This window comes from Centroberyx affinis, unplaced genomic scaffold (assembly GCF_046629955.1).
Source record: "Centroberyx affinis isolate AG114_WGS23_722 - 3 ecotype Tasmania unplaced genomic scaffold, CSIRO-AGI_Caff_v1 ptg000371l_1, whole genome shotgun sequence".
Classification (NCBI taxonomy): Eukaryota; Metazoa; Chordata; class Actinopteri; order Beryciformes; family Berycidae; genus Centroberyx; species Centroberyx affinis.
This window is the reverse complement of record NW_027279041.1, coordinates 1-134,977: the sequence shown is the minus strand read 5'-3', so window position 1 is coordinate 134,977 and position 134,977 is coordinate 1. Positions and strand designations below refer to the sequence as shown.

Here is a 134,977-nt window from a genome sequence, read left to right as displayed (position 1 = left end):
CTACAGGAGATTTCATGTGACTTAACACTCTCTGGCGGCCATATTGGAGGTCCTTATCTCTTGGGCAATGATGGCTGAGAAAAGTTGTCTGTGTTTCTAAACTTACGACTCAGCCGTCTTAACCATGTGTATATGGAATACACATGGTTAATATCTGTGCTATTTTTGACTTGACTTCTATTGTGTGTTTTGATAATGTCAACTTGTTTGATTAGCTAGCTAATCCGAGCATAATGGTCCACTAACCATCACCATCTGATGGTGATGCTGCAGCCAAGGTTGCTAGTTTTGTGATGCAACTGCAAAATTTCCATTCCATTTGAGGTGGTTACATGTGGCCTTTTTATTCTGATTGGGGTATTATTCCTATTATTGATATAATATTAGACTGTAAATCCAGCTAAGCAGTCCAGATCAGGATCACCTCTAGAAAAAGGTCTTTTGTGATAGCTTTTGTGATAGATCCCATAGGGAACTTGTAATTTCTTGTCAAGGGGGATTGAACACAGACCTTCACTACACCCTCCTTGCCCATTATTTTATTTTATGTGTGGTGGTTGTGCCCAAGGCAAATTGGCCAGATTAGACTGGTGGATAGATAAGGTCCAGTATAGGCCTGATTGCTTTTACAAACTATAACAATCATATGCAACATCTTTGCATCCAGCCAACATACAAGAGCCAACATCTTTGCTGGATGAAATTTAGGGTATGAACTCTTCTCTGGATCCAGGGCAGAAATGCACATAATGGAGGTACATTCCTTTACTAGCTTCCTCCCTCTCTCTGCCCCTGCCTCTCTCTCTATCTCTCTCTCGCTTTCTCTCTTTTTCTCGTCTCCCTTGCTCACACATACACACACACACACGTACACACTCACACAGAGCTGTCCCCTTGTACTGATTGGGAATCAATGGGGAGGAGGACTTCTCTGCCTCTGGTCTTTCTGTCCCCGTCTTCTAGTCAAGCACTTGAGCTAATTAAGTCTGTAATTACACAGCGTTGTGTTTGTTTACTCCTCTAAATACCAGAATTAGACAAATCATTTCAGGGACGCTCTCTGAAATGTCATGTAATGAGTAGGGCAGCTGACATTTGGGCCTTAAATGTTTTGTTTTGCTCTGAATCTGACAGCCTAAGTTGTTTTGCAGCCGGCAATTTTGCCGTCAATTGTCAAAACATTATTTCTACCCTTGAGTTGGTTACTTAGTCTACGCCGTTGTGTGGTGAATCTGTTAATGGTAAAGTTTTTTATGTGGTAATTAGATTAGTTTGTTTTTTTTACAGTTCAAAATATAGAAAACAAGACAACAATAAACACACATCCCACACAAATGGCTGAGTTCCCCTCTGGGCCAATCAGTAACAAATATGTCACCATGTTTTGACCTCTAATTGTAGCGCCTCCCTTGTGCTAATCAGTGTAATTTTGAACTTGCTGGAGTGGAGTGGTGAGATGCATCATTTCCCATGCATGTTTTGTCAAAATCCAATCAGTGCTGTCTGAGATAATGTGTGATACTTTGACAAAAAAACAGACAAACGATGTAGTGTCCCCTTGGATGCATCTCACCACTGCCGGGGTGCAGTGGTGAGATGCATCATTATTCTAAATTTAATCAAAATCCAAGCAGCGATGTCTGAGATATTGCATGTGACACATTGACAAATGGTAATGCAAATCATGGGAGGCATTTGTTCATTTGTTTCTTCATTCATTCGTCAGTTTCCTTTGGATCATTCCAGTGGATTGTTTGCCATTCATTAATTAGTTTGTTCATTTGTCACAAAATATGTACATTTTTCAGGTATATAATCACAAAATGGTTACCTCCCCCCATGTGCAACATTAGAGTGAAATGTGTGCATATGTGAGAGTGCAGAATCTGTTTTCTGGCTGGGAAACCAGCGTATGATGGCTGCTTGACTCAAGCAATCCGAACTCTATTGTTTAAAACTCTCCCGTTTAATAAAAGCACCATGTTTCTCTCTGGCTCTCTATTTCCATGGGAACAATTTGCACTTGACAGAGAGCAAAGGCGCTGTGGTGGAGGAGGGCAGTCAGGGAGGCGGCGTGCAGGCAGGCAGCAGGTGATGTGTCTGCCTCCTGAATGCCTCCACATGCTCTGTGTCCGTGGATTTATGGCCGTGCCACCGTCGGCCCGGATCCCCCACCGGCCGGGGGTCAAAGGGCATCGTGGTGCCCTGTACAGCTGGCCAGCTGGTCCTGCTCAGCCCTGCCGCCCACCAGCTGAAAGGGAAAGGTACACACAGACATGTACGCAGACACACAGACATGCACTGAGGGTACACGCACACTGATATACACACTCCTGGCCAGCCAACCAGCACAGATGCCCATGCAGGACAACCCTGTTGGCATTGATGCATCCTTGAAAGCGAGGAGGAAAATGCACAACACTGGGGAGGCTCAGACTGGTAGCACAGGCACTCAGTACATGAAACGACAAGGTGCTGGCTTCACACTCATAGCCAATTGAAAGAAATCCATCCAATCAATTATATTCAATCTGTTAAAAAAAACACATAAATCTTACTTTATATATTATTGGTGCACTGCAGTGTTTCCCCAACCCCAAAAGGAAAATCTACAGAAAATCTTGCAGTACTAATGCAGGGTGAATGTCTTCTACAATGACTACTGCTGTATGTTTCTTTACACTGAGGCACCCCATGTACAGCAGCTACTACCTGACCTACACGCTAACCTTTTTCTGGGCCTTCACATACAAGGACAAAGTCTCTTCTCTGGCAGAATCCTGGGTTAGATCATATGCTGTGCAATTGCAATGTTGTGGGTCTGAATCTAGCTGACAATTGTTGTTTTGCATCCTTATTCTCTCTCTCTCTTTCCCATCTCTCCACTGCTCTAGCAAAGTCAAAATACCCTAAAATGAAAAATCCCTGTCTCCAGACTAGAGAGGTAATATCCTCACTCCTGACACAGTTGTTCCAGCCAGAATCAGGTCAAAGGCAGGCCTGCCAGAGAGAAATATAAATGTACCTTGGTGTCCAGAAATAAGAGGTGAATGTGAGAAAGGTGATATCAGAGAATTGTGGAGTCAGTATTTGACAGCGCAGAGTCCAGCCAAGAACTGAGTCATTGCAGAAGGACACCGGTGCTTTCACTTAGCTGGTGGTACACACACACACATCGATCCACTAGGATGGTGTGTTTCTGTGTGTGTGTGTGTGTGACAAAAGAATTAGAGCATGCATGTGTGTGTGTATGTGTGTGTATGCGCATGCAAGCTTGCATATGTGCGCACCAGTACACGTTTGCCTGTGTGTTTGTGTTTGTACAGTATATCTGTATGTGTGTGCCTATGTATGTGCTTGTGTGTTTGTGTTTTTATATCTGTATGAATTTGTTGGATATACGAGCCCCCCCACACAGGTCAGGGTCTTAAACCGAGCATAATAACCAGTAGCTGTATGTACCCACTTTATAACATGACATTCTCCATTCACAGCGCTGTCATCATGAAGCCAGTTACCGCCTCCCATAGCGTTTTGCTGACAGACATTTTAAATTAGACTAATAAATTGCCTAGCGCTCTGCCTGGTGCTTTCTAAAAGCCCTGTTACCCAGAGACAAATTAGCACGCTGCAGGTATAAAGAGTGGATTCTGCACAAAAGGCCAAGTTGGTTTTACGAGGCAAGGCCTAAATATCAGAAGGGAGATGTACATTCAGGATGAGTGCTGCTGCTGCGGGGTCATCGGAGGAGTTCAAATGAACACACAGATATAGAGACTGAGAGTGACTGATAAGAGACAAGAAAACAGGCTTTCATGCATTAATTAGACGTTGGTGGGAATTCGTGCTTATGTGTGCTGGGGTATACGTGTTAGCATAATGCGTCCTGCACCGATAGGATGGATGTGACATTTCAAAGCCATTCAGCATATGAGAAAATATGGTTTGGCTTGATATGTGATCTGAAGCTGGCGTGTGTGTGCAGGAACAGGATATGTGCGACTCTGCTGGCTGAGACCCAGTCAAAGCAATAAACGTGGCTAAGCTGAGAAGCAGTTTGAAGTCTCCGTCTATAGAGCAGGTTCTGTTGTTGCAGCGGTGGTCTTTGTCAGCGCTCATTTAGTAGTATTCTTTCAACTCTCAGAGCAAGCCTTAACATCCTCTCCAGATGAATTGAGCTGCACTTAAGAACAGAGTGGATGGAAATTAAGCTCCTACGTAATGCGTGGGCAGCGCTGCCAAGCACAAGACAAAGTGAAAAGTGTTGTATTTCAAACCATATAATGTTTCTGAGACACGAGGCAGCGCGGTCAAAGCAAACGGGGGAGAAGCGGAGAAAGAAAGCGAGAGAGGAGGAAAGGAAAAAAGCCAAGCGAGCTATATAGCCGGCCAGATAATTGACACTCTCAGAAAACAAGCCACCACTTCTCCTCTTCCTCTCGTCTGCTGAGTGCCGTTCTGTTGCTGAAGTTATTGTGCCCATTGTAAGTCACAAAGCAGGGAGGAATGTTTGGCTGGCTCTCTGGGAAACGCCACTTCAGGGCCCACAGCTGTCACAGCCGGGGGACTTGAATTCTGCCACAAAAAGTTCAATGGTGAGGAGCTGGCAGAGGGAGATATGCTTTTTTTACTTAAGGATGGCAAGCTGTGAGAGGACTTGATGTGAAACCAAAACTGGCTGCTCTGATATTCCTTTCCCTCATACTCTCCCCGGCTCCTCTCGCTCCTCTCTTTCTCCGTCACACACTCTGCAGCTCTCTTTCTCTCTCATTTTTTCCCTCCCATCGCTCTCGCTCAGAACCTCTTTTAAACCTTCCTTCTTTCACTCTTTTTCTTTATTCTCCATCTCTCTCTCTTTGCACCCTTCCTTATATCGCTCCTCCTCACTCTCTTCCTTCCTCTCCAGTCTTTAGCCCTCTTAGAGGCTCTCTCTCTCATTCTGTATCGGCCTAAACTTGAATAAACAATCGTCTCTCTGTGGTCTAGTGCTTCCCATACCACTTCCTAATGGAATGCTGCTTCCCATCCTCCCTCTCACCATGGTTACTGGGAATTTCATCCCTGTTACTGAGAGGTGAATATGGGTATTTGCTGCACTCATGACAGAGAAACTCCAAAGGTTCAATGTTTTAATCCTGTGTAGACACATTTAAATTCAGACTCAAATCAAAGCAGGGTAAATGGCGTTTTTTTTTTTTAAACAGCAGTCAACACTTTCTTTTACACTTGATGTTGTCAGAATTTCAAGTCATCAAGTCATATGACATATTGCTGCTCAAAATTATGGAAACACAAAGTGCACCCCCTGTTTGTCCCACAGTGCTGCAGGTGTAGAACTGATCAGCCATATATAATACACCATCATTTGAATGCAGTGAGACAGCTGCCAACAGTGAAAATGAATCATAAATTAAATCACTCTTATGACTTCTTCGCATTAATATTCATTTTTTCTAAAGTGAACACTCCCTGTCAAATTAAGGGGGCCTACGTGTAAGAAATGCAAAAAAAATCACAAAAAACATATGTTGAAATAAACAATTTTATTTTCTAATCTATAAAATCTAATTTCAGACTTAGTTCTAACATCAGTCCATCTACATATTTATTTTCATATCTTTCTGATAACTGAGATTGTTTGGAAAAAGAGAGGCACCAAGGCACTCCAAAAATCATTCTATTTCTACATATTCTATTTGAAACTATACCCTTAAATTGCTTAACTTACAATTATGACATTATTACTAAAAGGACTAATTTAAAGAAAAATCCAGGAGCACACCACAATCTTTAACATTAGAAGCTAAGACACAAGCCAGCCTGCTATTTTCCAAAATATAATTGTTGCTTCCAACAACCTTGACTAAAAACCGTAAAGCAAAACATTTAAAATGTTTGACTCAGCCATTGTGCTGAAATAATTATGCGTTTCAATCCTAGCTCTAGACCATATGTGCTTTAGGTCTACTTTGTGTTTGTTCATGCAGAGATCCTTCCCTGCTCTCTGTCATCTTATTATGATAATGACCAAACCCTCACATTCCTCAGCAGTGATCTCATTTTGTAGCACAATACTGTGTGAGCCTGACAATGTACTGGAACCCAGAAGGCCTTGGATAACAACAATAACAGGCCCGCTGCGAGGTTCACAAACCTCTGGGAAGACAGGAGAATTAGAGGGCATGGAAACAATGCAGCGCACAATCTCTGTCTATCTATTTGTCTCCAAGTAGCCTTGGACTGCTCTGCTGAAGTGACATCGTCTTTCTCGGCTTTAATAGCCCTGCAAGGTCATTTCCCCGGAATAACCTCCACCTATCAGACAATTACAGCACTGTTGTCGGATATCAGACATTGTGCCGCATGCACATGCATTTAGAGTAGAGTCAGCAGGTGCAATATGTAGAGTTTAAGAAAGAATCAATAATTAAGCATTGTGCTGGATTGCACATAAGCTGCGTGTGTGTGTGTGTGTGTGTGTGTTTATTACAATATCTTTATTGTGAAATGAATACACAAATTTTCAAAATGTTTTGCATTATCTTCTGAAAGACTGTCTTTTATGAAATCATAATTAATAACAGAATACACAATAACAGGAGGTAAATAATGATGATGATGATAATGTAGCCTACATGAAAAAATATATTTGATATAGTTCTTTTGCAGTGTATAATGCTGCAGCCAGACACGATGATACTCAACTAATATAGAAAATCCTCAACATTTTGTATCAAAAATCAATGAGAATTTATTGAGAAAATAAAATGGCAGAAGATATATTGACAGATTCGACTACCACCATCCCCAGTGAAAGTGAACTGTTTTTTATTAACATATACTGTATATATATTAAATATATCTGAGCTGTTCTTGTTACTCTGAACTGGAGAGCTTAGACTGACGGGAGATATAAGCCCCTCAAATAGACCCTAAGGAGTCAGACAGAGAGACACACACACACACACACACACACACACACACAAACATCCCCCCTCCTCATGCAAACACTCACTTATTTCTCTCCCAAAAATGCAAATCTAATTTTGTGCACTTCCATCTCTCCCTTATTCCTCTCCTCCTCTGCCCCCCCTCCCCACCCCCAGCTTCAGCTTTGCCATTAGAGCTATTTGCATCTGACTGAGAGGCCATTAGAATAATAATTAGCCTGACCCACCAGAGAGGGAAGGCCTTCGTCAGCCCTAGACCAGCCACCAGCCTGAAGGCACAGCCACTTTACCACCACAGAGAGAGAGAGAGAGGGAGAGAGAGAGAGAGAGAGAGAGAGAGAGAGAGGCCAACACATACATGTAATTCCATTAGCCAAATACATCTCCGCAATCAATCTGCACAAACAAGGTTTCAGTGTTTTTCATTTTTGCCCAGGTGGGCCCAAGTGTTTGTGCATGTGTGTTTGTGTGTGTGTGTGTGTGTGTGTGTGTGTGTGTGTGTGTGTGTGTGTGTGTGTGTATGTGTGTGAAGAAGCAAGGAAAGCATCATGCATGAAACCTTTTGGCGACAGTCACACTTGAGTAGGCGACTGAAAAGAATGTAAGAAAATGTAGCATGACTTGTCAAAAAATCTCCCTGAAATTACTCTGAAATTACTGTGCATGTGATTTTTTTTTCTGGAAATTGCTGAACTAATAGTACTCCATACTGGCAGAATGCTCTTCTGGCAAATGGGATGAAAAATGGGTATCACATGCTTTTAGCAGATATGTGCTAATGTGCCCAATTTCCAGGCTCATTATGGCATTAATGTACAAATCTCTGGCCTGGGTGGTGATTATTCACGTTGAAGGCAAAAATAATCACTGATAATTAGCTGTGTTTGAGCATACCAGAGATCAGAACCGTGTTTATGTCTGAACCATAGGAGGCAAAAACCAACACCAAAGCAGCCATAAATTGTCTATTGTTATTGGCTCACCTTGCCTTCACTCAAAAGTGCTTTCTCTTAAATGTCTAGATTTATTCATCTGCTAATGTTTTGATGCTTGCTTTTGTGGAACCAGGGTGCCTGCATGTGCTGGGCTCCACTGTGGCCTACAGAGTCCATTTTAGTTTGAACTAGATGGCACTCAGTAGAGCGCATACCTATTTCTAATTGTCAATATATGTCAGTTCCACATGTTGGATTTTCACCAAAAGTCCATAATTTCTTCCATGTGTCATCACCAACTTGTTTCACATCAGGAGATGCACACATTTTCATGACTGGACCTGAAATGGGACATTTGAACATGCCTGTTCAAATTCTAGCAATCTTCAGCATTGTAGCTGATTATCACAAAACCATGTGGCCAGTCAGCACTATTTTTTACCACTGGACCAATTTGATAGGCTCATAGGCGCACAAAGTGTGATGGTGTTACGTGAATCCGTTTGGAAGTTATATGCCTTTTTGTGAGAACCCAAGCCCACTGCCACACTCCCCTTGGCCAATCGGTGTGAAAAGTTCACTTCTTCCTTGCCCCATGACCAACATTTCCACAAAGCTTTGTGCAAATCCATTCATAACTTTTTCAGATATCCTGCTAACAGACAAACAGACAGAATGGGGCAAAAACATAACCGCCGTCCAACTCTGTTGGCGGAGGTAACAAAAGACAGCATTCTCTATTATCAAAAGTTACAATTAAAGTGTCTACCAACACCCTACAAAGTCACTATGTGTCGTTACCATACCATGGCCTATGAGGTTGTCTGGTTGTATGGATACAGTGGTAAGCTCTGTCCTGATTGAGCACTGCAGGATTTTCAAGGAACGCCAGTGCAGAAGCACCAATGTAGTAAGCGTGTAAAAAGTGAGATTTCTACTATTGACGTTATTCCCATGGTAGCCATTTTGAACACTTGCGGTGGAAAGTCTAAAAGTATATATAAAACTAGTGTTACTTCAATACGCAAGTGAGGACTTTGGATAGACCTAACAGTCAAATCAGCTAGCAATATCAGGAACAACTACAGCGTTTGAATTTAACAGGGAAGTTAGCTGGCTTGGTAGCTAGTCAGCTACTACAAACTAGGGCAGATTCCAGTGTCAGTGGATTATCTGTTCGCTACCATATGCAATTTCTTTGCCTGAGAATGATGTTGAAACGAACCCCTATTACGGTCATGAGTGGCTTTAAGTGGTGCTGTAACTTTCATGATTGATAATTTTAATGTTCTCAACCCTTTACTTTAGCTTGAAGAAATGAATTGGCCTGCCATTAACACCAAGGCTATTTATAATATGGAGAATAATAACTGACAAATCACATAAGAGGAAAATTCAAACCAAGTTTTGTTTGAATAGCCTAATAGGTGCTGTAGGTTATGACAAACCTTTCAGGCTGAGTCTCACCATTCTCTGATGCTCAAATGAATAAGAAATGGATGAATAGAGTAAATTGTAGAGCTTCAGTGAAAAAACACAACTCACCATGAGTGTGATGTAAATGGCCGCCATGGAATAAGGTTTATGGCTACCTGTACATTTGGATGAAGAGGAGCACAAACTAGACCTTGCAGTGCAGCTGTCTGCTTCTGGAGGTGCTAATCAGTGTATCCCTAATAGGCCTTCTTATAGGGAATGTGTGTGTGTGTGTGTGTGTGTGTGTGTGTGTGTGTGTGTGTGTGTGTGTGGAGGGGGTGGGGGGTGGAGCTCTGTCTGTGTAGCCAGTGGCTACTGTGTATACAGTATGCATGCATGAATCCATGCATATGTTTTTGTGACTGCTGGGAAGTCTGTGTTTATGCTGGCTGGCTGGCGTGTGTGTATGTGTGTGTGCGTGCATGTGTGCAAGTATGAATTATGTAAATTTCTGCGTGCGTGTGCAACTGTGTGTACAGTATGTGCACCAGCACGTGCACACATTTGAGTATGTGTGCACACGTGAACACGTATAAACATCTAGTTAGCATCATTGCTAGTATACGCATGCATGCCTGTGTGTAGCGTGTGTCTGCGTGCTGATTCGTTTATGCGTGTGTGTGGGTGTGTGTGTGTTGTTGCTGCAGGCAGGTTGAAGATTGTCTCCCCCCTGAGGGCCTCTCTCTCCCTGCAGCATGTGGGAACCATGGCGCGTTGCCAGGATACAAGCCCCTCGTCTGTACTGACAAGAAGACATGAAGAGCAAAGATTAATTATTTACAAGCAGACCCCTGTACACCACGTCTGGCTTGGCACTTCTCCTGCATTAAATGTCACTATCTATGAAGCCATCCGTTTTATTGCTTATTCTATTTAAGCACTGTAGAGAATCTGTTGCATCACCCCATGCACGTTTCTGTATGGAATCCTTACATCTGGGCCATTTCCACTGCGATATTCCTTTTTAAAAATGGTATTTTACATGAGAATAATCAGCCATGATATTGTACTCTAACTCCACTGACAAAACCCCCTCTACAAAAGCAGATTCTTCAGCGGTTAAACAGACAAGAATGCTCACTAATGGTCCCTGTGCTATCGGAGCTATTTTCAGTGTGTTTGCAAGCCGGGATCACCAGTGTCCTCTGGGCAGCCTGCTCCCCTGCTTCATCTAATATTTATGGGGTCTACGCCACTGACTGACTAGCAGATCCGGTTTCTGAGCGCGGCAGATATTTACAAAACATATTAGAATGATTCATATACCGTCACATTTGTCTTCCGCATCGCCCCTGCCTTTCTCTGTCTCGCTGAATGACAAGACGTTCAGAGGCACTGGGGGGTTGGGGGGGGGGTGATTGAGTGAGTTGTGAGTTTATCGCTCTGATGGTTTTTTATTGTTGTGGTATAAGCGCACAAGCGTTTGGATGTGCACACACACACACATGCGTACGAATACACACTGTACTGTATCACCCCCCCCCCCCACACACACACACACACACATAAACACACAGATTACAGTAATAGTAATTTATTGTGGCAGATATCCAGACATGTGCTCTCTGGTTCTGGGTGTGACAGAGCCGGGAAGTGAAGGCATTCGTGCTGCTTCAACCCGAGCCGGTCCTTTGTTCTCGTTCCCTACCACCTCTTTGTTGTGCTTCTGTCTGTCTGTCTGCCTGTCTGTCTGTCTGCCTGCCTGTCTGTCTGTCTGCCTGCCTGCCTGTCTGTCTGCCTGCCTGTCTGTCTGTCTGTAGCCGGCTAGGGTTTATTTGCATTCCTCCACCACATCCATATTCATGATGGAAGCAGGTCACTCCACGTGGAGAGGTGCGTGCATATGTGTGTGTGTGTGTGTGTGTGTGTGTGTGTGTGTGTGTGTGTGTGCGTGAGTGTGTGTGTGTGCAGGATTTAATTGGGCTTTGGTCAGAGGGGATCCTCCACACTGAGTCCCAGGTGGAGAGGGAGCAGGGATCCTACTGTTCTGAGCATTATGCATTTTCTATTGTTTCTTCCCCTCCTGTAGACAGCAGCGCTCCTGTGGCGACAGCACAAGACTTCTTTTCATCAGGCTAAATTCAGTCTGATCCAGCGCTAATTCTGCTCATATCTGGTGAATTGATTTCAAGGACCACAGGCTGGGATAGATATATCTTGCTGTGTTTTTCAAAAAGGAAAAGAAATATGCACTACAGATATTAGTATGTTACCCAATTATTTTATTTTTGGTAAACAATATGGACTTAAAATGATGGGATTATTGTCTTCATAGTCATATGAAATAGTAGGAAAGAAATTAAAAGAAGAAATGCATTTTTCTTTGTTAATTTCCTTTACTTACAGAAAACAGGAATATGAAAATTGTAGCCTTTCAATACTGTATGTTATATGGATTTCTTTTTAATTAACTCCAAAATATCATGAGGATTTTGGCCTTGAAAATATTCAGGCTAAAAACAGCCACTCAAATTTTTCATCAATATGTTACCTTGTAAATGACATTGATTGGTGATTGAAAGATTTATAAGGACACATCACAAAAACAAAGCCAACTTTCCCTACAGCAAGCGTTTTGCTCCGTGCCAAGGCCTTTATTATCATCAGAAATGTAATTGCACTGTTGTTGTTGAAGGACAGAGGACAAAAAAAGGATCAGGCTCGGAGATATGAGGTACGTGCCGAGCATTAATGCCGAGCCGAGGTTTTCTCCTTTATATTTCCCCGCCAGTCTCTGTGACTTCCTTACATGATGGGGCTATTGTATCCCCTTAACCCCCCATATGTCACATGTCAGGAAACACAATCACTGCAGCAGCCTCCTTCACCCGAAAGTGGAAATGAGCATTAACACCAGCCTGGGATTGTATGGCAGAGCGAGGCTTATTACAGAGGTCAATGGCTCTGGATAACACTATCTCACTGTGCATTATCAATGGTCTGCAGAATAGGTTATAGGCCGGGGCTTTTTTGTTTTAGGTTGCAGGAAGGGTGAGGTATTTAACTTTTAATTTTAGCCCTGACTTTTGATCAATCCAGGATATAAAATCATATCAAGTGGATATGAAATCATTTAACAGTAAAATGAAATGGTGATCCTGCCATATTTTTGTATTGCAGCACAGTGACTGAGGCATTATGAGCAATTTTTTTTCTCAGAAACAGAGAAACTATCTTCATATGAATGTCTCCATAACAACCCTCAAAGTTTCTGTGTCTAAACAATGAAAATCAATGGGGAAAAAAAGAGAAATGCAGAAATCCGTCTTGCTTTTCTCTTGCCAAACGCCAAGCGGTAGGTAATTTCACATGAAACGCTCACATTCAGTCTTAAAACAATTAGCGGCTTTGTTTGATGGGAGACAGAAAAAGAGTCTATGAGAACTGATTATTGCGATGGGATTTTATATTGCTTTTTAAAAACCAATTAACTCCTGAGAGCTTAGTGGCTTTTCAACAAACGGCACATCGTTAAAGTATTGTTGAGAAACATTGTTGGGCGTGATAATTGGCATCCATTCAGAGCGGTCCTGGCAGACTCTTAGAAAAGGGTCTTGCTGAACAATCAGACACTTAAACAGAGACAGAAGCCTGAGTTGGCATTTCCCTGGCCTTTTCTCATCACGGATACTCACTCACGGCCATTTTTCAACCCTTATCTCTGCTCCACCACTGCAAAACCTTTCATTTAACAGGAAACCAAGTAAAAGAATACTTTAAATGTAGTCATTTGACATGCAGTACAGGGTACATTTGGTGCATGTATTGTCCTTTCCTCTTTAGCTTTGAATTGAAAAGAACAGCTTGAATTAGCCAGCGATTTTGTAGGTTTCTTAACAGGATTTAGAGATAACGCTATTGTCCGGTTTACAGTCAGAGCAGCGAGAGTATTGCAAATCTCAGCATTCTTTTCTTTCTCCTTTTGATAAGAATGATAATATTCCTGATAGAATCTCCTGTCATGGATTGGACTTTTTAACCTCTGCCATAATTTATTGATGTACAGTTTGTTTCAACACAGAATGGATCAAAGTTAGTGAATTTATTAAGCTTTCCTCGGTTATTGGCTGTGGTCACCGTGTGTTCAGTAAAATCAAAGTCAATGTGTTATTTTGCTTATTGACTGATTTGAATTTCATGGAAACTGAAACACTTCATTTCACCAGTACTAACAAGGATTGTTGAGAAAATTTGTTTACATCATTCTCTTGTTTATCCAAATATAACATTATAAATGTAATTTTTCTTATCCACTTACATGTACCAGTCCTGTAGGATTTTCTGTTCTCACTGACTAGGCAAGTAGATGATTAAAGGAATAGTTCACTCCAAAATGAAAATTCAGTCATTATCTACTCATCCCGCCAGTCAAAACTCTATTGAGGTTTGTAGCACCACCAAACACACAGTGAGTCAGCCCCCGTAGTTCCATCTGAGCCCTCTCTCGTTTTACAGCTCCAAAACGGCATAAAATACCCATACGATTTCTCCAAACAGCTCGTGCAGCATAATCTAAGTGTTTTGTAGCAAAACAACTGCACTGTGGGCCAAAACTCCAATATCTACCTCATTATCTCCAAGGGCTGGAACTACATGGGCTAACCCGCTGTTGGTTTGGTGGTCCTACGAACTTCACTTCAATGGAGTTTCGACTGACATCAGGGTTAGTACACAATGACTGAATTTTCATTTTGGGGCGAACTATTCCTTTAAGTGACTTACAACCTGTGTGTAGCTGTGCTGAAGTGGTGCTGATTGTCTCTCTGTATCCTAAGGGTGTTTACCACCTGCTAACCACAGCCTGCCTGCCTCTGAATGGGCGAACGGAGATTACAGACACACATGCATGCATACACACACACGTTTCTATTACTTTACTTGTGAGGACCTTCATTGACTGTATTCATCCCCTAACCCCTAACCCTAACATAAACCTAATCCTAATTGTAATCCTAATCCTAAACCAATCCCCTAAAGAAGAGATGAGCAGCAAAAATGTCCTTTCCTCATCATCTCAAATGTCCTCACAAGGATAGAAATACAAGAACACACACACTCTCACACACACACTCACACACGCTGGGTTCATCTCCCGCTCTAATCGAAGAACCATGTCTAGCTGCTCTCTGGGGTTTTCTGAGGCCCGGGCTCTCTGGTCTCTGCAGAACATCAGACAGACAGACAGACAGATAGACAGACAGACAGACAGACAGACAGACTCTCTCCTGGGAATGTGAAAACACACCAGTACATCAGACGTAAAAACACACTTTTCGCTCCCTCTACTATGATGCAGCTCTCTGGCAGAGTAAAGTCTCAGTTCACATCCTATTCAATCAATTCCGACATCTGAATAGAAGCTGCACTTCATGTCCCTAATAAAACATCTATCATTGGCACGGATATCCTTCACAGATGGATATGAAAGCTTTTTCATGATCAGATATCACGGATCTCAAATGCTGCGGAAAACACACTCCTTAAATTAAAAGGGGGTCTGGCAACAACCTTGCACTTCACTTTTCTCAACCATAATACATCCTCTCCATCCTCTCAAACAAATTCATAGTCGTTCTATTTTGTGTGTGACTCAAACACAAAACCACCAGTGGGATCACTTCAAGCCACCGCTTCTCTCCTGTGTCAAAGTCACATATTTCCGCCACTGTTGTTGCCGCAATTGTTACTTTCTCTGTCTGTTCTCTCTATCTCCACCCGAACATTTGCTCAACTCTGCCTTTACTCTGAACAGCTCAATCTTGCACGACATACTGGTCATGATTCTAGTTATTCACGACTTTGTAGTTAAATGTGTTAATACATTTCACATTGAGTGCTTTGGTCTTTTTTTTGTCAAATTTCCAGTCAGTTTTACCACTTTGAATGAGGTTCCACCAAGCATCAGAGAAGAGCAGAAGACTGATATTCATATACAAATGTGGGCCATAATGTGTCACACAATGATTTCATGCCCTGCGTTTGATGAAACCTGAGGATTTTTCTACAGCATTGCATTTGTTTGCTTGAGTATCAGGCATAGTATATCAGAGTTAGATCAAAGATATCCTCTCTGTTTGGTGGAGGATGGAGCAGGACTGCATGAGTGTCCCGTGATTATCACAGACAACTTTCTCTCGCAACATTCTCAGAGTAAAGAAAACAATATTCCTTTGTGCTGCGAGTACTGAGTAATGAACCCAAAAGTTGCGCGACTGGCTGAACCTACTGAGAGAAAAGAGATGAATAAAAGATGATGAAACAATGATGCAGAGAAGAAAGTTTGAACGCTTTAAAAATCCACACACACCAAAGGTTTGCATTAAAGAGTTTTTGCATTAAGCAGACATGAAAAAATCCTGTTGTTTACTTGAAGAAATGGGCTGCTGTTTTCATCATTGCTTTGATCAAAGTGACACCAAACAGATCCAGAGAGAGAAAAACAAAAAAACTAGAGTCGCGTTCCTGATTGACAGCTTTAATTAACAAAAGCAACGCCGGCTCTGTGCATTTCCTCTCGCAGCCTCTGGGGGCCGAGGCATGATAACAGGGAAATGCCAGAAAAACAATACCTGACTTTTCAAACAAATTATCTATTCTCCTAGCTGTTGCAATATGTATGTTCATGTAGGATTTTTAATGAGCATTTTCAATCTGCTGAGCTAAATCAAACTGAATTCCAGCTTGATTGTGTGGAGAGGGTGCCTCAACTATTCTCTTCAGGAAGTAAATTAGTGAGATACCATATGTTTTTCTCTGTAAAAGTTTCACAGTTGTACTGTGTGGTATATAGAATATTTTCACCTTCAATACACATGTGATATGGCAGCAACAAGTTGACAATTAATTCCTGCACTGTACTGTACTGTGGAAAATGGAATCTGCATCAGCATTTGAAGAGTTTCATTCCACAAATGAGACATCCATAATTAAAAAAAAAAGAATCTTACTGTCGATCTCAAAACCCTTATCTATAAAAGAGTACAATTTAGGAGGGTGTAATTATCTGTACTTGGAGCGATGAATATGGACAGATTACATTTTTTTTTTAATTGGATACATCGTTTTTTGGAATGAAATCCTTCATTTACAGCAAATTTCAGCCTTTACTTTCCATTAGGTTTTCCATTTCCATGTAAATTCAAAGATAATAAAATTAGATTTATCTGACCTAGATAAACGCTTTTCAAATATACTTTTCTTTCACCACTTCATTTGAGCCATAGCATGTTTATATGAATCCATATTCAAAGCTGAGATAACATTTTGTGATGGAAGTGCCATTACATCAATATGAAAAATTAGGATCCCATACTTAAAATTTTTACCCTATTAGATGGCATGATATATTAACTCCTGTTAACTTGAATTGGTCACAATCACTGATCAGAGTGACTAGTATCTGAGATGGCTCACAACACCAAGCATGGAGCTGTTTTCTGTCATTACATACAGCTTTCTCTGTAATGGAGTCAGTACAGTAATGCTATTTGGACAATAGGGAATCATAAGAACAGACAAGAGCAAAATGAAATGATAGGTATGGTAAGGTATTGTGCCAATGGATTCCTTACACAAGCACTGTTTACGGAATCACAATTCTTATCTACAACAATACTAATTGAGTCAATGATTACAGTGAAGAGCGGCACAAATAGCAGGCAATAGCATGATGGAATATTGTGACAATGGACTCCCTATTACTGTATGTACTTACAGTGCAGTATCCCCTGCATCCAAATCATTATGTGCAGCGCAGGGAGGTGGGTAACAGTCACTGATTAGGGTGTAGAGGAGCGGAAATGGCAAGCAGGCATTAGCACACAGCGACATTAGCGTCGTCCCAGACAGCCTGTTAGCTGAAGTGGGTTTTAATTAGCTATTTTCCAGTTAGCAAATGGAGGAATTATCAGTGGCCCAAAAGCAAGACTGAGACAACTGGGCACGCAACCTGCACACACAGCTACATAAGACTGACACAAACACACACACACACACATACGTACAAGTACTCACATGCATTCACAAACGCCTCTAAATGTGTATGCATGTACGCATTCCTACCCACATATGCAAAAGTTTGTGCACAAACCCACACACATACACATATCATACACACTATCTGACACACACATGCACACACACAAAGACTGTCAAGTACAAAGACAAACACTCCAAGTATATGACAAATACAGGCACATCATATTACCATAATATGTGGCTCACAAATGAAAAAACCCATTATCTCGTTTTAGGGACAAAATGGGTTTTTTTTCACCCACTCCCAAACAAATCAGCGCCTGCTGATACAATTCTATGCTTACTATAAGTACTTATAAATGAATGCTGGCGCTCAATTTCATTCTATTCACTTTCTGACAAGGGGCACTTCTGGATTTCTATACCTTGTTTATGTACCTGCTCTGAGCTTTCACGGCCAGGGCCATCATATTAGAATGATAACAGAATGCCAAAGTTATTAGTCTGCTTTTTAATTAGATTCTCCGCTGCCACCCTGTCTTGTCCCCTCTTGTTTTTTTTTTTTGTTTTTTTTACACGGAGCGGCACCCAGGCAGCGGCGTTATTAATATTTAGATGAGAACCCCTCCCTCTTGCCTCGTAGGCTGCTGGTAAAAGCAGCCTCCCCCACGCTGTATAGGCTGGATGGATGGATGGATGGATGGATAGATGAATGGATGGATGGATGGATGGATTCCCCTGATGGCCCTTCATCACTGCTGGTGCCGCAGCCGTGCAGCCTCACTAATAAGGCACAGGGAGATAGAGGCTGGCTCTTTGCAGTGCAGCTATGCAACACACTCTATTATACAGGTTTCTTGCATTTCTGGGCCCATTTTGTTATTTGGTGGTGTATTTTCTTTATTCCTGTAGATAACTGGCCAAATGCAGATGATGTGATGTCAAGTCGACATATTTCCAGCGACTACAATGGAGTTTAATAGCAGAACACTCTCACTCTCTTGCCATTACTGTGCTATCACTATTGTTATTGCTGTCTCCACCTACAGGTACTGAATGCAACTAGTCCAGGCTCGTACTCTGGGGGTCATCGAAAGGCATTCTGGGAAATGTAGGAAATCACTAACGAAAGCAGAAGTAGAGAGGTAGGTTGAGGGAAAGTTGATACACCAAAAAGGTCAATTACAACACAAAATAACTCCTGGAATACATTGAGAATCACAGGTTGATGATATACAGTATAACAGTGTAAAAGTATCTGAGGGTGGATTTTTCCTTTAATGGGGAGCGTGACTGAATTCAGCTTTCATTCAGTATTCATTCATCATTCATCATTCATGTACCTATGTTAGGCCTATGTCGCACGGCCATTTCAATTTATATTAATGACATTGTTCTGTGGCCATAAAATACAGGTTTGCAGTCGTTTCCCTCTGAACAGAGTGAGCTAAATGCTATGTAGCTTCAAAGGAGAAAGCTTACAGGTTTACCAAAGGCAATGGAAAGTCTTCAGGCTTTTTGAGTGTTGAGTTTTCTTATATGAGTTTATGTAGTTTGAGTGAATTGAAGCTGAGCAAACATCTGAAGCCCTTACCAAATGAATAACAATTAGCTGATAAAAAACAAAACAAAAGTGGCCCATTCCAAATGGTGTGTAGGAGAGACACCTGTTCTGTTCAGGTTAGCTGAGGTGAAGAGAGGATTGAGGAAAAATTCTCAGATGCCACAATCCAGCTGTCTACATCCTTGTTTTACAACTTTCCCTGGGCCCACCATGTGCATGAGGTTGCTTTTTCACTTACAATACTGTACCTTTAGTCAAGTGATGTTTATTTATATAGTCCTTACATGTCATATACCATACTACGTCACTATATACTATAAATCATATACCATACCATGGTAATAAGAGTATAATAACATACCTTTACACTGTTATATATCATCGATCTGTGATGTTCAATGGACTCCAGGAGTTATTTTGTGATAAAGTGTTGTAATTTACTTTTTTGGTGAACCCATTTTCCCTACCTCATCTACTTCTACTTCATTTACTACTTTTCCCAGAATGCCCTTGCAGGCTGTAGGTGTGGGTGGAGAGAAGAATAGCGATAGCAGAGCAAGAGTTTTTCCTATTTCCTAAAAAGTGAGTGGCACCCCTTACTCAAAATGCAACATGTCTTCTAGCTGCACTGCATTCTGGTCAATTGAGGGAACAGTCGGTTGAGAAACTGGCCTCTGCTGCTTCTACCAACAAAATGGACCCAGAAATGCAACGCACCTTCCCACGTACCTAACACGTACCACTGTTTTTAACAGTGTTTTAAAAGTGTTTTAGAGCAGATTTTTTCTTCAACGTTAATATGTAATTATTACAAGAACGTTTAGTGACTAATTTGATAATCTTACTGTGGTTTGGCACACAGTGTGCCAGTGTTCCCTACTCAAAACCCGTCTGATTAGAATCACTGCTAGCCAAAAGTTAGTAGACTACTGACATTTTCAACTATTCCTACATCCGAAGGAACCTTGACATTTGTATTTCGATGCTATATAGAAATACCACGATCTACAAATTTTTAAGTAAGAAAGTTCTGCTCCGTTTGAATAAAACAGTAGCCGGCTGCAGAGATGAGATCTCTTCTTCATGAGCAGATGCCATGTATACAACCCCCCCCTTCTCTCTCTTTCCCCAAGTCATAATAGTCTTGAAAAACTCATGCGTGAAGTCAGGGTGAATTCTCATCGACTGTGACATCTCTGTGATTTAAATGGAAGACCCGTGTACCTCCGAAGTTTACCAACATCAAATATAAAACAAAACAAAACCTCCCCGTTCCGGCGAGACCGTTTCCCCGTTAAATATTTCAAAAATCTTCCCCCTTTTTCCTCTTGCCGGCAATCAGGAAACAATCTTTCCTTGTCTCTCCCCGGCATCTTCGGGGACTCGGAGGTACGGAGCGTGAGGAAGACGTCTGAATGCGAGATGACTGCTCCAGATCCGACGGCGGATGGGAGGCTGGCGGATGGCGGTTTAATTGGAGACGTGGCTGGCTTCTCCTGCGGAGGGAGGAGAGCGGCACGAGTGGCTCCCGGTGGCTCGGCACATCGCATAACCAGTGACCTAGAAAAGGAACACTGATCACTCCCCGGAGCTGACGGCACAGAAGCCGAACGCCTAACGAACACGCGCGGCTGAAGCCTCCTGCTGATCGGGAGAAAAACGCGGCATTGTGGGCAGGCGGGAAGAGCATGCGACGAATGCGACCCCGACTTAGTGACTAGGGGGGAAACCCAGTGTGGAGTCACTGTGGTAGAGGGAATAAAATAATACATATATATGGCTACCATCTTTTCCCTGCAGTGTTGTTTGCCAGTTTAAGGATAGTATGAGAGATAAAATCATTTGTAATCTGTAATTAATCTGACAAATGAACATTCAGTACAGTACAGAGGAATACTGAACACGTTTGCTTTGTTAAAATAATACAATATACAAGATAATGATAAAAAAAAAAAAATTCTGCCAAAATCCCAGCCTCATGTTGTGCGACAGTGCAGGAAATGGTGTAACCTTACAGTATATTGCCGAGTCATCACTGCTTCTTCAAGGAAATAACCTGACAGCAACAGCCAGGATATAGTATTACAACACGGATCCAGTGACCGATGCTGTATGGTGATGCACTGTCTCAGGTAACTGTCACTCACACAGGCTAATACTATTTATGAGACAATTCAGCCAACTAAAATAATGTTGGCAGCAACGGCAAAATGTCAAAAGCTTTCTTTTTCTTATCTAAATGCAATGCAGGGTGGGGAGGAAACCAAATGATAAGGTACCTGTGTGAAACATGTCCACTTCCCTTGACCTTCCCCCATTCTGCGTTTTATAATGAGGTGAAACAGAGAGAGAGAGAGAGAGAGGGAGAGAGAGAGAGAGAGAGAGAGAGAGAGAGAGAGTTCCATTAGTGGTGGGGGAGAGCACTCCTGCGTTTCCTCCGTCAATTAGTGCTGCAGCCAAACCAGAGGAGTGCTGATTACTGAAGGAGCCGCAGCCAGCCGGCCAGCGAATCAGTCAGCCAGTTCTCCAGTCAGCCAATCAGTCGATACGCCAGCTTGCCAGTCAGTTATAGGGTGACTTTGATTCAACGCCACCGCACCTTTCTATCAGCATGCCCAGATGGGGCAATGAGAAGCCAATCAGAAAACATCCTATTTTGGAAATCGGACAAACTCGGCACGCTCGCACCTAATCCAGGCGTTCACAATCACTAGTTAGTCAGCCGGTCGGCCAGCAGGACGGCTTGCCACCTGGCCGGACAGCCCATTACCTGCAGTAGCCTGTCAGGTGGCGAGACGACAAACTTGCCAGCAATCCAATCAGCCAGCCAGGCATTCATTCAGACAGACAGACGGTCAATCAGCCGGTCCTCTGATGCAGCTCTTAACACTCTGATACATTTTAATTAGCCTTCCCTGCCTCCTCTGGATATTTCTTTAGCTGGTCTCCTGTACAGCAAAAGCTGATTTGAATAAATCACACCAAACAAAATGCATAGTGCACTGGGCAGACTGTGGCACAGATCATCATTTTGCTGAATTTATCATATGGTGCTGTCCTGATGCAGCATGCTGCAAACTGCAAAATATATTATGTAGTATACAAGAATGATCAACAGTGATTGTTTCATCATGATTTTTCCTCAGGCAGCCTACTCATATACTTAAAAAAAATAATGTTTGCTGCAAATGAAAAAGAAACCAAACAATATGGAGATTTAAAAAAAAAAAAAAAATCCAAAATGATATATGCTTAATTTAAAATAATAACAATAATTCTACACAGTATATCTGGGTTAGACCAGATGAGAAGCTGAAATGATATTGGATTGTGTCCCTCTCTTTCTTTTCAAAGAAAATCTCTCCCCATCCTTTCATTTGTCTCCCCCGTTGATGTGCATCACAGCCTTCACATTAATCACCAGTCTGTCGCTTCTTTCTCTCCTCCTCCTGGTCTCAATTTATTCACATTCCTCTCTTTCCCTTCCTTTACCGTGAATCACGCCTAATTAGGCGCTCTCTAGATCTGATTTTCATAAAAGGCTCGGGGGAAGGGGGGATTTCGTTATGACAATTATTTTTCATATATGGAACAGGGACAAAGGATAAATGGTTATTAGTATTCTGCACCTTAAGAAAATCACCAAAAGATCCCACTTTGATTCTGAAATTACAAAGAGACACTGCGATTTGAAAAGATGTGTGGGACAGTGTCATGGCACCAGATAATAGGCATGGCTACACTGTCGCAGTTGAATGCTCCAGTTGTGAAAATTAGCACAAGATTTGATAAGACAAATAGCAGGTTGAGTTTCCTCAAATAGCCTCTGTTTACTTAGTCTGGAAAATACAGAAAAATGCTACAATAAACTGATGATGGTTTGAATTTCAGCAATACAAGACATCAGTGGCAGTGTGTTTTTCCATCTAGAACTGATTGAATCTGCATCTGGCTCCCCTCAATACTGGTCTTATGCAGTGGGTTTATTGGCTCCAATTAGCAGCTACCATGTTTGCAACTACAGCACTCTTCATGGGTCCACATCAAACATGAAAAACAGACAATAATGAACTCATAAAGACAGTAGAAATAAACAGATATGCAAAATATACATTTTTATGTCCTAGTGTGGATTGACTAAAAAGGTGAAATGATCATTTATCATTTAGTAGTGTTGTGGATGGACGTTTTACTGCTGCTGCAGATGATTTAGCAAGTTGTTATCATCATCAATACATATTACACACACACACACAGAAAATCAAGTGTATGTTCCAAACACAGACACACACACAACAATGTCCACCTTTGAAGTATCAAATAAATGAGTTTTTACATTATTCAAAATGTATGTGCCCATCCGCCCACTAACACCAGCAATGCCTAATAGCCTCAGGGTGGATGCAGGGGGTGACAAAACATTGGTTTAGGTGGGGAAGATCCGGTAACGTCCCCTGCCATATTGAAAACACACACACACACACACACACACACACATATACACCGGTGATGTCTTCTGCCATATTGAGTGGGCTCTATTGTTTGCGGCCCCCTGGACAGGGTCTCCAGATGGCAGGGGGCCTATTACTGAGGCCCCTACTGTGAGGGCCCCACTGTGTGTGTGTGTGTGTGTGTGTGAGTGTGTGTTTATCTGTGACCGTGTGTACATGCAAATACACACATGGAGATGTTCATCTCCATATTTGTGTGTATCTGTCTATATGTCTGCAGGGCAGGGTGGCGCGTGTGTGTGTGTTAGGGGGTGAGCCAGAGGCAACATACAGGGAGACACCAGTGTGACATTCCTTCAAAGGCCTCATCAGAGCCTCTTTCCTACAAAGGAGCCTGCAGTCTGTGCCTCCGGGGGATTTGCCGAGGCCTCGGTCATTAGGCCGCAGCCGCACGGCCCTGCGGAGACGCTGGCTGGATCTATAGCATGAAACACATACAGCGCTCACTCTGCCTTATGGTGTGCCCAGCTCATGAATATCATTACATAGTAATGGAGGATAACCACCAAGGGATAAACCCAGCATCAGCATCAGATAATATGTTTTGCAGTGCACTCTAGGATGGGATTCAAGACAAAGGCGTAGTATGGAAATTAAAAGGATGGTACAGGATAAAACCGCATTTTTAAAAGTTTGTTTTTTTGGCAACATCATTGGTGCTAGGAGGTCACTGCTGTGGTGCTCCACTTCCCAGAGTAGACTACTTTCAGTAGGCTACTTTCATTCTTTGCAATCCTGTGAAATGTTAAAATGTTGTTTTACCATTTGCAAAAACCAGTGCTAGGAGAACACTCGACAAAATTTGAAATGCTGTCATCTTCTTTCCTGGTGTGAAATTGAGGTGAAGACAAACACCTAAGGGAAGCATGTTTTTTTTTTAGGGAAAAACAAATTTTGGCACAAAAAATATAACCAGTTAATAATAATAATTGTTTAGCTTAACTACTACCTATGACCACTGGAGCAGAGTAGAATAGAATAGAACAGAATAGAATAGAATAGCTTGTCAAGTCAAGATGTTTTCCAGTCTCTAAATGAGTGCATCCAGGACTCATTGACGACTGTATCCTCCACCTCTGACCTTTATCACTGATGGAGCCCATTGATCTACATTAAAGCACATTGATCAGTAGAGGAAGAGCCAAGCATCAATACTACAATCAATCTCCATAGGGCACAGAGGTTGGAAAGTAACACATTACATGTAACAGGATTATAGTAAAAGATTGGTACACTGGTGATTTATTACCATTATGAAAAAATCCAGTAATTATTTTATGAGGTCTGTTTAAGCAACAGAAAAGGCGAGATTACTCACAAACTTGTTTGAAAGGAAAAAATTTAAACGGCATTTCAACCACACAAATACAATGAGGTAATCAGTAATGCATTTTAACTGCAACAGATTGTCACTGTATCTTTATTTTCCGACATACAGTAGGCACCCATTTTTTTTTCTCTCTCTCTTTCTCTTTTCTTGGGATTCAAATCACTGTTGTATATATTGCCAGTGTAAAATAAAGGCTTTAACTTTTGCTGTCACAACAGAACATTTTCACAGCAGCCTTCTCAGGCCTGTAAGCCACTTCATAGTAACTCTCAAAACAGGCCACACTGACTAGACCTACCTGTTTACACAAGAAATAAAATCTGCTCAATATGCAATTGACACAGACAGAGAAAGAAATCAGATGGAAAAGACTGAGCTTAGGTATAGACAGATGAGCAGATACCCAGATGCACGTACACATCACTAGGAACCGGATCCATATATATTGCATGTCACCACAGTGACATATCTGGACTGTAGAGACAATTCATTATCTGCACTATAGCTGACAGTATGTGTTGTGATGGTTCCCTTTGTACGGCGCAGAGACATGCTGACATTTCAACATAATGGTGCCAATAATGCATTCATCTGTTCACCGTTTATGGACCAGCAGTCAGGAGTGAAGAAACGACCATAATGAACCCCCGCTCATCATGATACGAACCGCAAGCTGCCGCTGCAGGTTTGATGGGAAACATTCGACTTTTAGCATTTTGATAGGCGGAGAATTGGGAAATTGTAAAAGTGGATGATACGGTTTTTTTAATATTCTTTTGCTGTCTCTCCGTACTAATGGAAATTCAGCATAACTTTGCCTGAATATTCCTATAGGGACTTACAGTGGGTGTCTTGTATTCAATAGTGAGTTATTTGTGATCTTATCTTACTTTATGGCATTTTCATCTCCTATGTTATCACTATAATAATCCTATAATATTCCTATAGTGACTTATAGTGCGTCTGTTGCACTCCATAGTAAGTTTATTGTACTTAATGGTATATTTTTTAGCTCCTATGTTATTACTATAGGACTTTCTGCGATATAATCTTTTGTCCTGCAGTAGCGGCGTAATATTTTAACATTTTCCTGTGATATTTGTATAGTATCCTTCTAAAACTGACTATAGAATTACTGCACTTCTTTCCCATAAGGGTCTCTCTCTCTCTCTCTCTCTCAGACTTCTCTTCTTCCACCACCACCATCATCATCATCATTCTTTGTGCAGCATCGCTTCCCCCTTTTCAGTCAGTGATAAATTATTTACACAGAGTATGGATCTACAAGCACTCGATGCGTTGCAGTTGCTGAGCCACATCGCCCAGGGGCGGAGGAAGGGGGGGGGGGGGGGGGGGGACGGGTGGCCGGGCATTTTACGAAAGAGCGAGCAAGCGAGGCGAAAATGCGGCGCTCTCGAAAAGGTCATCGCCACCCACCGGGTCTCCTGTGATATTTTCATTACTGAGGTGAAAACGCCGCTCCGCCGCACAGCTCTCTATGTACGTGCACCACCTTCAGGCCCGCCGCAGCAGTCCCCGATGGCAAGATTATATGGCAGGCAGGATGGGGAGAAATAAAGAGGGACGTGTGTGTAGGTGTGTGTGTGAGAGGGTTAGAGAGAGGAAGAGTGAGAAACAGAGAGGGAAAGAAAAGGACAGAGATGGGGGAAAGAATAAGAAATGAGAGGGAAAGATGGAAGAAATGAGAGAGGCAAAAGAAATAGGGATTAGGAGAAAGAAGCAATGAGAAAAAAGAGGGAAATGTGCATGTGTGCTAAAAAGAGAAAGAGAGAAAGAAAGAGTGAGAGATACAGAGGGGTTGAGAAGGCAAGATGGAGAAAGGAGAGAAAGAGATGGACAGAGAACTGAGAGAACGGAGAGCGAAAAATGGGAGAAGGAAGAGAGGAAGGAAAGAGGGATGTAGAAAAGGAGGAGAAACGAGCGATGAGAAAACAGAGGGATGAGTGCATGTTTGCCTGTATGTGTGTGTGTGATAGAGAAAGAGTGAGACAGAGAGGGGCAAGCAAAAGCAAGACGGGGAGAAAGGAGACAGGATGGAGAGGTATATGGGGAGAAAGAATAAGAGGAGGAAGGAGAGAGAAAGACAGAAGGAAGGAGAGAAAAGAGGGGAGAGAGAGCAGAGAGAGACAGAGAGAGGGAGAGATTAGGAGAAAGAGAAGGGAGAGAGACTTCATTACAGGGACGTGTCTCCTGCTAAACCTTGGAATCAGATAGGCTCTGATTGTTTTTGTTAGATACACTGTAATCTCACTGATCTCCAAACAGCGCTGTAATTGGATTCTTCTGGGATGATCAGAAAAAAAAAAAAAAACGAAAAAAAAACGTCCTATTAACTCCTATCTCTTTGTCTCAAAACAACAGGACCGACAGAAGGAACGACGATGACCCAAAAGATAGGTAAAGGTTTGGATTTTTGTAAAGATGAATGATAATAACGTGTGAGATTTTTGGGGTATAATAAGCCCTCAAAATGTTTGATACAGTATTGCTTAGTGATTTAGTGGAGGGTATAAACACTTTTTTAGGCTGACATATATTTAAATCCATAGTGTACATTGTAGGGATTCATATCATCGTTATTTGAGGATAGGCTCTATTAAGGAAGAAAACATTAATTGATTTTTGTTCATATTGTTGGATGTTTGCATTATCATGATCACTGACTGGAGGTCAGTGTTTCCCCACCTTTTTATTTACCGCTACATCATTGATACTGCACCATCGCTACAGTGCAGGTACAGAAAAAAAACAACAAGAGTAACACACACACATACACAGAAGCAAACAAGCAAACAAGCAAACACACAAACATGCACATATACGCACAGCCCACACACACACACACACACACACAAACAAACATTCACACAGGGAAAATCGCCTGACACAAAAAGTATTTGCATACCAGAAAACCAAAATAGATTTATTTTAATTATACGACAAGATATTGTACTTTGAACATTTCTCAAATAACCCTGAAGCAATTACTGTCACTGAAGGTGTGTGAAATTGGTGTAAAAACGTTAAAGCTGACTGTTAATTAATTCTTCCTTTGAAATGGCATTAAAACTCCCCTGAAAATATAAATCCCTAATTGGCGTAGTAAACTCTTATAGGGGATGGTGAGGAGGATATAAACCGGGCAGAGCAAAACAACTTTGCTGTAACAGGTTCATTTGAAAGCTTTCATCCGTTAACGTTTTTTTTTTTTTTTTTCATTTCTTCCTCCTGCCATGGGGCGGGGAAGCGGGCGAGTGGAGGGAGAGCGGATGGTGGAGAGGCTCTTTTAAATTTCACTTTCCCCAACAATCCCGGCCCTTTTTTTTCTCCCCCCCTCCTCTTTCTCTTACTCGATTGCTCCTTTCGTCTTTTCTGTCTTCTTCTCCCTCGCTCGCCCTTTATTCTGCAGCCAATCCTTTTAGGGCTTCCATTAGAAACAAACAGGCGCTGATGTTACTCTGATGCCAGCGCCTGTTGGAGCCGCTTTTAGGGCATCTATTGGGGCCGTAGTCTCTCTCTCTCTTTTTTTCTGTCTCTCTCTCTATCTCAGTAAACAGGACCACAGGGAGTCTTTCTGTCCCTGTTGTCTTGACCTCCATTCTGGCTGGCACATCCCTGGCCCATTACCAGCACTGTCACCTGTTAACAGCATAGTGCCACCGCTTTCCATTTATTTCTTCACTCATTCATCTTTCTTTATTTCTTTGTTTCTTTTTCTTTCTTCCCTTCCTTCCCTGCAAACCTCCCCTTACTTTGTTTTTATTTTCCTCAATTTCTTTCTCTTTCCTGCTTTTTCCTCCCTCTTTTCTTCCATATCTATCTTGCCTTCTCTTCAATTCCTTTCACTCTTGCTTTTTTCCTCTATTTCTCTCGCTATATCTGCCTCTTCTCCATTTTATCGTCCCTCTTACATTCTCTCCCTCTGCTTTGCTCCATTCATTTCTCCCTCACCGTTGCTTTTGCTTCCCTCTGCAGCTCCGCAGCTTTCTCTCCTCTCCGATCTCTCTCCCCTTTTCTTTGGATTGACCAGCATTTCAATAGCAGTGGCCAAGGTTATTTGGCAGCCGCCACAGAGCACGTTTGTTTGTCCCACTCTATGCCTGAAGAAGACACTCTGCTATTCTAATGGACTCCAGAAGAGAGAGACTCCTTTGAATTGGTTCAAAAAGAAGGCCAGCAGAGTCTCTCTTTCGCTCTCTCCTCTCTCCTTCTCTGCCTTTGTAGACACTGACAAAGGAGTCTCTCTCTGTTTGCCATGGGACCAGATGTATCCAGGCCAGCAGACAGGATGCAAACCCCTGGAAGCCCTTATGTTCCCCCTGCTTCGGGACGTTAAAGATGCACTGGGCAGCTTTGCATGTTAGTGGCTCCAAATGCCAGCGAGAGGTAACTGTTTGAAAAATGTGAACTTCAATACCCAGAAGTCATATAGCGTGACGTCAGTAACCTGCACACATCACGCTCATGTTTAACAACCCGGCTGATCCGTGATGCTTTATATACCAAAGGAAACCAAAGAGACAAGAGAGGAAAAGATCTAATTTTGGTCAGTTTTGATTTGTCACCTCCTGTGGGTGGAGAGGTGGCCATACCCGAAACCAGAATTTAATTTGGGCAAATAGGATGAATCTCTAGGGGTCTCAATTAGCGGGGATGGGAGGCTCTTCTCTTCTCTACTGCAGCCCCACTTTGTGATTTAGGCTGCTAAGACGGGTGTATTTTTAGGCTACATAAAATTCTTGAGGCTACAAATAGCAGAGAGAGGTAATGTTTGAATTTTGAGGGCTTCAACTGCCAGAAATGATGTAACATGACATCAGTAAGCTAAATGTCTTCTTAGTGGCTGGTGGGGGTGGAGGTGGTGAAGAGGTTCAACCATCGTTGGTGAGTCCAGCTTTCTCTGGACGGAGTTCTCACTCACTGCAGTTTTAGAGCAAGTTTTGTACTTCGCACTTAGTTTAGATTCCTTACTTCCTCTGTGTGAAGAAGATTTCCCGCCATTGGTCGTTCCCGGCCGCATCGACTCATATGGGCAAAACCAGGAAGTCTCATACATTGTGGATGTGTGGATATTCTCTCGTTCAAACACATTCCAAACACATTGCTTGGATTGAAAACAATGCAATATTCTTTCAAGAAAAAGTTACATAGTGGATCTTTTTTGTTCCTTCATCTCCAGTCAGGGCGGCATCATGGACCTGAGACTCATGTGCTCACAGTGCTTGGTTGAGGTAAACCTGGCAACATCTCAGAAAAAAGCTAGAAGAGGACAAATATTTTATGACCATAGCAACAATAGAAACGTAACAGAAATGTAGTATTAGGAGAACCGTTTGTGTCTGTTCTATTTTATGACATCTAATAGCTATAAATTCTAATTAGTACCCTGGTACATTTATCTTATTTTAATATTTCTACAGTCTTTTTTTCAAAGCATAGAACTATTATAGATAACCTATTTTAAGCACATAATCACCAATAATTGCTAAATGAGTCGTGTTGAAATAAAAGACATGGAATAATCCCACTTTTTAAGACTTCATCTGTTCCCTTAAGAATCACTTTCCCACATTTAATCCAGCTCAGTATTAGAGGCTTGACTCCTGCCACCGGCTCACAGTGCAGCGCTGTATCCCCGCTGCTGGATGTACACAATAGAAAACAATATGGAGCTGAATTGAAGTCATGCAGGGGTCAGTGGCTCCCTCGTGAGAGGAGTATGAATGTTTTCTCAGACTTGCTGCCTCTCTGGCCAACAGGGGAGTAGGAAATGATGATTGGCCTTTACATAATACAGATATTGCACCACAGAGAAGCTGCTGTGGAACTCACTTAAAATCAGATTACTGAATTGCCTACTGTGTTGAATTTCAACTTTGCTTTGAACAGCGATGAACGCATGAAATGGATTGTGTGCATTTGTCTATGTAGATGTTTCTTTATGCATAAATGATATAAGTTGAATTAATCAAACAGCAGCATGCCTATGGGTAATTCTATATCTGTGCATGGGATATATCTCGCTTTTTCATTTTCATCCATGATCACGTTTGAATAAATACATGAATTATGGATTACCATCATTATGGATTATAACTTTTTTATATAAAAAATAAACTGGATATCACATCATTATTAAATGACATTTAATCACATTTTATTATTTTAATCAATAGTTATTTGTGTAATATTAATGAAATTTGTTTTTGAAAAATGCCATGATGCTACTACAATACCTGTAATATAGCTGGCAAATTAACCTGTTAACATTTAGTAAATATATTAAATATATTATAACAAAGTAGTAAATAGATTACATTTAAAGTATACTTTGGAAGTATATTTTTTTGTGGCACACATGTACTTTTTCCCACCCATTTACAAATGCAAAATGTGCCACAATAGCAAAATCAACCGTATAGTTACACAAGTTTATAAATTCATCGGGGGGGCATCATCGCTCAAAGGAGGAAAGGGGGGTGAGAATCGTGCCTGTTTCTCCTGTTGCTCTTTTCATTTTGCTTTCTTCTCGTGCATCCAACAACAAGCTCATTAAACTGCAAGCAAACTGACATTTCACCCTAACTTCTCCCTCTCTCTCTTGTTTCACATCATTAAGCAGCAGCGTGAGGCTCAAAGGTAGCCGGGCAAAGTCTTTGAGAGAAATGGCTCGCCTGGCAAGCAGGCGTTTTGATGAGCTTGTCACTCCCTCACCCCAAACATGCCTCATTAGTAGTTCAGTCGAAACACCTATCTGCACCCCCCCACCCTCCGATACACAGGCACACACACACACACACACACACACAAACAGTTTCTTTCTCTCTCTGTCTCTCTCTCCATCTCCCATCTCCCTCTCTCGCCCCCCTCCTGTTTTTCAGCACTAATTAGCTGGCTTCTCCCTCTTCTGTGCTTCCCCAGTCACATCTCAAAGGGAGACGGATATGATTTTTCTTTAACCCAAAGGCCAACTTAATCAGCTGAATTAATGACTTTATTACCCGTTAGGCTCCGGGCCATGCAACACATTTCTCTCCAATGCCCAACGCTCCTCTCTCCATCTCTCACCCACTCCTTCTTTTACCCCCTGCAGGAATTTTTACATTTCAAAAATAGAAAAAGACAAGAGAAAGAGAGGCAGAGAGACTAGGAGATGGGTGGCAGGAATATATTATGAGGAATATAATAATTTAACAGATATGGAGTTATAGGTACACCCTAATGACTACTTTAACAATCAGCTTCAAGCCATTAGAGACAACCAAAAATAAGCTTCTTCTTTTAGCATCTCTGGAAGTGTAATCATGTATCTCGAGGAAAAACAAGGAATATGTGCTTTTCACTATTTTTGTGGAAATCAGTAATATCCATACTCTCATTTAGATTTGCTATAAAATTAATTAACACCTCATTCTATCCTTTTGCAAAGATGGCAAATGGAAGCATACGCATACTGTAACCGCACAATGGAAATCACTGCAGAGCTCAATGTCTAAACGCTCCTCTTTTAATGGCCAAAATACGGTAATTAGTTGATACATCAGTGTCTGTCAGTAGATATATTACCACAATTGAAAAACACTACTGATAAGGAGATGCACCATTAGTCTTCTCATTTACTTGACAAACTCTAACAGAGCCCAAGGCCTATACATTGAATTAGGTTCATCCAGTGACAACAAAATAATGAGGAGGTTCTGTGACTGGGAGCGGACTCCTTAGTGCTGGGACCAGAGGAAACTTGAAAGCTCAGACACACGTGAGCTCTTTAGTACCGCTGGGTGAATGGATCGGCTTTTTGGCCGGCCGGCTCGCAGGGACGAGCGCCATTAGCAGTGATTAGCATGCAGAGTAATGCTACACTTGTGTTGCTCTGGTCTGGTTTGGCGGTTTGGCTGGCCGTTATGGCCCAGAACGCATCATCCACTGCCTTGAATCCAAAATCATTACAGTGTTGCCCTAGTCCCAGTATTCCAGCTTCTGATTATTTCTACTGCTGAACTCTAAGGCCAAGGATAGGGATTCACAAATGGGGCAAAATCTGCAACAAATTACATTTGAAAATAGTCATTAAGTGGTGGCAAAACAGCCTATGTATATCACCTTAAAGTATTGCTTAAAGCCTTAAGGCTGATATATGCTGGTGTCTATTGGCAATCATTGAACTGATGGAGACTTCACAAAGCATGTGAGAACGAAAAACCTACTGGCGATGAAACATCTTATTTTTTATATTAATTGAAAGGCATTTTGGAATATGATATTCTGGGGTTTTTCACACACTCACAGCATTTAAGCTCATCCTTATTATCATTGCCCAAGCTGAGAGTTCTCTCAGCTTGTTCAGTGGATGTATCAAACCAGTTTTCCCCAAGGGCCCCAAGGGTGCTGCTAGGAATTCTGGGACCCCAGGCAAGTTGTGACACAGGAGCCCCTAACCCAGTGCATCTAATTTAGTAGAGTCACCTCTTCAGTCTGCAGGGCCACATGAAAGTTAGTTTCACTGTTTGCCCTAGAACTTTTAAAGAAATGCAGTGTGATAAAAGTGCTATTTCTAAACAGCAGTCTTAAAACCTACCTGCTTGTGCTTTAAGGGCATTTTTTTTTTCACAGTTTTCCTAACAGTTGTGGCCCACCACTGCTAAATTAATGAATTGACAATTATGGTTTGACTGCAAGGCATAATAAACAAACATGGAACAGTAATAAGATAAAGATGGCTGCAAGCTACAATATATTTCTCCCAAGCAACACTTTTATAAGAAGTGATAATACAGTTATTTGTGAATTGCCAGTGAATTGTTTAAGATTGGAAGATACTCATTATCAGGTTATGCCACCTCACAAGGATGATTACATGTGTGAAGAACAGGTGTATGCATGATAATTGAAATCCATGAAGTTACCTGAATTTGAACATAATTTCCAACTACGTTCATTAAATCCACATCCAGTTTATTGGTGCATAAAAGCAGCTAATTACTCAAAAATATTTGTGTATTTTTGTAACAAATTGTCTATACTGCGAAACTGATCTATTAGTCATTTCACAGTAGTGATAAGGCTATTCATCCTTTTTCTTATGAGAAAAGTTTAAATCTGATTACGCACTTTGTCACAGACTAAAAATGTGACTAGGTATTAAAGACGGGACAAACAAACGGCCCCAACTGTTAAAAGTCTCCACATCACACCTGAATGCAAACACTGCATGTCAGCAGCACTGCTGAGAGAAACAGGGTTGAGAGAGAGAGGTGTGAGTGATGGTTTTGTTACCCTCTCTCTTGCTAGGAACCAGCATCCCCTCTCTCTTCCTGTTTTATACAGTAGCACCTGTCCCACAGGACCTATTAGTCAATTACACCTGAGCGCTGCTGTTTAATATGGGCTGAAAAAAATACCTGAGTTCCCAGCATCAAACACTTCCTCTGCTGTACATTCTTCCTGTGGTATACAGTAATGAGTAGAACGCAGGTGTGTGTGTGCATGTGTGTGAGAGAGAGAGACAGAGGGAGCGTGTGCCTTTCAGAAAAAAGGGAAGAATTATTCATTAGCTCTCTCTTTCGCTCTTTCAGCCTCCCCCCTGATCCTCATGTTCAACAACTCTGGGGCAAATGCAGAATTGCAAATTAGCTCCCGGAAAAATCTAATTAATTGGCCATCCTCACAGGCTTCTTGTCAAAGTTTGGGCTGATGTGTCAACGATTCCCCAGAACTCAAAACAGCACTGCACAATGTGGCGAGGAGAGGAAAACAAAGGAGCAGAGCACGGCACTCCATAAAAAACAATGTCAATTAATACAGCACTTCAATCAGGGGCAAAACTTTCCGAGTTGACTTTTCCTAACCGCACAATAACTCACTCGACCAAGCTGCTGTCACTTCACCCTCTCTGTAATTTCACAATCAATCAGACTCAATTTAGAAGTCAACATTCGCCTTTGGGCTTTCAGTGGCTCTGACGCCAGAAGACGGCTTCTCTGTGGCTTGTCCTGCACCGAACATGAAAAATTGTGGAACACAGTGAGATCGTAACCACTAGGTTCAAATTGTGTTTCGAATCAAATCTCGCCCTGCAGTTCCCCCTACAGCAAGTGTTTTAAATGATTCAGCCTCTTTTGTATTATCTCGTTTTACACCTATGTAGAGAGCCATTGTTTTGTGTTGATGGACTACAGAGGATCCAGGACCTCTATATATACTGTGTCAAACAATATGAATGCTGATAGTTATATTATCTGATTTGTGTTCCAAGTTATTACGCTCTTCAAAGCCTTATACATACAAGTCTACTGTATCGAACAAGGCCAGTGTGGGAAGAGAGAGCTGCGACTGCATTCAGCATGCCAACATTTATCTTAACACGCCATCTAGTGCTGTACAAATGTATTACAAATAAATATACTACATCACTGAAATGTTTAGCATGTTTTGGCATCATTTATCCTAGATAGCAATTCAGGTCTAAATCATTAAAATAAAATGAAAACTGGGGCGCCCCGGTGGCTCGCCGAGTGGAGCGCGCACAGTGGGGGTCGGTCCTTCCCACGGTGACCCGGGTCATTTGCTGCGTGTCCTCCCCTCTCTCTTTCTCATGCCTTCCTGTCTCTCTCTCTCACACTGTCGCTATCAATGAAGCATAAAATGCCTAAAATAAATCTTTAAAAAAATTAAATAAAATGAAAACTGAATCAAATATTAGTTTTTCAGATTGAAAATAAAACATAAACATGATCGACTGGAGAATGTTGATCAAATTCTTCAACATGCCAGCTGAACTGCACTCAGATTTACAAAGTTTCATTTATTTACAAAAATAGATATATAAATACAATCTCAGAGTGTAAACAGAATGTGTTGTCTGTACAAATAATCAGTGTACTGCACTTTCAAAAAAAAGAGGGCAGATCACGAGTCGAGGTAACAGAAAAGTTTGACTGTCTGGGGCTTCACCAGCCATCCAGTTGCAAGAGATACAACAAAGTGGCTCTTTAACTTTTTCACCCCAGGACCCAAAATGAGTAAATTTAGTCTCATCCTGAGTCCAGGCCTTGTCGTACTCCTACCATGCATGTATTTTGGGTCCCAACCCACAGTTTGGGAAGATACAACGTCTGTCCATTAATCAGAGTACTGAGCGGTATTTACAGGCGAACATGAGCCAGACTGCACACGCATTCTCCGGATAGGCAAACACCCGAACACGGACCGCCAGCCTCACATGGTCACCACGACAACACACTATCTCCTCACAGAATGGAGACCTGCACAAAAACCAACAACAACAAATACAGAGCATATAATACCAAGTGATGTAAACATATTACAGCAACATAAAATTATATACAAAAGGAAGACATTTAAGTACGCCAGTTACAGACCAAACAGATCTAGATAGTTTTCTTTTCACCTAAAAGCAATATATCAACATTTTAAACCTCAGTCTCAGTGATGTGTACTGACATGACAATGGTAAACTGAAACAGCCAATATTGGTGGCTTTCCGTTCATGAACACTCATAGGGATATGCATGAACTAGAAATGTAAAACCAAAGACAAATTTCACTTAAATTTTTGGTGATTATTTTATGGTTTTTGTGTTGTATAGACAATGGGGAGTGATAGCCCAGATGGGAGAGAGAGGGTGCGACATATTCATGAGACAGGTTTGAACCTGTGATGTATCCTACAGTAATGTGACACTTTATTAGGTTCTTGGGACGGAGCTGGGCTCTCTGTGTGTTGGTCAGTGCTGGTGGAGAATGTGGGGGCATCTTCACACAGGATTTGCCTCAATGAAACACTAGACGGTGTTGAGACTGGACGTGCGAGCATGTATTTACTATTTACTATTCTCATTCCTCTTGTCCCCTCCACAGTGAGGTCAGAGGTCAGGCTCAGCTACAGACCAGCAGCCCTAGTGTCTTGCTCAAGAACACTTGAGTCTCTCTGACCACTAAGCCACCCTGCTGGTGCCTGCTGAAATATTCCTTTCAGAGACCATGTTCATTCTGCTCCCTCCCCTTACCTGAGACAGGTGGCGAAGGCTCTGCGAGCATTGCGGTGCAGGAAGTGGATGGGGAAGCCTTTGAAGGTGTGTCCGTCCGGCACCGCCCTCCTCACCGCGTCCTGGAACTCCTCGTTGCCGCAGGAGACGCCGGTGCAGCGCTCCAGCTCGTAGGCTGCCAGGGCCGAGGACAGCAGGTAGGACAGGTGGTCGTCCCATACTGTCGCCAGCTCCAGATCCTGGAGGAGGAAACCACAGAGCCCATGCTGTAGATCAGTGTTTCTTAAATTACACATTGGGACATAACACCAGGCTATGTTCTGATGGGCCACCATATGACAAGCGTTTAAATATGTAGTCAAGAACCAGGGTCCAGAGATTAAATTTCTCATTCAGGTTCTCAATCAGCCTCTCCTCTACAGATCTCCTAGGTTCCAAAGTTAGGAACACCCATTCAGAGGGTATGGTTTGACTTTACTAGCCCAATTAACCAAACTGTACGTTCAAATTATCAATGGTTACATTTGTAAAAATAGTCAACTTCTCAAATTCATTTTAGAATATTGTGTTAGATTCAGTTAAAATATGAACTGCTTACTCAAGTACCTTTTAACTTCTTATGTAGTTTCAGAATAGGTTAGATCATGTTATGTAATTTAATCTAATTTAAAGGGAAAGTTTAGGATTTTGGGACCTATATATTATGTTTTAAACGCATTAGCATTGCTGTGCTAAAAGGGGATATTTGGCCCATAGGGGGCCTATTTGAACCATAGTTGTCATCTGTTGCAACATTCTCAGCAGCTTTCTCTCTCAGCACAGTCGGTAGGTGAGTGAAACATAATGTAAAAACGGTGTCTATACACAGCTCTGTGTTTTACCTTCCTGTGCTCTGACACCAGGTAGCGCATCTCCAGCTCCAGCTGGTTGCTGGCAGCGGCAGGCTCCAGAGAGGGAGCACAGAGAGGAGGCAGAGGGGGCAGAGAGGTGGTGGAGCCTAGGGCACAGACGGACTTCAGAGCCTCCTCGCTCATCGCCTTCCACCGAGACTGGTTCTGAAGGAAAGACCAAGAGATTGTTTAAAATATAAACATTTAGCTGACACTATTACTTAGAGTGAATTTAAAAAAATCTTTATCCAGGATAAGTTGACTGAGCGCGCTTGCGTACATCCACACCTGGCAGCTGCCCTGCACAAGCTGCCCAGTCTGACTTACAGTCATCACTATCAGGTTGATTACACCTTTATCTCTACCAAGCTGATACACAGTGTAAATGAAAATGCTCACCTGCACCAAAACAAATTCCACCTGCCTGACAGTTAACATAATTAACTTAATGCCTGGAAATTAAATGAATGTGAACAGTGCGTGAGTTACATCTGTGTTGGTTACATTATCTATTTATGTTATTTTATAACAACAGAATAACATTTCTGTAGGACTTTTTCAAAACACACAAATTGCTTTAACAATCAAATAAAAGCAAACATTATGCTCATAAAATGAGGAAAAACAATTAGGAACCATAAGATATAAAGATGAGAATAGTGAAATAATAAAAATAATAGGATAGAAGATGACATAAATAAAAAATAAAAAATAAAAAATAAAAAATAAAAAATAAAAAATAAAAAAATTACTTCTTCCTCACTGAAACAAATACAAATTAAATTCACTTAGGCAGGATTGTAGCTCCCACCCCGCCTTCTCAGTTTTAGGGGGAAACAGTGAGGTATACCGCGCTCCTACCTGGAAGTCAAAGACACAGAGCTCCACAGCGTCGGAGGGCTGGCAGTTGGCCAGGAAGGTCTGGTGGTTGAAGACGCAGCCCACGGTGCGGTAGGGGGAGGAGGGTTTGGGCTGGGGCGCTAGGGGCGGGGCTTCAGGGTCTATGGCCTGGTGGAGGTACCTGACCATACAGACGGAAAACAAGCCCACTCAAATCAAATCAATTGTTGCTTGGCCCAAGGCCTATCTGCCCACCAAATTTCACAGAAATCTGTTTATAAGTTTTTGAGATATCCTGCTGACAGACAGACAAACTAACTAACAAGGGCAAAAACATAATGGCCTTGGCTGAGGTAAAGAATTACTGAGATTTTATCACAATAAAGTTAGCTTTTTCCATGAATTTCTTTTGTTGGTTGTAACAATTACAGAAAAACTCAAAATGCTAAATTTTGGAGGGCCTGCCTAAAGCAGATGTACACTCACACCCGTCTTTGAAGTAGGCCTCTTCTCATTCTTCTTCAATGTTGAAAGCATCCATTACATACAATGTCAATGATGTATTGCATTTACTAATACACCGAATCCAATGTGACTATCCCTTGTGCTATTTGGGAGAGCACCTTTGTAGAAACCTAGTTTGGGTGTCAGAGTTTAGAAGGGGGTGGTGAGAGTGGTCATTAGAGTTATCAGGTGGCCACCTCCCATCGCAGAGTGTCTGTATAACGACACGATACTGCGGTAAAGAAAAACAAATCTGACCTGTGTGCGGTCAGGCTCTCCCAGAAGGTGATGGTCCCGTCGGTGCCGCGGGTCATGACCCAGGTGTGTGGCCCTACCTTGGCCTTGGTGCCCACACACACATAGGCATCCAGGCCGAAGCCCAGCAGGAGGCTGCACAGCAAGGCGGCGTGGTCCTCACAGTCGCCCTGTAGGCAAAACACAGGGCAAACATAACTCTTTGACGGCTTCGCCTTCAGTGGGGAAATGTGGAAACTGTCATCCACATCATGCTAGTTTACTGTCTATAATGCATGCAATTCTCTTAACCCTGATGAAGGCTCTTACAGTCATAACACATTTGTTTTAAACATTAAAGCTTTGTGAATTGTTCTCCAAGAGTTGCTGAATTATTAAACTTTCTTCAGTTCACCATGAGTCATGAACCTTTGTGGAGCTGTGAGGTTGCGACAGGTTCTTTTTCCACACTCTATAAACTATAAGACTCTTTGTTTGTCCACATTTACTGTCACTCTCCATTGGATTCTCTGGAATGCTGTAAAGATTTGGGGTCAAACCAGGTCAAACCTTGCCTTACTTCATAGACTCTTACTTAGTCTCTCTTATCTTTTCTGCACATTTTTAAACAGATTTAAAAAATTTAAGGATTAATGTAAGGATATCCTGCCAAGATTATTTTGCTGCCTTTTTCACACCATCTCCATTAGTCCCCGAGCCAAGAAATTTGCTTGTCTACATTCATCATGTCACTACACAGGTCTGTTTAACCAGAAATACAATGTCCTGTTCTCACAGCAACCAAAAAGTGTTGAACACACACAAGAAAAGTCTGCTGGAAAGGAAACGGTCTCTGTTGTTGTCAAATTGTCCATGACAGTAAGCAACTCTTATTTCAGTAGTACAACTTTTCCAGTAAAGAGGCCTGGGTTGAGCTGGGGACTTGTGCTGCTGCTGTGTTGCTGGCTTGGGCTATGGGGAAGTCAGAATGATAGATGTTCCCCAGAAGTGCTAATATGGACGGCAGCGTCGGAACAGGCTGGGGACTGACGAGGCTAAATTAATTTTCCCTGGAATGAAACTCATAAATCACAGCTGACAAGGGCCACTTTGTGAGAGTTGTGTTGTGTCTGTCTGCCAGCCGCGCACAGAGGAGGGGAGGAGAGGCAGGGAACATTTATCCTGTGGTGGTCTGGGAAATTCCCCAGTATCTAGTCTACAGATGAAAATGCATCAGTCAGTCAACTCTGCACAAATCCCTCTTTCTTAGAAACGATACAATCAGCTGTACTCAGAAATGCAGTGGAGAGTAAAGCCAGCTAAACTCGCCTGCGTATTTGCGCAATAGAGTTTACCCAGCTTCTTAGGCTGACATAAATCTTTGTGACATTAATTCATAGTATACTTCATGGTAAGTAGTGCCAAGCTGATATAAGTTATATGAGGATAAGGCCTTTTAAGGGGGGGCAAAGCACAATGATTTTCTGAAAAGAAATTTTTTTTTTTTTTTTATATTGTTTCTTTTATTATATTTTTGTTATATTGATTTTTTATTTATATTACCTTATGATCATCAGTGACTGGAGGTCATAGTGTACCCACCTTTTTAAATTCAAAACTACATCAACTACATTGTACTAAATAATAACAGTATTACTATTTATTATTGCTACTTTTTTAACTTAGTAGTAGTACCAGGTAGTAATAGTGCTAGTATTAATATATAAAGACAGACTATTATTATAATAATATATCGGCTCTGGAAATTTCTACTCATTAGATCCGTTAGATATATCCAAACTGTTTACACAATTTGACAGAGGAAAGGAGAATTATTAACAAAAACAATATTACTGTTCTCTTCAAGCTAGGCCAAATGGAGAGTTTGGATGCGTGCCTTTCACTTACTCTACAGCCTTCTGTGCCAAACATAATTTTAAAAAAGTAATATAGCTAAAACTTGCTGAAACTCCTCACTTCAGGATCTTGAATGAGATCTCTTGTCAGAGGAGATGTCATACAAAAGAGAATTTATCTCTATACATTTTTAGTTTAATTTCATTTAAAAACACATTTTTTAATTTCCATTCCACTAAAGAGAAAACGATCCTCCACACACTTACATCCATGCAATTTAGATTTATTATATAAATAAAATAAATGTAAAGTGTATGGATCTGTGTGTGTGTGGAAGATCTTTTTCACTGTGGATTCGACTGGTAACTCCAGCACTTCAGCAGAGACTCAGCTGGGCGAGCGGGAGACACTCTACAAACTTTTCACTGATTCCCCTAGAGAGCAAAGACCGGACTATGTACCACTTCAACCACAGCTACTTTACCAGGGAAGGATGGAAAGTTTAGTTTTATCCTCAGGCCTTACGTCTGTCTTTGGGGATGAGGATTAAGCAGTCAAGCAAGGACATTGACGTCTGAAAAATGTGAGTCCTTCTATGTTGTGTTCCTTAGCTGGGAGATTCTCCTTACCTTGCCTCTACACAGGAAAGCCATTAGCGTGCACCACTGCTCCTGCTTGCCTCCTCCTCCTCCAACCACGGGAGCCTTTTCGTGGGCCAGCAGGCTGACGAAGCGGGCCGCCTGCCGGGGGCTCTCCAGGAGCCGGCCTGCCCGCAGGACACGCACATATGAACACACCGGCCTGTTGACGCCATTCTCATCCTGCAGACCACACAGATGCACACCCAGAGGAAGCATGGAGCAAAATAGGAATCAAAGGGGGTCAAAGAGGAAGGTCACGGGTTTCATAATCCCTAAACTGGCTAGGAAAACAAGAAGCTCTCTTCCCAAACCATGAAAACAATAAACCACTACCTGCTTCAGAAGCCAAAAGCAAAAGAATGAGATTGTTCTGAGCAACTCCCAGGTGAGAGTGTGTGTACATGTGTAACACTCTGTCTCCCTGCTATTTGTTCCCCAGGTTTTGTTGTAAATAAGTGAAGAAAGTTCTTGTTGAAACTACCTGGTTAAATTTGGGTTATAAAAAAATAAGCAAAGTATGGGATATAATGGTTTCATTTTTCATGCAAAGCACTATAAATGAAAACTTGCGCCAACCTGTGCAAAGATCTTGACCATTTTGGATTGGTGTGATGGGCGAATCTCAAGGAACTCCCTCCACCACTGTTTGGCATAAACCAAGAACAGCCGCTCCTTCTCTGCAGTCTTCTGCCGTTCCAGTGATTGCTGGATGGGAAATGCATCATGACAATTACTAAACACAGTTTCTGATGTAGCTATCCCCAATGCTGTAATCTAGGATGGGTGCAAATGTAGACAGTAACTTGAATGTTAAAGATTGAATGCAGAAATGTGATTAAAGTGCACGTCCCGTCACAGATGTATCTACAGAGGCTTGAATCACAACAGTATTACTGAACGGATAAATTCAAGAGTAAATTAATTCTGAGAATTTTGCTAATTACTTCATTAATTCCCTCAAAAATGCATTAGTCCACAGTGAGTCAGTCCATCAATGAATAATTAAGGACGAATGAACAGACAGAAAGGTAGAGAGACTCCAGTATCCTGACCTGTGTAGTGATGATGTCAGCGCTCAGAGTCTCTGTCAGAGGAGGATAGAGCTCCAGACTGACATTCAAAACACCAGCTGGTACTTTACATTCACTTCCTGGTACACACACACACACACACACACACACACACACACACACACACACACACACACACACACACACACACACACACACACACACACACACACACACACACACACACACACACACACACACACAGAGCTGCTGTTACTGAAAGCTGTTGCCATGTCATTGAGAGCTGTGAACAGACTGGCAAACGGCAGAGGTTTTCCACATATCTTGTTTTTCCACCATTTACTTACTAATTAACTATGTTACACAAATTTAGCAGCTTAACAGGTTTATTTGCTGGCTATGAATTTGTGAAAAATATACTTCTGGTGGTTCATATTTCTACTTCAAATTCAGATGGTTCACACTGGTATAATTGGCAGCCAGTGGCTTTGTAGCTATTACAGTGATTTTATTAGATGCAACAGTTTTGATTTACATAATAACTACATTCAGTAATGTTAGCTCTAAGTTAAAAAAATGCTAAAAACGATACTTTAACTGAAACACAACCACTCTTCCATTCAGTTGCATTAGAATGATCCTTCCTCACCCACTCCCATCAGCTCCACAGCGATGCAGGTCCTCCCACTGAGCGAGCTGAGGACGGTCCTCCAGTCCAGGAAGTAGGAGGAGAGCAGCGTTGTCTCACTGGAGGTGTCCGTCTTGATCAGCACCAGGTGAACCGGGTCACAGATTGAAAGCATGGTGGTGGCATCCGCCATCTTACTGCCCTCTCCTGCAATATCATCATACAGAATGCATTAATCAACAGGTTTAAAGTAATAATCTGCTACTTTTCATACTTCTTATACATAATAATAATAATAATAATAATGATGTCTGTCACTTATATAACACAATAGTGATTCAACCTATAGCCAGTTCATGAAAGCTTTTACATTTGCTGTGTCTGGATTTTTCCCAACTGTTGGTCCTAATTGATGCCAAAATTGCTCATTTACATTGCCTCAACATATTGCCCTTGTATCCATCCTTTATACTAAGGAATAGTTTAATAGACAACATGTACCCATGCCATCTCTATGGATCTCTAAGAGGAAGCCCTCTTGCAGGTCAGGTTCACAGGCACACGGCACTGGCTTTGAGCGAAACCTCTGGTTGCGGAAGTGCAGGAAGAGTGTAAAGGTAGAGCACACCTGACCAGGTAAGGGCTCTGGCTCCTGGAGATGCTCCAGAAACGCCTTACCACCAAGCACTTGGAGATACAGGTACCGCCGGGCTGGGTCAATGTTGGCTGAGAGGAAGAGGAAAACGTCTTCACTATCATTTCAAACACAAACAAGGACACCTGACGTGAAGCCATGCCATTATCTGGGTTCATTTGAGCTTGTAAATTATTTTTCTTACTTTTCTTCAACTGAGTCAGGTCTTTGTCAATGAAGTGAGTAGCAGGCTTTGAAGGAGATCCTTTGTCAGCGTCTGTCGTCACTTCCTATCAAATCAAACCAACATGACAGAAGTACAGAGTGGTCAGCAGGTGATTTTAAAGGGTTTTAACACTCAATCAAGTTTCGCTATAGACATCCTTATAAAATGGAGAAGTAGTTATCTTGAACTGGGTTCAATTCAATCAATTCGGTGAGGACTATTTGTATTAAAATATTGAAAATATTGATAAGAGTTGCTATTTCCAAAAGTCAATTTAAATTCTGAATTGACTGAATTAAAGTAGTGCCAAAAAAATTGTGCCATTAAAATTGCCTGTCAAGGTGCACAACCTTGTGGGCACAACCTTGGCAAAGTGTAGGTCCTTCATCACATCATCTATGATGCCCCTGCGCTGCAGAGCGTGTAGGAAATCTGCCTCAGAGAGAGTTTGATGTCCTGGACTCTGATCCTCCCTCACAGTATCAGCCAGCACCTCTCGGATCTTCCCATGGATATCCATCTGACAACCAAAGAACAACACTTCAGTATCAATTGCATTGTATGTGCACTGTAAAACAGGGTTCCCAGGTCCGTCAGTTAAATAAAATTAAAACAAGTTCACGACTGTCATTTCACAGCTCACTCATTTGGGATTTTGTAGTCATCCCCTGCTGTAATGTTTATCTAATGTATCTAACTTAAGCTAGACTCTTTTCTATTTAATGTGGATTGAGTCTGTCTGGCTATCCGTCCCCACTCCATAGCAAAGGGTTGTAAATTAGCTAATGTTAAAAAAAATTGGTGAAATAGTGAACAAATTAGAATGAATCTATCTTCTAAATAGCTTATGCTTCTCTCAATTACAGGCCTTGGTCTATCCTTTGTCACATTTGTCACATATACACAAGCTGTACTATTATGGGCAAGGACAGAAGGATTTAAGTATTTGCTAGGTCATAAATTATATTACCTAGGAACACCAATGTTGACCATGTCTTTGTGTCAGAAGTAGCCACAACATCAGATGAGTCACAACTGTCTGTCTCTCTGTTGACTTATATCTTTGTTTTAGTGCTCAGTGTACAAACGCAGCATTGCTCATTCGTATCAGTCAAGAGGAGTAGCCTAGGAGTCCCCTATATCAGGGGTTCCCAAACTTTTTCCATACCAAGGAACCCCAAATAGATACGCATTAGACCACAGACTCCCATTTGATAAGAACACATAAATTAATGCTTTTATGAAATATAATTGATTTTTAGTTGTTTGCCTTATGATGATCAGTGACTTTAGGTCATAGTTTACTCACCTTTCATTTACACCACACTCATCAGCCTACTTCTAATAATTTGACCAAATATATCTTGCCAATCATTAGTAATGGCTCCACTTTGTCCCCATATATCATTTGATTTAAGCTCCTGATATTAGATGCAGGGACTTTGCTCTGCCGTTCTCTCTTCTATGCTGAGAACGTCACACCAGCCACACACATTTTTTGTGTCCTTGCATATAAGCAAAGGTACATACCTGGCAGAACCTGGCTTACATATGATCCACTAAGCAGCACCCAATTTCAATACATTTCAACTTAAAATTTCATCTTAAAATCGATTCACTGCTCGCTGCAGCCATGGTGTATATTGGTGGAAGAAGACTGTGGGAATAACAAGCGAACCAATTATATATGTTGACATTTTATAGATATTAAGTGTTGCTTGCTGGACTATCTACATGCCGAATTTGCCCCAACTATTCATAAAAGGTCTTACGTCATGATATATATCAAGTGTGTATGTTTGCCGATAAGCAGGGAAACACTAAACTGCCAGGTCTTTGAATTGAGTTTGGCGTTAAGAAAACTGCACGTACCAGGGCTGGGACTTTGCCATACTCAGAAAAGCATGAAGCTAACGTTACCTAGCTAATTCTGTGGCGTATAGCAGTGCAGTATTTAACAATGCAAGTATCTCTAGAGATGAAGGTGATGCAGTAGAAGTCTTGTTTGCTCACCTTAATCAGATGGTTGTGAATGATTTGCTTCAGCTCGGAGGCTTTCTCTGGAGGCAGAGACATGGCAGCAGCTGAGCCCCGGCAGGCTTCTGGGGCTAGCCAAGTTAGCAGTTGGGGTTACTAAGAGGAACGACGAATAACAATGTTTTGTTATTTGCTATATTTGTTACTAGTATGCATTTGACGTATAAAACACAACCCAACTTCCAGCGAAGTCCTGACAGAAACAACTGTCAGTTTAAACCAAACTGTGGCGGAAAAGCAAGCGGGAACACGTCTACTCCAGTGCCTGAAAACCTGCTCCGGTAAAAAACAAAATGTTAACAATTTAGGCCTGAAACAAAAATAATACGTGTCGAATATGATACCATTATTTTGACATTTTATTGCAAGGAATGTTTATTTCATCTTTATTTCTTTCAATTGATGTAACATTTGACATTTCATTCAGGAATTGTCCTGCAAGCAGTAATGTCGTCAGCGATCTGCGACAATCAGTAAAGGACCAGTTTGTAGTTCCGATTGTAGTTTTTACTCTCAAGTGACAGGTCTGTAAATTATAAGATCAGCTTTCCCACTGATATTATTTTGATGTGTAGCCTATATGAAATCAATCAATTTTTATATTATTTATAACAATATTTTGATTTATTTTTTGCTTACATCCTAGACTTCATAGACAACTAGATAATCAAAGAGAGAAAACATTTGTTTATCTCCCACCATGGAATCTACAAAATGTGTAATGTTCCTTCAGTGGTGAGTAATGGAACAAAAAGTCTTTCATCCTCCTTCACACACTCCAATCCAACCCTGGCCCATAGGCAAGAGAAAATGAAATTACTACAGCAGTCAATATGAGCAAGGCCTCTTCTTGAAATATTGAATCAGTTCCTGGAATCCATGGTGAGAGGCATCCAGTCTGGCTTGCATTGATTCAACTCATGGTCAAAATGAAATTATGACTATAACACTGCACAGCAGTGAGTGGATGGGGAGAGTGGATGGGGTGGACTGACTGTAGGCTTTTCTGAAGCAGCTATGAAAAAAAAACCCCAAAAAAACATACAATCAGACAAGCATGTTTTGTTATAAAAGAGGAATATTTTATTTAAGAAGTAGTTCATATTTTGTTTGCTTTTCAAAACACCATCTGTTATGTTGTCACTGCAGCTTAGCAGTGTACAAAACTCCCCTGAATCTTATGTGGAAACAAAAAATGAATGGAATGTCATGGTCAAAAAAAAAAAAAAAAAAAAAAAGTCTTTTCTGGGTTAAATAAGAATCGAATAAAAGCCACATCCAATAGGGGTAAATATCCAGTGTCTGAGAACAATCAATCATTTCATCTCAAGGAGTTAGTACATGCTAATGACACATTTGGTGTGCAATCAACTTTGATACAACTCTTAACTGTATCACAACTCCACTTGCTGCATATTATTCAATGCAGTGCAAACATGTTACTCTCTAGTCTGGGCAATGACAGCTCACGGTACTGTATGGAGTTGGTTTTGCTATATTGGTCATAGTAGGAAACCTTGCAGCGCTCATTTTCCTAAGGAACCATTTGACTCACTTCAAGGCACATTAAAAAGTATCCCAACCAGCAAACTAATAAATACAGACTCGTGTGTTTGCCATCTAATTTGCCGTTTCATAACTTAAAATTTAAATGCAAGGTGCTCTGCTCAAACCTGTAAATTGCACTATGATCATAGCTTTAGCTTTGTATTGGTCCCACAATCTAAAACCAATCTGGTGAAACTATGGGCACAATTTTCAAATGAAGAAGTCACACAACAAAAATGTATTCAATGCTGCAATGCTGAGAGACCAACGCAAAACTACTGCGACTAGTATCACTTTGTAATGCGGGTGTCAGTTGTGTCAAAAACCCAATAGAAAATACATTCCGAATGATGGGAGTACAACCAAGGGATTCCTCAACAAACAGCTCGCCACACTGAATCCCTTACCGAAACGGACAGCTTTGCTTTGTTTTCCCCAAACGACAACAGTGGGATAACCTGAAAATACACACATGAACCCAACCAGTGGGTAAATACACGCACTAGGCAGCGAGGGACCCCACAACTCGTTTGATCCACGTGAGAACTAAAACCTATGAAAATGTGTTCGTATAATAGAAAATAAAAAAAGGAATAACATTCTAGCAGAGTTTGAAACATCAGCAAGGCAACTGACCAGAAGTGACCGTCCGGTCACACAAAAATATATCTGGCCATATTGGCGTGCCCTGCTGACGCGAATGGAAGAACAAGAGGTGCTCTGGAAAACTTCTAAATGCATGCATGAAACACAGAACAAATTCCATTCTAGAAAAAAAAAAACTCTATTGTAGCTGACCTGTCGGCTCTGGAGTCTCAACTTCCTACGCATCTGTGGTAGGATGGAAAGTCAGCGCACACCGTTTGAAATGCAAGATGTAAAACATGTCCACAGATGATCAATAAACATCTGACCTTTACAAATAAAGAATGCAAAAATAAAATTGTCAGATTATTCTTTTTCTTTGTACTGCACCTTTAGTAAGTTTTTTCCAAAGCGTTTTTGTTATGATACAGTACATTCATCAATAGTGACCAAAAGAAAAAAAAAAATTAAATCATCGTGCTGGCACCAAGATCCTGAGATGTTACTATTTTTGTTAAGATCTTACATGAAAAATATACACACACTCATTTGATCTAGCGCTCCGGCATTTTGACCTTAAGAAATAAATACCCCCAGTTATGCACAAATTACCATCTAAATCTACTTAAAGAGAAAGTACCTAATCCCAGGTACTGGTGCAAAATAAGAGTCAGTTTTAAGTGACAGAGAGAGTTTTTCACTGGGAGTAGATCCAGCACACCAGCAGGCCGACGGCCAAGGCTGCCCCGGCGCCTACGTTGAGTAGAATCGGCCTCCAGTACAGCCACTTTTCTCTTTTCCTCTCCGAGTCGGTCAGTCTCTGTTTCATCTGCTGGACCTTCTGTGTGGTGCTGGCGATCCTCTCCTCGCGGTGCCGCTTTCGCAGGCTGAAAGGATGACAAGGATAAGCAGTCAGCGCGCAATATTGTGAGGAGCCGATCAATCACATGCACTGCGTATGAAAGTTTTATTACATAAAAATGTCATACTACAGGTTCAGGGTTCAGTTTCTCTGAGTGTAAACAGTAATCTTAAACCAAAATGAAGCCGAACTGACTGGAAACACAGTCGAACATGGCACTGCATACAAATTTGTGTATACATGTTGCAGCTTTTCTTTTCTATTTTTCATTTATTTACACTCCATGTGAGTGGGGGTGCATGAAGATTAAAGAGGCAAATGTAACCTTGGGAAACCAGAAATAGTGGTGACATAAATTCAGAACTATAGCTGCAGTGAAAGAGTGACAAAGGCAGCTGAAGGAATATGAGGATTTAGAAGCCGTGATCGGCCATGAAGGAGCAGATATCCTCCAAATGATTCCTTTAGAAAGAGTTGACCACCAGATGTTAGCACAGAGATGGAAACAAAGGCATTGAAATGGAGATGCTTTTCCACAAGGCAACACAACCAATCATGTGATATTTTAGACCAATTGCAGACGGTCACACTGCGAAGGATTTGACGAGTTCGGCCAGCAAGCCTGTGCACACTGCAGAGTCCAAAGTCAGTGCAGCTCTTCGTTTTTCCCGCAAACATGTCCTTTTGTGTGTATGAACCTGCTGAAATTAATTTCTGCAGCATGTCGTGACTTTAACTAGTTTCATCTACCCACGCCTAGAGAAGTGGTGAGCTGTGCTACTTACGGCCCAGAGCCCTCTGCCAGGCCGTGGTCTGGCCCGAGTGTGTCGGCCGGTTCGACTGTTGGCCGGTCTTCTCCTGAGGCGGCCTCCGGCTCCAGGCAGGGTCCCGGCTGGCCGTTGGGCCTGTTGTCGTTGAGGTGAGGTCTGGGCGGTGGCGGGGGAGGGGGCAGATCTGGCTCCAAGTCATCTCTGAACACCACTCTCCGCTTGTTCTGCTGCAGGGGACACAGAGACACAAAGGCACGACACATAAGGATAAGCATGTTCTCACAATGCATGACAGAGAGAGAGAAAGAGCATCTCAGAGGAGCGCTGAACAAAGACAATCTGTTGTCAAAAGAAAGAAAACACTACTGCTTAGTGGGACATTACAGCTGTCAGCCACTGAAATATTTCTGACCACTCAAGATTGTCAAAGCCACCTCTGCTTTAATACGGTTTTAGTTTGTACACTTTAGCAAGAATATATAGCTCAGACATTTTCAAAGGTGGCAGTACATTGGGAGTAGCTGAGAGTGCAGATTATAAAATAGCTACATATAAAATAGATTACATTACATTTAAAGTTTAGGCAGTAGATGACACCCTTATCCAAAGCCACTTAAAATGACTTGAGCAGGAAGGGGGTAAGTGTCCTGCTCAAGGGCACTTCAGCAGGACACATGGCTGTTGGTGGACATTAGCTGTTGTGGGATTGAACCCATGACCTTTTGAGTATGGGACAATTTCTCTAGGTCATACTGCCCCTCATATAATAAAAGATACAATCGTGATCCCCGTTCCTGTGATTGAGCTACCTGTGTCGAGCTGTCCTTCAGGATGAGCCTGGCTCCCTCGATGACAGCCATGTAGGAGAAGCGCAGCTGGTCGGGGGTCTGGATCAGACCCATGCGGTACTCCCTCATGTCCAGCAGGACCTTTTGGATGTCCACTGATGACGGGTCCTTCCTCCTGTCCATCTGCACAACAGATTAACATGTTTAGAATACAGCTGAAAAGAATGTGTAGCTAAGCTTGTGTTTGGACAAAATACTGGTCAACTTTGGCCTACTCAACTGAGGCCCATACCATCTACCTATTCAGGTATGTGACTGAGAGGTTCAAGGTTCCTGCACAGTTTCAGTTTCAAAATTCCTGAATACCTTAATTTCTTGATTTGAAGATTTTGATTGACGTTTAGGGACAGCACAACAACATTTTTCCATTCTTTTCCAAACTTTTTCATTACATTTCAAAACTTATCAAGACCTGGAAATTGCCAAATTCATTTTACATATATTTCCAGTCTTTCCACACCTTGAAGTTAGAATTTTTCTGTAGAAAAGGAAAATTCAAAACATGGATGGCAAAAAGAGACATTACCTAAACACTAAGAGACATTTTCCCTTTCTGCTTCAATGTAAAAATTCAATGACATTTCAAATGTACCGTCTAAGTAAAAATGGTAAGTGAGCACAGTTCCCCCCTCTTTTATTATTATTTTTTTTTTTATTATTACTACAATACCTGCATGCCACAGCTGGTCCTTATGCAGCTGACAGATCAAAAGGTTGTAAAGCCAACATCAGCATCCCACCTGACCCTCTTGCCAAAGCTTAAATCTCTTGGGTAGTGTTTTCCCTCTTTGCTCTCAATCTCAAAATCAAACAATATTTCCCTTTCAGGTTCGCTGCCTGCGGTGACATTTCCCCTCCCCGTTCTCACCAGGACCAGGCAGGTGTCCACCAAGGAGAAGGTCCCCGAGCGTCCTATCCCAGCGCTGCAGTGCACCACCGAGGGCCCGTGCTCCGGACCCAATGAGCCCGACTCCCGAACCTTGAAGAGGAAGTTGAGGAAGGAGGCGGGAGATTCTGGGACGCCGAAGTCAGGCCACGTGGTGTAGTGAAAGTGGTAGATCTCCCTCGACTCCCCTGTCTGGACCAGGGAACAAGTGATGTTGGTCAGACCCCGAATATCTTTATTTGTTAAGTGAATTCCATGACTGAAGAATTTGCCTTGGTGTGGTTTAATTACAGAACTGAAAATTCAGCAGGGGAAAAATAACAGGACTTAGGTAGTCAATTTCACCAAGATAAATTTGACATCTCTGAGAACTGTCACCCTATCACAGTACATTCATCTGATAGTTTCCCTCACATGCTCACCTTTGTGTTCTGCAGTTCCAGCACTCGGATTGTATAATAGGACTGGTCCTCCTCTGAAACTAGCCTCACAACAAACCCTGTGTCTGTGAAAGACATCTGTTGCTCTTCTGTGGTGGGCCAGTACTGAGCGCACTTTTCCTGTTGAGGAGAGAATAAATGAGTTTAGTCTGGGACAGGAGGCCACATGCTTAGTGTCTTCTGAAGGATGGGTTTACTTTGGAGTGATGTTTTGAACTGAATTCATTCATCTTCACCCAAAAATCTCCCCTATCAATGTAAAATGCTACCAACAAAAAAACACATTTCATCATGTCTTTAGCCCGTTATATAGTCTACACAAGCAACCTAGGCAACAATGGAAAGAGCTATGCAAGGGGCGTGTCTCATGTTCTTGCATAGTAAAATGTGTAATCCAAATTTTGTAACGCAACGATAACGTATACTGCCTTTCCGCTAGAGGCACTACACGCAAATACTGTCAGTAGTATTTTCAGTGTAAACAGAAAACAGGAGAATAATTTTTCCCATTTTGCATTCTCGGCCTGTTTAAAAGCCGTATGTACCATCTTCTTTTCAACTCTTTCTTTTGACTGCGATGGAGAACGTATACAAGTACATATTCCTCTACAATATCCATTACTGTAACTCCCTGCTCATATGCCAATGCTCTAGACTAGTGGCTTTGCTCCCCCTTGTGGATAAATGGGGTATTACCTCGAAGAGCTCTAGGAAGCTGCTGGATGTGTATGTACTATGTAAGCAGACTTACGCATGTCGAGAACTTGCGTTAGCATATGCTTTCCTGGCGTTTACTATGTAACAGGCCTAACCCTAAAGGTGGTTATACTGAACAGTAGTTATAACCCTGACTATATAAAACAAGGACTTTTAGGCAACGTTAATCATTTTATGCTTAAAATAATTGTTCAACACAGATATTGAGGACCGCCATTATTAAGATTATTTTTCAGAAACATGGTGAAGGGAAATTTCTTGTCAATGCAGATAAAGCAGGGAAGGGTTAGGCGAAGGGTTAGGTTGTTTCGCCTGGGTTAGGCGAAACAAGGTAAACCCGACATTCAAGGATATAAAGACAGCACTGAACAAAGCAGTTACGTTAGAAATGCAAATTGTTGGCATTTCTTTTGAAGTTATGTTCTTGAATGCACCTATTTGATTTAAATTAGCCGATCCCTAAACACTTAAGTCCACAGTGGCTCATATTTTTCCAGCCTTTCACTGTTAGTGTCAATCTAAGATCCCTGATCAGGTCCAATGGGATAGGATACAATTTGACTTCATCGAATTTAACCTGAAGGTGAAAAATATGAGGAGTACGTTCTGTGAAAGGCATTTCCCCATATGAGAGTTGAGATAGCCACAAAAATGTAACACTTTCTCCAATCCTGCTGCATTACACTTACTGAAACCATTACATATTGCAGAGAAGAAACTCAGACTTAAGAAGAAAAACACTTTGACATGGGTCAACATCAAGAGTGGATCATGTCTCCCATAACTTTGAACAAATGGAGACGAAGAGAGAAAGATGTAAGAATCGATGATCAGCGGGACTCTGCTTGTCCATTTAAGGCAGATGATGAAGTGTACTCACAGATCCCTTTTCAATCACTCTGTTGAGCATTATAACAGCTTTGGAACACTGCTCCCAGATCATCAGCCAGAAATGGCCACAGGTATTCCTCAACGGCCCCTGGGGAAGCAGAGGTAGAAATAATCATTCAAAAAAAAAAAAGTTCCACTCATCATTAAAAGCCCAGGTAACATGCTCAAAACTTCTTACGCAAGTAGCCTACAGGACTATTCAGCATACACTTGTGGCAAAAGTCTACACTATGCCTGTTAAAATGATTGATTTACAACGTTTGACCTCACCTGAGATAGAATGTAAGCTCTTTGCGCTTCCTCCACCATGACTAAACTTGCATTGATGTAGTCATTTTCAGAGTTTTCAAGTTTTACCCGACTGTGATCATCTAAAACCAGAGGAGCAACAAAAGATTGATCATAAAAAAAAAAAAACACCCCACACATTCGAAATAATACAGATTTACAATAAAAAGCTTTACGCATATTACGCACATGGGCTGACATCTCTGTATCGGTTCAAATTCCGATTCACTGGAAGTTTTGCCACTTTGTAGGGATATTCACTGGCTTGGTTACGGATTTCCTGTTGGGGGGAAAAAAAGATTAACTTTAAGTTACTGGCATCACAAGATGTTGATGAACAACAGCGATGATAGACACAGATGCAAAGATATATGTATGTCTTCGACAGATGACAAAAAACAGTAATTTTGCACATTCAAGCATTTTTACTGATGAAAATTTTAACATGCTGCACTTTTACATTGAATAATACGAACTAAATGACAATAACCTAAACATAAGGAAAATATTTACAGTCCTCATGCACATGGCAATCTGAATAGATGAAGCAGAGCTCGTGTAGTTCTCAGTAATGCATGTTCTGTTCATACTCAGTAATATACACATTATGGCTACCCTTCTCTAAGAAATTATATCTTAAATTGCATTATTTGTCTTTACCGCATACAAGATATATCTACCCTAATGAGCCACTAGCAGAGAGGAGAATGTGTCTGGCTGCTCTGACAGGATTTGTAATCGCTCCAAATCCATAAACTGATTGTGTAATAAGAGAAACATAGACAAGTCAAGTTAGGCTGAGTGTAATCGAGTTCGTAAATGCTAAGACTCACGAGATAAATGTTATTCACTAGTTAGTGTATACGGCTGGATCATTCTAAAGTTAAACCAGAACAGAAATGTAATAAACTAAAAAGTTGGGTTCAAAGCAGCGCCTCTGACCTGACTCCAGAGAGTCAGACAGCTGGTGGTAAAGCATGCGCTTTTCTCTGGAAGTCCTGATGAGTTCTCAGAAACTGCAATTGACGTTTGCTAGCGTCAGCCAGCATCATGCTAACCTGACTGTGGTGCTGCACGTTTTAGCTTACTAGCTACGGAAGTCAGCGATAGCTAACGCGGTTTACTGGCTTCCCAGTCTTCTTCAGTCTGACCAAACGTTATTTGACACCATGCATGTAACTATCACCGGTACACAATGTGTTGAAGTCTATCACCCAATTAAATTAGTTCTCTAAAGGGACAGAATAACCCACCGTTGGCAAAGCTAGTTAGCTTTCCAACGTTAGCTATCAAATTAGCTAGCTAGTTAGCAACCGATCGTCATAGAAACGCATGAGAGGCCCTGTGTCGCGACTTACATTGTAGAGGTTTTGCCATCGCCCGGACGAATCTATGTCTTCAAATTCTTGCTCCATTTTCTTGTATTAGTGCCCCGACACACTTGCTAGATGATCATAGAGTGTTTGCAACGCCGTTCGCCAAGTTACTCCTTTCTGACAGCCATCTAGACAGTAGTCTGTCTAACCCTGGGTATCCCTGCGGGGAGTCTGGTCAAGCAGAAAACTGCACACTGCGATTATTTGGGTTGCCAGGTATGTACATCCTCAAATAAGTCACTTGAGACCGCAAACCGCTTCAGTACCTACTTTTCTGGAGACATTCAGATCTAAAAAATAACTGATATTTAACAATATAACAACCTCAATTTACCATCTTAATTGTAATAGTTTCAAAACATTTTTGGAGTTTTTACGAAACCTGGCAACCCCAGTGATTGAGGGAGAACGCTTTTACAGTCGGGGAGAACCGTCAGTCAGTAAGCAACGCCACAGTAAACAAAAATTGATCCATAACTCATTTGATTACGACAACTACACATTTGTTTGACTATTATGAATTTATTTTCTGATTATTATTCGATTTAACAAGCTCTCACATTGAAACTAAAAAAAGTCCTCTGCTTAAAATTTGTGTGAACGCGCCGCTCTGTGGCCAACATTAAGCAGTGCACAGTGCGTTGAATCGAGGACCCGCCAACCACACACAGTAGACACATGACAGTCCTGCTAGCTTGTTTAGCTAGTGTTGCTGGCGTTCCGGTGAGCTGCGTCTTGGGGTTATAATAATGTTTGTTGCACGTAGCATAGCAGCAGATCATAAAGATCTGATCCACGATGTATCATATGATTTCCACGGCCGGAGAATGGCAACTTGTTCCAGTGACCAAAGTGTCAAGGTAAATAACCTGTTCGCTAATGTTAGCGTTAGCTGTAACAGCTTGGTTGTTAGCATTAGCCACTAACATCAACACCCTTACTTTTTCGATTTCTGGTGCACATTTTCTACCAGTTGTTAGCTAGATTGTTTGCTAGATTTATACATATTAACACCGCTTTCTTGACTCTTCAGGGTAGCTTTGTCTAGTTGACGTGTGCCAGTTTGCCATGCTGCCTGTAACACACAGGCTCTAGGCTACTTATAGGCTATCTGTAGGCAGCTGTATTGTAAACACACTGTCCCTGTCCCTTAAAGTACACCAGGGGATTAGCTGATTGTTTATTGTGAGTTTGTATCATCCAGTTGCTGACTGTATGGTATAATGCTTATATTGGACGTTGGGCAGAAAGAGCTTTTCACATTCAGAAATGTTATAACTTACTGTATGTCTCGTGTTGATAGTTGAACAGATGGGTACACAGATACTTTGATTACATTCATTTTTAACTGTGATCTGATCCCTTTCAGGTTTGGGACAAAAGTGAGAATGGAGAGTGGCACTGCACAGCTAGCTGGAAGGTAAACCACCTGCTGCTACTTGAGCAGTTTGTATCTAGCACAACACATTTGCATAATCTCCTGTCCTGTTGTCTAGCCTAATCTTTGTGTCTGATGGGCCCACACATTGATTGACCGTTTGACCTCTAAAGTCTTGATCAAGTGTTAGGTTATGTTGATTTAACAAAGGCCCTTTCTGCCCAGACACACAGTGGCTCGGTGTGGAGAGTGACCTGGGCTCATCCAGAGTTCGGGCAGGTTCTGGCCTCCTGCTCCTTCGACCGGACAGCTGCTGTCTGGGAAGAGATCGTAGGGGAATCCAATGACAAACAGAGAGGACAGAGCCACTGGGTTAGTACAACTCTTGCATTCTTCTGAAATAACACTACAGATTTCATAGAGATCTATTACTTAATGAGACAGACTTAGGCTTACTAGTAATGGAAGAAACACAGTGTTTTTGATGTAAGCATTTGTCATAGTCTTCTATTTCACATATATTCAAGATCTGATCCTAGTATTTCACATCATTTCATTCTAGATAAAGAGGACCACGCTAGTGGACAGTAGAACATCGGTGACTGATGTGAAGTTTGCCCCTAAACACATGGGCCTGATGTTGACCACCTGCTCTGCGGATGGAGTGGTGAGGATCTACGAGGCTCCGGATGTGATGAACCTGAGCCAGTGGTCCCTGCAGCACGAGATCTCCTGCAAACTCAGCTGTAGCTGCATCTCCTGGAACCCCTCCAGGTTAGACCATGTGTTTATTCTGTACCAAAGTACTGCATCCAGAACAGTTGCGACATTGAAGGGTTTTGAATGTTCATAATCCTCCAGTGATTTGGTTTTTAGTTCCTGGAAATAAATAGTATTTGTGATGTTGCCAGATAACAAATCAAATCCCAGCCAGTAAATAGAGTTTTGGCCAATGTTGCTTAGGGATTAAAAGATAGTTCCAGTGAATAAAAACTGAATCACTGGTGGTGTTAAAAAAAAGTTCTAGTCCATCAATGTTTCACCTTCTTACCTGCCATTACTGTGTACACACAAAACTGTATGCACCAAATATGCCACCGACTACGTACTAAAAATATGGCTGCTGTTTACCCCAATTTACAGACTGGGGTATGAAAAGTATTGTTCTGTGAATCACTGTTTGCAACAGCAGTGTCTGGATCTTTGTACAGCTGCTCCAGACTTTGCTCAACATAAAGAAGTTATTTGTGTAGAACTTAGTGGCAGCTGGGAAATAATCACTAACCAAATTCTTGTAAATTCTGGCGATGGACGGTAACTTGACCTTGTTTACGAGCCATTTTTGCATGGTAACCCACAGCCTTCAGGAATTACATATTCTATTTAATCAATTATGCAGATTAAAAAAAATCAGCCACCAGCTACTATGGCCAGCAGTCTTTTTTGCCTCTTGTACCCTGCACACGTTCTCCCACTCCTGTATCACATTCAAGGCATACTGTAACTGGACTTATTGCTTATTTTTAAATGCAATGTTTCCTACAGATGAATTTTTAAACCATGAGCTAAGACCACCCAAAGGCCTGTTAAATAATACAGTGGAGTTTCTGGATATAGCAGTAAAGTCTTGTGTTATTTCCCCACCACCCAGCTCTCGCGCCCACCCGCCAATGATTGCAGTGGGGAGTGACGACAGCAACGTGACGTACGGTGGGAAGGTTCAGATCTACGAGTACAATGAAAACACAAGGTCAGTTTTACTACAGGTACACCAGTGTTGTGCACACAAGTCACAAGATTTAATGATATAAATGCATTCTAGTTATCTTTTTAATTGTTTTTTTTTAACCACTGTTGAAAAGGAAATATGCTAAAGCAGAGACATTGATGACCGTCACTGATGCGGTGCATGACATCGCATTTGCTCCAAACCTGGGAAGATCTTTCCATGTGCTTGCCATCGCAACTAAAGACGTCAGAATCTTCAAGCTGGTGCCTATGAGGTGAATGAGTCAATATTTTATTCTACATTGAGTTACATGACTGTTGAGGTTGAATGGCTCAAAAACTGAGATTGACAAATACAGAACACGTAGCACAGATTGGTTTAATCACTGAAATCCTGCATTTTGCGTATCATTGAATTCATATGCAGCCTGTATATGTTCACAGCAAATATTTAACAGTTACAACTCAGCTATCTCTAGCTGTTACCTTTCAAAGAATGCATCAGAAAATCTCATGAAACAGTTAAATTATATATAGCATATAGCTATGAAAATTTCTCTCCTATATCCTGGATCCGTCTGACAGAAAGGAGAGCACCTCTACAGGACCCACCAAGTTTGAGGTGCAGATTGTGGCTCAGTTTGACAACCATAACTCCCAGGTGTGGCGTGTGAGCTGGAACATCACCAGCACCCTGCTGGCCTCCTCTGGGGACGACGGCTGTGTTCGCCTCTGGAAAGGTGGGGAGGCTATTGACAGCTGCTGCTGATCTATTTAAGTTTATTAGAGTTTAAAGTGCAGTTTAACAACATGGTTCCGGCATACCTGACAATGATTAAAACAAAAAAAAAATGTTACCCCTCATTCACACAATGAGCCACTTGGTTGATGAATCTCTCTGTCCTGGCTGATTGTGGGCGGTGTGAGAGGCATCTGTGCAGTGGTTTGCAGCTAGTTTTGAACAGGAAAATCATATATTTTACAATGGTATTGCCTTTCATAATGTTTTAATGTTTCGATGAGTTAACATGGCCAAGTATGTTGAATTAATCAAAAATAAAGAGGAAAAAAACCCCAATAAAATTACTTTAGAGTTTACCGTTAGCCCCAATGATGGATGCAGCCATTCTCCAATTCCTGTCGTCTTTTAAATAAAAGTTGTAGAGTAGTAGAGAGTTGTAGAGAACTAGATCACACTGACCAAGTTTCCCTGGTCGCTCAGCTCTATAGGACATAAATGGACTCACAGTTACTTCTTGATGGTGTTGCATCAGTGTGAACGTGGGGTTAATCTCTCTCTTTCTGCAGCCAACTATATGGACAACTGGAAGTGCACAGGCATCCTGAAGGGAGATGGCAGCCCGCTGACCGGTTCGTCCGGTCAGCCCACCGCCATGAGCACCGTGGTGGGCTCCTCTGTTCAGACCTCCCAGAGCGTCCTGAACGGGACGTCCGCAGGAAGGTAGGTGGTGTGGTGCGCCCAACGCCACTCACCCAAACCCACCCGGCCCAACCCAAACCAGTCAGAACTGACGACTCACACTGCCTCACACTGACTGGGACTTGATGCAGCCACTCACTGACAAACTACTGGGCCCAAACTGACCCAAGGCTGCACTCATGCAAAGAGCTTGGCTTCTGGCTTCCAGCATACAGGCTGTCAGCACACAAGCCTGGGTAGCCTGATCCTTCAGTTTTTTTTATGTTTTCCTATTGATTTATACTGATGCATGCAATAGCAGTGGGTTCAGATTTCCACTTTGTAATGTCAGTGTCGGGGCTAACCATTTTATTTGTATAAAAATAAATAAGTGAAATAAACTAGTTTGTATAAATTTGGTATCTGACTATTATTGCAAAATGGAACAATTTTGGAATATAGAACTATTGTAAATTTAGGGAATATTGTGTTGTAGATATTGATAGATATTCATAATTTGAGGAGCTACAGTCTACAGTGCTGTAACATCTTCATATGAATTACTAGACTATCTTACCATTAAGATCCCATGATAAGCGTTTTAGATCATAGATCATAAATTTTGTTTCTTTTTTCTTTTCATTCCACTGTAATTGATATGCAGAACAACTGTACATTGCATCTCTTTGACCAACTGTTGCCAAACTCTTTGCTGAGCGGAAGGACAGCTTGAATGAACCGTATTAACCTACTGCAATAACAAAAAAAGATGTACAAGTGTAGTATGGATATGAATACAGCCACTGACATTTAGAACTGTGAAATTTGGATTGTAAATTGTCAGATATGACCATTTATTTATCTTAGTAACTGACACATCCCCCTTGTCAGTTGATGGTATGTGGAGTGGGGTATTATAAGGGACAAAATTTGGTCTTTGAGCCATGAAACACTTGTTTTGTCTAATTTGGTATGTGGCTATATTCATATTCAAGTTAATAACCTCTGACTTATCAATCTCTCACATTACCTTGCTTGTGGTTTTTGACTTTACACTTAGAGGCACTTCTGCTAACCTGGGTAACATAAGGACTGGGTATTGTATGGCATTTTGTGTTTTATTTGAGTAAAAACTACTGCTTTTTTTGATCCACTATCAACTTTGCAGCCAAATGTGATTTTGCAAAAAGTGCACTGTAAAGCTAATACAATATTTGAAATTACTTTGCAAAAAGGCATTCTTGCATTCCATTTACTCGACAAAAACTAGTGTGAAGTGGGGTTTATTGGAATAATGTGGTATTGTACTGCTTGTTGCATGCAGGATTGGCAAGAGAACTCCCTTTGCCCCTCCCCTGCGGCAGCTGACCTCTCCAAAGATATACCAGCATCCTGCGTATTACTAATGTCTCCAGTGCATCAGCTACCAGTTGCCCTCGTGTCCATGCATTATAAATGCAAGACCATGTGTGACACACGTTGTAGCTGAATACATCAGTCTTATTGGTTGAGGGCTATTTGTTGGCATGATACCTGCATGGTTCTTTTCTTCACAGTTTTGACTTTTTTGGGTTCTACAAAGTTTTTTTCACAATGAATGGTTACAGTTTGTGTCAAAAATAGAGATGTCCTGTCTTGGGGTGATTATTGGTATGGCCTTTTTAAAAAATAAACCTTTTCTATCACCTTATCTGCTCTGTGTTCAGCATGTGTCTGCCACTCTCTTCTCTATCCCATTTCTGTTCATAGAGCATACATGCATCCTGTCACTTCCTCTCCCCTTTTAATTTCTCATTTCCCTTCTTTTCCTTTTATATGTTGCCCCTCTGTATTCCGGTGTCATCTGTTTTCCCCCTGTCCATGTGTTTGTGTTCTTCGTCTCCTCTCCTGTCATTTGTCATTGCCTCAGGTATTTCTTTCCACCTCTGGATCCACCCAGAGCAGGGTCCAGATACGGTCACCTGCTGCCTCCTTCCTCCCTCATAGAGAACTGTGATGCTGAGCCTGTTCAGCCTCAGCAACAGGCTCCTCTCCACAGACTCTACTCTAGAGCTCTGCTGCCCTTACCAGAGACTGAAGGGCAGTGATGGGTGTGGTGGCTGAAATAAGCAGGGATGTGGTGGGGCATGGGGATGGGCAAGGGGCACACAACTCCATTTGTTTCTAATGAAGTAATAATTTCTAATGATTTTTATTTTGTGGATTTTTTTCCTCAATTTTGCTAAATATTTCCTTCTTTTTGCCCTAATGAGCCTTTTCCATGCTTAAATAATTAGAAGACATGAAGCATTTGTAATGAAGAATTGTATGTGAGGAGTTGTGGAGTCACAATCTATTCTGGAAATAGATTTTACATTATATGGTCAGGATAGCCCTCCTAGTTGCACAATTTCTAAAGGCATTTTGATCACCATTTTAGTACTCTTGTTATGTGGTAGTCTGAGAATAAGAGATAATGGTGCATTTCCCATATTTTTCTGTGTAGCTTTGTTTGCTAATGCTTTATGCTAGTCAGTCATCATCATTTCAAGTAACACGTGAAAAAATGCTCATATCATTGGTCTTGCAGAAAGCTTATTTCTCCAAAAAGCAAACTTTTCAGGAATTAAGAAAAAACATGTTTTGTCATTGACAATCAAGTGTTTTATTTATTTTTCTTTCTTTTCTTTTTTTTTTTTTTTTTACATTTTATGCTTTCTAAATTGTTTGACTTGGTTGTAGGACCATGAAACCAGTTCTACACACAGGAGAGAATGTCTGCAGTTAATTAGTAAATAAGACAAAAATGGAGATGGAATTGATTTTCTGTAGTACACTGACAAACTCAGCCATCAGCACATGCAGAGTAAATCCTGTTTATATTTATCATTCAGTGTTCATGGTGGATTTATCAATGCACATGGTCAATGGAGTCAGAATAAATGCCATATGTTAAAAGAATGTTACTTTGTTCTTCCCTTATACACAAAAGTGCCTCAACATTCATGAATGACTGTGACTAACTACCATGTGAAACAGCCACTGTTCTCCAGAAATAGCCCATGATTCAGTATCACGAAGTCCTTTCTTTGAAGATAGACCTAATCCACAGTTGCTTTGACTCTCTGCACTTGAGGTGGCCTAGTGGTTCAAGAGCCTGTCCTTTTGGATGTCCTGGGTTTAAGCTCTTTTTGCAAACATACAACCTGCTGAAGTGTCCTTGAGCAAGTCACTGAATCCCTACCTGCTCCAGAGACTCCAGCTCCTGCTGTTCTGTAGCTGATCCTGACCTTTGACCTCCCTGGAGGGGGCAAGAGAAGATTCCCTAAAGTAAAGTATCACATTATCATTACAGTATGCGTGACCTGAAGGTAAGGAAGTTTTCCTCTCAATTTTACTCTTAAATAAGGGGAATGCATGTCATGACTTGTTTTGTCATGGAGGATACCATTTCATTTCATGGCCCACTCAAATTTCCCCTTATGTTAGGTTAGGTGGCTCAAAAACTGGAATGCATGAGATGGCAATCCTCTCAGTGGGCAGCTGTCTGCAAACCAAGGCATTCTTGCAGCTGCTCAGCAGAACACATGATACAACAATAAACTAGCCACTTGGCAAGTAACCATCATACTGCATACATATTTGAAGTTATTGCGTGTGGTGGCAAAATTTGTTTTGCCTAATTGGCACAGGGAAAAATAGCTTGATTTTATATTTATATTATAGTAGTATATATTAGACTACTATAATGGTCATATAATGGTGAAAACAACTCATACATTCATCTATCAAGTGTCCACCAGTTCCTGTGGATCTTCTATAAAACCTCATTGGTCTACACAAGGTGAATGAATGAAAAGGGGTGCTTATCTTTAAGATGCCAGCAATAAACATATCAGATGAATTGCTATCGTCTGTTTATTGCTGGCATCTTAAAGATAATGTAGACCAAGGAGGTTTTATAGAAGATCCACAGGAACTGGTGGACACTTCGTAGATGAATGTATGAGTTGTTTTCAAATCTGTCCAAAGCTTTTCGAAGTACAATAGAATGACAGGTACATCGTCCTATCATGATGTACAATTTTCTTCCTCTGAATTTCTTTGTCCAATCAAATCAGTTTAAATTTACTAAGGTCCCACCCTCATGAAGTGACGCTCGCGCGGGCTTCCTGTGGCTTCCCTGGGCGCTGCTTGATCCCAAACTGTTGTGCCGTTTGTTTGATATGCGTGTTTCTTAGCAATAATGAAATACTTAAATATTAGAAAAGTTAATTTTAGGACGTAGCCAAAACTTGCTAGTTGTCTGCACTGACTGATACACACCAAACTCGGAGTTGGAGAAGAACCGTTGTCTCTCGGCCGCCGTCTCGACTACTGAATGTGAGTAAGTTGAATTCCAAGCACGACTTGAGTTTCCTTTTGTACGTTATTGAATTTACCAATCTTGTTTTCTTGAAGAACTGGATTAGGTCAGCAAGCCGATTTAACTAACGTTAGTCAACTTTGCCACTGTAACTTAGCCATGTTATTGCAACTCCCCCTCTAAGCCGAGGTGCAATGATTGTGATGCAGCTCAAATTTGGAGCGTGTGAGCGAGCTTGACAACTTCCCAATTGTTTTTAGCCACTAGCTAGCGTTAAATTAGCTAGCATAATCAGCTAATTGGTTAGTCAGTAGGCCAGCTGTAACGCAAACTGCAAAACCGCGAAAAACGTTGGCTGAAAATAGTCAATCATTTGTAAATAGCTACCGTTCCCCAATGCGTTTTTGTGCCGAGGTTGACACCCTAATGTTGTAAAGAAAGTGCTATTACCTGACTGATCATCCTGGAAACAGTGCCTTGGTTTCAAAATACACACCCCAGCTAAATCCTCACACCCAGGACATTACTGTACATTTACATAAGTTGTTGGCACATGTTTGATATTAATACAATAGTCCTTTCACTAACCCGCCCTTCTTTTCTATGCCCAGACATTACAGATGATCAACTTCACCTGAGCTGAAGTCAAGCCACATTTGGCTATCGCCCTCCTCCATTCAACAACATGGCAGACAGTTTTTTAAACCTGGAAGATGAGGCGTTCCCCAGCTTTCTCTGCAACTCTTTGGACAGCACTAGCGGCCGTGCCACGCTGGGGAATGTGACATTGGGCTCCGGCCCAGGACTGCCAGTGGCTGCCTCTACTGTGGCTAAAATTAGAGCTGGGGCTGACAACAGGTGGGACCATGTTGGTGGTTTGAAGGGATGTGGCTTCATGTAGAAATATTATTTACACTCATGCATCATTTGCAGAAACATCACACAGGCAGTTTGACTAGAGTGAAAGCTAATGTTGAAGTTGTTCTAATAGTTCTAATAGGAGGCTTTTATTTGTAGCAGCTGAATACTATAGGTAATAGAAATGCATGATTTGCAGCAAGACAATAATGCATTATAACAAAAAACATCAAGACATGCCAGATATAGAAATGCATTTCAATTAATGCTGGTTTGGTTCACCCACTAACAGGAAGGTGCTGCAGCCTTCAGATGACTAGTCTCTGAAATTCCCCACTGGTTGGGAGCTGGGCTGGGGAAATTGATATTGAGTCGGCGCTAAATTTCATCTTGGAGCACTAACAAGGCCACACAGATGTGTAGTCTGTTAAGAACCAGTTGTTTTTGTGAAAGTACCACCCTGTGCTCTTTACAGAGGGGATGCTGTTGAAGCATCGTATCTGGAGGGCGGACAGCTTCATTTGGCCAACTCACAGTCATCTGTTGGAGAACAGGGCAAGTTTGCCCTCAGTTTCAAAGATGACATGTAAGTATCTACATAATTCAAACTGTTGATGCATGTTGTGCACTGTCTTTGAAAGCTATGGAAAAATATTTCATGTGTGTATTTCTAATTCCTAGCATTACATTATTGCGCCTTACTGTTCTTTATAATTTTAGTACTTTAGAAGTCATGTGATTAATTATTGTTGACTACTGTTTGTGTTTCTGTAAGTCATGCTGACTTTAAGATTGTCAACTAAAGGCCATTCTCATTTTCATACATCAATAAATTGTTTGTTCAGTACATGTTGTGCTATTATTTCTTTTTATAATTCATCTGAAGAAATTCTTATGGCGTTTTTGGATGCACTTTATGTCATATCTAATGTAAATGACTGTTCAACCATCTTTTTCCATATTATTTTTCCCTTTATGTGTGGTACTGATTATATCCCTGTCTACTCCATAGGGATGATGCCGATGACTTCATTGCGGCCCACCGTTTTTCAGACATGCTGGTGAAGATTCGTCTGGATGAGAGTGCATCCAGAATCCAAGGCTCCATGCTGGGTGTTCCTCCCACACAGACAGGCTCACTCCATGGCCGGCCCACAGAACTTGGAACAGGTAAAAACGCCTGTGTACCTCTCTAGGTAGAACATGTTGCTCATACTGCCAGAGTTAATACTGTGTAGCTCAGTGGGTAGAGCATGACACTAACACATGATTCTTGACTGGAGTACTTTGTAAACTCAGCTTCACCTGATGCTACAGTATGCACATCTGTGCTTTCTGACATGGAAAGCTTAAAATGGTTTAGAATATCAGAATAAAGATACATTTTCAGGCTTGTGTTGTGATGAGAGTTTCCCTTCCTTTGGATAATATTGATGGGCTGTTTTTCCTGTCTCCTCTGAAAGATTTGTCAACGGGGCTCCTGACGTTTGCCCAGTTTGGAACCAAAGATAATACAGATGCAAAGGTACCATTTTGTGGGGGGTCACTCCATGTTGGCCGGCCTTCTCGTTCCCTTTTCATGTAGGCATCATAAGAAGGAAGGCCTGTTACCCATACTTTAGGAAACCCCTTTTTTACCTTTTAATTTAAATCATTTAATGTTATGCTCTTAATTTTTTCTGAACTTATTTTGCCACAAAATCATTAAAAATCAAAATGCAATAAAAAAAAAAAAAAATCTGAGCTCTTTACAAAATACTCTACTCTAAATGAAAAGAAAATTCGACAAATATATGTAAAGGTATGAAACTCAAAATAAATCTAGTTTGCAGTTATCGGTTTTAAACAGAAATTTCGATATGGCACAAAATGCATTTTGATGATATTGGGTCCCTTGAATACATTTTTCTCCCCTGTGCAATCCACACAGGCTCAACCCCTCCCAGGTACAGCTGAGGAGAGCAGCCCGGAGAGCGAGGGCGTGGACAGCGACCATTTCAGCGGCAGTAACTCAAGCTTCCTGGCCAATGAGAAGCTCATGTCTGTGGACAGCATGAACAGTGATATCACAGGTATGACTCGCCCTCATCTTCCAGTACCTGGATTTGATTCATACATTGTCTTAAGCACTGATTCGTTTGTTTACGTAATTAATTTTGATTGCAGAGAGTACATTTTTACAAATCAGATCTTACTAAAAAGCCTGCAGTTACATCCTCTTTCCTCATGAATTATTTACTTTCACCAAATCACATTTAACCTGAGGTCAGAATGATTTATTTGCCTCTCTAAGTGAGAGAGAGAGATGTTTGAGAGGGTGAAAGAAGATGATTGAGTCATGCATGCATGCTTGGTTTAAACATGGATGTTTTCTGATCACCAGATGATGACATTGATTTGAACAACCTGCCTGATGATGAGCTGGAGCTGTACTTCAATAAGCTGGTCCCTCCTGCTATGCAGAGAGGCAGAGTGGAGGGCCAGGAGATTCCCGCAGCAGTAAGCCTCTTCTCTCCATTCGGATAAAAGTTGTAGTCAGCACTCGTTACTTGAGTGACTTGTTCTCTTACCCTTTACCAGTATCACTACTGGTTAGCAAACAGTTTAATTCAAAGTGATGTTCGTTTTTTTTCATCCAGTTTTTCTCTTCTTGATGTCCCCATTAATATCTTGCATTGGTTCATAGGGACTGACGGGGGTCTCTGACAACACATCAAACCCAAGTTCTACAGAGCCAGAACAGTACAGACAGCAGTTCCTTGATGACTACGATCAGGTGAGAACATGTACACACCCTTGTGTACACCCTTGTGTTGTAATATGCTGCATTCACCTTATATGGGAAAGACTGTAGATATGAGTTTCCCACTTGAAAATACTGTTTAGTTCTCAAATGTATCATTGATTAAGTTCATGGGGGTTAAGGGTGGGAAAAAGTGAACCAGGAGCAATCAAAGTCTGCAGAAAACGTTGACGACTTCAAAACGAGTTTTCATGTGTTTACTTTTATTGCTTGAACCCATGAAGTCATTCCAGTGGTTATTCCACTGGACGTGAATGCAGCATTTTCATTCCCTAACGCCTATTGTTAAATGCTATCTGTAATGTGTAACTCAGTCTAACCAGTGTGCTGTTACTTCAGGAGGACTTCCAGATGCCTGATGTGCGGCTGGCCGCTACAGGTATGGACTCCTGTCCTGCCAGTGATGAGGAGGACACTGAGGACGAGCTGGAGGCTGCCAGGAGGAACAACAACACCACCAGGACCAGGCTGCTGCTGCCCAGCACCTCCAGACAACTGGTGAGAATTAAGAAACAAGTTTGGAGAGCTGGACAATACTGAAACAGAAATGACTTTGATGATTTGATGAAGTATTGCAACCACAATACATGTGGACCCAATCTTGTCTCCTTGTAAGGCACAGGTGAAAATGAGATGTTAATGTTTAGGTTTTTAGGCTTATCACAAATGTACATCAGTGTTGTGCTCTGGAATATGTTTGAATTTTTTATTTATGTGTGCATGTTGGAGCAGGTTGGAGAGAGTAATCGTCCCAGTTTCAGGCCGGGTTTGGAGGGCGGCAGTTCTGATGATGAGCCTTTCAGTGGCCGCGGTGGTCCATCTCTGTCTGGGATCGAACATAGAAGATCTGCCGAGGGACAGGTCATCAACCCTCCAGTCACAGGTATAATAGGCAGTTTTAAGTGATGGTCCTGCACTTGATTTATTTCTTGTTTTCTTTTTGCTCTCAGGCTCTCTTTGTTTTCTTGCTTTCTTGATTTCAAAGTGAATACATATTAAGACAGACATCACTAAGAGTACATAACATAAGGAACACAGAAAATTAAAAGGGAAAACATTAACAAGAACACAAACACATGACAAAGCAGGAAATTTGAGGGTTCAGTTCCTTTGCCCATACCTTATTTTGTTCTTTTTCTGGGCTGAGATTTATCATTTATTCCTCAGTCATGTCCATCTGGACAATACATGAAAAATAACATAACATCAGTTTTTTCAATATCTTTGTTTAGAAATTATTTTTTTATTGTACAACTTCCCTTTAGTGTGGATAATATTCCTCCTTTTGCTTTTTCCATTTATTTATTTATTTTTTCTAACCCTGGTTCATCCAGGGAAATCTTTCAATTGCAAGTAGTCACACATGGGAGCTGCCCAGTTTAACCACTGGGCAGTTTCAGTGGCCGCTGCCCCCTGAACAGCTTCACTGGATCATTTGGGGGATAAGTGCCTCACTCAAGGGCTCCTTTTTGGTTGTTTTTGAGGGAGGGGAAAATGTTACTTGCTTTCCCCACACAGGTTTTTGTCCTGTCCAAGGATTCAAACTTGTGGCCATTTGGCTACAAGCCCATGTCTCTAAGCTTTAGGTGACTACCTGTTTGTGTTATGTCACTGTACAACACCAGGGGATGGAGGAGGTGGGGACGGGAGCAGTGGGAGCGAGGAGAGTGGAAACGACGGAGGGGTGTCAACCATCCCTCTTCCCCCGACTGCTGTCCAGACCACCTACGACGTGCTGCGGGGCCTGGGGATTGTGGGGAGCAGTGGCGTTGGAGAAGACGGGGACAGCGATCTGAACAATTTGCCAGGACTTGGGAGGAACGGCCTTTCCAGACACACTGAGGTAGAAATGAAATTCTCTTTGTCACAAATTCATTATTTCTTAATGGTGGGGAAAAACACAACTCAGAATACAGGAAAGATTAAAAATTTTTACCTGTCTATTAGATGTAGTAGTCTTAAAGGTATGGCCAATTGGCCATATACCCCTCAAGCCCTTGAACTTCTTAGAAGGTTTTTGAAAAAGAATTATGTGTGCCATGGACTCCATTTATTGACTGTGACAATTTCTAGTCCTATAAAGGTTTCTGTCTCATATGTTGTACAGATGGGAGACCGTGTGGGTCCTGTAGGAACAGGAGAGGCCAGCTCCTCTCCAGGGGCATTAGGGGGACCTCAGAGGCTTTCCCTAGTCAACTGGAGCATGGCCCTGGACCGACAGGAGGCACTGGTAGGTACAGCAGCATGACTGCAATATAGCCACTCTATGTCCACTCTAACTGTGTAGTCAAGAGTATACACATAAGTGTATGGAGTATACCCACCAGTGGGTATTTTTAAATAGGCTATAGATGGTATTTTGTGAGAAAATAGTGTGCATGTGCACAGTCAGTCTCTTGTGTCAGTGTTATTTTTAAGTACATTTTTGTGCTGTCTGCACATTCACAAAATGTATTTCCATACCAATGGACCAATAACACATTCTATGACATTGTAGGCTATAGCAATATATTACCCTGATTATCATTGACTTATATTTGCTGGTCATGGTATAACCACCTACTAAACTGCCTCTACACCACTGAGGAAGTTGTGCACATGCGTGACGCGATTTGACAGAGTTGAAAGCACTTAAATGAAACGTGAGTATAGTTGGTATATCTATGTACTATAAATACTTCCTATTATATGTGTGCTGGTTGGCCATTGTTTATTATTGAGCTGTTAGCCTATTGTCTGTTTTTGACACCAAGGACCATTAGCCCTAATGCTCTTATGACATGCTGTAAACAAAACCCTATATGCTTCAATCCTACACCGTTCATGTGTCGGTTGACTGAAAGATTGATTGACTTAATTTCACAGATCCATAAACAATAACATATGCTGCACTCCACACTGGAGACATTACACAAATAATTCATACAAAGCCATCAAGGATAACACACAAATAAAGCTGATGAGCTTTAAGATCCTGTCTGACATTTGGTCTGGTTCTGCTTTGCATCCCAGGATGCCATGGACAGTACAGAGTCGGGGCCCACTGCTGAGGGAGTGCTGGACTCCATCTACCTGCGGAGTGGTGCTGGACACAGAAGACCTCAGGACTCGGTCAACGCAACAGTGCCCCACCTCCAGGGCACCCAGGGGAGTTTCCACCTCTCCCAGGTACAAGAAGACAACACTATCATGGAATAGGGGAAAGTCAGGGAATTGTGAAGGGCCCAATCCTGAATTCCTTAATTAAGTTAAGATACAGGTCAGCTTTATTTCAATATGTGCAAAGTGCAAACAATGAAAATCCAAATTCAGAGTGTATCTCTCCTTCTGAGACCGATTCGATACTCGTCTCGGTATGTGATCAACAATCCAATGCATGAAAGATACATTTTAAATGGCCAACGACTGCATACAATTCAATTCAGCCCTGTTTTGATGCAATGCGATTCAATATAATGCAAACAATTTCATTTTAATTCTACTACATCTGGTTGCAAGAAGAAATCCATTAGGCAGGCTTAAATCAACACAATCCAATTATAGAGGAGAGAGAGAAAGATGTATATTAAAGTGACGCAAAATGCTTGTAATATGCTGTCATATTTCGTGTGAGGATCAGGGTTTAAACAGAACATTGTATTCTTTGAATTTTTTTTTTTTCAATGCCTTAACCTGTTGGCGACCTACCTTCCCTAAGATGCTACAACCAGATTGTGATGACAAGGATGATGATGATGACGGCGTGGATGAAGCTGATGGTGCCAGGCCTTCCTTGGGCTTGAGGGGAGGGCCCTGCGGTGATGCTACAGTGGCTGAAGCCTCAGACGGTACCAGTGAGGATGACAACAACCCCCTTTCCACCTCCCTGGAGGCCAAGTATTTCTCCCAGAGCTTCCACCAGGAGCCAGAGGATTCAGATGATGGGTGGAACCACTGCCCAGACAACCTGGAGCTGGAGTTTCAACAAGGTTAGTTATCTTTGTCTTTTTGTTTACTTATTTTTATTTATTTTGTTTACTTATTATTATGTTTGATTATTCACTTAATTAGTGGATTTCAAAAGGACAGAGTTGGTAGTAATAGCCATCTTGATAATGAGCATGTTATTTGTTTAAAAGAAGTCAAAAGGTTAGGGGGTTGTGCATAGATATTCAGTCATAATAGTCATAATATATGGGCAGTATCTACATAGCTTTGAGGTTACAGGACTGCTTGTGTCTTCAGGTGCCAATGCCACTCATAGTGTGGTGTACCAGAATGAAGAGGGGCAGTGGGTGACAGACCTGGCCTATTACTCTTCCTTTGCGAAAGAGGTGAATGGAAATACAACAGAGCATGTCGGCCAGTTTCAGACTGAGGACTTTGTTCCTGCCTGTAAGTATCAAGTCAGCAGTTCTGTTATGATACCTTGGGAACTTGCAAAATGTCCTTGGTTGATGCAAGCATTTAGCCAATTTTGTCTCCTTGGTTGATGCAAGCATTTAGCCAATTTTGTCTCCTATGTAGGTGATGCTATTGAAAAGATCATTGAGGATCAACAGGAGTTTGAGAAGGAGCACCAATTCATGCAGGTTTGTAAGCAGTTTTGGCCACTTTTTTTTTGTTTTTATCATATCCTGACCTTGTGATTAATAATGGCCTCTTGTGGCTTGTTGCTTAAATATTGCTATTCTCCCTTCAGGAGGAGCAGATTGAAGCGGCCAGCAGCACCCAGTCTCTCTTCGACTCTTCATGGAAACTTCCCAGCAACAGCCACATCCTGATGAGGGCTTCCCAGGTGTCCTCAGAGTTTGAGCGGGGGAACCAGAGCTACCTGCGCCTCTCTTTAGGGCAGTTCTTTGAACAACGCTCTGAAGCCCTAGGCTGTCTGGGGAGCGGTGATGATGTGGATGGGGTTAAACGGGTCAGTGAAACTGCTTTCCCAGGTTGTTGCTGTAAATATGAATGTTCTGTTTCAATATAGTAGGCTGGTTCACATAAGGGCTCTAAAGCCCCCTTTACATCTGGCATTAACATGTGTCTTGTAGCCGTATTGTGTCCAGATGTTTTTTATCCGGATTGCATTAAATTTAGACGTTAAAATGCATCTCATGCATTCACATTGGGATGATTGGATTTCTCTTACCCTCGCAAAACATCACTGGCATTTTTATATGCACTCTTTATTTTTCAAAACAGAGGAAGAGAACGTCTTAGACAATATACAGTACACATAGTGTGCGATCGCGGAAGAGAAGGCAAGTTTATTTAGTTTACGTCCATTTACGCAGTTCCTATATGTGGATTGAAGACTTAATGCATTTACACTACTTTGTTAATGTACTAAAATGCGTCTCTGAACACCTCCGGAGGTGGTTTGAGTTATTGGATCTTAAATACTTCCTGAGTGCATATACACCTGGATTTTATTTATTTTTGTGGTATCCGATCACAATCTGATTACCCAGGACGCCTGTTAATGCCCAGTGTAAAGGGGCCTTAGGTGAAGGTGATTGTCAGTTAAATTAAAAAGGAAAGGAAATGCCATTGCTGGCTCATGAAGTGCTTTCACACCACTATCAACCACAACACTGTGCCAGTGTCCAGTGGCCAATTTGAGCTAGCTGGTTTCTAGGTGTAGCATTATTTGTGTTGTAGTGATAGGCGGAACATATAGCAACACTAATATGTGATTGGCTGCTGATGGCCAAAAAGTTCAGCTGCAGCCAACTTTACCAACAAATGTCCAGCCAAGATCCCTCTCATTTGCACAGGAGAGACATTAGAAATAATAATCACAGTACTAGAGAATAAGGTATTTGATCTTTGATGTCAAGAAGAAGTCAAGAATGATTTGTCTCCACATAATGGTTAATTTGAGGTCACTTGTGCCTTCTGCCTCAGCAGTTGAAATCCTTAAGAGGAGGGGAATTGTAACTTCAACGAAAAGCAACTCATTGGTTTCTTCTTCTTTGTCCCTCTAGCCGTCGTTTGGCTACATTATTACCTCTCCAGAGAAGAGGGAACCATTTCCTCTGATTCACCCCTCAGACTTCTCATCCAGAGACAGCTCTGTTCACAGCGAGACCATAGATCCGGACAAAACACTCAACCCAGGTGTGTATACACAGTATTGCTGAGGCTGTAGAAGAATGCTCTCCTAGATTTCCACAGAAGTTTTGACTAGATTTTAAAATGATCTCTGATGTAATTTTTGACTGTGTTACTTAGCCAATATCATTTCCTTGCAGAGGACCTGGACAAAACTCTTGAGGCTCCCGGTGAAAGAATGTCACCTAAAGGAGATACTGATCCAGAACCTTGTGAAAAAGAGGTACAGACACATTTTTTATTGTCAATATTTGAAAATCTATCTGAATTAGTAGCCCGATTGTATGGCTTTCTGACGTATCATCACTCTTCCCTCTTTTAGGACCACACTATCCCTGTTACACTGACTGACCACACTGGGGGCTCTGGCTCTGCATTGAGCTCCGCTAATCAGAGCCGTGTCTCCCCCCACAATAACAGCAGTAATCTGATGCTTAGTGTCAGCACCATCGCCTCAGCCATCGCCGATGCCTCTATCAGCTCTGACCCATCCCAGCTGGCTGCCATGATCATGGAACTGTCCAAGAGGAGTAGGGCCAGGAATCGGCTTGGGCCTGCTGCACCTGTTGGACTTGCGACCAGCACCACAGAGGAAACGGCCCCAGTTCAACACGTAAGTTATTGGATTACTATTACTTTGATATTTAATGTTATGCATTTTTAATAGCTCATTGCCTTGCACTGTAAAACTGTCTTACTATCCAGAATTTACATTTGGTCTTGTGGGGTTTGAATGGAAATGGCAGTCAGTTTAAACACAGGACTAGTGCTCAAAATCCCAACATTCCATCTTACAAAATGTATTGATCCATTTTCCTGTCTTGTGTCTGACATGCCTGGCTGGTATATATCAGATTCTTTTTTTCTCCCATAAAATAACATTCAGGGTGTGAATAACTTTAAAACAGTCCAGACTCTATAATGTACCCATATCTAGCTTCATCTTCACATCTTCACATCGTCATCTTCATCCATATCTAGCTTCATCACTAAAGCAAATTGAAAAGCAAAAATATTTTTCACTTACTGAGTCCTTGGATGATGGCTGTTTAAATCATATTCAGGATTGCACAATATGCAGTGACAATGGAGCTGTATTTTTGACATTTTTGTATATTATGTACAGTATACTAACTTCAGGCTGTCAGTTAAATTATTAATACACTTCATAATCGCGTAGAAGGACATTCTTGGAGCTCTGGGATAACATTGAAGCGATTTTCAAGGATATTGGATTGGGTTGACAACAGCTGACTCAGTTTATTCTGTAGGGTGAAAGGGTTCAAGACTTTGGCCCTCCCGACGACTCCAGACTAGTCAGAGACTGACACAATTTTCTTCCAAACATGTTTGATTTCATCTAACCAAGCCATGTAGTGTGAAGTGGTCCAACACTCAATACTGAAATCTGAGAGTGAATCTGGCAACAGCCAAAGGGAGTTGAGCTCAAAGGGGAAAAAGAGAATGAACCAGCAGATATGTTGCTTTTTCTCCTACTTGCATAGATAGTTTATATCACTAGATATTCCCAACTCCACTTGTCCCTCTTTTGATAAGTTGATAAACAATTTTATTTGGAGGAATAAATCTCATAAAAATGGTATAAAATGGCAACATGCCTGGATCAGTCCACATAAGTATGCAATTATAAAGTGAAAGAAGTCTACAAAATTCTTTGTCAGTGTTATCAGTGTTATCTTTACAAAACTACAAATCAACCACTAATTTCTCCTATATCCAGACCCACCCTGAGGTGGACCAGAGTGCCCTGTTGGACACACTGCAGAGAAGCACCTGTGTTGGAGAGCTGAGTGCCTTTGACATAGAGAAGTACCTGAGACAGGTTGATGTGTCTAACAGTAGCATCAGCAGCGATCCGTCTGTAGCACACACCACCTTTAACCTGACGGCCTGGGCTGACAACCTCAGCAACTCCAACATGAACTCCCAGAATGGATATCCTGCTGAGAACAACGGGATCTCTGCTCAGCTAGTGGAAGATCATAAACAACAGAAGCCCAAGAGTATAGAAGGTGAGGAGAGAGACAGAAGAGGAGAGACAACATTGAACACTAGCTCATCTGCAACACATCAGTCAGTGTCTCGTCCTAATGCGTCGTCTCTGGGTAATAAGGGCGATTCAAGAAGAAGTTCTATTCCTCGTCCTAAGGCAAGCTGCATCCCGACACCATTATCCAGCTCTGCTAGAAGGTCTGTTGGCTCAGGGCAATCTTCCACAGTCAAACCCCCTGCTGACAGCAAGGCTGCTGCCGCCGCAGCTAAACCTGCTGCTGGTGATGGCAGGGTTCCTGCTGCTACCAAGACTTGTGGTTCCTCCGGCAGGACATCCACAGAAAACAGAGTTAAGCTAGGAACATTGCACCCTCAAGTATCCAACAACACTCAATCTTTGATACAAACGTCACAAAAGAGTGAGATCAACCCTGCTGCCTCGCCTGGTGGGCCAAGAACCTCCCCAGGCCTGAGGAAAGGGCGGTCAGGCCTGCCATGCCTCAAAGGTTCCTCTCCCCCCACCCAGAGGCTGAGGAGCACAGGCCAGCAGCAGCACGACAGGCCCAGCAATCATCCAGAGACAAAACCCCCACCCAAGAGTCCTGTGGTTGCTCCACCACCTCACAGCTCTGTGGAGAAACATGTCGGCTTCTCCTGCCAAAGCAGCCAACCTCCTGGACACTGTACATTTGGTGGTGAGTAAAAGCCAGAAGAAATGTGACATGTTTACTGTTGCCTTGTTGTATTAAAAATAGAGCGGCAGTGATGTTAACATTACTTGTGTTTTTGTTCCTCAGAAGTGTTTAAGGCTTGCTCTGAGCCCTCTCTGATTGGCGTGGAGGAGACGCAGTGTAACTTCAGACCATCCACCTCTCCTCTCATCCACTCTTCTCCGAGTCAGACCTCCTTCCCCAGTGCTGATGGGTACTGTATCACACATTGACCTCTATGAACCAAAATCTATTCATGTCTGTCTCCATAATTACAACCGTAAATCATACCCACTTGTATGATCAACGGTCAAGTTATTAATTTATGCGAGACAGACTGGTTGTTACAACGTGGAATTGTTGCTTCAAATAATGTCTAATCCAAATGGATAAATTGATTATTAGACAACAAATGAATTGGCACATTAATCTTGAAAATTTCTCTATACCCTTTTTAATAAGATCACGCTTCTGTTGTTGAGGTGATGTAGAGCACAACTGACAGACAGGGAAGATTAGCATTTTGAGCCAATATCCATTTCTTATTACTTCCTTCCTGTGCTGTCTTGTCTTCCCAGTACGGTGTCATCTCCTTCCTCCAGTGGGGGTCTGGCAGACAGACGTCCAGGCTGTGACCTCTCTCCCCAGTCCACCTGCTCCAGCCCCAGTCTCAGCAGGCTCACATACATCTCAATGAATGACAGCACTGTCATACCCACGCCTGAGAGGCAAAAGGTACAGTAAGACGATGTAAAATACACAAACTGAGATAAATTATTCCATAAAATATTGAATTTTACAAATTGAGAATGAGCACTAGACTGTGCATTGTTTGCCTCAAGGTCCTTTGCCCTCCACAGAATAACTGCACAATGTCACTGAGTACCACCATCATCAGAGCCAGTCCAACCCCACCTATGGAGCCAGAGTCACAATCTAGCCTGGACATTCTCGGCCCGTCCAAAAGCCTCGACCAGCTGCAACCACACCAGTCTAAAAGTCTGGACCCACTACCACCACACCAGTGCAAAAGCCCAGAGCCGGCGCGTAGTGGTTCTGCTCTTAGCTGTACCCGCAGCCAGAGTGAATGTAACTACCACTGTAGCGGCAATGGAACTAGTGACCTTCCGGTGGGTTGCGGGCTCCACTCTGAGTCCAGTGTACGGCAACTCACTAAAGTGGACTCAGGTTACTCCAGTAATTTGAATATCCAGCAACCTAGCAGCACCATGGCCACTCAGAGTTCCCAGCAATGGGGAGCTGCTGGCTCAGTCTCAAGCCAGGCGTATCCTGGGGGAGGCCTTTGCATGCCTCCCTTCTACTCCTCGGAGGACCTGCGTTATGTGCCCATCTCTAGCTTTAAGCCCCAGGGTGCTGGCCTGGTTGACCTGCCCCACCACGGAGGTGTGCAGTCCCTCCTTTCTGGACACTCTCTCCTCAGCTCCCAGCTGGCTCAGCAGTACTTAGGATCTGAAGCTCCATTACATCCCGGGGCGTATCACATTGGAGCAACAGGAAACGGTCTCTACAATGTGTCTTCTTCAGGCATGTCCACTTTTTTTACTTTCAATGTTTTATTTGTGTCTGTTATCACACATAGCAGAGCAACAAAATATAATTATATAATCTTTTCTGGCTTCCTTTTCCCTATTTCTTTTCAGGCATATCCAGCGGTGAACCACTAGCGAGACACCTCCATCCCACATCAGGTCCTCTAGGGGTTTCTGGGCCTGCTGGGTACCACCACCTCCCTAGACCCCATCAGAACCAGCTGGACATGGGCATGATGGGGATGGGGAAGCCCTACAGTCAACATGGTGTAGAGCCATGGGTAGCTGGTGGTCTTGAGGAACTTAGAGGTAGGAATGGTCAGGGTGTTTCTAAGAAAGTCACAGTTACATTATAATAGTTGCCTTTCTTGACCTCATCTGAAATAGAAAAAAGAATTTCAAATTTATTGGACTCCAACCTATAATTGGTTTCTTATTAGTTTGTCTTCTTGCCTTTTGTGTGTAACTAATCACATCCCTGATTACATCCCCTAAAAGTGTGTTACATGAGGGGGAAAAAGTAGCAGCAGTAGACCATTTCCTTGTAGATAGTCGAAAATGAGTTTGAGTTCTTAATTGCAACCATGATTGCACCCTCTTTGTTGCTTACCTCTTCTACTGCATAGAGGAGCTACTGTACATTTCCCAGTGTCACTTATCCCCTTTCCACTAATGTCATCCTCAGCTCAAGTGGTGGTGCCAGAGGAGCTGCGGTTCCCTCATGCCTGCTGCGTGGGCATCGCCTCCCAGACTTCCCTCAGCCTCTTCAACCCCTCTGAGAGATGGCAGCAAGTCTCCATCACTGCCAGCAGCCTGGCCATTGATGGAGAGAAGGTGTGCAATTACAAATGGTGTTTTTAATTGCAAAAGTGCTGACTGGTTTTATGCAGTGTGAAACCACATTTGGACATTCACACTAGGAGTGTTGTGGAAATTGTGTCCAAAAACACTGAAATATCACATCTTAATATGAGATGAGTAACTGCCCATAGTTGTGCGTGGCTGTGATATGTAAAAACCAGGAACAAGGGGACATCACTTATAATACGATACAACTTTGGTCTCCATACTTAAGTGGGAAAATGTCTGGCTTCATTTTGCATAATCACACAAACATAAATCATTGTAAACAAAACAGTCTGAAGAATATTCTGGATATTCAAATCATATTAATATTAAGAATAGTTGAAATGGTATATGGAAACATTTAATTTTTCAGTTCAGTATAACAGAGAATGCTTTGAGGGAGGAGCTCTTTCAGAGACGTGCTACATTTCTATCTGGATTAACCAGCCCTGATCTCTATATTTCACTTATACTATCTTCCATGCCAATCCCTACAGGTGGAAAGCTTGCCTTACCAGTGGCTGATAGTGAAAAACAAGACGATCATCGGCCCTAAGAGTACAGAGGAGCAGAAGGTGTTGTTCATCCCTCCCCAGGCTGGCGTCTACCAGTGTGTCCTCAGTGTCTCCTCCTGGCCTGCTTCTGCCGAGTCGGAGGTGGCTGCCAGGGCCGAAGTCTTCGCCAAAAGGGTGGTGCTTGTCGCCATAGCTGAGACTCCTGCGCTAGAGGTGAGGGCCTCTGGTTCTTGCTCACATCTGCTCCTGCTGGCTCAGAATCATACAGCTAACTGACAAAATCAGTCGCACAACTCTTCTGTTTCTGCATTGTGCTTTTAAGGAGTAACTTAACACCAAGCCCAAGCCTGACATCTATTGGTAAAAAGCATGCTACTGAAATGGGCATCTGATATTGCCTGGTCTTTGGTGCCAGGTAATGTCATCACCTGTTGTACTTTATAGAAGGCAACATCACCTGGCACCAAAGATCAGCGAATAGCAGATGGCAATTTCAGTAGCTTGCTTTTAGCCATTAGATGTCAGGCTTTACACAGATTTAGGTTTCCCCATAACTGAAGGTGAGAGCTTGGATATTATAGGAATAGGAAGGTATTGAGTAACAGAGTTCAAGGCCATGATTCACGTGCAGAAGTAATGTTTTCAGGTAATGTAGATGTGGAATTGTGGCTACAATTATGAGCAGTTTTATTTTGTCATGTTTTAATCCCTATGTACCAGTATAATCCACATTGATTTCCCCGTTTACCAGTCCCCGCATAAGGCAATAAGTGTATCATGACCTGAAAATAAACATGAAATATGTTGCAGTCTCTTTAAGACAGCACCTCAAATACATTTTTGATTCTCAGGTTGAAGTTGGCAACTCTGACTGTTTGGATTTTGGAGACCTTTCAGGAGGCAGTGCCAAATCCCTTCCTCTCAAACTCCTTAACAGGACTCACGCCACAGTACCTATCCGCCTGGTCATCAGTGCGGTGAGTCGGCACATTACACTTTTACACATTTGCTTAACGCGCACACACACACACACACACACACACACACGCATATTTTGTACTAATTCACTTGCAGTAACAGGAAGGCAGAGTCAGTCTAAATTATACATTGTAACGACCCAAATCTGCATTGAGAAACGGTTTTTAATGGCAGTGGCTTGTTTAAGTCAACATTAAAGCTGATTTGATGCAGTTTGTCTCTATATTTATGCTTTAATTACATTAGATGCTGTTTTCATTGAAATAATGAAGTACCTTTTTAGCAATGGAGCCTTGCTATGACCAATAGCACAAAGACACAGCAGTGGGCATAAGTAAAAATGTGTACTTGTGGTTCACATTGTACATCTCATCCCTCCAGAATGCCACGGCCTGGCGATGCTTCACTTTCTCCAAGCACCCCGTCGCCATGACATCTGAGGTGGGTCACATGACCCAGGTGTCCTCTCCGTCGGTGATGAACCATGTGTTGCATGCCAGCTACGGAGAGGTTAGATTTGCCAAGTCCATTACAGCCTCAACCTCCATCTCGGTCAATATACAGTTATATTAGATGGGTCATCACTGGATGAAACTGATGCCATTCTCCTGCCCTCTCCCCTGATTGTGAGGGCCCTGTTTGTTGTTGTTTTTAGTTTATTTTTTATTTAATTATAGTGTATAGGTTTAATTTTTTCTTGCTGCATGTTTTTTTTTTCATTTATTTTACATAAAATTATAAGCATTTTGCTGAGATCGCAACAGTATTCACCAAAATGCATTGTTTTTTGATCAGTCATTGGATCTAAAGAGGTCAGTTTATATGAATGCAGTTGTTTTCAGAACAATGTGGACAAAGCAGTTTGACAGATTTCAAATTCATTCAGTCATTTAGCAGTTTAAGTGGTTTGATCATACACAGGATAAATGTTTCATATTTTACTTTTTTCAGAACCCAGAGAGCTTCATGGTTTGGGTTCACTTCAGGGCTCCTCAGAAGTACACTACCTCTTCAGGTAATATTGTGTTTATCACATTATCTCGAGCTGAATGCTTAAATACTATTGAATGGTGTTCAGTTTTCATTTGCATTTTTCATACTAAAGACAATGGGATCAGCAGCAACTATGAGTATGAATTTAAACTTTAAATTTCGTTAAATTTTCGTTAAACGTTTTCCGCAACCAGAACCCAGTAATTTGCAGCTAACACAATCTCTTCTTGGTTGTGTTTGTCAGGAGAGCTTGGTCTGGCTGAGGAGTACAGCGCTCGGGTGGACATTGAAGTGGACTGTCCCGGTCCAAGTCATGTGATCAGGAGTATTCCACTCAGGGCCAGGTCTGGAACAGCAAGGGTCCATGCTCCTAAAGACCTGCAGGTAGTCAAGCCGCCATGAAGGGATAACATACGGTGTACCTCTGCACTCTGTCGTCACTTGTAATTAATACAATTCAAGATATTGCAATATATGGGTCATGATAAGAAAGTTCCCTAGCAATGGGAGAGACCAACTTATGTCTCATAAGGTTTCTGAACATGTTTCTGAACAAGATTTGCATGACCGAGAAAGATCTCATTACTTTTTAATTGCAAATGAATTCTTTGTGCGACAGTCCTTTTTTAAGAGTATTGTTTCAAGTCATGTCAAGTTCCACTGTTTCATATAATGTCTTATATAGTGGCTAGATTAATTTATGAAACAATCGGTTAATATTTAGACAGCCAATTCTGTTTGAGTTGGCGTTAGATAGACATAATGTAATTAGGTTTCTTTTGATTTTTTTTTTATGTCTCAGTACTCCAGTTTTCAATTTTTCTTTGACTTGACTGAGGTGGTAAGGAACAGCCTTTTGTGCTTCTTTTGTCTAGACTGTCAGCCTCTCTGCTCCGCTGGGTAAATCTAGTCAACAGACTCTGCCATTAAAGAATGCAGGCAACATTGATGTGCAGCTGAAGCTCAAGGTAATTCTGACCTTTGCTTTTCTTATTAGATCTGGGGTTTGGGTAAGCCTGTGTGACATTTTGGGCTCAGACTGTGCCACATACTGTGGGGAGATTTATTGATATTTTGCTCCTTCTTTTCTTGTTTTTCTCAATTTTTACCTCCCTTCTCTCTGCCCCCTCTCTCTCCTTTCCCTTCCCTTTTCTTGTCCTTTTCCTCTGCTGTCTTACTTCCTTTCCTTCCTCTCTTTCTCTCTCTCTCTCTCTCTCTGTCTAACTTTGTCTCCCTGCTTCCGCTGATCTTCTGCCCTTTTTTCTTCTTACTTTCTTTTCGCCCCGTCCCACTTTCCCCCTTTTTTTCTCTTGTTTCTCTCCTTCTTACCCTCTCTGTCCCCTATCTCACCCTCTACCCACTTTTCCATCTCTCACCTTTTTGTTACCTCCCTCTCCCCTGCCTTCCATCTACTTGTTCCTTTGCTCTCTCACCACTCCTCTCTCCCCTCTTCCTTGCTCCTTTCCTATCCTCCCTGTGTACCTCTGTACAGATCAGTGATGCTGAGGACTGTTTCTCAGTGAAGCCTGATGAACTGTCTCTGAGAGCTGGAGAGGAGCAAGGCATTGTGGTCTCCTTCACTGCACAGGGGAGCAGGAAATTGAAAGAAAGGTATACACACATCATTTTTTCATTTTGGAAACATGTCATTCAATTCCAATTATATTTATTTCAGTCTAATTCATAAAGTAAAAAAAAATATATATAAAAAAGGTTTGTGTTATTGATTGATCTTTAGTTGGTACCTTTCCATGCACATTTCCAATATGTTGGTTAATACTTATTCTGGATAGGCAGTTCATATGCATCAGTCTTAAGCTGTATCCTTGAGTATCCCAAGTATCAGAATATCAGTGGGCATGTAAACACACTCACTAAGATGAATGTGTTTATGCTTGTTCTCCTGCAGCCTTCTCACCATCTTGGTGCTGCCTTCAGGCCCTCAGTACGAGGTGACCCTCAAAGGAGAGGTGACCCCAGAGGACTGTGGCAAACCTGCCACCACCTCTGCCACTATGTTAGGCCCCGGGGTGGCCGGCGACGTTCCCCCTATACTCTCCAACAAACAGTTCGTAGCCTGGGGAGGGGTCACTTTAGGAAGAGCTGTGTAAGCAACATTGAACTTTTCCATTCATTTCACTGTTTTTTATTTTTTTGTATGTTTTGGTTTTTTTCTTTTGATCAAGAAACACACGGAACAAACACTATGTATAGATATCAATTATTCACTGGAAAACTATCAATAAAACTCAAGGCCTGGTGGTCCATCTCATTCTATTAGGCTTTTATAATGTTATTCATGAGAAGGGACAGAAGGGGTCTACAGGGAGTGTTATTCCTCAGAAGCCATTTCAAGATAATCCACAATTTATTTTTACTCATTGAAGAGTGGCACTGTACAGAAAGTAATAAGAAAACTGAATCCCCCACTGGATGGAGGTATCCTTCAAGGGTTTAACCAGATCCAGCTTTGAGTTGGCTATCCCACACAAATTAGGACATTAGGATAATGACACCATAATTTTTCCAGGAGGAAATCTCCGAGCACCACAGTTTTGGAAACTTAGTCTAGGATGACAAGTTTTGATGCAGAGTTTGTTCATTTTGTGCACCAACTGTCTCTGTGTAGCCAACAGCTGTCTCTGTTTCTCAGCCAACAGAAGCTGGTTCTGAGGAACAACTCGCCCAACACCACACAGCAACTACGCCTGCTGATCCGCGGTCAAGACCAGGACTGTTTTCAGGTAGATTCACCAAACCTACCTCACCAAAAATTAAAGGGGTAGTCATAATTTTGTGAATTACATTTTTACAATCTAATTATTGACTTTTCCACATCGATGCAGAATCAGAATTAATGTGGCATTGTAGGTTCAAATTCATGACCTTTATTTCTCTCTGTCTTGCTTTCTCTCCGTCTCCTGTCCCTGTACGTTGTATCTTACCTAATAAAGCAGAAATGCCATCAAAACCATAATAGAAAATTTGAGTTATCACCTTGGGAATGTCTGCGAAACAGTTCAAATGTAATGAATATAAAATAACTTGTCCCTCAGCTCCAGAGTATGTTCAGTCTAGAGGAGCGTTTGACGCGACATGGGGAGCTGTCCATTCGTCCCAGAGAGGATGTGGCCGTCCACCTGCTCTTTGCTCCCACCCGGGTGGCCTGCATGCTGGCCAAGTTGGAGATCAAACAGTCTGGAGTCCGACCCTCGCAGCCAGGGGTCAAATTTACCGTGAGGACTCTTATGGCCCTGCTTCCACTCCCTTTCTCTCTCTGGCTTCTTTTTCTATAGTGATCTATAACTCGTTATCTCTCTCACCCTCTTTTTTTTTTTTCTTGTCTCATTCTCTTTCTCTGTGTCTCTTTGCTATTGCTGCTACTTTTTCTGCAACCTTCTATTTTCATGAATCATTAATATCTTGCCATTCCATAATACACTCGGGCACAGACACACACACACTTCCTGTGCATTCTTTCTCTCTCTGCTATTACTGCAGAACCTCCCTTGTTCACCATACTGTGTTGTAATGTCCATAGATCCTATGAATCTTGATATTCTATAACCCACACCTTCAATTTCCTCTGCTGCTACGGCGGCTTCCAGCCGTTATACACATGCTGTGTTTCAGTTTTCAGAGATCTTTATATATTGTGGCACTTAGTAATACAGCCATACACACCTACCAGCTCTTCCGCTGCAATTGCCTCCTGCCTTCTTGTACATGATGTAATATAATGTTCCTAAATCTTGTATATCTTGGCATCCTACACACACACCTCAGCCCCTTCACCCACTCTCTTTGCTACCGCTGCTGCTCTCCTCCTTCCACATGCTGTGTGTTTTAATTTTCTCAAATCTTGTGATGGTTTTGCGCTCAACCTGTCTGGATACCTACAGAAAGTTGGGCTGTAGTTTAAGACGGTTCACATCTTGGTTCAGATACCTCTGTCGGGGTACGGAGGCACCAGCAACATCATCCTGGAGGACCAGAGGAAACAGGCAGACGGCTACGTGGCGATTCTACCGGGCATTGCTGTTGGTCGCGTCAGCAAGGTGTGTTTGTGTGTGAGGAACACCGGCTCCAGGGCAGCCTTCATCAAAGCCATGGCCTTCTCTGATATGCAGACCCGATCCGTTATGGAGCCCACTGTCATCAGCCTCGCTCCGTCACAGTTCGTACTGAAGGAAAGGACGCAAGAGGTAGGAGAAGGGATACAGCTAGTATGAACCACTCTTGTTGTAGTTCAGGAATAAATGCTTGCTAGAAGTTGAATGAATTCAGTAGAAAGTGCTTCATAAGACACTGCATTTCATGCTTTGCAGTTACATAGTATACTTGATTAAGTATTCTTTTTTTTTGCCATTAAATACTATCTTCAGTTCAAGTCCTGCTTTCGGCTTCTACCTCTTAGTGCTGCTTGTCGTGTGCACAATGTTTTTGTCGGTATACAATATCTTTATGTGTGTGCAGGTGATCACAGTGCTGATGAAGTCCACCCAGAGAGAGCAGACGCTGTGTCAGTCGGCCAACGCCCTGCTGGCTACGGTCTGTCTGTTCTGTGGAGACGAGGTCTCCAGGCAGCAGTACAGAAGGTCAGACCTTACCCCACCTCTTCCTAATTAGAGTGGTAATGTTAGGAGGCATAAGGTAGAGAGGTATAGGAGGGAGTAGTGGATGGTTAATAATACAATCAAACTGTCCTAAGGCATAGGAATAGTTTGTTTCAAAGTGCAGAGGTAGTGGTATTTTCCTTTTTTAAATGGTAATGCGAGTCTCTCTGGATTTGAGTCACTGTGTTAATGTCACTTTTGTTCATCAATCGTGGAAGTACTGTTCTGTACAGTAATGTTTTTCTATGTAGGTGGAAGTTAATTTAGTTACCCCCTGAAATTCCTCTGTTGTCCTTGTGAGAATCAATGCTGGACTGTAAAAGTGATTTACAAACATGCAGCCAATAAGAATAATACAGGGGAATTTAAATGGTTTGCCTCCATCAGACCAGTGATTCCATTCTGTAACCTGGTCTCATATGCAGGAGCTCACAGAGCAAGTCAGGGTTTATTCTCTGAGCCACTCGATTTCCTGCAAAGCAACATTCTGTGATTCTTCATTCATTTTGTTGCCCTCAGAGATGATTTGCATGCTGGGCTATAGTTTCAAATACACACACCATGCTTCTGAGTCATGAAAATGCTGATTTAGTTTGTAGATCCAACCTCAGATGGCTCTGCTTTTGAGTAGCTGTATTATTTTATTTTTTTCCCCACTGTATTTTTGTGTGTTGTTCCCTCAGGTTGCTGCAGAGCAAACCAGAGACTGTGAGGAAGGTTCTGTCTGAGAACAGCCTGCTGAAAAACATAGACTTCAACGAGAAGTTCCTGGGAGAGGAACAGATTACAGAGAGTAAGATGTCATGAAAAAAAATGCTCTTTGGTCTCCAAACAGCTGAGGTCTTATGGGACTGAAACATTTATTCCAAAGTGATTGTTGCAAAGAAAATATTTAACGTAATAATCCGCAGCATTTTTGTATAAATGTCCGTTTTGCTACTCTCTGTTGCCAAATGATAAAACACAATAATGATAGTTCATGAAAGCTTTTACATTTGCTGTTCTACTTGTGTCAGGTGTCTGGGAAAAAAATCTCTAGAGCACAGAGTAGTTGGCATGAACAGAGATAGTCACCATGGCTGAACAGACAAAGAAAAGAGCACCACCTACAGAAACTCAAACTTGATCAGCAGAAAATGCAATGAAAAATAGTGTGGTCAAAAAACACCACAGCCAAGACCTGGCACCAAAGATGTCGTCAAAATCCCACAAATTAGGATCTAGCAGATTACTACTTTAAATGTTTAATTTTGTTATTAACTCCCATTTGTATAGAAGAAATAGAAAATTAACAGTTTCATTCCAACAAACAATTAGGGTACTTTTTAAAGGTCGATTTAAGTCCTTTGTTGAGAAAATGTTACTAGATTTATGGACAAAGTTTTTTATTTTAGATATTGATGTATGTATTATATTTATATTTGAGATATTAAAAGATTAATTTCCTATAATTTTGTTTTGGATATAGCTTTTCAAATATGCTATTATATTGGTGGATACATGTGACTAATGATTTACCCTCCTTGTAGCCTATGACCTGCCCCAGAGGCCGAACGAGGCCCAGATCTTCTATGGGAACATGAGTAAGGTGGTCGTGTCTTTGCTGGGCAGCACACACAGCTCCGACTCTGGGGAGAGCATCCACATTGAGCTGCTACAGCCGTCTGCTAGACATGGTTCAGAGACAGACAGGTACTGCCATGCATATTAAATATCTTTGACACATAATTTGCTAGGACATGGTTCATCTAAATATCAGCCTTCTGAACCAACCACTCAACTCCACAGACAAAAATAAATTTGGATTGCGTTATTGTAGGAATTTCCCTGCTGATAGACGACTAAAAAGCAATACAGATGAGACTGCACAGGTTGTTTTGATGTCTGCTCACATGCATGTTTCATAGTTTTTACGAGAATTTTATGTATTCAAGTCATACGTTCATCTCTCTGGTTTGACAAAAATGTTTAGGGAAAAACACAGTTCTCCTGTTCATCCTACTAATTACAGTGTACTGATTTGGTAAAAGAATTACGGTCACAGTATTGTTCTGCACAGTTTTGATAGCATCAACTTCTATATGGAGTGGACTATGTAAGATTATCTCAGATTGTTTGTGTTTTCAGCTATGGTATATGATAGTCATAGTGTAAGTCTTAAATTAACACTATGTATAGTATAATGTTGTTATGTAATTCCCAGTGGTTTTACAAATGGCAATGTGTCCCTGGATGTGCTGCCAGTGAAGGGTCCCCAGGGTCCAGCCCTGAGAGTGGCGGAGCCCTCCCTGAAGGTAGCAGCTTTGAATAATCCTTGTTTGATGGACTGTGTTCTTGTAATGCATGCTGACTTTGTTTTGCTGCTGTTTTCATGGGACGAGTTCCATGTGTCTCCCTCCATTTATTGGAACATGATGTTTTAGTTTTTGAATGCTGAATGTCTGTTCTCCCCCCAGGCTGCAGAGCCATCAGACAGGCAGCAGGAGTCCTGGACCATCCATCCAGAGCAACTTGTCCTCACTGCTCCCACCATCAGTGAGTAGATGCTTGGGTTTGAAAGTGTATCATGATGTGACCTTTTTTGATGTTAGTTTTGAATCCTATTATGACATTTTAAAGGGACCTGATTTTGAACCCTGTTATGGATTTGGAATAAGGTTGCTGAAACGGGAACTTCCTCAGCCTCAGAGTATATGTGGTTCACTCAGTCTTTCTTTGACTTTTTAATAATGTAATTTTGTTGTTTTTAGATGATGCAGCCACCACCAGGCAGGTTCAGATCTGTAACAACACATCCAGAGAGCTGAGCTTTGAGTTGTCCTGGCCCGCACACTGCCTCACCATCACCCCTCAGCATGGAGTCATCGAGCCTCAGTAAGAATATGCTACTTTTCTCAGGACCTCTTGGTGGTTCAGTAGGCTAAAGTGCAAACCTGGACTGGAGATGTTGTAGGTTAGAATTATTATTATTTATTTTTTTTAGGCATTTTTATGCTTTATTTGACAGAGATAGTGTGAGAGAGAGACAGGAAGGTATACGAGAGAGAGGGGAGGACATGCAGCAAATGACCGCGGGAGAAGGCAGGAAATGTGGTGAAGATGAAGCAAAAATACCGCAAAAATAACCCTCTACTCTTCTCACTGCCTCACTAATGTTAAACATACACTAGATGTCTCATGTATCTTTGATAGTTTGGTTCCTAATGTATATTGTAACTTTCACAGCACTCTGATTTTACTAAGTTTTGAAAGACCTCTGTCTAGGTATTGTCGTCATAGCTCCACTGGATTAACAACTGCATAAAGGTTTGATTACAGGAAGGATGTTAGGCCTTGCAGCATTATCTATATGACTTGCAGTAACTTGGTAGTTATGAAAGGGAAAAGTCCACCAGTGTCTGTTATTTTCTGTTTATCAAGGTGCCACCTGCAGATTCTGATCAGCCCCAACCCCTCGCTAGCAAGCAAGTCTGCCCTGCTGCCATGGAGTGGACAGATCTATGTGCAGTGTGACGGTCAACAGAAGGTACGTTTGGCTCATGGGCTTTGCAGACATGAAGATTCACAGATCTTCATGAATGTTGACTGTTGTACTGTGTGCACCTGTTATACTTTTCTCTGGATAACACCATAAGCTAAATCCCTGCACTATAAACATTGGTTCAGTTCATCAAGGTCCAGATTCGTCGGGACCTGGCTCTGGATGTGTCTGCAGCCCCAGCAGATCGGTCTCTGTCAGCCCTGTCTCCTCAGACTGCCACCCCCCTGCTGCCTGTGGTCAGGCCGCACACCAAGCCCTCCCAGCCCCCTCTGACCCCACAGACACCTCAAGCCCTGGTGGAGATCAGCAACAAGACCATCATCTTCCCCACCACTTCCTCAGGGGAAACTTCAGGTAGGGAGTTGACTGACCAGTTGACTACTAGATAGAGAAAGATAAAGATAGCACTTTATTAATCCCCTTGGGGAAATTCAGGGATAGATAGATAGATACAATTATAACACAATTTTACATAAAATTATATAAAATAGAATAATTCCTAAAAATACATTACATGAATTCAAAAACAAATAACATAGCTTAATACACCTCTGCTAGCTCCCACAGACTCACTGTGAATGAATCAAGAGTGGCTGTTTCAAAGTTAGTTGACAAGTGCCTGAGGGGGATTTCAGTGTAATTAGCACTCTAGCCGCAACTATTGTGGCACTCTTGTACACAAGAGTTAAAAAATCACAAGCACAATCTGATATTTTAATAGAAAACGTAATGTAAATGATATCACGGTATTGAATGTGACACCTTGAACATATTAAAATTTCCCCGTAGGCGGTAATATCAAGATACTACCCAACCCTACTCAGTGGGACTTGTCAGTGCCAGACCAACTCAAAATGGGTGAAAACACTGTTTGATTATTTGAAAGTATAACTGAGCTGACACATAACCTCTTTTAGCAAAGATATCCTAAAAAAGAATCACAGATTTTGTTGAATAGAAATCAGGCAAGTGAAAAGGTGATTTAGCCTAAGACGTACTCTGAGGCACTAATGCCGAGTTCTCACTGCACAACTTTTAGCCTGATATTATAGTCCAACTTTCCCATCCCAACTGGATTTTCAAAATCAGGCTAGTCGGCACAGACCATCAGCATAGCTAATCTTGAATGGTTAAGAACTCGGTCTCTTCCCTTCCCATCAAGTCAGACCAGTTGGTGCTGCCAAAATTATTTCAATCTTGTTTGATTTCCAAGATTGGAAATGAACTCCTGTAGTGTGAGGTATACGACACAATTTTCTGACTGACACAAGCAATAGCCAATGAGAGTGGAGCTGGAGATTGAAAAAAAAATCAAACGGGAACTGAGCGAGTTGCAGTTTCTCCATTTGCCTGTTGTAGTGTCTGGCAGTAAGGTGAGTTATTACCGTGTTACTGAGGTTCAAGTGTTGTGGGGCTCCGTCAGTGAACCCCATCATAGACGATACTTGTTTTGTGTGATGCTCCCTGTCGTCTAATGTATGATCCCTATCTGTTGCTCCTCTTCATGTTTGTGCACCCACACAACAGAGAGAAATAGAAATCTACTTAAAGTCTTACTGTTGAGTGTGAAATGCTTTCCGCTTTCAGTCTGCTGGGATTTTATGTCATAGTCTATAGGCAGCATGAGTGTATTCTTGTGGGAGACTCTAACTTGTGTGTCGCTCCTCTACTTCAGAGGCCCAGCTGGAGGTGGAGAATGGGGAAGAGGAAGTGAGGTGGTACCTGTCATCTTTTGCTCCTCCATATGTCAAGGTGCTGTTTTCTTGATTATCCTTCTCTCTTCTGTAAACCTGTTTACTCTGTTTTCTCTTAGTTCTTTCTTATCCCTCTTTTGGAAACAGATCCTTTGACTTTGTAGTTTGTTTCCAATTTCTTTCCACTTACATTTGTCTGTTTTGTTGTAGTTACCTTACCTGAATCCTTTTCTTTTGATCCATGACTCACTTTGGTTATGATTTATTTTTTTTGGATCACACTCATGATGTTCATTTTTTCTCTGCTTCAGTACAGTCGTTTCTCTAGTGTTTGGCCAGTGCGTGATAGTAGCGGTGGCTCCTGTTTTGTAGTGTCTCAGGTCAAGCTGTGATCCATTGTCTCTCCTCAGGGGGTTGACAGCACTGGAGACGTGTACCGGGCTACCTACACCGCCTTCAGGTGCTCCAGAGTCTCTGGAACTCTGGGCGCCCGGGAGAAGATGCAGGTAGTCACTCACATTAAAATAGACTTGTTGGGTTTATTTAGGGGAAGTAACTGTAAAAGAAGGGGGGTAAAGATATACTGCAAAACTTGATAATAAAGGCAGATCTGTAACAATTGCCAGGGAGTGTGTACGTGAACGTTAAAGCCAGATAAAAAAATATATATATGGAAGAATTATTAGAAAGGAGTCAAATTCATACAATACTTGTAGCCTAGAATATAATTAAAATTACTAAAATAATACAAAATATGTTGCCAAAAAGAGACATTGCATATAGTACACGCACTGGCATATTTATCTCGTTGCCATGGATACAGGTACTGATGCAAAAGCCTTTAAATTCATTGCACAGAAGTTAATCTCTCTCTAAGAATATTTTTGAGTGTAACCAACATGTATATTGTTAAACGAATTCTGATTGTCTCCTGAAATGTCTTTCCCAGGTGCCCATTACCTTCTTGCCCAGGGACCGAGGGGACTATGCCCAGTTCTGGGACTTGGAGTGCCACCCTGTCTCTGAGCCCCAACAGAAGACCAGAATCCGCTTCCAGCTCTGTGGCACGGTGAGGATTGATTTTACTAGTTTTGTGGGATTTAACTTTGTAAGCCTGGGACTCGAAAAAGAAAGTGTGCCACCCCCCTGGGACCCAGGGTGAGATGTGTTGCTGCTACTGTCTCATGGGACAAACAGCCATATGCCTATGATTCATTTTGGCTTCACACCCATAGTTTAAGAAACACATGAGTAAATAATGAAGTGTTGCCTGTGTGTGTGTGTGTGTGTGTGTGTGTGTGTGTGTGTGTGTGTGCGCGCGCGCATGTGTGCAGTCTGCACAATAAAAATTGGCACAATGTTGCATTGTTTCCTGGGGTCTAGGTTAGGTGGGTCTGAATTTTATTTCAGGATTAATCCTCTTTTTTAGATACATGATTTTCACTCAATATATCACAAGCAAGTAATTGTGGCGCTGTGTTTTATGCCCTCTGCAAGCTGCCTTTTATTGGTGGGTATCATTGTTTCCCATTTTCTGATGGTTTTTAAAAATCATAAACCAGTCCAAAGAATTGAGCGAGATGTTGAAGCAAATCCTGAAACTCTGAAATTTTCTCAACTGAAGCCCTTAAACTCTTTGGGGAATATGTTTTGAATACAGTTGCTTCCTTTTAAGCATTAGAGCGTGTGATTACCTTTTGATATCGATTTAAAAAATCTGCACGTAGGGTAGTACCTTGAGTATCACTTTGTAGTGTTAATGGAGGATTTAACAAATGAGGAAAGTGGGTTCTTGGATGGTAGGGAGAGCCACCCTGGTGAGACGGGCCTGCAGGCTTCGCATGTGTGCTGCTTTAATATGAAGTGTTATGACAGACCCAGTTAACTTAAGAGCATACACAGCAAGTGGGATGTCAAATAGATTGCTCCACGTAAGTAGGTTAAGTGGCTATGGTGGTAGTGGTTTTGCAATTGTTGCCTTGTTGCCATATTGCTATCACAATGTTTTTACTGGAGTTCCAAGGGTTTTAGTACAACGTAAACTGGTACTCCACAACTCCAATTTGTGAATCTTTAATCTGTGTATTTACATGACAATTGGGTGTAGAACTGAAGATGTACTGTGTGATATTTTATATTTTGTTGTTGAACATGCATATGACGTTTTTGTAGCTTTGTGTGTCACCACTGACCACACAAGTCAAATCTCTTGTGCATGTACTTAATGGATGTTGAAATAGATATTGACAAATCTAATTGCGATTATTTCACAGAATATTGCAATTGCGATTTAAACTGCGATTCATATCATCATGTTTTTCTTGTCATAAATTTTTTAGAACTTTAACATTTTTCGATTAATTGTTCAGCTCTAGTTGAAAGGTGTTTATTTGCCAATACATTGTACTAACCAGCGGTTTAAACTTTTTTAAACTATACCCACTAGTCAGAATTTGATTGGACTTTAATGGATGTGGTATGGAGATGGGAGTCATGTTGCTAAGATCCTTAAGTTTTGTCTGTGGTTCTAAAGGGAGTGAAGTCTGGGCCAGTGGAAGGACCACAGGAAGGAGACTGCTCTCTGGTGAAGACAGAGGCCACAGTCAAGTGCAGGAAGAGAGCTGATGCCTCAGCAGTCAAAACGGGGTAAGACCTGCTCAGCTAAAACCATACATGCCTATGGTACCTACCTGTGTATATCTCTATGACAAAACCTTGCAGTCAGCAGAGGAGGTATCGGAATATCTGTGGAATGATGGGCCACTTCAGGATATCTTTAGATATGCTTTCTTCTGAAAAATTATTTCTTTTGTGCAACAGGAAGCTGAATTTGCCTGTCACACAGTAAAGTAGATAATACAGTAAGGGGTGGTTATAGAAGTTGCTATTGAGTAGCTAGTCTTTATAAAGGGGAAGATTTTCTAGCATCAATACTTTCTAGCTCCTCAATATTGCAGAACTAGTCATGGTTTAATTTTCAAAATTGTCACTATTGTTCAAGCAGAGCTCTCAAGACATTCAGTAATTTCACCATAATGACACCATAATGGAATTCATGTAGGTTATTAAGAGTAGGTGTCTCATTTTCAAACTGCGGATGTCTCATTTTGAAGCAAAATGCTTCATATGTTAACTGGCATAATTTGTAATTCTCAGCCAGGAGGAGGCTATGCGAAGGGGTGTGTATTCCCCCCAGGACCTGTACACCTTCCCAGCCACACGGGTGGGTGAGTCCAGTGCTTTGAAGGTCAACATCCGCAACAACTCCTCCGACACGCATGAGGTGAGGCATGCCTTATTCACGTGAAGCCATAGAGGGAAAAAATCTCTTTCTGCGGCTTTTTGTGACTTGCTGCAGTTGTCCTTGGTTAAATTACATACCAGCACTTTTCATTCCAGAAAGGATGAATTGTCCATTAAGTAGGGAGCTTTATGAAAGATGGTGGTGTAACTTCATAAGTCTTTTCTCAGTTGTTACCCTCTAATCTTAACCACCAGTCAAAATACATTTCATTTTACAGTGTCAGTCCAGAGATTCTTGCTTCTAGAGAGCTAAGACCTTCTCATCTCAATGAGCTTCTATGTATTGAGATTCATCTGACATATCACAGTAGATACTAGCTTATCTTGTGTATACTTTTACTCTACACTACTGATTGCAGTTGCATGACTGATTTTTTTGTCTTATTTTTTACTGAATGATAAATGTCCTAATAACGCCTAATGCTTTGCATGGATTTGATGTTTGATGTTTGGCTTCTCTAATTGACTTGCAGCTGAAATTTGTAAACCCTAGGGAGCCCTTCCACATCAAGCATTCCAAATATTCCCTAAGGTGAGTAAAGAGGTCCTTATCCTTGACAGAAACTCTCTGTTGTTCACTTTTAACTTGAAGCTGGTAACACCTTCATGACCAGTAGTGTCATGAACTTTGAGTTAACCTCTGAATTACTGCTTTATTCTGTCACATTGTTTACTTGTTATTGTACTTCCCACTGGGTAGTTCCTTGGGAATTTATGTTTGAGGGCTGCATGCATACTTTGATAGATGGATTTTTTGAGTCTACATTGGTTTAAAAATAAATATATAAAACAAAAGCAAGGAAACAAATAGCTAGGCAGTCATGATCAGTCAGGAGTGATCAACGAGCTGTTTTAGAGACCTAATACACACAAAACACACCCACTTTTGATGCAACTTAGAGTCTGTGTAACATCACTTTCCTATTGCGAAAGCCCACTATGAGGGGTCCTGTGAGATGTTGGGACCTGAGGATGATGTTCCTACATACACACCCATGGCCTGGGGAGTACTGGTGCTCTGCCTAACTAAGGCCTTTGGGAGGGGCTGCTTGGCAGCCACAGGTACCAGTTGTGCTGTGCTGTGCTCTGGTGATGTGGGACTGTGTTCATAAGTGGCACAACATGTGTGCAATGTTCAGATAGACAATTCCTTGTAAGAATATACAAGCGGTATGAAAAACAAGACATACCATGGAAAGCTTGGTATTGGTATTTCATTCATAATTGTTTTTTTTACATCCAATACAAAAATAAAGCATCCTTGTGTTCTGATGACATTTGAATCTGGAATATTCCCATGTGTTGCTACCGCCTGAACCTGACCCAGCCCTAGGTGTGTTGTGAGCACTGCTGTGTGTGGATTCGTGGTGGCCATGTTGTGACCCTGGCATGTTATGACTCCTACCATCATGCACTCTCATTTCCACCACATCCACACTGAGCATTACCATGGTGTGCCGTTAATCATATATACATTATGCTGTAACTGTTTTATTGTGTGAACCTGGTTAAGAATTTAATATTTTTCTTTTGAGTAGAGTGATTTAAGATAATTAGTTCTGCCATAGTCTAGTGCAGGGGTATCCAACCATGTGCCATGGAGGGCCGAGTGTATGCAGGTTTTCGTTCTAACCGAAGACTACAGCAGGTGATTTCACTGGTTAGTACAGCTTCAACCAGAGAGGAGGAACTGGTCAGTGAAATCACCTGCTGTAGTCTTTGGTTGGAACGAAAACCTGCGTACACTCGGCCCTCCAAGGCAGACAGTTTAATACGCCTGGTCTAGTGTGAAGAATGCTAGATTGTATTTCATATCATTTCATGTCATAGTGCAACATTAAAGTGCTTGATTATATTTACATGTGCAAATGCATGCACATGCATGTGTGTCCGCGTGCTTGTGCACGTGTGCATACATTGCCTAGGATATTGCCTATTGTGCATACATGCCCTAGTATCTCAAATTGATATGATTCTCTATCCATTGACTATCAGTCTTCTTCTACGCCCCATAGATCACAGCACTATCTGAAGCTACCCGTCCAGTTCAAGCCGAGCACAGCAGGCAGACACGCTGGCTTGCTGCTCATCCAGTCAGAAACAAGTGGAAGTCTCGTTATTCAGCTGACCGGTGAGGCCTTGCCTTGAATTCACCATCTACCATCCTACTCCTCCACCTCCTCCTCCTACTGGCTGGCTGGCTGGCTGACTTTGCCCTCTTCTGTACTATTCATCATGGGGCAGACAAGAGTGACAGAGAGGAAAAGGAAAAACGGAAAACACTACTAAGGGTCACATGAAGAAAGGAACTGGACTTAAACCTTCCTCCTCATCTTATTTACAGACATTCAAACAATGTAGACTGAGGCTGATTAGCTGGGGCTGACTGAGACTGTGTGTGCTGCCAGCCCAGCCCCGCTCTGTCTGCATCACTCCGTCCACACTGGCCAAGGCACAGGTGTCCTCAACTGGCCCGTGAAAAATGATTGTGCCTGTTTGTGCCTGAAGCTGAATGATTTGGTCTGACTGGCTCACAATTAGTCTGCACTGCTCTGGCATTTCAGAGAGCTAATGATTTTTGTCACTTGACTCTGGATCTGGCATTTGCCTTAGCCCTGAGTCATGTCACAAGGCAGCATTGTTGTTGCCATGGCCCCTGCTAGACAGCAGCAGTAGCAGCACCAGTTTGGATACGTTGGGGATTACTTTGACTTAGTCTCACAGGAATGCCTTTGTCTCTTGTTTGGTAATGTGGCTGCAGGGATTTTGGTTATTTGGAAAAGCCACACTGTTGCCTTTTTGCCTTGTTATGTGATAGAATTTTTGGAAACGAATATGGTCCACTTCTTATGTATGAACTTTTGTCCCAAAGCAGATTTATTAATTGGTATAATGAACTAATGAGCTTAACAAGACTACAAGAGATTTAAGGGTTCAGTAGATTAAAAGAAAAAAAAAACTTTTTCCTGTGAGTCAGTTTAATTTTAATCTACAAGCTGAGGTCTGTCTCCATTGCCTCACAGTTTCTTGTCAATTTTCCATGCTGGCGTTGTTTCTATGGCAATGGCTACTTGTCATACATTGCCTACCTGCATGGCAGCCTTTGTCAGTGCCATGTGTTGACTTCCTGGCAACCTCCAAGACTTGTACCAAGCAGTCCAGATGCACTTAATTGAGTCATGATCAGGACAGCTCCCAGCAACATTAGGATGGTTAATGATTGTTATTACATGCTAAGAGATTCCCCCGGTTGGGTTTTTGTTCGGCAGCTCGCCAGGCCAGCTCAGTGTGGTTACCATGGCAAAACGGTGTTAATCACTGTTCCAGTCCGAGAGAATTAGATCTCCATTTCCTCTTCTGGCTCTGGGGCGAATGGCCAAAATTGCTCGGGGGGTATTGGATTCACATCCATAATCAGTTTGGAAGCAGGAATTGGAGTAGGAAAATGTAAATAAACTTTATCAAGGATGTGTTATTAAGCTGATGGATGCCACACACTGTCACAATGCTTTGTGGAGGTTTAAAACACTAGTGTTGAGTTCATTTTCCAATTTGCATAGCAAATTCAGTATGAATGTCACAGGTTGCCCTCAACACGCCCTCAAAACTATCTTTTGACACATCTTTTGTCTTAGAATTTGCACATGCTTTAAATAGTATATTCTGTAATATATTTTGTTCTATGTACACATTTTAAATAAAGTTTTGTGATAAATAGCTTTGCTTTCGTCATTCTAATATTTTGTAATAGCATTGCTGTGAGTGTGTCAATTTAGGGATGCCATCTCCTTCATGCCCACTTAGATCATCTCTTGGTTATTTGTGTGCAGTAGTTTGAAGTATATAAAGGTAACATGAAAGAAGCAGACCATTCTGTGCATCTCTGCAAATTGCCACCAAACACTGACCATCAGGCAGGAGGGACACTGGAGGGAAAATATCTATCAACAGATTTATCTTGTGCGGACTTCAGCCCCTCAGACAGACCCAGATAACATATGGTGGCCTAATTATGAACCTGATAAGCCTGTGGTCATGTCTGGATACTGAGAAACAAGACCAAAGCACACCAAACCCCCTGGTGCTTGTCTCAGTGCTGATCTTATCGACCACATGGGAAACAAACGCACACTTGCTCATTAAAACCACCAAGGATAAGTTGGATATGGATGCAATCTGCTAATTTTTAGGGTTATTTGTATGGCATTTTCTCTGTGCACCACTCAGCATATAGTAGATGGCAACAGTAAAGATGGAGAGAGTATAACAAAGTTCCTGTCGCTTTGCCATTACAAGGCGCAGTTGACCTCAAAACATGACACAGATTAGAGTGGGGCACAGCAGGGTGGCGTTGGACCGTCCTTCAATCAGAAGACCAGGGTTCAAACCCCCATGTAGGCAAGTATCTGCCCTGCTGAAGTGTCTTTGAGCAAGGCACTGAATCCCTACCAACTCCGAGGGTGCTGTTCTGTAGCTGACCTCTGACCTCTGACCTATGGGAACAAATTATTAGTACAGTTGAGTTGTAGGCTGCCATACTGCAAGTGTCCTGCAGGTGTCGCCAAAGATTCATGAACAGCTCACTGTCAGCAGAGTGTACAGTACAGTAGGGGAGCTGGGCTTTATTTTGCTGCCCAGACTGGAAACCACTGTAGTGCAGTTGGACTTGACGTCTAGCAAGACAACAGCACAGACTTTAAAGACGCAGACACGGCGACTTAGCTCGTTAGCGACTGCATTTACAGGTAGGAAGACGGCAACATTTTCTTAGTCATATTTATACAGTGGTGTATTTTTTTAATGTATAAATGCTGTGGCTGCAGGCGGGTGGAGGAATTTTCTGCTTATGCTAGCTGGTGTGGCTAAACGCTAGCCAGGCTGTCCGGTGTGAGGTCTGACTTTGGGCCAGACGGTGAAAGTTGCTGTTTGGAGTTGGAGCCGCTTTCCGAGCTGCGCCAGACAGTAGAGCTAAGCTAACCCGGCTAACGTAGAGGCCAGCAGGCTAGCTGGCTCCCATCCATCCGCCGGGGCCAAAACACCAGTCCGCTACGTCTCTGCCCCTGTAGGTTAACACAGCCCTTCATCACTGCATGTGGCGTCTATTTATCATAACATTTATTTCCTTGAGTCGAGAGAGACAGAAGTAAATTTTTATGATGCTGGTGTGTTGTTAGCTACCGTTAACTGACTTGCCCTGTGTGATTTGATGAGCAGGCTAGCTGGGAAGCTAGTTGAGAAATCTGATACCCAGACCTGTCACTCATATTTTGGGCCAGGGGTTACCAAACTTTTTCATGCCGATGACCCGCAAATAGATGCATATTAGACCAAAGAACCGCTAAGGACCGATCACTAAGGAACCCCATCTGAGAAGATTGTTGTTGTTGGATATGACTTGGTACAGAATTATATAACTGTCTATACAGTAGGGTGGGGTGATAACCACAGTGGAGACACAGTGAAACCCATAATGAACATATTAACCCTTACACATTCTCTCACCATGCTGACGTCTAGGGAGTGAAACAATAGTGAAATTAAACTGTTCCTCATTTTGCTGGGAACCTAATGAAACCCCCTCAAGGATCCCAGGACCCCAGTGTTTTAGGAAACCTGGCTACTGTAGGTGTTCAATGTCATTTACAGTAGACTCCCAGAAGACGAACACTGTCAGACATCCTATAGACTGTAAAAAATGCAGACATGTCCAACAACAAGTAGGACACATCATCATCGTTACAATCAACATCATCAGACATAAAACAACATGGCTCCACTATCCACCCTACACATCATCATATCAGAATTATATGTTAAGATGGCTACTGTGTATATTAATCAAACCAAACCACAGGCTACCTTTTTAGGCATACTAGCCTACAGTTTTTCATAATCCCTATTTATGTTGCAGACACTTGCAAAGATAATGCCAACATGGCAATGCTTGTAGCTGTATGGAAAATCACAATTGAGACCAACAATTCTTCTTCTAGTCTATAATTTGGAGACCTTTTATCTTTTCATGACCCAAAGGTGGGTCCTCACCCAGCCTTTTAAAACACTGATCTAGGTGATACTGTAGTTGATTTGTACAGTGGCAGAGCACCAGTCTGTGTCTGTCAGCTGTATTCCACCCCACTGAATAGCTTTACATTAATTTGATTACTGAGCTCTGTTCTGTGGCTTTCAGTCTGTGGAAGGCACGGCTCTGTATCAGGTTTCCCCCGGGCCTTGGAAAGACTTGAAAGTTTGGATTTGAGAAAAACAAGGCCATAAATGTTTTTGAAAATGAATGGATAGCCTTGAAAGTACTTCATTTTTTTTTATTAAATCGTAGCTCCCAAATTCATCAGTACGCCTCCGCTCTACATCCTAGCAACAACAATTCACATTCTGAGGAAAACCCTCTGATGGAGATTTGCTTTGATATCGCAGCAGTTTGAAAATGAATGATTTCACCAGGATTTCTTGACTTGACAAGATCATGAGTAAAAAAAAATGAGGCCTCTATGATGTCTAACTTGTCATGTCTAACCCCAAAACATGACTTCTTGAATTTAACCAAACAAAACCTGGAAAGTCATTGAACAGTCCTTGAATTTGATGATGAGTGTAGGAACCCTGCTGTATAGAAAGTTTTTGCTTCTGTTGTATTCTGTTATATTCTATTGCACTGTGTTTTGTGGCTGACTGGCTGTCTGGTTGACAGGCTGGCTGGCTGGCTGTTACGTCAGCCCCCTCCCTCCCTGGCTGTACCCTGCCTCTGCTTGTACTGAAGGCTGAAAGGCTCCAATGGGAGACCTTAGGGAGAGAGCGAGAGAGTCCTCCAAGCTCTGAAGCACCATCATTGTTTTTCAGCTCTCTTTCTCAGCCATCTCCCCAGCCTCCCCTCTCTCTCTCTCTCTCTCTCTCTCTGTTTGTCTGTCTGTGTACCCCCCCCCCACCCACACACACACACACTGTCTCTCTCAAGCTATCTCTCTCCACCTCATTTTCTTTTGCATCTTTTCTCCCTTTCTGTCTCATTCACACACACTTTTTGTCTCTCACACTTATTTTCACAGTTCTGACAGAAATCCAGTCAGTGAGTGGAGTGTGGAGTTTGAATAGTTGTGTCAGAGCCGTTGGCTATAGCAGTAGAATAGTGTAGGTAGCTAGTGTAGGTAGTGTCCTATTTTTGACAGGATGCTTTCATGCCTTTCCCTCTACCTTTTTTCTCCTTTGGGTTTCTGTCGTAGTGGTGAGATGAGCTGTTTTGGTATAGGTGGCTTAGGTTGAATAAAAGTAAAAAAAAAAAAGAAAAAAGTCTTTTCACAAGCCAGTGGATGATGCGCAAACATGTAATTTATTGAGACAGTTAAATGTTGCCAATGTTTCGACACCATTGCTGTCTTTGTCAGGGTATCATACTGTTTAAGATTTAGAGGAATTATAGGATAATACCTGTGGGTTTTTTTTAAGTTTGTGCCAATCGTCTAGGTTGCTCCTCTCCTGCGCATTATTGCTGCTGGTGTCTGCACAGTCAGCGTAGTTAGAGATATCAGGGCTTGTTTTCCTACCTTCAGAAGAAGCCATTTGCGGTCATTCATTCTTGTGTGAAAAACAACTTCTACAGACTCGAAAGTTGTCTAGAGAATCCATCACAGTAAACATGAAGCCTGAATTTGGTTTTTGTCAGAGTTTCTGTTTTATCATTATTTCGTTATGCCCAAATGTAGTTTTTTCATATCAGTGTGCACATTCAGAGACCTCTCATTGGACCAGAGAATATTTCAGGCTCTTTGATTGGATGAGTGAGGTTGGAGGGCGTGGCTGTCACAATGTTAACATAAGATGTAGACAAATCTTTTCACCAATCGCTGATATCCTTTGTGATTACTTCATGCCCTGCTTACTGTCAGTCACCTGAAAACATACAAACTGTATTGTCACATCCATGTCTTCTTATTTAGGCCTATCCCTAATCTGAGACAACTGTTAGTTTCAATTTATGTTTGATACCATGAAGTTTGTATTTTAAAAACAATGGCAAACAAGTTGATTGTTCAAAAAAATCTAATTACATACAGAATGCATTCCAAAATTACTGGGGGAAATGTAAACTAGACATGGATATTAGGAAATGGGCTATAACTCTAAATGACACTGGTATTCTCCTTGAACCTTTCTTCATTTCTACATTTGTTCATTTCCTCAGGCCAGCTCTGTTGTATGTCACTAAAATTTAAATCTAAAATGTTAAAAGCTAAACTAGGACTTTTGGGTTTTTTTTAAGCAGGGCTCCATTTACTTTTTGCCACATTTACAGCTACAGTAGTTTAACTTCTTCTATGCATTCATTTCTTAACTCCTGAGGGGGATGGGTGTTTCAAGCCAGCCGGGTCAGTACTGTAGTACCTCAAATGTGTCTCTGTTAGTACCATATCAATAGTACTATATTCATAGTCCATTCTAATGCTGTGCTTATATGTTTCATAGAATGTATCCATAGAGCAGATGGCCTGGGTAACTCTGGGACTGCAGTGTCTTGTTTAATTCAACCTTAATTTAAACAAGGGAACACACAGAGGGCAAGCTCTCACTTTTTTTAAGGTCGGCAATGTGCGCAGGCTAAACTGCAAAGGTAGAGGACATTAATATATACATGAATAAAATACATAGCAAATCATGAAATAATAAATAAGTGGGAAAGTTCAGGAGAAAGTCAGCAGCCAGCCTGTGTGTATTATTAGCTCCTGTAATGTGTTCCAGTCTACCAAGTCTGGTGTCTGTCTGGATCGCCCAGCTCACTGTACAACTGCCACACATTAGGCTATGCTGAGAGAGGCAGACGTGTGTGTGTGTGTGTGTGTGTATCCATCTGTCTGTTTGTATTTCTGTCTGTCTCTTTGTTCTTCATAGTGTGTGTGTGACTGTAACTGACCGTCAGTCTGTGTGTGTATGTGTGTGTGTGTGTGTGTGTGTGTGTGTGTCGCCCTCTGCCAATTAGCGGCTTCTCACCTCCCGAGGCGAGAGGCTGAGTGTGTGTGTTAGACAGAGGAGGGAGACGTGACAGGGCTTGTCTGCCGCTGATGGCTCAGCCTTAACCTGAACTCTCACTCGCGCTCTCTCTATCACTCTCTCACTCTCTCTCTCTCTCTCTCTCTCTCTCTCTCTCTCTCTCTCTCTCTCTCTCTCTCTAACACACACACACACACACCAGTCTGAGCACTGAGCTTCAACCCAAACACACACACACACACACACACACACAGACAGGACCTGAGCTCCAGCCAGTTGTTGATAATACGGCCTTGTCTGTCTCGGAGCCCATGTGACACGCCAACATGTGACAGTATTGTGTTGGTGGAGTGAAGGCGCGAGACGGGCAAAGACGAGTGCCAACCTGCACCAGAGTGTGTGTCTTTGTCTGTGCGGTTGCTCTTGTGTGTGTGTCTTTGTATGTACAAATGTGTGTCTTGTAACTTAATGTGTGTGTGTGTGTGTGTGTATGTGACATTGTCGTGTATAAAGCATGGTATGTGGAAGCACAACAGACTAAAGTGCTGCAGTCTACATATGGCTAGTAGCCTCTTGGGAATTGTTTTCTAAGTAATCTAATGATCCCAAACTGATTTTTCAGGCTACTGTGTAATTAATCAAGGACAATTGATTGTATTTAAGTTGCTAATCTACAAGCTTAAAGTGTTCACTTCAGCCTACTGTGCACTACAGCAAGTTGAGAAGGCTTTGGCAAAATAACATAGCTTGATACCAATTTCTTCAGAGTAATTTGGCGGCACATTATAACATTTCCATGGCCCATGTTTGGGATCCAGCCCAGCCTTTGAAAAGCACTGCATCACACAAGATGAAACAAGATTTTCACTTTCTGGCCAAAGTGAGAGGATCACACAAATAATTTTGGTTGGGGTAAGGGATAAGGTATATTTAACACAACTGGCTTTGCATATCGGCCAGTACCAACCAGCTTGGAGAGTTCTTTCACTAATTAAACCCAAAGTTGTCGTCCTAGTCAAATGTAAGATCAAAGTGCTGCAGGAGACCCTCTGAGGAAAGCTATAATTTGGGGATTTTTTTTTTACCCCAGTCGGCACACCGCGGTAAGTTGATCAAAGAGCTTATTTGCCAAAAACTTGGTTTATTCCTCTAAGCTGCCCTGCAGATCATTGAGGTGAATATTCTGTATGATAGTTAATCTCAGTCATTCACAGAACACCGCCCTCGTCTCCGAGATGTTGTGGTTCAGGTTTTCAAGACTTCAGCTTGTTTGATACAACAATCCTGTTTATCTGTGTTGGACATTTCCTGGTTGCCTGACTTGTGCCAGTTATTTGCTGTTTTTTGTCCTGTTCTGATCACATTTTGTTAAATGGGAAGGCCTTTTTTTTTTCATTTTAGAAATATTGCAGTGTGGATCCACCTTCAGTGGTATTGCCTGAGGCTCTCAGCTCTACAGCTCTCTAGTGAACATGTGTATATTACCATCATCGCAAGCAGGGTTGGAAATTAACTGTGTTAGCTACAGGTAACAGTGACTAGTAAATCCCACAATCCAATCCCACCAGTCACTTTCACTACTAAACTATATATTACCAGATTTTTTAAACATAATAAGACCTCCAAACAATGGCTGTCAGAATGGCTGGTAGAGAAGGGAACCTTGAAAAGTGAAGAGAGGAGAATCACTTCTAATGCAAAAACAGCACTATTTTTTCAAACTAACAATTACAACGAATATAGTTGCCAGTGGTGATGCCATGGTTCAAGCCCATGTGAAATATTTGTATGACAATGACCTGTAAACAGATGTAAAAATGTTCAAAGATTAGAATTTGACACTCACAGATTTCATAGTAACAGAAAATACTTTGATTGTTACTGTGAGTTATGGTCAATTTTGTGAAAGGCCACACTCTTCATCATGTTCATTGGTTAAAAGTTTGACCTTTAATTTCAGCACCCCATCTCGCTGATTGGGGTATTATTTCTCTGGAAACATTTGCCCACCATGTACACCAAGTTACTAGTGATTGTCAAACCCACCTTGAGTTTTAAGGCCACGCCCACATGTACCAATCACAATCAGGCAAAACTGAAAAAGCCTTCAGGGATAAAAACTGCTTTTCAAAAAATGAAAATTAGCAAAAAACATCCAATATGGCAGACGCTGGTGTTTCTTGAAGCAAATTTGTAGGAAGGATAGCTGGACACGTACGTCTTCAATGTTCTTCATGTTCTTTCCAATTTATTGTAAATAGATTTGGTTAAAATCAGTTGAAGAATATTATTGTTACTGAAATGTACTTGTTTTATGTATTTATCATGTTTTATTTTGTCTTATTTATTTAATTTTAATAACTATGATTATTTATTTATTTTTGCATGTCACCACTGTTTGCTCCTCCATGCATCACATGTGATACCTCAGACACCACTGATTGGATTTTGACCAAAAATTCAGCTGAAATTAATTTTGCTTCCCATTGACGGCAGTTGAAATCCACACAAAGGATTATTAAGAACAATCCCTTCCAGTTGTGAATCTTTTTGGCACTTTGCCTTCGCGCAGAGTTCAAATTTGGTGAACGTTGGCCTGCAAAATTGCACAGCCGGCCAATAGAAACACTTTTTTGTCCGTATTGACTTCTGAAGAAAAAAATCCAACATGGAGGGTTTGCCTGTTGTAATGTATGTTTAACGTTAGCTCGCTAACCACATAGCATAGACTCAGAGTGGATTAATAGCTAGTTAGTTACTTAACCAGCTACTGAACAATGAGTAAAGATTGTTGCGAGGTTGTTCTCAAAGTGTAATTTATTGTAGAAGCCATGGTAGCTGTCTTCTAGCGGTCTCTTCTGCCACAAGTTTGAAATGCCCGCTACAAATCGCAACGTCACATTCTTTTTCGTCACGATGAGTGAAGGGAACTCTTTGGGAAAATTCAGATGTGACCACTTACAATTACAGGTCAGAACAAGGTGACATATTTGGTACTGATTGGTCCAGACGGGTACTGCATCAGTCGTGAGGGACGACATGTTTACTGTTGCCTTGTCATCTTTATGACTTGAATCAACAGGGTTCTTATTACATAAGGAGTGGTTCCCCTCTCCTCATTTTGGATTTTGCCTCCTCGGGAACACTCCACACCCCTGCTCCACACCCTTCACAGTGTAGAGAAGGGAAACTCACCAGCATTTGGCTGATGGCTCGATGGTTCCCACCCTGACTAAGAGCATGCAAACTGCAATATTAAGTAGTTTATTACGTAGTTAAGAAGCACTAGAAACAAGAAAAGTGCTAGAGACAGCAATTTGATATTGTTTTAGTCTTTAAGTGAGTTTCACAGAAGACATTTAAACAGTTTTGTCAAACAGTGCATTCACTTACTGCTAGAGTGCTTTTAATACAGTTCGTTACTGCTAGAGTGCTTTTAATACAGTTCGCCCTTGTTTGCATAGCTTCGTTTAACTACAAAGCCTAAGTAGCGATTTAATAATTCAGCACAATCCCTGCATGGGAGAAAAGACTGGAGAGACATACATTTTAAATTGATGCTGTTATCCTGAAAACCTTGTAACTCCACTTGTGGGGTTTTTCCATTTTACTTGAATTAAAGATTTACATGGTCCTTTATGTGCTACGTTTCATAACACTAGAGACTCAGTCCCATTCAAAACTCAGCATATAGTCTCAACCATAGCATCTTGGTCAATGGGGAAGATGAGCCAGTGTCGTCCTCAATTCCTGAATAGTTAGAGATGCAAATGTTTCATCTGACAAACAGTAATGTTTAACAGTGGCTTGATGAGATGAGGTACAGTAGGGTGTGTTCTTACCGTGTGTGTGTGTGTGTGTGTGTGTGTGTGTCTGTGGTGGACATACCCATACTGAGGAATGCTGTAACGAGTGCTGCTCTGCTCTTGTGTGGTAATTTGATAGACTAGCTACAGAGGCTGTTAACATGAGCCTCCAAGATTTACAGACACTCACTCTACAGCAGGCTACACTCCTGCTTCTCTACAACATTGTTTGTGTGTGGGTGTGTATGTGTGTATGCATGTGTGTGTATGTGTGTGTGTGAGTGTGTGTGTGTGTGTGTATACTGCACACATACTCATTCATCTGTGTGTCTGCCTGTTTATCTAAGTGTGTGGAGGTGTGTATAACCGGGTATTATACAGCTGTGGAGTGTGTGCATGTATTTGTGTATTCATCCGTATATCCATTTGTGTGTGTGTGTGTGTGTGTGTGTGTGTGTGTGTTGAGACTCCAAAATCTAGCTATTGTGTGACTGCAGTGTGTGTGTGTGTGTGTGTGTGTGTGCGGCACGCGCTTTAAATAACCTGGGTGTTAGTGTTCTTGTTCGCACGGTGCTAGTCTGAGTTATCTTCAGCCTTCCTTTGTTTCAGAGGCTTGTTCATCAGACCTCTTGCTAAAGGCTGAGATGTTAGCAGGCTGTGGTCTCTGCATTATTGATGCAGACTATGACTGGGCCGTGCAGGCCATAGGCTACAACTTAAAAAATCAGAAGGGGGAGTGAACTCTCGCTGAACTCAGAGGGAATTTTATAGGGAAGAGACTTTTCCTCTCAGGCTGGTTTTCATAAGGTCTTACGAAGTGGTTTCTTAAACTATGAGCCGAGACACGACCTGATTCTGGTGACATGACAAGTTTACCAGTGCATTTTAATGAGCCCGGGTCCCAGGGCGAGACTCGGATGATTAAATTTGGCTCTTGGGCTGAAAAAGTTTAAGACACCCTGCCTTAGATAGGGGATGAGCTGCACTTGGTTATTCAAAGGATGCAAGAGGTTGGTAGGAAGGATTTTTTTTAATAATTAATGGTGTAAAAGAAAAGTTGTCATATATTAAATAGTTTAGCTCACTTCGTTTGTCTTCCAACATTGAGTTAGGCCTATGGACATGTTTTAATTGGCAGCTAAATGGATGTTATTAGCAGTGTTGCAGAAAAGTGTGAAGTTACGACATGTTTTTCTGAGTTGACAGTGACACACCACAGGTGAACAAATCATAAGTATGGGTTAGGGTTGGGCGATAGTGCACATCCTCCCATGAACCAATTGTCATCACGTACATGGCCGATCCCCGATGTATCCGTCATCATGCCGGGAAATTTGGGGGGTGGGGTGGACACATACACACACGGTGTAGGCATGATGATTTCAATTAAAACGTAGCTTTTAAATGTGCAAGAAATCATGTCATTATATTTTAAATTAGTCTTATTATAGCCATGCTGATATTATTATGTCTTTAACATCACCTTAAGTTGTAACAATTAGTTAACTTTATCCACATGATTTGATGCTCGCTCCCCAAAAACAACACTGTGCTGCCACAGCTGTTGACACTTTGGTGTCAACAGGTGGAGTCAATGTACTTCACTCTCTCCAATCATGCATACCCCCCACTCCACCTGAGCACATATAAAGTGCCAGCGTACTTGTTTGTCCATATTTGCAGTGATATATGATGTCATTTGTAGTGAACCTGACGGAGAAGATTGGAATTTACTCTGTTATGCTGTCATTTGTAGTGATACAGAGGTGAACATTTATTTCATACTTTGCCTCTCATCCTATCCGCTGTGTTAACTTGTCATATGAGGCCGAATGGGTAGATGTCAACAGACATGTCCTTGAGTCTGCTGCTGCTAGGCTGCATCTTATTTCACTGCAAATCATTTGAATTTGTCTCCTGCCACTCACTGCTTAGCAATTGATGTCTGGCTCTGGCTGTGTTGTTGTTGTTGTTGTTTGCGTGTGTGTGTGTGTGTGCGTGCCTGCATGTGTTGATAGTGGAAGGCTGGAATATAGCACCAGCCAAATGTTGGTAAATTTTGGCTGTTGTTAGTAAGTTTGTCTACTCTACCAGCCACTTTGGCAGGTTATCATCCACCATGTACAGGTTATTTTTTATTCTAAAAAATATATTGGCTGGTAAAAAGGTGAAAGTGGCGGGGGAATTTTGAAGTCCACTGTAGACGGTGAATGAAAAGGTTAGTTTGCTGCATTGCTTGCCAGTTCACCAAGGGTGAGAGAACATTCTCGACAGGATTTCTTGTGTGTGTGTTTGTGTGCACATTGTTGCAGTTTTATATGCCTCTGTGTGTATGCCAACCTCGTTTCGTTGTTTCAGTACTCTGTGTGTGTTTATACATACAGCATATATACACGTGTGTGTGTGTGTGTGTGTGTGAGACATAGTTGACTGAGTTAGCCAATGGTGTCTAATGTCCTTTGTGTGTGTTGATGTGGGTTAGTCTAGGTTAGTGTTATGTGAGCTACTGTGGGTTAATGTGAGTTAGTGTAGGCTGGTGTGGGTTGGTGCAGGTTGGTTAGGGTTAGCGTGGGTTAGCGTAGGTTAGTGGGGGTTAGTGTGGGTTACTGTGGGTTAGTGCGTGTTGGTGTGGAGGAGGGATAGCCTGAGAGTCACTGGCAAGATTTTCAAGGAAGTTTCCCTGGCACTGAATTCACAGCTTTAATTGCTGGGAGTCTTTGTGAATACCAAGGGAGAGCACTAACTCACTCCCTTTCTTCTGCTCTCTCTCTTCGTCTCTCTCTCTCCCCTTCTTTTCATGTCCTCCCTTCCTTTCTTGCTCTATCAAAGAGCCTGGGTGTGTTTACATCCTAAACTTGGTGGTGGCAGGTGGGTGGTGCGGTGAGCAGCGCTCTGAAGTCATTATGACAGTGGATTGGATGAGATTCACATTTCCAGGCAGCCTTTTGTGTCGTCGGCTGAATTGTTCTTTTGCTTCATAAGCCAGCAGTTCTCTCATTTAAGTCCTTAAAGTTGTATACTTCCTGTGTGTAGTTCTCTCTCTAACCTCAGAGTAACCTTAGAGAGAAGGTTGTGAGATTTTGTGCATTGAAGTGGAAAGGTTACACTTTGCTGAGTGCGCTTGCTGAGTTGAAGGAGCTCAAGTATTGCTGCTCAGTTATTTTACTGTAGGTTTGGGGATGTGGGGCTGTTTAGGCAAATAAATTGTAATAACCAAATCAGCCATTATAACCTGTGTACCCTAATCAATTATGCATATGTATTTGTTGTGCTGCATTCCTGTACAGATTTTAAAGTCTGTATGGAGAGCTCTCTGGGGATTTCCACCCCTAGTAGTGACTCACTATGTAGTAGCCTAGATCTGAGCATTATGACACAAAGTTGAAACATTGCTGTGGAAACTTCTATTCCTTAGCAAGAAGCTTATTACCTCGGCATTCTGTGTGTGTGTGTGTGTGTGTGTGTGTGTGTGTGTGTGTGTGTGTGTGTGTGTGTGTGTGTGTGTGTGTGTGTGTGGTGAGTGAGTGTGTAAGTGTGATGCCACCAGTTTGTGCAGAGCACTGCGGTCTTGTCTTGCCGACTGTTCTGAAGTTGGCACCTGGCCAACTGTGACAGTCCTTTCTGGGGTGGCAAGTCGCACACACACACACACACCCACACACACACACACCCACACACACACACACACACATACATTCAGACACATGAGGTGATGGAAATGCCATAAATCTGTCAGTGAGGCTGAAATGAGCTTAGTGCCACCAGGGGTGTGTGTGCTCTTCAGCGATGTGTGCACTATAAAATCCCATGGACTATAAAAGCCGATCTGTCGCGTGGAACGCAGTGTGTGTCTGTATGTCTCTGTCTGTCTGCACATACTACCCGCTCTGGAAATATCCCTTCCTCTCCCTCACACACACACCATCTGACTCTCTCTGTCTTGCTTTGTTTTTCAGGTTCTTTCTTTTTGTCTCTCTTTCATTTTTGTTCTCTCTCTGTCTGTTTCTCTCTGTCTGTAACTGGGGTTTCATCCAAGGATTATTATGCTGTATTGAATTAGAAAAGCTTATAGGAAATGCCAAATTTCGCAAAAATAGTTTTAACGCTTGTTTGAGGCAGAACCGTTTTTTGCCGATAAAGAAATTGTGCAAGTCATATTTAGCAAATAAATAATGATGTAGGCCACAATTGGCCCCGACGAATGGTTCAGTGTCACAGTTCAAAAGTGGTTTTGGACGTTCTGAAATGTCTGTAAAATATTTGTTCACCATGACCTCCAGGAATGTCACACATGCTGTCGCTCCCATGTATAAGGAGCCTGCTGTGGTTGTATGGCCGTTGGTTGGTGCATTGGAATATTGCCAAGTGCATTTCTTTGTCTTGGTCTTCAGACAGCCTGAAATGGCCAGTGCTAGGTGACACCAAACAACAATTTGAACCAACTTCCGCAATACCAATCAATTATTGAAGGACTCTTTCCATTTATGTGTTTTTTTTACGTAGCATTGTTCAGGAATCCTATTTATTGGCTTCAACCCAGCGGATGGAAATGCAGCTAATTCTCATCCCCACTGTTTCAGGACTCCATGGAGGAAGGAGGCATTCGTCCATCTGTCACACTTCATATTTCAGACACCATCGTTCGGATTTTGACGAAACTTGGGGGAATGATGCATCTCACCACTATGTTCTTACATTTTCGAAATTACATTGACTGGCCCAAAGGGGGCACTGCAAATACAGGTCAAAACAAGGTGACATGTTTGTTACTTATTGGCCCAGAGCGAGACTGCATCATGAATGATTTACTGTGGCCTTGTCTTTTTTTGCAACATTTCTAAATTTCACTTGAAATTCGCTCAACATTTGGATGGAAATATAGTGTCACTCTTACTTTACGTTCCCTGTTTCTCATTTTATCATCACTTACTCTGTAGCTATCCCTCCCTCTCTGTGACAGTCCCTCCATAGTAAATCATGGCGACATGCCTCCAGATTAGGTCTGACTGTGGACTGTTAATCCTGGAGCGTGTGCAATATGTAAAGCTGTGTTTACCCCTGCAGGCCTGGAGCAGTTTGTTTTATGTCTGGGAGAGAGAGAAAGAAAGAGGTGGTGGAGAGAAAATGTGTTTCATATGATGAAATATAACTTTAACATGTGGACGTTCATCATAGACCTTGCATGAAATATCTGTTACAAGTAGGGAGAGAGAAATACTGAATACATACATACTGAATTGAATTGAATTGAGAGAGATAGAATCAGAGGGTAGAGAGATAGAAATTAAACAGAGAGAGAGGGAGAGAGAAAGGCAGAAAGTGAGAGAAGTGAGAGAGGAAAAGTAGAGAGAGATAGACAGAAGGGAGGAGAGAGAGGGAGGGTTTATTGTTTACTCGATAATCATTTCTTATTGTTTTCATTCAGGTGCATTCAAATGCTTTTGGCAATATCATTCATCTAACATTCATGCCAGTAAAGCAGGTTGAATGGAACTGAAGAAAGAGAGAGAGAGAGATGCATTTGAATGCATTTTAATAATAAAAATAACAAAACACATTGAATTGAGAGACATAAACCAAGAGAGACACAATGAGAGAGAGGGGGAGGTTATTTAGTGGTGTGTGCGTCAGTAGTGGTGGCACTGCAGGATGGGGAGGTGGCAGTCTTCCTGTCTCACACTGAGACTGACGCGAACAGATCACAAGACCTGCAGTCTGGTTACCTGGCCTCGCTCTGTCTGTCTTCCTGCCTCTAAAATCTATCCATCTACCTGTCTGTGTGTCCATCTGTCTCGCTGTCTGCTTGGGTTTGTTTGTCTGTCTGTTTTACCCGTCTGTCTGCCTCATATCTCTCTGTTACCTGTCTGCCAGCCTGTCAGTATTCTAACTCTCTCTCCCTCTCTCTCTCTCTCCCTCTCTCTCTGTTCCTTGCCTGTCTGTTTATTCAGATGTATCTACCTGTTTGCTCGACCATCTGTTTGTTTGTCTGGCTGTCTTTTATTTTTATTGCCTGTCAGTCATTTAGTCTTGAACATCAGATTGACTCCCACATTATGCTTAGAGGAGATAGTTTCAGCTACTTATCCACACACCTAGAAATCAAATCCAGCATGAGGTGGAAATTCAATGATTTGAAAATGATTCCAAATATTTCAACTTTCAACCTTGGGTAGCAGCGTGGCGCAGGGAGACTGCAATTCAACTGGAAGACCTGGGTTCAATCCACCATGACAGCAAGCATCCATCCTGCTGAAGTGTCCTTGAGGAAGACACTTCCTATACACTCCCCATGGAGATCAATTAAGTATCACAAAAAACAGAAATAAGTACCACTTGAACCAAATGTGCTTGAAGAGTTCAAAGTTTCTGCATCACCTACATATTGATATAAGCTACAAAACTGAGCCTCATAGATATGAAATCAGAAATGAGTACAGAAAAAAAAAATTTCCTCTACCATGTGAGAGGCAACATAAACATTTGTATGGTTGAATTGCATTTAACTACAGTATTGTTCAGTCAAGATCCAGTCGAAACCAGAACAACAAAGTCTAATCCAGTCCAGTCCAAGCATTGCCAGTCTAGTTCAGACCAGACTATACCACTCCATGCCATTCCATGCCATGCCAGTGTGTATGTGTATGTGCTCCAGCAGCATATGGCGGTAACATGCTCTCAGGGAGCTTGTCTCCTGGCCTGGCCTCCCCAGCCCTGGGACAGATGGCGGCTCACTGGGCCTTGAAGAGCAGCTCTGCTGCTGGAGATATTCGGCCGCTCTGTCCTCTTACCTTGGCACTTCCTGTCTGCCTGGTGGCCTCTTTTCCTTTACAGCCTCTTCATCAGAGACATGCCAAGGCTTCTCTGTTTGCCATTGGAGTGTCATTTAATTGGGTTTCCATCCAAGCTGAGTGGAAAAGGCAAATTTACATAAAAAATAATTTAAAGTAGCAAAATTTACACAATATCGCGATTTTACTCTTGCTTGAGGCAGAAAGTTTTTTGTTGATAAAGTAAGTATGTGATGTATAGTTGCTTTGTCGAGTAGATAATGATGTTGGCTTCAGTCTCATTACACAACAATTCAGAGGCAGTTTTGGATATTCTGAAAGTCATTAGAATATTGCCAAGTGCATTTTGTTTCCATATTCAGTCAACATGAAATATCGCCAACGTAAGCTAACACGAACAAAAACAACTTGCCCAATACTAATCAATCCTTGAAATACTCTTTATCTCTTGTTGACTGGAAACATAACTGTTGGTGGGTTATTAGCTACAGCAAAGGCAGTCTATGTTTTACAAGATAAATCAGTCAATAGTAAAGAAATTGGCCCACCTTCCAGTCTGTAAAAGTGGGTATTATGGGCTCTTATAGCCTCAGGCAGAGACCGCATAAGCATTGCCACGCATAATGCGGTTACCATAGCAACCAAGCTGGAACATATCTGAAACAAAGTTGTTTTTCTCAAAAACTGCTCATCACAGATTATATAAATTTAACTCTGGATATTACCAACACTTCTGGTTTGTGTGTCATCCGGTCTGAACAAACCTTTGATGTTTTTACGGGAAAATATCTGCAACAGAAAACTTTATCTTCAACTTTTCCATTAACACCAATACATTAAGATTGCAGACTCAATTTGTTTTCCCGCCACGTTTTGCAGTGAAGTTTGTGGTACCAGGAAATGGGTTGAGTGGGAGATCTCTCTGCTTCATTTTCCTCTCAGGCAACATCACAACCACACATTTTTAAAAGATGTGTAATTTTCACCTCATCCTTGAGTGTTGTTTGGGACAACATACCTTGTTCAAACTTTTTGCTGTTTAGACAAAATAATTTATGGTCCGTTTTCAGTAGTTGATAGTGGCCAGCTTAGCCTCTCACAGCACAAGAAACAAATTTAAAACAAAAACTTACTTGGGCGGATATTAATTCACCTGGGTGGGCCGCCCAAACATTCTCATTATATGGGAAATACTGATGTGTTTGAAAATAATACAGGATATGTGTTGTTCCAAAACACACTCACCCACTATCCTATATAGAGTTTACCAGGTGTAGAGCTGTGCTCTCTGTGGGCCTTGAAGTTTAGCTCCTCCTGCACCATGCTGTTGGGACAGGCCGCGCTGCAGATCCCTGTCCTTGTCTAGCCATGCCTCGTCTGCCTGGTGGCCTGTGTTTCTAAGGCTTTTCATGAGGGATAGTCTTGTTACCTCCGCCAAGGAGGTTATGTTTTCGGTGCCATTTGTTTGTGTGTTTGTCTGTTTGTCAGCAGCATTACAGAAAAACTACTGGCCCGATTTTCATGAAACTTTGTTGAAGGGTGTAGCATGGGCCAAGGAAGAACCCATTAAATTTTGGAGCGGATCGGGATTCGACTCAAGAACAAGCAATAATAGCACGAACCATGGCGGAGGTCTGCGCTCTCCGAGTGCCCTTCTAGTTTGGGAGTGCAATCGGTTTTGTTATTGGCTAGATGTGCTACCAAATGTAGAATCTTAGGATACATTCACACCAAGCATGTTTGGAGTGGTTCAATCGAACTCTAGAGCATTTACTCCTTTGGTTTGTTTGGCGACAAACAACTGGACTGGTCTTGGTCCTGTTCCAAGCAAACTGTGGTGTGGTTTGTTAGGAGTGTGAACAAAGTCATACCAACAACAGGAAAGGATCTCAAAACATCCTGTTTGGTGTTCAGCCATTGTTACATATGCTTTTATGGGTGTAAGGAGACAGATGATGACATCTGATAGCCAGCAGTTACTTGCAGCAGTTACTGCTGTCTGGACTGATTCAGCTATATTCAGCTATTTCTTCCTGTGTTCTTAACTGGTATGAACACCAGAGAAGGTGAATTACACAGAGCATATACAAGTCCATCATGTTAATCTTAAAAGTACAGGGACTGGAATTTGATTTGTTTTGACTCCCCTTGCTGTGTCCACCAGTGACCTCCTGAGCGCTTGAAGCGCTGGTGCTGAGTGCTTTGGCAGCATCAGGTGAGTGCTGGAGCGGGGAGCTGAGAAGACGTGTCCGGGTGTTGTTGCTATGATAAACGTTAGCCTAGCTAACGTTAGCTTCAAAACGGCAGGATGCCGGCTCTTGGTCCTGCCCTTGCTTCATCCTTATTGGTTGGTAGAACTCTGAGTTGACATTGATGAGCTGTGCGCTTCAGACAAAGTTGGAATTGTTTCAACTTGAGAACAGGTCCAGCGATCTAAGCGCTAAAAAGAGGTCAGGTACCTGTTTTGGGTTGTAAGCACTGAAAGCACAACTTTTCCATAGGAAATAATGAAAAAACAGCGCCAGCTCTTTTTTCACAGATCTTTGGTGGACACGGCCCCTTAGTATCTTCAGATGCCTGTCTGTGTTGGTCGTATCTCTGAGCGTTCATAAGCCTAGATCGGCATTCTCAGCAAACACTGATTATGGCTGTGCTATAAGGCCTACAACCACAAATGGTTTCCAACTATGTGGAAATCAAATAGTTGAATATGTTTCAAGTATTTGAGAAGGAGAAATAATGACCTGGCAGCGGTTTTCACTTCAACTAGAGTTGTACGTCTTCTGTAAATCAGCACACACCTCATAAGTTCAGTTATCTGAAACAAACGTGACTGTAACCAACAAATCTCTTCTGAGCTTAGTCAGAAAGTGTGCTGTGAGTAAACTTTACCATAGAGGGATTTTTCTTGTAGTCATCTGAAACTAACTTTAAATAAGATAAATAACCTTTTCAGTATATTTTGGTTAATGCCATCAAGTTCCCTCCCTGGATACTTTGGAAGTGTACTTCCAAACCTGTGTATGTTCTCCCAATGCAAAAGGTAATGTTAAGGGCTAGACTATCATTATTACCTTTGAATACCGAGAATAACTGCTCTAAATCTTATAATTCTGTATGGGCTCAGGGCCTGGAAGAGCTGTCCTGGTTGTCCAGCCCTCTGAGGATGTCCCTGATGTGACCTACCCTGTCTAGTAGCTGCACTATACATAAATGTCTTCAGCCTGGGGTCCAAATGAGAAATTTAGATTTCCGTCCTGGGATCCAGACACATTAAAACATATTGTCAGACTTTTCATGTAGTGTGGGGACCCACTGAAAACATGTCTGAGACCCATTTTGGTCCTGACACACAGTTTAAAACAGCAGGCACTAGAAATTCAGTCTTTCCACCCAGTGTAGAACATGGTGCAGCGTACAGATGAGCTAAAGTTCAAGGACTCCTTCACTGTAAAAAGACCTCAGCGATTTCTCTGCACTGTCAAATCACTGCCTGGCTCTCTCAGTGTGTTGTTAGGCAGCAACAGAAAAGACTTTGTCTTTCCACTTGACAGGAAGACAGAATCAATCTGAAAGTTAGGTGCTGACTGCACACACGCTCAACCACACGCACACGCAGCACAGACATAACGCACATCAATACACTCACACATTTACACGCACATACATTCTCCCAGCTGCTGAACACACTCCCATACACAGATACAGAGGTGTTTTTTGGCCCTGTAGCAGAACTGATCCATTTGATTGGTGTGTGATTGACCGCTGTGTTCTCTGAAAACCTGTAACTGTCTCCCTCTCCCTCTCTTTCTATTCACCTCATGCCCTTAGTGTGAAATGTCCTCTCTCCTTCACTTGTTACTTTTTCCTTTTTCTTCTCTGTTTGCTTTCTCTTTCTCTCTGTGTTAGCTTTATTACTTCCCTCAGTTTCTTTCTCTCTCACTTCTTTCTCTCTTCCTCTCTCTTGCTGACATGGGGTAAATGAGCATATCGATAGCTGCCTGCTCTCTCTGGTGTTTCAATTCACTCAAAATAGAGTAAAATTCATGAACCTTGTTTTTTTGTTTTTTTTTTGTGGGGGGGGGGGGATATTTCTCAATGTATGAGTTGCATCTCAATGCATTTATTTGGCGTAGGGAATTGAAATTCAAATAGACTCCAGTCAGTTCTGTTGCCTGTCATCCAGACACACGCACACACATGCACACACACACACACACACACAGGGCTCCCTACTCGTTACCCCGTCTCCATTGCTACCCATCAGTAGCGCCACCTCTAGCGGCATACATACATCAGCGGCATACAGCACACTCTGTCATGTGTGAAATGGGCTGTGGTTGATCCCTGCCCTGGGAGAGGAGAGGAGAGATGAGAGTATTTCAGCAGACAAAATGAGAGTAGCTCTGAAGAGAAGGGGAGGAGGAGAGGTGCACAGCAAAGAGAGGAGGAGTAGAAGACGGGAGGTGAGAGGGGAGGAGAATGGAAAGGGGAGGACATGAGGGACAGAATTACCGGGTATGAGACAAGAGGAGACAAATGAGGTGATGAGAGTCATTTTGAAGAGGAATGAGTGAGAGAAGGAGTAGAAGGGGAGCAAAGATGAGAAGACACAAACGTGGAAAGGGGAGGAGATGGGAGAGGAGTTTTGAGGAGAGGAAGGAGGGAGAAGAGGACAAGAATAGGGGGACAGGAGATAATTGGGGAGAGAGCAGTTTGGAGAAAGAAGAGAGTGGATGAGACGAGAGGAGACGAATGTGGAAAGGGGAGGAGAGTGGAAGAACAAGACAGAATTAGAGGATAGGAGACAAGGAGGAAAGAGGAGTAGAGGAGGGGAGAGGAGACGAACGTGGAGAAGGGAGGAGAGGAGTGGAGGGGGCTTTCGAGGAGGAATAGGAGGGTACGAGACAAGACGAGACAAATTGGGGAAAGGAGGAATACAGGAAAGAAAAGTAGTAGAAGAGGGGAAATGAGACGAGATAAATGTGGGGGAGCAAAGGAAAGGGGAGTTTAGGAGAGAAGATTGGAGGGGAGGACGAGAGGACGGAATGAGGGGGTACAAGACGGGAGGAGACAAATGAGGAGAGGAGCAGAGAGGAAGGAAGATTGGCGAGGAGAGGAGAGAGAGAGAGAGAGCATCCAGAGAACAGGAGAGCGAGCGAGACTGTGGCACTGCGCCACTCTGCAGCAGCAATACTGACTGACAGCCATAGCCTGACTACTGACTGACTGACTGACTGGTCGGCTGGCTGGATGCAGCAGTGTCCCCAACGCTTTGCCCTTCTCCCTCTCTCACTCTCTCTCTCTCTCTCTATTTCCACCCACCCCCCACCCCCTTAGTCTCTCAGCAATGCAGCATTAAATTGATCTAGATTAGAGAGAATACTTTCATGATTTCACTTTTTTTTTTTTTTTTATGTAGCGGTTAGTGATGCTGTTTTTCAGGCCATGTGGTAGTAAACACGATCCACCCTACTGTATGTCTCACCCTTTACTACTGAGCAATGCAGCATATGGGGCTGAATCAGAAAGAGGATCAGTGGGTGAGTCTGCTCAAATTCAACCAGGGAGACTGTGGAGAAGACCAGCGTTGGTTTCTCTCAGTGTCTCCTCCTGAAATAACGGGGACTCACGTTGGAATGTAAACTCCACACCAACTCATCTTTGTTTGTGCCGCTGTCCTTTACTTGTGTAACCTTGTGTCTGTGTCCTTTTTTTTTTTGCCTTAATTTTGAAGCGCTCTGTAAACTTTACTTCTAAAAAAAAGTGCGATACACATCAAGCTATCATCATTATTATCACCTCATCCTCTCTGAAATCATCCCTGACTAGATTAAAACACATTTCATCGCCGTTGAAAGCTACGCTGTACTTATAGACTGACAGATAGCCCATAATGCACATAAGCACGTCTCCTCGTCCTCCTTTGGTCGTGCGTTATTATCCCCAGAGAGAAGGGAAAGATAAATGACATCAAGATACGATGGCAGACTTATAGGCTGATAAAGAGGCCATAATGTGTCTGACCAAGTCTCCTTCTCCCTCCACTGGGTCATACATGATTATCTTCAGAGGGACGAGACAGGTAGATAACTCTGAGATAGGATCGTCATTGTAAACAGGGCCCAGCTTCAGAAAGTAGTAACATTTTGTCGGCTCTGCTACTGCAATGCAGCACTATGTCGTCCTCTCTGCTCCTCTGCCTGCTCCCTCTCTCTCTCCCTCTCTCTCGCTCTCTCTCTGTCTGTCTCTCTCTCTCACCCCTACCTTCCTACCAGCACCATAGCACTCTATCGCTGTACTTTCCTGGCTGGAGGGGAGACAGACGCTGAAATGACTCTACCATTAACCGCACTGGAACCTGTTGTGGTATTTCATGTAAATAGGAGTGTGCTGTTGTGTGTGTGTGTGTGCGTGTGTGTGTGTATGTATGTATGGGGGATGTTGGTGAGTTACAAAGCCTGTAGAGATAAGCCGGGTTAAATTGTGCGTACAAGCTATAAGCTGGCTTTCGTCTTGTCTAGACTGGAAGCGAATGCACTTTTCTCCTCCTTTTTCTCTCCCAACATATTTTCCATGCAGTCTGTTTAAATCAATGGATTTACATCTCCTACAGTACTCCCTGTTTTAAACATTTATGATGTTTCAAAAGTTTCTATGCCTTGCTACCATGTGACTGACTCTCCCAGCAAGGATTTCACAGACAGTGGAAAAATGTAACAACCTAAATGTGCACAAAGGTTTTACAATATGATATTATGATTATGACACAGTAAAGATTCATATTCAAACTTTTTGAACTGATATTTTTACATCCCAGTTTCACAAAACGATGCAGGTAGCAACTGTGAAGGAGTACGGACGTCGTCTCAACTTTCATTTTGGCGCCGTATTTACACAGGATTTCAATGTTGGGTGCAGGCTGTATCAACATCTATTCAATGTCAAAATGTTTTCTGGGGTCTCACTGACTGACTGAATGAATTTCTGCCTGCCTGTTTATCTCTCTGTGTGTTTGGCTTGCTGGTTTATTGTCTGTCTGGCAGGCTGGACGACTCTGCCTGTCTGTCTGTCTCGTCCATCTGTCTAACTCCAGGGTATCCGCCAGTCCTTATAAAGTCTGAAAAAGTCTTAAATAAATAAATTATCTAAATTTAAAGCCTTAAAAAGTATTAAAATGTTATTAGAGATCTAATTTTTTCACCATGCGATGTCAGCTTTCTTTGTACTGCACTTTCACTCTCAGATTAATACAGAACAGGACTAGGGAACAATATTTTAGGGATTTTTTTTTTAATCATATCTGCTTTATTAAACACAGTTGGACTTCATGTTCCTGAACTATTAATTTCACATTGTCCTTGTTCTTATACTACTCGTTAATAGTTTCAGAACTGCCATTAGCTACGGTCTCTCAGAAACTGGTCTTAAATTCAATTCCCGGGAGCATTAAAAAGGTCTTAAAAGTCTTAAATGTGGCTTTCTGAAACCTGGAGATACCCTGACCTCCATGTCTGTGTGACTGTCTACAGAGTCCAGTTGGCCAGAAACGCTCCACCATATGACCCTTGCACCCAGCCACTCTGTAGGCATGCAAAACACACACACACACACACACACACACACACACACACACACACGCACGCACAGTGTCTTCCATAGCAATAGCTGCATGTCACACTCACTGTCAGCTCACCTTCCACCCAATCAATGACTCTCTCTCTCTCCCTCTCTCCCTCTCTCTGCCCCCCCTCCTTGTTCGTTTCTCTTTCTCTGTTTGCCGCTGTCTCTCACTCTCTCTTCCTTATTCTCTCATTATCCTTCTCTCTCTCAATCCTTATCTCACTCTGTCACTTTCTGTCTTCCTTTCTCTGTCATTATTCTGCCCACATGTCTAGACTGGAGAGAAAACCTTTGCTGCTTGTGTGTGTGTGTGCGTGTGTGTGCGTGTGTGTGTGGGCGGGGTTCAAGCGCGTTCAAGTGTGTGTATCTGTGTGTGGTGATGTGTTTTTGTGTGTCTGACACTGTGTGTGTGTGTTTGTGTGATGCCACTCCGTTGAGTGCCTTAGGGCTAAGTTCACAGTCTGCCTTTTCACTCTGAGAGTGGATTCATATTCAGTCAGTCTGTGGCTGAGTATCCAATCTCGGAACCCATCGTCTATCCATCTGACGACGGTTCGACTCTGGGGGGCGATGGCCAATATTTCGGGGTTTCCGGTGTAGCCGGCGGACATCCGGGCCAAGACTTCCTCTTCCGTGCACCGGTCATTGTTTACAGTCTGATTAGCAACTTGAGACGTGAGAATGGAGTTGGAGTTGAGAGACGACGTCTACGACCGGATTGTTTTTTAGGTCCAGATGACATTTCGGCTAATCTCTATAAACAGATATCTGCATATGAGACGTCGTCTCTCAACTCCAACTCCATTCTCGCGTCTCAAGGTGCTAATCGGACTGTAAACGATGACCGGTGCACGTAAGAGGAAGTCTTGGCTCAGATGTCCGCCGGCTACACCGGAAACCCCGAAATATTGGCCGTCGCCCCCAGAGTCTAATCGTCGAGGGGTTCCGAGATTGCTGAGTATCAGACTCAGTAAATGTAAAGATGCTATATGTAGGATTCTCACTAAATCTATTTCAGGTAAATGACCACCAGCACTTCTCTCTCACAGTGCTTGAGGTAAGGCTGAGATTGTTATTTTGTCCTGCCCGAGTTTTGCAGGTGTGATAATACAGCATGTGATTCATTCCTGTTGCTCCCAGGAAGAGTATTTTAAGGTAATGGATTGTTGTTGGTAATTACACATTCCTGTCCTCTGGAGGGAATCCTGCATTTCCTCCAGCATTACAAAGCCCTATCTGTGTAACCAAATGTGTTACTCTGACATTGGCCACCAGCTTACCTGGATAAAGGCCCAGCTGTAATGTTGGGGACTGGTGTGGTAATTTTTTATATCACTAAAGCATTCAAAACTGAATAGAAAGCCTGGACATTGTATGCACAATCAAGACCGCCTCTACAGATGCAGCAGCTTATGCTGCTGTTTTGCTGTGTGAGCCCAGCTTACAGCTCAAACTAAACTACCCCAGTGGTTTTTAACTGGTGTGCTGTGTGTTATGCCATGGAGGGAGCTCAGGTTAGCTCTGAGTTTTTGGTCAAATATCAAGAAAATTATAATACTACTTTGTAAGAATAAAATGTTATGGTGTCCAAATTAAGCTTTTTTTCTCTGAGTTAGTAATGCCAAAATTTGGACTTTGGTACAGATATCAGCCTAGGTATTGTGATTTCAATACTAAAACTACCATGGCAAGAAAAGATTGAGACAATAAGATAACATGAAAAATGCCATTACTATATAGTTAAACTTATTTTTTTTCCCATTAAATCAAAAATGCTTTTAAATAGGGGAATCAAAGCTACAAAAAGTGTTTTCCACAGCACGATGTGTCTACATGCTGTCATGCATGTCATGTTGTTCCATGTTAGCAGCAAAACATCACAGTCATATGAACAGAGTCCATGATAATCTTCATCTGGAGCGTGATTTTCAGGTAAAAAGAAAAAAAAGTATGGAAATCAGTGCATAAATTAACCGATTTTAACAAGGTTTACGTTCTTGAATGTGAATTTTATTTTAAGTTGACAACATTAAATTGAAATGAAACTTGAAGACATCGTAGTAGTGTTTTACATTACTGCTGCATAGACGACTCGCCACTCGTTCCCCCCTCTGCAGACTGCAGAGAGAAGTGACATGAGACTGTCATATAATGTAAACTGAATAATCAAAGGAGGTGAGTTATTTTTCCCACAGCAGAAGATGTGTTCATCAGGAGCCAAATTCAGGTCAAACGTCAGTCAGACAAACTGTGCTCCCTCCCTCACATTTTTTGCTGGCGAATATTTTAGTTACAACTAGATTGAGCTTGCACAAAAATAACACAAAATAAACACAAAAAGCAACATGTAAACCAAATAAACCAATTTACGGTCTCATTTTTCTTCAGCCATTATGCTACATATAGGGGCTTTACATTAAAAATTATATTACTGTTTCTCAAATAAAGTGCGGCGGTACTCTTTCAGTTCTGATGTTTTGTCCAACACTTTTCCAAGTTAAATGCAATTTAACGTGTTTTTGTGGGTGTTATGTTTGATGATTACAGGCTTTTTTGAAGGCTGTCTTGAATGAGGAATGATAATGGTGTGTTCAGGGTGACAAATGTAGAAACCTTTTCCCCTCATTATATCAGAAGCATCTGATTTAAATGGGTAATATTTTAACCAAAAAGAACTATTGTCGTAGTAAAATATGACAAATGACATCACACCCCAACTGCTTTTCCCTCAGTCAAATGTGTTTTGATGCAACTCTAAAGAGTCGATTTCAAACTGTATGCACCAAAGATAATTCAGTTAATAGAGAGGAAAACTGGATATTAAACACTGAAATAACATATACAGCATATCAGCTATAAAACTGTACTCTATATGCTGTAGAACAAATTTTAACTTGGTGGCTCTGGGCTATGGGTGATGAAGCGTTTCACAAGATAAAAGCTTAGCTGTCCTTCATCTAGAGGCGGTGATGGGCAGCTGCAGAGGATTTGGGATGATTTTCTGCAGGATTCAATGACTTTTCTATGTTTCTGCAGTGCAGCCCATTTTTAGTGATATGATAGTTTTCTACAAAAAATTATTATTATGATTATTAGTATTGTTGTTATTATTTCATGTGTGTAGCCTGTTTCCGTGGCAGTGACGTCGCTGGGTTCTATCCAGCGGTTCCACTCAGCCAGCTGTAGACAGACAGGACAGTGAGTCCATGGTGTGTGGTTTTCAGTGTGGTCTAGCACACTCAGACAGGACACTGATGAGAAACCTGACCTTCACAACTTGTAGAGGTGGTGTGTGTGTGTGTGTGTGTGTGTGTGTGTGCACATGGCAATAAGAGCGCAGTGTGGTGTAGTACTTACTTGTCAGATATAGGCTGAGGGTGGGAATGGACTTATAATAAGTCTGCGCAGAGGGAGGATGAGATGTGTGTGTGTGTGTGTGTGTACTTTAGCAGCAGCTGACAGGCCAGTGTTAGTCTCCTGCAGTTGCTTTTGCCGGTCTTCCTCTGCACGTCACAACACCCTGTGGCTGGCTTCATGTCTGACGCATTAGTGTGTGTGTGTGTGTGTGTGTGTGTGTGTGTGTGTGTGTGTGTGTGTGTGTGTGTGTGTGTGTGTGTGTGTGTGTGTTGGAGAGAGAGTGTGAGAGAGTGTGTGTGCCTGCTTGTGTGTGTGTGTACTCTTAGAAAGGATGTTATTTTTTCTTTGGGACAACACTTTTCAACACAAAATATGTTAATAATGACAATGCATTGTCATTAAGGTAGGTTGTGTTGAAAAGTAACACAAATGTGTGTTGTCCCAAAGAAGACACATTGGTGTGTTAAAAACGACACATCCTTTTTTTGAGTGTGTGTGTGTGTGTGTGTGGGTGGGGGGGTGCTAGGGATGCACATTTCAAATTTTCTAAGTCAACTGTTGACTTAGAAAAGTTATTTCTTGGAAAGCCTTGCTGCACTGTCAAAATAAGATGATTGAAAGTTGTTCTATGCCAAAATAACTTCAACATTCAGTTAAAAAAAAGATATTGCTGCTTCATCGCTCCCATTGACAAGGCAAGTGTAGCTCTATAAATTCAACCATGACAAAACCAGCATAATAAAATAGATAGCATGGAGGAGAGGTAAGTAGGATTATTACAAACAGATAGTAGACTGACTCTATTGCTAGCAGTGCATTTCCAAGTTCAAATGAATTGAAAAAGGCCCTAAGTTGCACTCATCATGGCGGTAAATATTATAAGTGTTTATAAATCACCATGTCCGCCTGCTGTCATTGTAACACTCAAACACTTTGTTCTTATGATGATGCTCTGTTTTTAAACTGCATGTCAGTAATGTGCCTCATACTGTATGTTTTAGAGTCAAACACTCCATGTCACATCCAGAGCTGTACACCTTGTTTCACTTTTCCTGTGCCCGGGCCATGGGAACGTGTTCTGTGCAAAAATCTATATTGCTCCAAAACACAGGACATGCTGTGATTGCACAACGCAATTCAAGTCAAGTTCATTACCGCAGTAACACTGAAAAGATTTTGTTTAACTTGATAAGCTGGATCGACATGACCACCCAAGAAAGAACAGTCAAACATTGATTATTCATGAACTTCCCTAGTGTGTGTGTGTGTGTGTGTGTGTGTGTGTGTGTCTGTGACAGTGCCTCTGCATTGATCTGTCAAACACACACATCTGTCTGTTGATGTGTTGCTGAGCTCTGCATGTTATTTGTGAAAAAAGAAGACAAGCTTTCTGTTGAATCCGCTGACCAGCCACTGCTTTTGCTTTGGAGGTAATGTAAGGTCCAAAAGTTCAAATCTGCCAAAGTTAGCGTAAATCTGGACTTTTTTAAAAGCAATGTTATGATACATCTGGGCTGTGAAAAGATGAAATAATGATAGAAAAACATTATCTAGTCTTACTGATTATCAGAAAGCCAATAGGAATAAGGACAATGTCTATAATTGATCTCTATTTGATTGTATAAGCAGCCAAGTAAGAGCCATTTTGCAACTGCAAACAGCTCTAAAACTGAAACTGGACCAATGAGAGACCGGAGCCAGAACTGAAATTCTCCTTGGCTAAAATCAGGCCCCCTTCACAAAGCCTTCCTTCATCAGCAGTTGTCAAAGCAGCACTATTATGGCACTTAACTTTTACAGGATGATATGTGACTGAGGCTGTCAATGCTGGAGTGTCAGAATGAACACACATTTCATCATGAAATGAATGAAACCTAAGTTACTTACAGTTGTTTCTTTTTGCCTTGTAGGCTTAATTTCAGAAAGGTTTAACAGTGATCCGTGCAAATTGCTGACAGAATGCCTTCTGTCTGCATCTTGCAATAGATGAGACAAAAACATAGTAAAGGTTCAAAAATAGGCACTTGAACATGCGTTGGCCTATCATTTAATTGCAATTGAAATCATGCGGTGGAGGGAAGGATTTTAACATTTGTTGACCAGCGTCTGTGTAGACTCATAAAATCAACTGGCTTTCCCCCTAAAGTTGGATGTTTGTTATCATATTCATGACTGTTGGTCTGTATGTCAATGCCTTTTGATGGCTTGAACCTAAAATAGGCCGATCTAATGAGGTGAAATGTCTGTAATAAGCTGCAACTATGTCGACCTAGAGCCTTTCAGTCATGATGCCTGATCTAACCACAAACACAGATACACAGAGACCTATTAGAGGAACAATTACTGTAATAACCTAAATACAGTTCATGAGAAACTATTCATATTAGTCACACTTCTCAGAAAAAAATATAAATCGGTGGTTGCTCCTAAATTCTTGCTGGTTCCCCTCACTTTCTGAGGTGGAGATTGCCAGTGTTACCAAGTATAAAAAAAAGTGTATTTAGTTTGTTGCGCCCACAGAAAGACACAGTACGCAATGTCAAAGGCAATACATTCCTACACAGGCTGTAAACACACACGAAGACTTGAGATACAGAAAAAGGAGGGAGATTTGGAAGGCAGTGGATTAAATTTGAGATCTGTGAAAGTCTTTGTTGTTGTTTTTGATCTCTTGTTCCCCCATCACCCTCCCCCTACCACACACACACACACACACACACACACACACATACACACACACACACACACACACAATCCTTACCTCTTCCTCCTATCTTGTCTGCTGTTGAGTTGACAGGAGTCACTATCGGTCTGTAATCAAACCCTCCATAGTGGTTCATTTTCTCACACATACACACACATGCAGACATGCACGTATATGCAGGCACACAAACATAAATGCGCACAAACCACATCTCACAACACAAAGGGCTTATTGTGGTAGTGGGTGTGCCTGTGTTGTCAGGTGTGCGCAGTAAACAAAACACAGCAGGATCTCTCTCTCTCACACACACACACACACACACACACACACACACAGTACTAAAAGCTCAACAGCATATGGTGTAATTTAGTTTCGTAGGTTTGCATTTGTGCAGTTTCATAGTTTAGTCATCCAGCTCTGGTATTTGAATTCCTCCCTGCCTCAGCTTTAACCCAGCTAACAGGAACACCCACAAAAACCTCAGAGCTGTGGTCAAAAGTTCAACATTTCAACATAGAAACCAAATTAACTGAGAAGGAGAAATCAACGGAGAGGGAGAGAGAGAGCGCATCATGAAGCACATCCATGCAAACTAAACCACATTCTTCTGTTTATTTATTTATTTTCAAATCCAGCCTCGCCCTGTTCTCTGGCTGTCCTCAGAGAGAGAGAAAGAGAGAAGGGAGGGTAAAAAAAAACGAAAGATGAAGAGAGGAAGGAATGATGGATGGAGAGAAAGGGAAGGAGAGAGAGAGACAGACAGAAAGAGCCACAGGGAGAGAGAAAATAGACCGGGCCAGAGAGAGAGAGAGAGACCTGGAAAGAGAGGAGGAAGGTGTGGAGGTGCTGTCCTGTTTGCTGTCCAACAGATGTTTGGTGTTATTGGTCCAGGCAGCTCCTCTCTCTGCTGTCTCCACTCACATCCAGTACTGATAAACCACTTTATGGGTTTACAGTCAAGTCTATAGCTGGGTTTCCATCCAAGTATTTTCCATATGAATTATGATGTGTCAAACTAGGAAGGCTGAAAGAAAACGGCAAATTATGATAAAGTTTACGCAATATCGCAAACAAAAAAAAAAAAAAGGTTTGACATTCGCTTGAGGCGGAAAAGTTGTTTTGTTGATAAAGAACGCATGTGATAAATAGCAGTGGAAACACATTTGTCGACCAGATAATGATGTGGGCTTAGTTCAGTCTCATTGCACAACAATTCAACAGTTCAATCTGGCTTTGTATATTGTGAATGTCTGTCAGTAAAATATCTCTCTACCACATCCTCCCAGAAATGTTGCACCCATATAAGGAACCATTGATTGATGCATTAGAATATTGCAAAGTGCATTTACTTGTTTTCGTCTTTGGACAGCATGAATTATGGCCAATATTAGCTGACAATAAAGAACAGTAACAACCCGATACTGATCTGTTCTTGAAAAACACTGGGTCTTCATTCAATGTTTAGCTTCAATTGCATTGAACTATTGGAAATAAACCAAGAATGCTATGTTCAAGTGATTCTGTATCATTTTTCTGTGGTCGTCACACCTGCATTTGTACATAGTAACTGTGCTTTGCCGGTCTGAGGGATGGAAAAACAAAGCATGTCTTTGATTCAGTATATCTGACTGCAGACTTTGATGAATAACACTGAATGTGAATGTGGACCTTTTCCTGGCGGCAGCCCAAGTCTTCATCTCCAGCACCTTATGGTTTTGTTGTAGTCTTTTGGGAGAGCTCAGGGAAAATCCACCCTAAGACACAATTCACATACACTCTCCCTCTGATCCCGGACACTACAGTCTACATCTGTGGACATCAACAAGTCTCTCTCAAAGTGAGACACCAAACAGCCAGGTTTCATCATGCTCCACTGGCATTGAGAGGGAGACTTGTTTTAGGGATGCATGAAATGTTTGAGCTTTACATTTGAATGTGAAATATTTATGTAACAGGCAGTTTCAGCCCAGCAATCTGATTGGTGAAAGACACATTCCAGCCATGCTGATACAGTAATTCCCATAAAGCATGGCTGGTCATGCTTTATTAGTTGCTATGCTACTTCTTGTGGTAACCAGGGAGCAAGTTAATGAACTCTCGTTTTTTCCTGTAATATTATTCTTAAATATGTACTTTTGAGGAAACATTCAGTCATAGTTATTGGTCAGGGAATGATGCCACTGTCTTTACAAATCAGTCTCTCATTCACTGATAGCAGAGCAGTTCTGGGATTTCATCAAAAAAGTTTAACAATTTTTTTCCAGCTTTTCTTCCAACTTGTTCATGTTGACAGATTGAGACTAAACTGTCCAAGGTCGTTGGAATAACATACATGAACTGTGTTTTGGGGTGGGTTTTTTCCCTTCCACATTCTTGTGGTTTTGGTCTGCTCATCAGGGAGGTTTCATTAAACAGCCCATTCATCAGCTCTTCTGATGCTGTTAAACACACAAAAGCTGGAAACTGTGTGTTCAACCCCTGAGAACCACAGGATAGAATAGCTCCCCCATCCCCACCCACCACAGCTAATCATTGTTATTCTTCGAGGTAGGATCTCTCCTTTGGGCTGCGTCCCACGTCTTCCCCTGTACCAATGAACCGTATTGTCAGGAGTCACCTGGGAGAGTATGCATGTGGAAAAGCCACGTCTGCTCACTAGACAAAGGGACACTCTTTAGGGGGAAACTCTGCCTATATGATGCATAACAGCTCTTCAGCCTCCACCCAAACTGTCCAGGATCCTATCAATAACAGTGTTGTGTTAAGGGTGGATATTCACTTTAGGGCTTTTTACTGTTCTAGCTCAAATCCTTCCTTTGTGCTGTGCCCGTGTGTTTCCTTTACCAATGAATCTCAGAGCACCAGTAGAAAGCCAATTGCTAGACAGAAGGTTTAAGGCAAAATAATAAGATACATAGCATATAGATGAGAGATGAGATGAATCTTGAATAATCCCTCCGGGTGAAATTGTATCTTATGCAGCAGCAGAATCAAAGTTGAAAATCAACAAATCTAGAATAGAGACAGCAAAAAGCAAAGACCTAGATGTAGATAGCAGTCCATTAAATAAAAAGTAAAGAGGATAAGCAGCATTCCCAGGCTTTTAACCAAGAATTTTACAGATACAAGTTACCCAAATCAAACAACTCAGCTCAGCTGGGGCATATGTGTAGGGTGTGCAAACGAGTAACTGTCCACGTTCAGACACATAGATGGGGGAAACATACCAACAGAGTTTGACCAGATGAACCAGAGACCAGAGCTTTGCTGTGGTAGCCAATAGACAGTTGTAGAAGTCTCTTAGTACTCCATATACTATTTTGCAACAGCATTGCAGGATTTCCCAAATAGTTTCCGATTGATGCAGTGGGACAGCAGGGTAAATTCGGACATCAGCTACATTTGTATCAAAACAAGGTGTTCCCATGTTGCTGATTGGCTTGGACAGAGCCAACTTTTAACAACTGTTAGAGGACGTCAAGTTGGCTAGTCTCACTGGATGTGCATTGATCAGTACTTCCCTTCTCCATTCAGTCAAACAGCCTGGTTTCTAGTCTTTGATTTTGATATAAACTGTCCAGTGAACTTCATGCTTATACATCAGAGGAAAAGAAATCTAAATGTATCTAAAATAACCAGAAGCTTACATGATGTTACTGAGCAGGAGTATTCCAGTACTGTACCAGTCATCCTATGTAGACCAAGGCACTAATGCATGCACTCCTGGTACTGCATGACACTTTGGATAAAGGTGTCCACCAAAAAGCATATGCTACCTTATAAAATGCCTGACTGGTTAAAATTTTAAGCAGATAATCACCTGCAATGAGCTCAGTTTTGAAAGTAACCTTCCCAACTCTTTGTATGAGTTCTTGAATGTTCCTACAAAGTACGCGCGCGCACACACACACACACACACACACACACACACACACACACATTCATCCTGACAGTGTGTCTGTTTTCTACCCAAGCCACGTTCTCCTGTGCTGCAGATCTGCCTGCCTGACAACTCTGATAACGCCGGGCTACTAAACCTAGAGCAGCACAAGTCATTTCACTACTCTGCTACACACAGGATTACTGTATGTAGGCCTCTATCTGTGTGTCTGTGTGTGTGTTAGCATCATAGGAGTGTGTGTGCCACAGGTGTGTGCGTGTTTCATGATGACATTGATTGGCAAACCTGCTCTGCGCTCTGGCTGCCTGCCTGCCCCTATCAGATCCACACTTGAACCTGCCTGCCGTCAAAACGTACGACTTCTAGAGAGGGAAAGCAAACGTCTGATAGTGAACCCCCCCTCTCCTCTTATGCCATATCGTTATCTTTCATAAAGATGATGTATTTCTATGCAGGGAGGAAGAGATCTGCTCCTCCGCGGAGGTGGCAGGCCGTTCTGAGCCGCTCCTCCGTCCTAATCGTTATCATTTCTAAAAAGGTGATTTATTCACTCGTTCGGAACGCCACCTTGACGGAGCGCTAGTCGAGTTGAGCCGCTCTTTGCCGCAGCACAAGAAAGAGTCGGGGGGTTTGGCTGCAGATGTGAGGCACGTCCCGTCCCGAGCTCAACTCCTTGGTATGCAACGCCAGGATGAAGACGGAGAGAAGAGAGGACGGAGAGGGGGAGGTTGGAGGGGAAGAGGGGAATCGCAGATTGTTAAAGAAGCGCCGCGAAAAGGGGAGCGAGAAGAAGGAGTCGGGAGACGAGAGGTGGATGAGAGAATAGGGCAGCGGGGGGAGGGAGATGAGAAGTAAGGAAAAGAAAAAAAAAAAAAAAAAAAAAAGTTAAGAGGAGATGAGAAGTTAGGAGAGGACAGATGAAGAATGGAAGAGATGGTTAGAGAACAAGGAAAAACGACACAGACAGCGTCTCCCCACAGTCTCTTCGTTGAACTTCATATTGAGTGAGAAATATAGACAGACAATGTACACAGACAGACAGAGCTATGTGACAGATGTATTTATTGATTTCAAGAGAGATCAGTCATTTTTTTGCCCTGCCAGCATGAAAACACAACCTGATAAACCCCTCAGAGGATCAAAGCAGCAGACACAAGCCTAAGGCTATTAAACACAGACACTCGTCCTTTTTGGCCATTTTTTAATACCGCAGTTGAGAGAGAAACGGGCAATGTGACCAAAACCAGTGACTCAGTTGTCCATCAGGCACAAGGATGGGGATTTACGGAGGGGTGTGTCTGTGTGTGTGTGTGTGTGTGTGTGTGTGTGTGTCTCACTGCTCTCATGATGCATCGATTTCAGAAGTCTTGCTGCTTTGCGTCAGCGCATGGTTTCATACACACCACATCACACACTTCAAAAAGGTCAGGTGGACCCAGCGCTTTGTTACGCTCCGCCAGTGTTGTGGAGGTGACGAACACACACACACACACAAACACAAACAAAGTCACACACACTAGCTGATCTTCAGTGAAGTGAACTCGAAACTAAGTGAGACACAGAAGGCCCCTTTGAAGAGACGCGTTTGAAGTTTTCAGATCTGAGATGAAAAACACAGGAAAGAGAGAAAAATGAAGAGACGACGAGAGAAAAGACGACAAGGTATGAGAGGGGTGAAAGGAGTGCCGAGGTCAATGAGGCTTGTTTAAGTGAGGGAGGGAGGTGTTAGTCCTCTCCAGGGAGAGAAAAGGAGGACAGGGCTGGGAGAGGAGCAGAGGAGGGAAACGGAAACAGGACGAGAGGAGGAGAAAGGAGGAGGATGCAGGGAGGAAGGAGGAGAGGTGTCAGCAGCTCTCCTCACATCCAACTTCTCTACCTCTCTCCTTATCCATCCTTCCTCTGACATCTTTCCCTTCTCTCTCTCTCTCTCTCTCTCAAATTCAAAGATACTTTACTGGCATGACTTTAAAAAAAGAAGAATATTGCTAATTACAACACAACAAACTGCAGGAGTGGACGGATACAGAGAGAGGATGGAAAGAAGAGGGGATGGAGAAACACAGAGGGCGCGCTCGTTTAAGGGCACCCGGTACCCTTCCGGTCACGTGACGAGCGGATGTGGGCAAGGGCGGAGTGTACTGCCGTAATCAAGTGCATAAATAACCGGCGGCAGTGGCAAAACAAACCCGCCCATTAACATGAGAGATGGAGTGAGAATAGGAACGCCACCGTTGCTGAATGTAGTTCAATTTAACCTGTGATAGTCAATCTAGTTTAGATAAGCCTATAACTTTGCTCATTCTAACAATTGATGCCTAATTTACATGCATTGTGTCCCAATAAAACGGCAGCATCAATCCTGAATATCCACACGACCGGCTTATGAGCGGTTTGGGAGAAAGAAAATTATCTTAACAACACGAAAGATGAGGAAATATAGGCTTGCATGGACTTTTAATGTTTTTTAACGTTTCTTTTAATATTTTTGGCCTTTGAATTGCAGCCATCAGGTCATATTGTGGGTTTCTGTTATGGCTGTAGGTAGATTTGTGCCACTGATTCAAAGCCTGCCGCCAGGACGGCCTGGCCTTAAAACAACCTCAAACTCCACCCATGCTGGTACGTCCCCGCCCGACCAGGAACCCTTAAACGAGTGCACCCAGAGAGAAAGGGTGGGATGGATCGTCTTGCCACGCTAACCACAAACTGCATTTTGGATTTCTTGAGGGAAAAGCAGAAAAAGGCAAAGAGTGAGACAGGTAAAGAGAGAAAGAGAGAGGTGAGGCAAAGTTATCAGGGCCCCTCAGGTAGTCATGAAACATTTGCTTGATGTTAGGCAAAGGTTTGCAAATGTTTTATTCAACGCTCAGGTTAATTGAAATTATGAGGAAGGGCGAAACATTTCTTCTTTG

The 134,977-nt window shown here is 42.1% G+C and overlaps 4 protein-coding genes across 7 annotated transcripts; 2 read left to right on the top strand and 2 right to left on the bottom strand.

Annotated features, from left to right (window-relative positions):
• Window positions 1–35,609: 35,609 nt before the first annotated feature.
• cep76 (centrosomal protein 76) lies at window positions 35,610–46,432 on the bottom strand. Of its 2 annotated transcripts, none has more exons than XM_071515857.1 (13): window positions 46,271–46,432; window positions 44,619–44,777; window positions 44,237–44,321; window positions 43,899–44,123; window positions 43,419–43,604; window positions 42,791–42,888; window positions 42,315–42,443; window positions 41,727–41,918; window positions 39,265–39,431; window positions 38,524–38,683; window positions 37,654–37,827; window positions 36,794–37,011; window positions 35,610–36,028 (listed from the first exon to the last, which is right to left on the bottom strand). In XM_071515857.1, the coding sequence occupies exons 1-13, from the start codon at window positions 46,331–46,333 to the stop codon at window positions 35,890–35,892; spliced, it is 1,995 nt and encodes a 664-aa protein (XP_071371958.1). In that variant the 5' UTR covers window positions 46,334–46,432; the 3' UTR covers window positions 35,610–35,889. The 2 variants fall into 2 exon arrangements, with proteins under 2 accessions (XP_071371958.1, XP_071371957.1); XM_071515856.1 differs by having other exon boundaries at window positions 44,622–44,777.
• A 928-nt stretch (window positions 46,433–47,360) lies between these two features.
• On the bottom strand, window positions 47,361–55,662 carry ptpn2a (protein tyrosine phosphatase non-receptor type 2a). Of its 3 annotated transcripts, none has more exons than XM_071515853.1 (9): window positions 55,488–55,662; window positions 54,319–54,409; window positions 54,112–54,212; window positions 53,831–53,929; window positions 52,216–52,353; window positions 51,776–51,985; window positions 50,866–51,030; window positions 50,075–50,286; window positions 47,361–49,314 (listed from the first exon to the last, which is right to left on the bottom strand). In XM_071515853.1, the coding sequence occupies exons 1-9, from the start codon at window positions 55,542–55,544 to the stop codon at window positions 49,125–49,127; spliced, it is 1,263 nt and encodes a 420-aa protein (XP_071371954.1). In that variant the 5' UTR covers window positions 55,545–55,662; the 3' UTR covers window positions 47,361–49,124. The 3 variants fall into 3 exon arrangements, with proteins under 3 accessions (XP_071371954.1, XP_071371953.1, XP_071371955.1); XM_071515852.1 differs by having other exon boundaries at window positions 50,869–51,030; XM_071515854.1 differs by having other exon boundaries at window positions 50,075–50,283; window positions 50,869–51,030.
• Window positions 55,663–56,188: 526 nt separating this feature from the next.
• On the top strand, window positions 56,189–62,956 carry seh1l (SEH1-like (S. cerevisiae)). The gene is made up of 9 exons (XM_071515855.1): window positions 56,189–56,365; window positions 56,875–56,925; window positions 57,109–57,255; window positions 57,446–57,657; window positions 58,535–58,633; window positions 58,746–58,886; window positions 59,197–59,351; window positions 59,920–60,073; window positions 61,941–62,956. The coding sequence occupies exons 1-9, from the start codon at window positions 56,255–56,257 to the stop codon at window positions 62,116–62,118; spliced, it is 1,248 nt and encodes a 415-aa protein (XP_071371956.1). The 5' UTR covers window positions 56,189–56,254; the 3' UTR covers window positions 62,119–62,956.
• Window positions 62,957–64,318: 1,362 nt separating this feature from the next.
• On the top strand, window positions 64,319–98,572 carry cep192 (centrosomal protein 192). The gene is made up of 53 exons (XM_071515850.1): window positions 64,319–64,393; window positions 64,988–65,234; window positions 65,710–65,820; window positions 66,247–66,404; window positions 66,698–66,759; window positions 67,165–67,306; window positions 67,618–67,733; window positions 67,921–68,010; window positions 68,377–68,535; window positions 68,770–68,920; window positions 69,663–69,880; window positions 70,145–70,267; window positions 71,050–71,205; window positions 71,735–72,005; window positions 72,262–72,411; window positions 72,544–72,608; window positions 72,719–72,940; window positions 74,001–74,133; window positions 74,268–74,350; window positions 74,450–74,740; window positions 75,869–76,393; window positions 76,451–76,835; window positions 76,938–77,064; window positions 77,429–77,585; window positions 77,711–78,395; window positions 78,560–78,709; window positions 79,086–79,234; window positions 79,744–79,974; window positions 80,613–80,738; window positions 81,121–81,249; window positions 81,691–81,754; window positions 81,977–82,116; window positions 82,608–82,700; window positions 83,225–83,343; window positions 83,642–83,839; window positions 84,386–84,476; window positions 84,789–84,968; window positions 85,677–85,937; window positions 86,209–86,330; window positions 87,032–87,141; window positions 87,878–88,040; window positions 88,552–88,642; window positions 88,805–88,883; window positions 89,099–89,222; window positions 89,769–89,874; window positions 90,015–90,243; window positions 91,565–91,641; window positions 91,994–92,089; window positions 92,533–92,652; window positions 94,117–94,229; window positions 94,740–94,866; window positions 95,360–95,418; window positions 96,902–98,572. Exons 2-53 carry the CDS (start codon window positions 65,062–65,064, stop codon window positions 97,032–97,034), a joined length of 8,433 nt encoding a protein of 2,810 aa, XP_071371951.1. The 5' UTR covers window positions 64,319–64,393; window positions 64,988–65,061; the 3' UTR covers window positions 97,035–98,572.
• Window positions 98,573–134,977: the final 36,405 nt, after the last annotated feature.

Coding starts and splice junctions, on each gene's coding strand:
- cep76 (XM_071515857.1), bottom strand. CDS start 46,333: ATGTCTCTGCCTCCAGAGAAAGCCTCCGAGCTGAAGCAAATCATTCAC. Junction 44,124..44,236: donor CCTGACTCAGTTGAAGAAAA/GTAAGAAAAATA, acceptor TCTTCCTCTCAG/CCAACATTGACCCAGCCCGG. Junction 38,684..39,264: donor GAGAGCCTGACCGCACACAG/GTCAGATTTGTT, acceptor CTGTATGGTCAG/GTACCTCCACCAGGCCATAG.
- ptpn2a (XM_071515853.1), bottom strand. CDS start 55,544: ATGGAGCAAGAATTTGAAGACATAGATTCGTCCGGGCGATGGCAAAAC. Junction 51,986..52,215: donor TGGAACTGCAGAACACAAAG/GTGAGCATGTGA, acceptor TCCCTGGTCCAG/ACAGGGGAGTCGAGGGAGAT. Junction 51,031..51,775: donor TGGACACCTGCCTGGTCCTG/GTGAGAACGGGG, acceptor TCTGTTGTGCAG/ATGGACAGGAGGAAGGACCC.
- seh1l (XM_071515855.1), top strand. CDS start 56,255: ATGTTTGTTGCACGTAGCATAGCAGCAGATCATAAAGATCTGATCCAC. Junction 56,926..57,108: donor ACTGCACAGCTAGCTGGAAG/GTAAACCACCTG, acceptor CTTTCTGCCCAG/ACACACAGTGGCTCGGTGTG. Junction 58,634..58,745: donor GAGTACAATGAAAACACAAG/GTCAGTTTTACT, acceptor ACTGTTGAAAAG/GAAATATGCTAAAGCAGAGA.
- cep192 (XM_071515850.1), top strand. CDS start 65,062: ATGGCAGACAGTTTTTTAAACCTGGAAGATGAGGCGTTCCCCAGCTTT. Junction 65,821..66,246: donor CTCAGTTTCAAAGATGACAT/GTAAGTATCTAC, acceptor TCTACTCCATAG/GGATGATGCCGATGACTTCA. Junction 82,117..82,607: donor ATGCTCCTAAAGACCTGCAG/GTAGTCAAGCCG, acceptor TCTTTTGTCTAG/ACTGTCAGCCTCTCTGCTCC.